This window comes from Babylonia areolata, chromosome 1 (assembly GCF_041734735.1).
Source record: "Babylonia areolata isolate BAREFJ2019XMU chromosome 1, ASM4173473v1, whole genome shotgun sequence".
NCBI classification, from domain to species: domain Eukaryota; kingdom Metazoa; phylum Mollusca; class Gastropoda; order Neogastropoda; family Buccinidae; genus Babylonia; species Babylonia areolata.
The window spans coordinates 56,768,720-56,896,219 of NC_134876.1; the positions used below are offsets into that span (position 1 = coordinate 56,768,720).

Genomic DNA, 127,500 nt, shown 5'->3' on the forward strand with positions numbered 1-127,500 from the left:
CGACGAACTATTTGTTTGGGAACCTCCAGCTGGCATCATAGTTTGAGCTCTACTTCGTATCGATTGTTGTTTGAATGACGGACCTTGTCAGTGTGTGTGTGTGTGTGTGTGTGTGTGTGTGTGTGTGTGTGTGTGTGTGTGTGTAAATATATGTTTATATGTCAGTATGGATATGCATAAAGTTGTGTTGTCACCCCCCCTACACACACACACAACACCACACAACACACACGCACACGCGCGCGCGCACGCACACACACACACACACACACACACACACACACACACACAAGATAAACACACACATGTACGTTCGCTTTTTTTTTCTTTTACACCTGTTGATAACAAAATCAATAACACGCTAAGAAAATGTACGCCCTGTGTGTACACCCCCCCCCTCTCTCTCCTTAACATTATTTTCATCACATTTCCTCCAATCCGCAATGTCTCTCCCCCCCTCCCCCCTCCCTCTCTGTCTCACTGACACAGACACACATATAAACAAACATACACACACGCTTGGCACAACAGTGAAATTAATATATGCAAGTACAGAATGATCAAAAACTGCAGTAGCTGTCACGAGAGTCAGCAATAAAAACAATCCATAGAACATGAGACGTGAATTACATTTTCTGTTTGCTTTTTTTTGTCAACTTGGGATTCCAACAGACTGACTAACTAGTTTAACATGACGTTTTCTTTATCCTTTGTTTAATCCAGGTATTAATAAACAAACAAACAAACGGTGTGTCCAGATTTCCCGAAGATCCATGCATACTTGACAACTTTCACAAAATGCTGAGGCGACAAATCGTAACGATTTTGAAGGGTTTATTCATTCAAGATGTCCTTGACAACTTAAATAAAATGGTGCAGCTAGAAATCGCAACGACTGTGAGGGATTTATTTCTTTGCATTGTGTCATTTATCAGACATCTCTCGACAGTTTCACAACAGCTAGAATTCGTAGTAAAGATTTCAATGAAGAGCATTTACTTCTCTTACAAAACTGCCCATCAAATACCAGTTCTCAGTCATCACAGACTGCTTGAAACGACTGAACCTCGTAAAAGAGGTGTTTTCTGTTAAACATCTTCTCGTTCTTTATGACTGTATTCTTAGCACAACTGTGTCCTTAGAACGCCAGTGAGGTATTTGTCATTTTTGAGGCTCTCTAGCTCGATTTGCTGCCTAGCATTTCTGTTCAGTGCTATGTAAACCCTCGGAGGTTTTGCTTCCAAAATCACTATTTGTCGGTCATTCGCTGACAGGTTAAGCCTGAGGCACTCCCAAGATACTGATTGCAATCGTACCGCTGATGCAAACGCGGTCTGGAGGGGAGGGTGGGATGTTGGGAGGGGCGTGGGGAGGATACATTAGACTTGCTGATACAGGTCTCTAAACACAAGGTGAAACTTGGAACATTTTCACGCCCCACAATTTAACTTTGAGGTTCATTCCAGTATGTACAAACGTGCACGCTCTCTCTCTCTCTGTCTCTCTCTCACACATAAACATACAAGATACACACAAAGCAAAAACGTTCACACACATTTTCCATAACGACTATGACAGCACGGGACTTAAAAAAGAAAAAAAGAAAAAAAAAGATATAGATATATATAAACATAAACTAATACAGGCACACTTTTAAAATTAGTCTGGTCTTTTGTTACTGTATTCGTCTTATCTTGTCACACAGCACTTCTCTGTGTGAAATGTGGACTGCTTTGACAGGGTATTAATAGCGCGTGACGAAAGCTTGGAGTTGTTTATAACCCGACCCCCTTCTCTCTCACTGTGTGTGTGTGTGTGTGTGTGTGTGTGTGTGTGTGCCAAAAGGATTTTCTACACAATTTTTCCAGCGACGACTTTTTCCTTGCCGTGGGTCTTCTCCGTATGATGATAATAGCACTAATGACAACAATACCCACCTATGTCCACCAAACTTTAAAAAACTGCACCAGCTTCTTTTTCTTCTTTTCCCCCCATATGCCTTACAGCCTTGCATTGACGTGTTCTTATCTGTCAGCCTTTGTCCCACATAAAACTGTTCCATAAATAGCCCAGCTGATAAATCATTCTTGTGACTTCTCTGACACGACGCTTGACAGAAGCTGACACGATTCACACACACACAAATTCATGCGCGCACACACACACACACACACTACACACGCAAACACAAACACACACACACACTCCATAGTTTTAATTTAATTACGCCCTTCTTTTCTCTTTTCTTCATGTGAAGCACTATTAGCTCGATCTTTGAAACTTGCAGAAGTTTCAAACGCCATGAACTCCCATCTATGCATCAGATTGGCCATCTTTCTCAATCCCTCTGTTCTCAGACTCTCCTTCCCAAGTTTTCTTCTCTTTACCTCTGCCAGTTTTTTTCTCAACGACTTCGTCTTCCTGTTTACACACACACACACACACACACACACGCGCGCGCGCGCGAACGCATACACGCACACACACACATACACACACACACACGCACACACACACACGCACGTACACACACCCACACACGCACACACACACATACACACACACTTACCCACGGCCGACGATCAGCCTGAGGGCATCCAGATGCCCGTTCCGGGCCGCCCAGGTGACGGCGGACATGCCGTCCTCATCTGGCCAGTTGAGGTCCTTCTTGGTGGCCTGCTGAAGCACGTCCAGGTAGCCGTCTTTGGCAGCGTTGATGAAGCGGTCCGCCATCCTGGATAAGATATATATCCCTCTGCTGGTCTCTTCACCCAGTACGCGGAAGATTTATTTTGTTGGGGGTCAGATATATGTATATATATATATCCCTCTCACGTGCACTTGCAGCTGCTTGGAGTGGTGTGTTGCTGTTGGTTCAGAACTCGTATCTGCCACTTAAAACGTCTGGTCTTGAACGATTTGCTTGTGTCAGTTCTGGTGGTTGTATACAAGCTGCACCACCCTGTCTTGAGCTATTGTACTTGTTGAAATGTTTGGGTGTTTGTTTTTTCCGGCCTTCCTCTTGCGCGTGTATGTTGAACGACTGTTGGTGTTGCTTCTTGTTGGCGTTGTCTCCAGCCACGATGTCCTGAACGTCAGTGATTGTCGCCTTGGTTCACATCAGTTAGGGTGTCAATGTAATTAGCATACAACTTTCTGCTCTGGGCCTTTTCTTTCATGTCCGTTCTCTCTCTTTACCGTCTCGCCTTTTTAATATGCGATAGAGATCTCTGTTTAAACCGGGATATTAGCCTGTAGCTTTAACCGTTCAATGCACGCCTTGTTCTGTGGTTATTCATATGTAGGAGTGTTGGCCGCTCCTTCATCAGTTAACGTCAGTATCCTACTCTGAAAAACAGTACACATTTTCTTTGATAAGGGCTGATATACTTTTACAGTCACTCTACTCTTTGTGTTTGAGTCGCTATGCATTTATCGAAAATTCACTGTCCGCATTGAAGGATAGAAAATAATGTCAACAGTACACAATAGGTCTCCGGAAAAATGATCGTTTTAGAAGTGTGAGGTAAAACGATCTCTCTCTCTCTCTCTCTCTCTCTCTCTATATATATATATATATATATATGTTGTTGTTTTTTTCCCCTCTATTTTCTATTGAAGGAAGTCCCTGTCAAAACAGTTTGCTTTTCTTATCAATATTGGACAAAAGACTAAAACTTTTAATATCGAGAATCAACAACATCTCTGGCAACAATGATACATGCAAGGAAAGGCTCTTACAACGATTACATGTCTCCACCTATAAGCACAACACTGTTCAATACAAGTTCTATTCCTTTACCGCACCGGCATTCAAAAAGATGACAAAATACTGAACAAAACAACACTGAGTCTCGCACGTGGAAGATTTTCATGAGCGTTCTTTCAAAGGCCTAACCTTGTCACTCTTCTTCTGTGCGATCTGTTCCCAGGAAGAAGCGAATGCCGTGTGTTCACAGTAGGTATACACCCTCAGCAGGCAAACTCATCAATAATTGCTCACCCTACCGTCGCACAGTTTGGCCATCACGAGAAGGGGTCTCGATCCGTCCCACAGCCACTACTGACTCAACTCCAGCCAGTTTTCCCCAGCAGCCAAACCCTCAGACCTGTCCCTTCACCAGCCAGCCAGGTGTGCCCCTGTCGCTGAGTGACAATTTCGGTTTCCAATAATACACACACACACACACACACCGTCCCAGGTGCTGCACATACATCGATTAACAGCAGCCCACCTCTCTCTCTCTCTTTCCCCTAACACGTCCGTTCAGTGGCCAGCAGTGAGTGCAGTCTCCAATCCACAGGTAGTAGGGATGAAAGGGACCGGATCTCGTATTGTGTGTGCGGTATAGTTCTGCCCGTGTCTGACTGATTGTGGCGGTGAAGAAATTGTAAGCCCACTGTCCTGTCTGTCCCTGGCTGTGGGACCACCGCTGCTGCTCTGCAACGTGCGCGCGCGCGCATCACGACTGCGATAATCGCGCACTGTTTGTTCGGGCAAGGGTCAGTGTTAAAACGGACGGACATCCGCTCACGTTCGCGCACGATATATGTGCATATTTGTGTGGTGCACGTGAAAACAGACATTCATAAACTCAATGATTCTCTCTCTCTCTCTCTCTCTCTCTCTCTCTGTGAAGTCAGGTCAAGTCAAGTCAAGTCAAAATGATCTTTAATGAGGGTAAAAGAATAAGCTTATACAGCTTTTTTACATTCTGCCCTCAGAAAAAAAGAGAAGAAAATCCCACCAAAAGGGAAGAAATGGGGGAAGTGGGGGTCGGGAAAGGATAATACAGAAATAAACAATTTCAAGAAATACACGAAAATTCTATCGAAAGCAACAACAACAACAAAAATGATACGAGCGAAAATAGCAATAAATATACATTGCAACACACATTATACATTATACGATTACGACATACAGCGCGACATTCAGTTCTTACATCATTAACTTAATTCAGGAAGAAAAGAGCGAGAGTAAGAACGATATATATATATATATATATATATATATATATATATATATAGAGAGAGAGAGAGAGAGAGAGAGAGACAGAGACAGAGAGACAGAGACAGAGAGAGCAGACAAGAACAGACAGTCGGATAAAGTAACAGTCGAGAGATGGAGAAGAGAGACAGAGTCAGAAGGAGAGAGAGAGTTTAAGGTTAGACAGACAGACAGACAGGTATATAGACAGCAGATACAAGGATAATCATATCAAAGCATGAAGGGATCATGTTTTTTCCATCAAATATTTCTTAAGTGCTTTTTTGAATGGTTGCTTCAGACGACATGACTTTAAGGAGGAAAGTAAACCATTCCATAACGTTCCCCCAGAATATGTAAAACTAGATTTATTATAAATTGTTTCGGAGTCGTGGAAAAGATAGTTTGTGACTGTGTCTATTTTCATTCGTAATAAAATTCTATATTATTTTTTTTGGTGCCGTTCCATTCGCTATACTGTGTGTACACATATATTTGTTAAGTAATAGTCGACTTTTGAGCGGAAGAATGTCTATATTTTTATAGTCAGTATCTGTCACAGTATTAGATTTTAGCTTAATCAGTCTTAGAGCTCTTAGAGATAGAATGTGTGCGTGAAAAAATAATTTCCTAGAATGAAGATTGAGAAAATGTTTAACCATGCTAAGCTGGTATATTCTTTTGGAAATTCTTTTTTCTAGATCAGCAATATGATCAGACCATGACAGGTCATTGTCTATTATGACCCCTAATACCTTATGTGATGTAACTTCTTCAATTGTTTTCCCGTGGATGTACAAAGGTGTAAAGGAGGTACGCGCTTTTTTTCTTTTTTTTTTCTTTTTTTGTCGCTTCTGTCGTGTCGTCACATACATACATTTTGTTTTGCCTGTATTTAGAGATAAGTGGTTCAACTCAGTCCATTTGACCAAACTAACTATATTGTTCTGAAGGTAATTTACAAGTTCAGTTGGATTATCATTATTTGACTGAAGTGAGGTGGCGTCCGCGAACATTTCACATGTGCATTATAATATGTAATGGCAAGTTATTTATATATCTGGAAAATAAAAGTGGTCCAAGCACTGATCCTTGTGGTACACCAATTTTTACAGGCAGTAAATCAGACCTGCTAGAACTGATTTCAACCAACTGATGACGGTCACTGAGAAAGGAGATGAAAAGATTTAAAGCATCATTTGACAAATTTTAATGTGTGAGTTTTCTGACAAGAAGAGAGTGGTTGATTATGTCAAAAGCCTTGGCAAAGTCAACAAAGAGAATACCTGTGAACACATTATTGTTTATATTTGAAAGACATCTTTCAATAAATTGTATGAGAGCTGTGTGACAGGGGTGATTTTCCCGAAAACCTGACTGGTTTTCATGTATCAAATCATATTTCTTGAGATAGGAATTAAAGTGAGATTGTACATGTCTTTCAAGTGGTTTGGACAAAACAGACAGTATAGAAATAGGTCTTTAGTTAGAGGGATTATCTCGGTCTCCTGCTTTGTACAGTGGTATAACCTTAGCTGGGAAAAGCTGCATGTTTATCAATACATAAATTATATACATAGGTGAGAGTGTCTGATATATATGCTGCAACGGTCTTCAGTATTTTACCATTGATTTCATCTAAGTCTCTTGTTCTAGATTGTTTCAGGCGTAGTAAGCTATCAAATACTTCGTTTGTTGTCACAGTTGGTTTATCAAAGTTGGCTGGGATGTTTTTTGAGTCACAGTATTGTTTCAGTAGTTTTAGTTCGTTTTTATTTGTTTTATCATTTACAATTATATTGTTGGCAATGTTAGCAAAATGAAAGTTTAACTTTTCTGGTGATATCTCTTTTATTGGTTTATGGAATTAGACATTGAGTTCTTGTTAGTCAAGATATTAATGGCTTTCCAAACTGCTTTCGAATTCTGGTAAGAAGACACTAGATTTTGAAAATATTTAATCCGAATTTTTCATTTCATAGAGTTTACTTTATTTCTTTGTTTTCTATATAATTCTACTTTCTTTGATCTGTGGTAGTAATCTCTTAATTCAATTTCATTATCTATTTCCTTTGTCAACCACGGAGGCTTAATTTTATGCTTCACCCTTTTTCTTAAAAAAGGGAGCATGTCGATCATACACAAGAAAAAAAATCGGTTGTGTGTGTGTGTGTGTGTGTGTGTGTGTGTGTGTGTGTGTGTGTGTGTGTGCGTGCGTGCGTGCGTGCGTGCGTGTGTGTGTGTGTGTGTGTGTGCGTGCGTGCGTGCGCGCGCGCGAGTGACGGGAAACAGAGACACTGAGAGATAGCTCAGTGTGATTTATTCATGGGTAAAGGAAGGAAAGGAGAGTTGTAGGGCGTTCCAACGGATACCGAAAAATATTATCAGAGCAAAACCCTAGTACCTGTTGTTTTTTTCCAACACACACACACACACACACACACGGAGAGCAGAGTACTGTGTGTGCTAATTATATCGGCAACACCAGCTACGCTGTAAATTGCTGGCTTCATCAGACTGATTGATTTGTTTTTGAGTGATAATCAAAAGGCAGTGGCGGGCACAGATGTTCACTAATCTGCCCAACCAGCGACATTATTGCTGCATGGGTGGGTGCAGACCTGATTCAGTTCAGCAGCAACACACACTTCGCCATTAAACACCAACAACACAGCAGTAGGCTAATGCGAAATTGTCCCGTTTGGGAGAAAAAAAAATTAGTTTTGCTCAGTAATGTGAGACTCAAGTTGTTGCTAGGGTTAGGTCACAGTTTTGGTTCGATTCTCAATCAAGTACTCAAGAGAGAGAGAGAGAGAGAGAGGGGGGGGTGGGGGGGGGGGGGGGGGCAGAGAGTATGGATGTATATGGTTCGATTCTCAGTCAGGTACTCAAGAGAGAGAGGAGGGAGCAGGGAGGGAGGGAGGGCAGAGAGTAGTAGTAGTAGTAGGCCTCCTTCGGTCATGGCTGACCATGGATAGAGTATATCCGACCTTATGTCTAACTGGGCTGTCTGCTTGGACCAAGCAGCGTCGCCCGTGACTGTAGAGACCGATGCGAGAGAGACAGTCTCTGTCGCAGCGATCACATGTGTAAGCTGATGCTGGTCTGTCGGCTGCCGTCCCTTTTCTGCGAGCTCGCTTTTCTGCTGCAGCAGCTGACAGTTTGTCCTCATCTATCCGTAGCTGATTCTTGAGAGTGCTTCTCCATCTGTTGCGGTCATCTGCAAGGCCCTCCCAGGACTCAGTGTTGATCTCAAGTGCCTTCATGTCACGTTTGCAAACGTCTTTGTATCTCAGCTGTGGGCTGCCGATGCTTCTCTGCCCCGTGACGAGCTCTCCATAAAGGATGTCTTTTTGGATGCGACCATCTTCCATGCGGCGAACGTGGCCCAGCCAGCGCAGCCGACGCTGTCTCAGCATGGTATACATGGTCGAGAGACCAGCGCGAGTCAGGACTCCGGTGTTTGTCACCTTGTCTTGCCAGGAGATGCCGAGTATGCGCCGTAGGCTTCTCAGGTGGAAGGTATTGAGCCTTTTCTCCTGACGAGCATGTGTGGTCTACGCTTCACTGCCATACAGCAAGGTGCTGATGATGCAGGCGTTGTATACAGTCATCCTTGTCTTCGTGGTCAGCTTGGGATTTGTCCACACTCTTTGTGTGAGGCGGGCTAGCGTTGTGGCTGCCTTCCCGATCCTCTTGTCGATCTCGGTGTCAAGGGAGAGGTTGTCGGTGATGGTGGACCCAAGGTAAGTGAATTGATGGACGGCTTCAAGCTCGTGGTCATCAATGGTGATGGCTGGTGGAGATGGCGTGTCTTGGCCTAGGACATTTGTCTTCTTGAGACTGGTGGTCAGACCGAAATCTTTGCAGGCCTGGGAGAAGCGGTCTATTAGTGACTGCAAGTCCCGCTGGGTGTGGGTCACAACTGCGGCATCGTCAGCAAAGAGCATGTCTCTGATGAGGGCTTCGCGGACTTTTGTCCTTGCTCTGAGGCGGGCGAGATTGAAGAGCCTGCCATCTGATCTGGTCCGCAGGTAGATCCCTTCTTGCGCTGTGCTGAACGCATGTCTCAGGAGAACAGCAAAGAAGATTCCAAATAGGATGGGGGCGAGGACACAGCCTTGTTTGACACCGCTGCGTACGTCGAAGGGCTTGGAGAGGTTACCATTTAAACTGCACCGTCCCTTTCATGTTGGAGTGGAAGGACGCAATCAAGCTGTGCAGTTTGGGGGGGCAGCCAATCTTTCGAAGAGCCCTGACAAGGCTGTCTCTGCTGACTAGGTCTTGGTGAGGTCAATAAATGAGACATACAGGGGCATACAGGGGCATCCTCTGCTCTCTGCACTTCTGGATTTGGCGAAGGGAGAAGATCATGTCTACCATGGATCTCTCTGCTCGAAAACTGCACTGTGATTCCGGGTAAACGCGTTCGGCCAGTTTCTGCAGGCGAATTAGGAGGACCCGAGCGTAGACTTTGCCTACAATGCTGAGAAGTGAGATGCCTCTGTAGTTGTTGCAGTCGCTCCTTTCACCCTTGTTTTTGTAGAGGGTGATAATCTTGGCGTCCCTCATGTCCTGCGGTACAGCTCCCTCATTCCAGCACTTACAGAGGACTGTGTGCAGAGGATGCAGAAGAGTAGTCTTGCAGTGTTTAATGAGGTCTGGGGGAATTCCGTCACTGCCAGGTGCCTTGCCTGATGTCAGGCTGTTAATGGCCTTGCTGAGTTCGTCCTCATTTGGCTCTGCGTCAAGCTCTTCCATGACCGGCATGCACTTGATGGCATCGAGGGCTGAGTTGGACACCATGTTTTCTGTGGAGTAGAGGTCGGAGTAGTGTTCTGCCCATCTCTCCATCTGCTGGCTAGGATCGTTGATTACTTCCCCAGTGGAGGAAATGAGGAGGGCAGTCTTGCTCTGTGTTGGTCCCAGTGCCTTCTTGATACCATCATGCATCTCTCGGATGTTGCCTCTTTCAGCAGCATTCTGTATTTCTTCGCTGAGCTCTGTCCAGTACTCATTTGCACATCGCCTGGTGTTAAACTGAACCTTACTGTTGATCCGGCCCATAAAAAGAGGTCAAAAGTACATAATATGGTGATCACGTAGCGACAATACAATGCAAAATACACACTAATTTAAACCTGTAGAACAAAAGTGCTTCTTGTGCATTCTAAATTTCTTCATTGCTGTCAACGAATTCCTGTCGTATCTTCAGGGCATTGAATATATAAACACAGAGTTTACGAATACTGTAAATTGAACCATTCTTCAGCAAGTGAACATACAACTGACTTTAGATTTAAGATGTTTTTACCTTAAGTTATTGTAGAGGACACAAATGTTTATAAAAATGGTTTTCATCTTCGACCACGTTATAACGTTTACATGCGTGATTTGAATTACATTTGAATGTTCTCCTGAAAAATGATCCATTTATTGGGAGCAAACCAAGCCGTACTCTTATCAAGCAGTCCCTTAAACTCTTTTTATCCTCAAAGTCAAAATATTGCTTACATTCAAAACCAGTTTTGAACAGTCTGTAGTTATGATATATATCTTTAGACATTACTAACTCGTCCCACTCTTGCATGAATATATCTTTCATTCTCTGCTTTAAAAATGACAAAAAAGTTGCCAAATCTAAATAAAGTATTTTTGACTGAAGACACCCAGCATTTTCCCCTTTCGTCCAAGTTAAACAGCATCAAATATGCCTGTCTGGGTAATCGGTGCCCATCCATCAGTATTCAACAGCCTTAACCAGTACCTGAAACACCTCACAGCACTATTTATATTGAGTGGATAACGGCCCAATTCTCCGCATACAGACTTGTTTGGTACCCTAAGTGGTCTGTTAAAAAAACACGCTTACATGCAAAGGAATGAACCTTCTCGATATTATCAAGTCTGTTCAGACCCCACATCTCGTAGGGGTCCAAAAGAATGGGTGTGAGACAGACAGACAGACAGAGAGAGAGAGAGAGAGAGAGAGAGAGAGAGAGAGAGAGAGAGAGAGAGAGAGAGAGAGAGAGAGAGAGAGAGAGAGAGAGAGAGAGAGAGAGAGAGAGAGGAGTATTTAAAGAACAAACACACATTTCTCTTTGTCAGACAAGGCACACAACTCCAACCCTTGCCGCTCAGCGCTTCCCACCACTTGCATTCTGCCGTGGTAGAGAGCCGTTGTAACTGTGAACTAGCCAAACGACTGAAGGGTCTCTTCTTTACTGACCCATAATTAACTCTGTACAGAGTCATGGGGCGCCGCACTACGGAGCTGTTCGTCAGATTCGCCAACTCTGTCAGTTCACTGCCATCGAAAACTGTTTTATCGGTCTGGGTCTCTGCAAATGATTTCCCTTTTCGTTCTGTAACTGATGTCGGTGGTTGTTTTTTTTTTTTTTTTCTTCTTCTTCTTCATCGTCTTCCCCAACCCCGTCTTCCTCCGTGACCAGTTCCCTGGAGGACTGTTTGAGCAAGGCCACTGGATCTTGTTATGTGGCCACACCAACATATAGTATATTTTTCTAAGTGATATCAGCAGACCTTCATGTAAGATCTCATTTCCACGAGACCTTCATGTAAGATCTCGTTTTCCATTTGTATTAATACAACGGGATCAGCTCTATGTTCCCCCAAATATTCTTTCCCTGTTTCAGCCAGGTCTACGTCCCCCCAGGTCTGCATTCCCCCACTGATGACCACTACCATAATCCAATAGTGCTGAGACTGCATTATGTTGTCACATCTGCGCGTGATTATGTATTGGACCTTATTATGTAGCAGACCTTCATGTAAGATCTCATTTCCATTTGTGTCTTCACAAGTGACTGAGAACGTTGATGTTTTTGACTTTATGCATTCATTATCAGTTGTTTCGCTTGTCAGTTTAACGACTTCTCTTTTACGAAGTCCTTTAAGTAATTTCCTGTAACTGTTTTTAGAGTTGTTTTGTTGTTGGGGGGAGTGCTGAGATTGGAATCAAGCCAGACCGTGATTATTGCAAATTTCAATTTATTTTGGTATGCTTTGTCTCTTTTGGGCCTTTAACGCTATGCTTTTGAAACAGACGTGCCCGTCGATTCTAAATTAATTCCCACTATTCAGTGATGCGAACAGATGTGCACTCACGCGTGCGCGTGTGCCGTGTGTGTGTGTGTGTGTGTGTGTGTGTGAGACTATGTATATAATGAGTGTGAGAGAGAGAGAGAGAGAGAGAGTCCCAGAAGTCTCCCCAGAGCTTCCAACACTGATGTGGACTCCGATGGCCCCGTTGTTGTTTCCTGGCCTCAAAGACTTCATTGGAGCCGCCGGTGCAGATGCCCAACTGAGCGATGATGTCTCTGAAGCCTGTTCCTCCAGTGAGTTTTCCCAGAGTACCAAGGAAAGAACAAGTGAAGTGAAACGCACCAAGACATACTGCATTCTTATGGGACTGGTCATTTTGCCAAATGGCCAAATGCAAGGTCAAACGCGACAAGGGCATACTCTTGACCCAGTCTCGTTGCGTTCAGTGACACCTGCAGAACCTGCTGCATTGTTACTGTCGGTGACAGGAAGAAGAACAGATTGCATAGAGTCAACTGGTGACTGCTCCTACACATTGGTCAGATACGTTCCAGTAAGTGACACCCAACCTGCCATTTCTGTAATGGGTAGCTCACAGAAGACGTATTATCTGGTCAGAATCTGCATGAATCAGGACACAACAGCGTCATCTGTAGTAAGTTGAATGGGGGCATGAGTGTCAGTCAACTATTTTGAGCATGGGCTGTACCTCATTGTTTGTAAAACATGGCTGGAGCTCTGGAGACTAATACTGATGGCTAGGTGGGTGTGTCGATGAAGGACATGTCATTGTGCACCGGTGTCTGGGCCTGTTTTCAGAGTTTCTTGCTACTTTTTGATTGGCAGTTCCATATATTGAATGTCTTTGTCAGATCCTAATCCTGATTCCTGTATCTTGCTACTTTTTGATTGGCAGTTCCATATATTGAATGTCTTTGCCAGATCCTAATCCTGATTCCTGTAAATCACTATTGTCTCCGCAGGAGTGAAGAGTCACGTTATCGGGAGAGATGGTTTCTGGCAGCAAGCTGTTACTTTGAAGTCCATTGTAGCAGACTGCAGTTTCAATTTTAAGGATACACCTGTGAGACACACAGTGGCCAAAGTGATTCAAAATAATTATATATGCTGACAAGTTTAGCGCTTCCAGTTAGATGGCAGATTACCGGCAGTGCCCAGAACGATGTACTTCGGCAACTCCACTTCCCACGGGTGAAAGCATAATACGTGTTGCGAAACGAGGAAGTGATTCTGAATTTCTATTCAGGAGGATTTCTCTATTCAGTTAGAACACATTCCAGGAAGTCCTTTGCAGAACCAGGAGCCTTTCGTTCATCAGTCAAAAAAGACACCATTGCTGGTGGCCAATGACACACTGGAGCTCCTCTTTAACTATGAATGAGACAGAGGAGAGTGAGGGCTGCCGCTTCCAACCTCTGATGCAGAAGCAACAGAAGCGCTTTTAACAGTTGGGCCTGTGTGTGTGTCTGGTGAGTACGGTAACTCATTCCAGTCATTTGGAGCTGCAAAACCTATTTTGCTCCCGAAATGTTCAGTCTAGTCCTGTGGGTTGGGTTGTGATATTGTGGCTGTTTCTCTTGCGTGCATGATACATCTCTCAACACTGATACACGCTCGCCCATGATGCTCTTTTCCATTTACCCACACACATGGTTAAAAGCGTCCCTGTCGGTTTCCTTTTGTTTTGTAAATAATTTGTCTCTTCTTCCATGCCTATCCACAACCCTCAGAATTAAGTCCATTCCGAAAGATTTAATCCAATTTTAAAGTCATTCATTGAATTGCTCAGTATATATATATATATATATATATATATATATATATTATGTATGTCATCAAAATTTTATCCATCATCGAACGGAATGTACACACACACACACACACACACACACACACATATATATATTCCGTTCGATGATGGATAAAATTTTGATGACATACATAATAAACATACAAACAAAAATCCGATTCTGCTTCCACCATCCCACTTCATCAATTTGAACACAACCAGTGCCATTCAATTCTTTTATTTCATATCACAGAATCTGTCTTGTATCTAAATGCTGCTACCAAGAAGTAATGTCTAAACATCTAAAAGAAACTAAAAGCAGAATACAAAATAATACAAGATATAAACACAACAGTAACTGTTAACAACCAAGTTTCAAAATGAAAAAAAAATAGTAAGAGAAGAAAAGATAACATTGCAAAAAAAGAAAAATGTAAACACATCTCAATTTTAATTGCTAAGTTAAAGTCGACCATTGCTTTTCAAACATTAAAGAAAAATTGAAGCAATAACAGAAATCATTGTTCATAGAATATGAATAGATATAGTATGAAAAAATGGCAATGAATACCACCCTCATCTCCAACACCTCCCCCAGTACTCAGAACACCAACAGTCATTGGTTGGCCTGCAAATGCATGCCTTGCAAATGAGTCCATATCTCACTTCGCTTTACTCCTAATTGAACATTTTAGACCAGTTTCTAAAAGTCTCAAAGGCACACACCAGTGAGAGTTCTACACGATGTATTCCTTTGAAAAATCAGGACAGGAAAATTACTGAGCAATGTCATGTCACTAATAATTCAATAATGCCATCACAAATACATTTGGTGATAGATGAAGCTATTTAAAGATGGACTAAAATACAGAAGAAAAACAAATCAGCAAGTGGTCCTCTAAAGACCACTCTGGAATCTGTCTTGAACACTGGAGAAAAACTCTTGAACAAAATCAAGGTTGATGTCTTTCTAATTGGCCAGGTTTTATTTGAGTAAAAGGCCAGTGAGCATTGTTTATATTTTCACATGTGGTTTCTGGTGCAAAGCAGCCACCATCAGAATGTGGGCATTGCTCTGCACCTGTTGATTGGTCATGTGGGCATTGCTTTGCACCTGTTGATTGGTCATGTGGGCATTGCTTTGCACCTGTTGATTGGTCATGTGGGCATTGCTTTGCACCTGTTGATTGGTCATGTGGGCATTGCTTTGCACCTGTTGATTGGTCATGTGGGCATTGCTTTGCACCTGTTGATTGGTCATGTGGGCATTGCTTTGCACCTGTTGATTGGTCATGTGGGCATTGCTTTGCACCTGTTGATTGGTCATGTGGGCATTGCTTTGCACCTGTTCATTGGTCAACACTGTTTACAAGTGCACCAAACCATCAAGCAGCACACTGGACCATATAAAGATCTGTAGACATCAGTCAAGAAAATAAAACTATGTTGGTACAGTCATGTAACAAGATCAACTGGCCTTGCTAATACAATCCTCCAAGGAACTGTTAAGGAAGGGAGACTGTAGGGAAGACAAAAAACAAACACACACAAAAAAAAAACAACCAAAAAATAAACACGATAGACTAACAACATTGCAGAAGGAACGGGAAATGATTTGCAGGGACTAAGGCTTTCATACACAAACTGCAGACCCGAAGGAATCTGGTGAACTGTTGTTCTGTCAAGCACCCCAATGACTCTTCACAGACTTGAAGGAGAAGAAGAAGGTAGCTTTGTTGGTGAAGGGGGAAACTAATGTGGCTTTCTTTGAAAGCAGTGACACACAAACTCACTCAGGGTATGTACAGTCATCAAATGTTAGGAAAAGTTGGGAGAATTATATCGGAACCCTTTAAAAAGCTTTCAAAGTCTTTGAAAACTGACTTGGCTTTGTAAAAGTTAGTAAATACAAGCAAGTTGTCCCCTCACTAAAAAGCACCCAAACACCTTTGTAGTGTTTTCTCCAGGTAGAAAAATAATCAAAGTTCAAACCTCAATCAGAAATCAAACATGACACTTGCAAATTCCAAAGTTCAGAGTAGTGTATTTTCATAATCTGTAAAACCGTTCTTCCTTCTCTTGTTTGATAGGTTTTCCCAGCTTTGTTATGTTGTAACAGTACTTTGTCACACTGCAAATTTTAATCTAGGAAATCACATTTGGAAAATAAAGTCAGCATAACTCAAAATAGTCTTGCAGCATGTCCACTTTTTCCACACCCAATAATTTAAAAGCTGTGCAATGGTTTCTTTTGTAATAAAACACATTTACATAACTTGTCTTCTATCTAAATATTGTTAACTTACACATCACAAGAACTTATAGAAGAAGTCATATGGCTGATGAAATGAGTAAAAAAGAAAAGAAAATTAATATAATCTATTAATTATGACCATAAAAAATTCACCAATAATGTAATATATACAAATCTTGCAAAAACTAAATCAAGTCATGTAGCACTTTTGCAAGGCAGTCACTGATCAAAACCATCTCACTGGTACCTACATTTTTTCTAATGATAAAATTGTCCACAAAACACAATAGTGGACATTTCAAATGCAATCACAAGCATAGCAAAAATAAGACTTTTCTCTATAAAACAATCTTGGCAGCCAAAAATGAATAAATGTTACAAGAAAATTATTCAAAATGACAGGATTTATTAAACAGGTTTTCGAAAAACAGTTACTTAAGATGCTTAATTAAGTAACTTTTATTTGATTCTGAGATCAAACTGAAGATAAAGCGAGTTATCTTTAACTAAAAACAACTTTATATTAAACAACAAAAGCTCCGGTATAGCTAACTTAAAGAACAACAACAATGTCAAACAGCATCGTCAAATGATCAGGATAATCCACAAAAACCAACACCCATCAGGACATATAACACAAACTGCTCTGCACATAGTGGATTCAGTGTCCTCGAGGCAGTGTCATATATCTGTATTCGATTGAATAAAAGAGGCATCCATCAGTCTCGGAAGACCATGGAATTGCGCTCTATGTTGTGGTTGATACAAACTGAGTGTGACTGGACAGGCTAATACTGGAGTGTCAGTCCCTCCCACACTGTGCACAAGACAAGTCTGTGAGAATGCTGTGTTGTTTGTGATTGCATGTGTGATGTTTTGTGAACTTCTCAACACAAATGATCAATGCGGCATTGTATTGAAAAACACAACTGCTGCACTTTAACCACTGTTTTCATATATGTGGTGTTTTGTCAATTTTCCCAACACAACTGATCTATGTGTCTATGTGATCTATGTGTACACCTGCTGAACTTTAACCATTGTCCGCAAGTGTAGGTCTGCCCCTTTGGAACTATGGAACTATGCAATGAAAGATTACTTTAAACCAGGATTATAACAGCACTCTCTTACACACACACACACACACACACACACACACACACACACACACACACACACACAGTGAAAGATTACTTTAAACCAGGATTATAACAGAACTCTCTTACACACACACACACACACACACACACACACACACACACACACACACACACATTGAATGACTGGCCTGGAAATGTCATCCTAACAATGCCAAGATCCAATATCTGAAGTGCAAACTGGTTGACATGGTATGAAATAATGGATCAGGAAACCTTTGCACATGTAAAGAAATTCCTTTGACAATATCGCAGTTCCAATCTGCATGCAATGACTTTTATGCATGTTAAACCACTCCCACAATTCAAAGGATTACTGCATAATTTACAGCTATAAAACATCTTAAGAAATTATGGTTCTGAAAACTATTTTTGTTTCTGGCCTCATAACTAGGGAACATTTAAGATATTCAAATATAACATTCTGAAATACTCATGTGTTTTCTACAATGTGAATAATCAAACTATTATAAGGCAGGAAATGAATTTGACTCTCAGTGCATTGTATGGTCACAGTGAAAAAAGTTTCAGCAGATCAACCACAAAAATGAAAAAGCAACCTAAAAAACAAGCCATGCCTTATCAAAATTATGCAACACACTTGCTGCTTTTAGGATGCAAACATGAACTTGCAAGCATATTTTTGGCCAGTAAAAAGTTTTACATGTGCAACATGCAAAACTGGTGTGTACACATATGCATGCCCACATGTGGCCCAACAGACACACAAATTCATGTGTTCTCTCACTTATACACTCTCATACATACATGGCACTCATAAAATTCATTTTTACAAGTTCATCTGAACTGACCACAGCAAAAAAAATGAAAAAAACAAAAACAAAAAAAATTGATGATATTTACAGATTACCTGACAAATATATCACAAAGATTGGTGAAACAAATAAGGATAAGCAGTGAAATGGTAACCCGTATTAAGATCAATGAGAAATGATTGTAAAATATATATTTGAGACAGTTTAAAAATACAAATCTAAACAGCAACCATAGTTTTGTCGAGGAATTATTTTATTTACAGGGTTCATTTTTTGGGGGGTTGTTTGGGTTTTTCCCTTTTGTTTTTGTTTGCTTATGTTAAACATACCTGTTCTTTCAGTCAAATATATTATGAAACATACACAAGATATGATCCACATTTTTATGAGAAATGGGTTACATGTGGTGTATATGATACCAATTTGAATGAAAAAATGTTTATAAACATTTAAAAAATCTGAGAGAGAGAAAATTTCCCCCTCTGCGTGCAAAGCTAAAATGTCGGACTTTATGTGGAAGACATAAACAAGTATCAAAAAAAAAAAAGAAAGAAAAGAACTGAATGATTAACATAAACATAATATTTCATTGTACTGTTAAAGATTTTCATAAGTTTTGAAAGGCAGGAACATCTGAAACAAGCAATATATTGCAATAAAGAAATAAACGCTGTGTGAACATTTTCCAGAATTCTGACTTGTGCAGTTTGACAGCTGCCAGAAAATGCATGTGTGATGGTTTTAGTGTATTTGACAATGTGCGTATGCATGTAACAATGAACATGCATGTTACAGGCTATAATGCATGTGTCACATGGTACAGTGATAATGGAAGTAAGAGATTGCATAAAGTGATCTTTTTGTGAGTGTAAACAGTTTCAGATCAGACAGCACAGAATTAAAAAAAAAGAAGAAAAAAGTGAACTATCGTCTTCACTCCAAGTCACAATTGCCACATGTAAAATCATGTCAGTGTCCATTTTCTTTTCGGCATGATCAAGATGCTAAAGGAAAAAGAAACAATAAAACCCTCTGATGCTTCAGACTGCATGACACTTTCACACTTGTGAAAAAACAAAATCCAAAATTTGCAGCACAAGTCTGTCTGGACTGTTTGGAGACAGGCAGCTAGCTTTGTCAATCTACAAGACGAAACAGTAGTTTATGTTCCTCTGAACAGACACAGGCAGCTTTGTCAATCTTCAAGAAGAAACAGTAGTTTATGTTCCTCTGAACAGACACAGGCAGCTTTGTCAAGCTTCAAGAAGAAACAGTAGTTTATGTTCCTCTGAACAGACACAGGCAGCTTTGTCAATCTTCAAGACGAAACAGTAGTTTATGTTCCTCTGAACAGACACAGGCAGCTAGCTTTGTCAAGCTTCAAGAAGAAACAGTAGTTTATGTTCCTCTGAACAGACACAGGCAGCTTTGTCAATCTTCAAGACGAAACAGTAGTTTATGTTCCTCTGAACAGACACAGGCAGCTTTGTCAAGCTTCAAGAAGAAACAGTAGTTTATGTTCCTCTGAACAGACACAGGCAGCTTTGTCAAGCTTCAAGAAGAAACAGTAGTTTATGTTCCTCTGAACAGACACAGGCAGCTTTGTCAAGCTTCAAGAAGAAACAGTAGTTTATGTTCCTCTGAACAGACACAGGCAGCTTTGCCAAGCTTCAAGAAGAAACAGTAGTTTATGTTCCTCTGAACAGACACAGGCAGCTCTGTCAAGCTTCAAGAAGAAACAGTAGTTTATGTTCCTCTGAACAGACACAGGCAGCTAGCTTTGTCAAGCTTCAAGAAGAAACAGTAGTTTATGTTCCTCTGAACAGACACAGGCAGCTAGCTTTGTCAAGCTTCAAGAAGAAACAGTAGTTTATGTTCCTCTGAACAGACACAGGCAGCTTTGTCAAGCTTCGAGAAGAAACAGTAGTTTATGTTCCTCTGAACAGACACAGGCAGCTTTGTCAAGCTTCGAGAAGAAACAGTAGTTTATGTTCCTCTGAACAGAGACTGAGAGCAGTCCCTCATATATGCATGGTGAAGACATATTTTCTTTGACAAGTTTTTTTTGGGTTTTTTTTTTAATGAAAAGTGCTATTAATCAGTGTACTATTTCTGTAAACTGCTCTTGGTGATTCTTCCATGAGTGAGAATGGCCAATGCAAAACCGCTCAATAATCAAGATACAAAGCCACACAGACATGAATACCTTTTAAAAATAGAAACATATAAAGCTTAAAGCATTTGAATTCAATATATCATTGGTATTCAATTGCTGATGACAAGTTGAAACTAATAAAAAAAAGAAATTATATGTACTGTTTTTACTAATATCACAGTATACAGCAAACCACATTCTGACAATTTTAACTAAAAAAAAAAAAATCAACATAATTAGTCATCAAAAATGTGTAAGCGTGCCTAAACACAGAAACTTTCATTGCAGTTTGTGGCAGCCCATTCATCTGAAAGCGACTGTAAATCAAACCATGTCCTCCCATATATTCATACTGATCTGTTCATTTGTGAAGTTAAGATAGTAAGTTTATAAAAAATATCAACTAAACAACAACAGAGAAAGAGAAAAAAATCAACACAAATATAAGCAACCATTCCTATTTGAAAAAAAAACAAACCCAACCAATCTCACAGATCTGGATTTGCTATGAAACTGGTAATAAAGATCACAATATTGCCATAAGATTAGTCATAAAAATCTCAGTATCATCCAAAATTGATTGCATATCTGATACAGGTTTGTGTGTTTCCAAACACAACTGCATGTTCTGGTTCAGCCTCAGTGCGGGCAAATAAAAGACAAACCCACTGTTTTCGTGCTTTCCATGAAGGCTCAAAAGTCAATGTGAAAATCTGTCTTTTAAATTGAATGCAAATCAGACTCTCTTGAAAGGATTATACATACACATATATGCAAGCATGCACACATGTATGCATGTACACACACACATAAACACATCCATGCACACTAACACTCCTATGTACACACACATGCATGCACACACACACATATGGTATCATATTAACCCACAATATTTTTCCTTTTTCTCAATAAAAGGAGAAAAATAGGTATGACTCTGCCAAAACAACAAATTAAGGTCATGGCACATAAATAACATACAAACATACATCGACTTGGTGTAAATATTGTATTGCAAACAACTGCCACAGAATGTCAATTTTGTACAGTTGTAACACCATTTTCAACCTACCTTTGAAACATTTAGAAAAAAAAAATGTTGCTACCATTCCTTTGGTGTTTTTTTTCCCCAACCCAGATGTAAAAGCAAATGGAATGTGTAGGTTATATATGCACATTACACACCACAATCCCTTTCCAAACACAACATATACACACACATGGTGCAATTGAAAATCTTATCAATCATGATTCTTTTGCTGTCTCTGTCTTTTATTCAAATGCTTTGTTGTTGACAATAAAGGTGCCACTCTATGAGTCAAAATATTGCAGGCAGTTTCTCTGAATGACATTTATTCACTGAGCATTTTTTATTATTATTATTTTTTTTAATAGTCTTTCAGTTGTTTGTTTTATTTTAGATTTTATTTGCAGTAATGTCACATGTTCATATTTGTACAATTTGAAGACTCCAGATCACTTGGGTAAAGAGCACCCCATTTCTCAAAATTCTTAAGAAACAGAAGATGAACAAAACAATAATCGAAATGGTTACAGTACACTGCTGTTAAACTAAAAAAAACCTATTTGTTAACCCAGTGTGAATCCAATTTGATCAATCCAGTAGATCCAATCCAAGAGACAATAATTATTTTCCTCTATTCTATTCTAAGCTGTTTCTTCAGACAAAAACATTTTCTCACAGAAATATTACAATGGAATCAAACAAACAAACAAACAAAAACCCAACAAAAAAAACAAAATCTTGTCCCTCACTGTCACCACACACACACACACACACACACACACACACACACACACACAAACATCTGAAGTTCCTGCAACTGCACTCTTTCTCTCTCTCCACCACACACACTAAACACATTGAGACTGATTCCTCATTTTTAATTTTTTTTTTTTTTTTTTTTTTATAAAACCATATTCGTCTTGTCAATGAAAGGAATCAGGTAAAAAGTTTATTCCAAAAGTGACATGCACTGTTTACCAAACATTTCCATTATTCCACAGCAAGGAATATTGGTCCTCTCTGTTGTTCCCAAGGACATGATGTTCTGGCAGCCATGAAATACACTCCGGAAACATTTCTTTTTGTCCAACGTGCTATCAACATTGCATTAAAGAGAACCCATGATCCATCAGCATCAACACACAAGCCAGTTATCTGGGAAGGGCTTGTCCAGTTACAGTGATGTCCCCTCTTCTGTACTGTGGGATTGTGGGAAGAGGTCTCCTGGAGGGTTTGTTTCCATTGGTCTGCGGTGTGCTGACAGCTGAAGAGTCTGAAACAGCTCCATTACCAGCTGCCTGACCTGTAAATTCCACAGAATGATCATGAAATTTATCAGACTTTCTTTCTGTTTGTTTATTGTTTGTTTTGTGTTGCCCTGTCATCTGCACTGTTTCATTGGCATCACTCCCACGTCACTCATTCTGTGTCCCCCCCCACCCCACACCCCACGCCCCCCCCCCCTCCCCCCCCCTAGCCCCCACACAGCCACACCCAGGTTCATCTACCCCAGTCTCAGCAATGGAAACTATCAATGTTCTGTTATCAGGGTATGCCACACCAGAGAAGATCCTGCTGAAAACTGAGGCCACCATGAGAGCAGGGCATGAAAGTCTGCTGAATCAGAGATTTCCTTTTCCTGAACTCATGATGAAAGAGAATTACAAAAATGAAAAAGATGTTGGCGGTCCAATTAAGGTTTGGGACTATGTGAGAAGGTTGTACTCTGTGCTTCATTTCATAACAATCCAATCATCAACCAGCCCCAAGAGATACAGGCACCTAGAGAGTTGGTCAGGAAATTTGAGCAACATTTGCAAAGATACATACATACAGCAGATGATATTCAACTGTGCGGTCCTTGTCTTTCCATTTGAACCTGTGACTCCGTAGAGGGTCATTTTAATGTTAGAGAATTCTTACCAATATACCATGAAATGCTTATTTTTTGGTTGAGGAAACACGCATGTGCATGCCATACAACTCATGAAAGAGAAAATATCTACAGAAGTGCCTTTGACTGAAGGGACACAGGTTTGATCCTGGTATTAGCACCTTGTGACAACATCAGTTATGTGATGGACTTCTGATCCAGTGTTCAATGATCAGGGTTGGAGGCTGCATTCTGGCATGGTGCTGTGTCCTTCAGAAAGGCACTTTATTACACTTTTGCTGGGACCACTCAGGTGTTCACGGATACCTGGCTTTGGCTGGGGAAGGTTTAACGGCTGAATGAGACATCACCTTCCTCAGCCAAAACCCTAGTGACAGTGGATATGAATCCACTGCCCTTATGGCAGTAAAAACCTTTAGGTCCTTTAACTGATAAATGTTGTCTACACATGTATTATTGTTCTTATCGAGTACAGTCATGAAGATGGCTTCTGGGATGGTGTATCAGGGTTCACAAAAAGTTGAGGACCACAGTTTTCGGCTGAGGGGCATGGTGAACTGATGCTGAATTTCCAGCAAACAGCAGTGTTTGCAACCAGTGTGATGAGCACCACTCATAACCTGAGGTGCTTTCTTGCACATACACTTCCATTTTTTTTGCAAAGAAAAACCACACCTAATTTTTATCAACCACTGATTAATTGTAAATCTTTGGTTGAGAAATTGATATTTCATACACCCATTTCAAGCTGTTCATTCAGTATGTATGCCTGGAACAGCTGTTTGTGTTTTCTATGAGAGGCCTGTGGTCAACCACACACAGGCTGCATTATTGAAATAATCTCTCGGTTTTTTTGTTTTGTTTTTTAAAATCATTTTATGAAAACATATATGCTTTTATATGCCGTCCTCAACATTCTGTCAATCTTTTATCTCCACCATGAAAACAGGTCTGCTTTTATGAAGTGGTCCTTAACTGTTTGTGAACCCTGTACCTCCAACACGAAAACAGGCTTGCTTTATGAAGTGGTCCTTAACTGTTTGTGAACTCTGTACCTCCACCATGAAAACAGGCCTGCTTTATGAAGTCGTCCTTAACTGTTTGTGAACCCTGTACCTCCAACACGAAAACAGGCCTGCTTCATGAAGTGGTCCTTAACTATTTGTGAACCCTGTACCTCCACCCTGTTTAACAACACTTACTTCTCTGACGAGGGCGCGTGTTCCTCTTACGTCCCGGAGACAGTGCTCGATTTCTGTTGTCATCTGAGTCACACACAGTTAAGGAAAGGATGATGAAAACACAGCAGAAGATGTAAGACAAGTGTGCACTGTGGGCATTTCTACTTCAGCAGTTTTGTGAGATATGCCTGCTTAATTCTGTCCACAGCGATTGGCAATGTGATCTTTCCTTTTATCATCATACTAATACTACAACAAACAATAATGATGATGGTGATGATGATAATGATGATGATATTAATACAACTATCATCAATAATGATATCAATAATTACAATATGTGCAATTTTCTCTTTTGCTTGTTATTTTGTTTATATTTGATAATTTTCAATGTTCCGTTACATACTGAGGTAGCTGTTGACACGTTCCACACTGCTCCAGACTCTTCATTTGAAAATGACAAATGAGTGATTTCCATAAGAACAAAAATCCATAAAATCTTCAAACACTTTTCACAATGATGATTTGTTTCCAAAATTTCATTTTGTTCACACAGAAGCTTACAACGCAACATGATTTCTCTTGTCCTGTAAAACTTAACAGACTTCAATGGATAAACAAATCACCAAGAAGCAAGCTCCTGCATATCTATCATTCTCCTCCCAGAACAGACCCAACTAAAAGGTATGTGAGTTAATTACAATCAGAACAGAAATAAAACAAACACAACAGCCATTCGACTAAAGCTGAGGACCTACAATCTGAGACTCCCTGGTTTAAATCCTAATCATGGTGCCTGGTGGGTAAGGATGGAAAATTGTCTTATCTCCCAGGTCAACTGATATGCAGCAGACCTGCTAGTGCCTGAACCACCTTTATGTGTATACGCAGGCAAAAAATCAAATTCGCAAAACAGAGACCATCTAATCCATGTCAGCTTACAGTGGGCTGAAGAAACACTAACATACCAAGCTCGCACAACCCTGAAAACAGAGTATGTCTGCCTACCTGATGGGGTAAAAAGGGTAATTCACATGGAGGCCCACTTATACATATGAATTTAAGTTGGAGTTGCTTGTCTATAAACACAGAAAAAGAAGCAGTGAAATAGAAAAAATAGAATACAAAATATATACCTGTTGGTAATCTGTTTGAATTTTCCTGTCCCCGAGGCCGGCGGCCATTTCTGGGTGCATTTTTCCTGGCTTGTGTCTTGGCGTACTGCAAGAGAGACAGGGGAAACAAATGCACATCATGAATCTATTTCAAGTGTCCTAAAACAAAACAAAATTTTTTTTGACTACTATCATTATCAATACTCAAAAGAACTTTTTTTTTTTGTGGCCTCAGTTGCATGCAAGATCACAGAGCACATTGTCTCACTCTTTTTTCTTCTTCTTCTTTTTATTTTATTTTAGTGCTCTTCATGTGTCTTTCTTCATTGGCCGAAAAAAACAACAACACAAAACAACAACAAAACCTAACAATAAAAAAAAACAAAAACAACAACCAAAAAACAAAGAAAGTAAAAAAAAAAAGAACTCTCCCAGCCACATACATTCACATCATTCATGCACAGTTCTTTATCTGTGTGATATTCTACTGATGGACAAACTTTGTACTTTTTAATTGTTGTAAGATTATGAGTGTCTGGGTTTTTTCCTGCACTAGTGTGTGTTACATCCTGTGTAATGACTCACTCATTCTCTCCCTCTTTCATGTATTGACCATATTTGTATGTGCGCGTGCGCACAAAAGAACTGTAAAATATGCACACAATATTATCTTCTTGATGTGCTATTGCACAGCAAACCATCACACAATTGACAAGACTTGTTTCTCAAATCCTAACACTGTGCACAGTTGATGGTGGACTGCAACATTATCCAAACTGCATACAGTATCAAAAGTGTTAATCTATGATGCCTTCAGCCACACAGAAGCATATCCATCAACTTTTTCACTTTGATTGCTGAACATTCAAATAGCTTGGTGGCCCTTATCAACAAACTGTGCTAAGACAAAAGTGCAGAATATTTACTGATAACACAAGCTTTTCTCAAGGCACTGTGATATGAAACATTAAAATCTGAGCATGTGTGAGGGTGGGAAGGGAGGGGGGATGTTAAGTGCTAAATCTTGCGTTATTTTGTGGAAATACTTGTGTGTGTGTGTGTGTGTGTGTTCGTTCGAGTGCATTCATCTGTGTGTGTGTGTGTTGGGACAGTGAGATAAGACATAAGAGACAAGAGGAGGACTATTAGGGAGCATGAGAGGGACAGATGTAGCGTGAGAGAGAGAGAAAAAAAAATCACCTTTTCTTTGTGTATGTAATCAATAATGTCCAGTGTTTTTTTCTTTTTTGTTTATCTAATATGTATATTTCTATAGATACCAATGTAAAGTGCTTTGCGCTCGCTTAAATACTAGAAGGTCGTTAAGAAGTGTCCTTTATTATTACATTTATCTATTCATTTTCTCATTCCTTATTTTTTGTATTATCCTCTGTTTACTACTAAAAGTCTTTCGTCATTATTATCAATACCAATAAATCAAAGCGGTGAATATCAAAACCATCTGAATTTAAAAGATCTTTCAATTCTTTTAAAAATCAGACCGTGGAATAATGTTATTTTGAAGAACTTTCCTTTTGAAAAGCAAACTCCTGTTCTGAACAAAAAAGAGAAAAGCAACTGTTTGAAGTAACCCCATCCCCACACACCTGTGTTGAGTAACCACCCCAACCTCCCTCCTTTCTGAGTAACCCCCCTGCCCCTCCTCACCTGTTCTGAGTATCCCCCTGCCCCTCCTCACCTGTTCTGAGTATCCCCCCTGCCCCTCCTCACCTGTTCTGAGTATCCCCCTGCCCCTCCTCACCTGTTCTGAGTATCCCCCTGCCCCTCCTCACCTGTTCTGAGTATCCCCCCTGCCCCTCCTCACCTGTTCTGAGTATCCCCCTGCCCCTCCTCACCTGTTCTGAGTATCCCCCTGCCCCTCCTCACCTGTTCTGAGTATCCCCCTGCCCCTCCTCACCTGTTCTGAGTATCCCCCTTTCTTCCTGTTGTCATCAGAAGGGTCCAGCTTCCTGCCCCTGTAGCGGGCATCCCCTCCCTGCAGAGGGGGGAGACTGGTGTCCGTGTGGATGCTGGTCTTCTCCAGCGTGTTCTGGGACAGGTTGTCGTCACTCACGTTGGGCACCTCGTCCCGGTAACCCCCCTCCTCCGTCATCTGGTTGTGCTGGGCCAGGCGACTCGAGGTCAAAGTCGGGACAGGAATCTCCGAAGGTGAAGGGCGGTATAACGTTCTCGGCAGCACCCTGTTACGCTTTTTGGCCGCAAGGGCGGCAATGCTGCGTGTGTTGGAGGCGATGATTTCACGGTCTTCATAGGAGGTTTTGGACTGGCGGGAGGGGGCCACGGGGACTGGGGAGGTGAAGTGACTGTTGTCATCCATCGGGTCGTTCTTCCACACCCGGCTCAGCACCTGTGAGCGTCGCATGTGTTTGGCTTTGGCGCTCTGCGTGAACACCTTCTCTTTTTCTTCCCTGTGGACAAACAGGTGTCACACACAATGAAAAGACTTCTAAGTGTGTGTGTGTGTGTGTGTGTGTGTGTGTGTGTGTGTGTGTGTGAGGTTTAACTTCAGAAGACTGTCAATGCATCTTACAAACTGCATGTGCGCAAAGTAAATGAAACTAATTGCACTTTTGTTTAGTCCAGCTGTGCATTTAACTGATTATCCAAGATGCACATCCCTTCAAGCCTAGCCTTGTATTACATTTCATCCCATTTGCTGCGTCCACACTAGAATACCATTAAAATAATTTTTGGTATGAACCTACATTTTCTTTCACAAAATCTTGGTGAATCATATTTGACATGCCAGCAAACATACAGCCAAGCAACTAACTGACAAACCAAACCAACCTGTAAATCAACTAACCAACCAGCTAGAATTTCAACAAGAGTGGTAAAACATATTTTACAATCAGATGGAATTCAAACAAGAGTGGTAAAACATATTTTACAATCAGATGGAATTCAAAGTAGCAATCCATAACACACAAATGGGAAAATCAATAACCAGTAATACATGAATGTGGAAAAGCGAATACAAACATATACAAATGATTTATCCAGCAAAGGCCTTTGCCCCCCTTGTGAAGGGCTGTGTATGGACAACTTCAATCCTGGCATCTATTTTTTTTTTTAATAGGAAATATTAAGTCAGCACAATTTCTCTAATCTTTACCACATTATACAGACAAAGAGACAAGTTTCAGACAGTATCAGCATTTGTAGAGGACATCAATAATCTAAATCTACAGAGATTTGAGCTTTTAGTAAATTTTGGGGTGTTTCAAACAAATTCTTGGAATGGACAACAGAGAAGAAAACGCATTTCATTGTCTTTACTTTCTTTACATAGTGGATGTCATAAGCATCATTATCATAACCTGTGTAGTTTTTGTACAGATAAGCATGAACATTTATATCAGATAATCCCAAACTAAATCTGGTCATTGTGGAAAGGGGAAAAGCAGTCATTAAAATATGAATGCAAAAAGCAATAATTAGTTACTCATGAATGGGGAAAAAACCCAACTTACTCAGGTCCCTCCACTGAGGGAGAGAAGTTCAGGCCAGGCAAGGGCTGCGACACAAAAATAAAAAACAACTTAAAGTTCAACAAATCAAACCATGTTGCTTACAGCCCATCTAACTGCACAGGGGCCATTTCAGGGCTGAACAACTGTCACCACATCTGTACCACACCAAATCACATCAATTAGTCCCACTGGTATCACATTTACTTTAGTTAACAATGCCTTCCATGTCATATCAATGCCATCAGTATCTCATTCGAATATATCAACTACCAAGGCCATTAACACAACATTATCAAAAAAATATTGTTAATCAAACTGTGTCAAATAATTAACTGAAAAAAAGACCAGTATGTCAATTTTAAAGACATAACTATCTGACCTAATTTCAACAATACAATGTCAAACACATCTCAGTAAATTATGTTAAATAATGCTATCCGCAAAACGTTTTTTAAATGAACCTTATTGAATCATCTCAGTGGAAAGCATCAACTAACAATGCCATGACTCTCACATGAAACAAATCTCACTCAATCATATTGTGATTTTTAGTAATACTTGTATACTGGTGTATGGCCTCCTGGTGACCTTGTATTAATAGTTATCTGTCAACTGCCAAAGCTGTGAATGTGGCAGATGAACCCAAGTATGGCTGTGTACAGGGGACTTGGAATGAGCAGTGTGAGAGTAATGCCACTAAAACTGTGCAGATGAACGGGCAGCAAAAGCAAACCAAAAAGAGAAGTAAAAACACATGTGAGCCAACCAAATATACCCGTTTACATTCCAAAGACTGAGAACTGCTATTTCAGACTTTATTTCACAAGAAAACCCCCAAAGAGGAAGCAGTACCTTGGGTATGCTGGGCAGAGGACTGACCGCTCCAAACTCCAGTCCATTCCGAGTCATTTCCTCTCTCTCCTTGCGATAGAGCTCATACAGGTCTTCCAGGTCTTTGGGGCAGTGAACACTGTTTTCTGTTACAATCACGAACTGAGGGGTCAGCTAAAGAGAGGGCAAGAAAGAAAACAAGGAGACGCAAAAAACTGAAAACCTCTTGGTTTTCGTTTTGACGTATTTGTTTTCTAAGTTGAAAGTTTTATAAAAAACAACAACAACAGAATATTGTTTTATTTGCTAGAACCATTGTCTAATGTCTAACATCAAATACTATATATATGTGTGCACAAACAATTATATGCTGCATGAATATCTAAACTCCTACTGTGCTTGTATATGGATATGTATCATTCCCTTCTTGTGTTAAAACTTTCCCTCCAATATTCCTTGTGATCCCTATCGTTTGGTAAAAGACAAATTCTATTCTGTATGTTATATCAAAAAACAAGCAGCAATAGACACAAAATCATGACAGTCACAAAAAATCCTGATTATCAAAGGAACACACACATACCGAAACTTGGCTGTATTTCATTTGCAAGAAACATCAGTAGCAGCACTTGATTTTTTTTTTTATTCTTCACCTAACATTAAAACATGATCTGTTACCTGATTTTTACACGTTCACTTTCATTTACATATGATTTCATTTTCATTTGAAAGACATTTTCCCTCCCTCCCTTATTATAGAACGGTGATTTCACCAGGAAGAGGTAGACGACCAATCAGTCCTCCATAATGATAATAATAACAATGTAACTTTGGATAATTCTTACCCTGTGGCTCTAGCTGCATTTAAGAACACAAGTGGAATAAGGTACAAGAATATGATATATTCAAAAAGAAGAAGTTTAGATACAATATTGCTAAAAACACTTTCTTAAAAGTAATGCAAAATCACTCACATCTAACACTTTTCCCACCTCATCACCAACCCCAGCCCACGCTGACTCACACACATACATGCGCAAAGATGGCCTGGGTAGAGGGTTGGGGGGAAGGAAGAAAGATGTAAAGTTTAAAACATTGAGCAAATATGTTTTAAGGAGGTTCAGCACTCACCATCCAGCAGGTCTCGTTGCCGGCGAATGATGTCGTCAGTCAGGTTGTGATGGTGGCGGAGGCGAGAGATGACCATGTCTTTCTTTTTGATCTGGAAGTCCCTCAGGAGACTGGCGGACTGGGACTCCATGTTCTCAATCTCCAGCTGGTGGACTTTGCACAGCAGCCTCATGATCTCCTGCTGGTCCACGCCACTCACACGCATTGGGATCATCTGAAAATGAGCGACTTCATGACAACACCTTTTTTCCCCTCTGTGTGTTAGAAATAACCCCTGCTGGTTTCAATAATCATTAATTGTTCAACAGTACACATGAATAACAAATGCAAACAAAGGCAAAGAGCATCAACAAAGCTTGAAGCTTATACTGTGCTCACACATTACACTTCAGTTTGATGGCTGGTGAACCATATTATCATTAACATCAAATAACTTATTCATAACCCCTGTTCTGCTATCCCTTTCTCTTATGCATATTGATTTTCTCTCTTTCTTTCTGCCTTTGTGGGCTAGTCCCATATTCTTTTCTTTTTGATTAAACTTTTTTTTATGTTATCATGTATGGCCATTTTTAACTTATTTAAAAGCAACCACATTATGTTTTGGGGGTATGGACATTCATAAAGTCCCCTAGAAAGAAAACAGAAAGAAACCAAAGACAAATGGATAAAACAACAACAAAACAAAACAAAAATTGATATAATTCCTTCTAGTGTATCAGTCAAACTGTTCCAATGACTGCAGTACATTCAAATACCTTGATCTTGCCAACATAAAAACAACAACAAAATGATTCAACAGGCAATGAAGAAAAGTATGCTTAATGTAATACAGAATCTTCAAATCTGAGGTGCTTATTCTCGGGACTCCCTATCCACATACCCTCAGTTTGTGTGTTTTTTTCTGTCCCATCATTCATGCCATTTCAGTGGTGTTACCCCCTTGCCACTCATTCCCAGTCCCCTGCCACATACAGCATCCACTTCAAGATCCCAGTCCTGACGCCCATGTTTAATTCTTTCAATGTTCATGATTAGAAGAAAGAGTATGCTTTTGACATCTTTACTCACTCTTGTTCATCATACAACTGAATCCAATGATATGATTTTCTGTTAACAAAAAATACAATGTAACACACACACATGCACAACTTCCCCAACCAGTTGCTGTCAGGCTGATTAAATTTAACATATGTCATAAGGCTGCAGTCCCAGTGCAAGCAGTCCACAAGGAACTGTTAGGTCATGAAGAGGCCAAACAATACATCATCAACTCACTTCTACCTTGAAACTCCTAGATAAATGCTTTAACCCATTCTACCCCACAGCTACATGCCTGCTACTACTCCCCCGGACCAGCACCACATGATACCATGGCAGAAAAAAACAGGGTGCTTCACTAAAACACTGAGAATTGATGGAGAATTGTTGATTTTATCAGTCAAACAAAGCTTCTTTTTCATGCTTCCTGAATCTGTAAATGGTTCAGTTTAGAATGCCAGCACTACCAAGCTAGAATGGACGAAATTAGAATAGTGTGTTGGTACAAGAATACTTGTACCTGGTCTACAGGGGAAGTAATCATGGTATGAGTTAACTCATACCTGGAGTAGAATGAGTTAAGATAATAATGAATACCAAATATATATATATATATATATATATATATATCTAAACTAACACCCCTACAAGACAAACTTACTTCTGCAAGCTTGTGAGTCTTGTTCTGAGCAGTCTCCAGCTCCTTCTGCACAGTGGTGATGACACGCTCCGTTTTGTGTTTCTCGTCATGGAGCACCTTCAGCTCGTCTCGTGCCACCTGCACCTCCTCTGGGTCCACTCTCTCCCCCCCTCCCGCCAGTTCCAGAGCCTTCTCCTCATCTGTTGCATTGTATCTTATTGTATTGTACTGTACTGTATTGTATTGTACTGTATTGTACTATGTTGTATTGTATTGTACTGTATTGTATTATATCATATTATATTATTGTATTGTATCATATCGTACCATATTGTATTATATTGTACTGTATCATTACTATTTGTCACAGCAGATGTGTCTGAATGAAATCTGGGCCACTCTCCCAAGAGAGAGAGTGTGTCGCTACTGTACAGCACCATCTTTTTTTCTGTTGTAATGAATGAACAATGAGGCAAGAAGAGTAATGGCCTTGTGGTAACATACCTGTCTTGAAAGCGAGAGAATCTGAGCACACGGGATTGTACCCCACACTCGCCTGTATTTCCCTTCCAAATTCCACTAGACCTTGAGTGGTGGTTCGGATGCTAGTCATTTGGATGGTAGCATGCACCTTGCACTCAAAAATTGAATCCACTACATCAGAAGGATTGTCACTGGCTAAAGTCTCTGGATAAAACTCCTCTTTGATAGGAAAACAAATACCCTTGCAATCTGCTAATGCCACCAGTATTCAGCTAGCACACAGGTAATAAAAGGTACAATGCAACAAACCCATACATTTACCCGTTTGCTTGTTAAATCGGTAACATAAGCAGCATTTGCTTGTTGAATCGGTAACATAAGCAGCATTGACTTGAAGTTGAGTACGTTGTAAATGGAAAAAGTTACTTCTGTTTATCATTTTTTCAATCCTTTACTCTCCTTGCCTTATTGTTCATTCAACAGACAACAAGAGAGGCAAGGCCTTCAAGACTCACTTGTGATACACTTAAAAAAAAAAAAATCCAAGCTTTTTATGTATTGAGTATAATTTCAAAATGTAATGTTTAAGATGAGAAAGATCAGTTTAAAGCAAATTAAGTCCCCTAGCATTAATTACAGAGTAATTTCCCTTTTTTACTATCTGCACCAAAACGTTTGCAAAATAAATAAAACTTCCATGCTTAGCAAAAGAAGTTCCTGTTAGAACAAAAAATGATAATAATGACTGCTCTTCTTGTTGGCTCAGAATATCAGATCAAAGTGCCAAGTTTAGAGAATACAAAAAATATAAATATAACAGTAAATGCAGTTTGCATATAATTACGCTTCATTTTTTATTTTTTTTGTGCCCATCCCAGAGGTGCAATATTGTTTTAAACAAGATGACTGGAAAGAACTGAAATTTTCCTATTTTTATGCCTAATTTGGTGTCAACTGCCAAAGTATTTGCAGATAAAATGTCAATGTTAAAGTTTACCACGGACACACAGACACACACACACACACACATACAGAGACAACCGAACAAGTGAGTCAAAAAAGGGTGGGGATGGCACTATGCAGTAGCGACACACTCTCTCTTGGGAGAGCGGCCCAAATTTCAATCAGAGAAATCTGCTGTTGGAAACAAAACACTTAAACATTATTACAGCAAAAAGTTATATAAGACACATTTTTTACATCCACGATAAAAGTTATGAAAGAAATCATAATAAACATGACATGATCATGACATACATGATAAAAGGTATAAAAGAAGTCACAATAAACTCTTCTTCAGGTCTTGACAGAGCTTAAAAAAAAATTTTTTAAAAAGAAAAGAAGAAGCAATATCATATTCAGGTAAAAGTGAATTAACAACAAATGTGTTTCATAATAAAATCTTAAACATCCATCTGAATTCTTTGAAATATAAAATGAAAAATAAAAGAAAAAAAAAGAGTGCCATAATCAGTTTGAATTGACTCAGGCACAGAAAATTGTCTTCCTTACAACATAACAAAACTACATTTGCACTGTTCATGGAAATCCTTTTGGCTGATTTGCTCCATTTGGTAAATGAGACAACCCAACATGACAGAGCAAGCTACAAAATGATGACAAACACCAACACAGTAACACTAAGTCAAGGTTTTGTCACCAAGACAATTATAGAACCCAAGTCAATACAAGTTTACAAGCCTTTTGTTATCAAAAGAACAAAGCATGATCAAAAGAACTGCACTTCATGGCTGGTCAGTGCTTCTTGAAAAACACAACCTTCATCATGAGTGGTCAGTCGCTGGTTCAATCATGTGTTAAGAACATGCTTCAGTAAGGGCGTGACTAACAATTTCACATAGAAGTTAAGTTTCATATGCTGGAGAGATTACGTTTAATAGAACAGTTTCATCTTTCCCTCTGAAAAAAGAAGAGTTGTCGAAAGAACAGATGGCTCTCACCCAGTTTGATTCAAAACTCACCTAGGTATTTGTTGTCACTGTTCAAAACTGCCAGCTCTCCTGCCTGCCTGTCCTTGTTTGACTCCCACCTGTCAACAGACCAACAATGTGGGTATATATCCTCCCACCTGTCAACAGACCAACAATGTGGGTATATATCCTCCCACCTGTCAACAGACCAACAATGGTATATATCCTCCCACCTGTCAACAGACCAACAATGGTATATATCCTGCCACCTGTCAACAGACCAACAATGTGGGTATATATCCTCCCACCTGTCAACAGACCAACAATGGTATATATCCTCCCACCTGTCAAGAGACCAACAATGTGGGTATATATCCTCCCACCTGTCAACAGACCAACAATGGTATATATCCTCCCACCTGTCAACAGACCAACAATGTGGGTATATATCCTCCCACCTGTCAACAGACCAACAATGGTATATATCCTCCCACCTGTCAAGAGACCAACAATGGTATATATCCTCCCACCTGTCAACAGACCAACAATGTGGGTATATATCCTCCCACCTGTCAACAGACCAACAATGTGGGTATATATCCTCCCACCTGTCAACAGACCAACAATGTGGGTATATATCCTCCCACCTGTCAACAGACCAAAAATGTGGGTATATATCCTCCCACCTGTCAAGAGACCAACAATGGTATATATCCTCCCACCTGTCAACAGACCAACAATGTGGGTATATATCCTCCCACCTGTCAACAGACCAACAATGTGGGTATATATCCTCCCACCTGTCAACAGACCAACAATGTGGGTATATATCCTCCCACCTGTCAACAGACCAACAATGTGGGTATATTCCCTCCCACCTGTCAACAGACCAACAATGTGGGTATATTCCCTCCCACCTGTCAACAGACCAAAAATGTGGGTATATTCCCTCCCACCTGTAAACAGACCAACAATGTGGGTATATATCCTCCCACCTGTCAACAGACCAAAAATGTGGGTATATTCCCTCCCACCTGTCAACAGACCAACAATGTGGGTATATTCCCTCCCACCTGTCAACAGACCAACAATGTGGGTATATATCCTCCCACCTGTCAACAGACCAACAATGTGGGTATATATCCTCCCACCTGTCAACAGACCACCAATGTGGGTATATATCCTCCAACCTGTAAACAGACCAACAATGTGGGTATATATCCTCCCACCTGTCAACAGACCAACAATGTGGGTATATATCCTCCCACCTGTCAACAGACCAACAATGTGGGTATATATCCTCCCACCTGTCAACAGACCAACAATGTGGGTATATTCCCTCCCACCTGTCAACAGACCAACAATGTGGGTATATATCCTCCCACCTGTCAACAGACCAAAAAATGTGGGTATATATCCTCCCACCTGTCAACAGACCAAAAATGTGGGTATATATCCTCCCACCTGTCAACAGACCAACAATGTGGGTATATTCCCTCCCACCTGTCAATTGACCAAAAATGTGGGCATATATCCTCCCACCTGTGAACAGACCAACAATGTGGGTATATTCCCTCCCACCTGTCAACAGACCAACAATGTGGGTATATATCCTCCCACCTGTCAACAGACCAAAAATGTGGGTATATATCCTCCCACCTGTCAACAGACCAACAATGTGGGTATATATCCTCCCACCTGTCAACAGACCAACAATGTGGGTATATATCCTCCCACCTGTCAACAGACCAACAATGTGGGTATATATCCTCCCACCTGTCAACAGACCAACAATGTGGGTATATTCCCTCCCACCTGTCAACAGACCAACAATGTGGGTATATTCCCTCCCACCTGTCAACAGACCAAAAATGTGGGTATATTCCCTCCCACCTGTAAACAGACCAACAATGTGGGTATATATCCTCCCACCTGTCAACAGACCAAAAATGTGGGTATATTCCCTCCCACCTGTCAACAGACCAACAATGTGGGTATATTCCCTCCCACCTGTCAACAGACCAACAATGTGGGTATATATCCTCCCACCTGTCAACAGACCAACAATGTGGGTATATATCCTCCCACCTGTCAACAGACCACCAATGTGGGTATATATCCTCCAACCTGTAAACAGACCAACAATGTGGGTATATATCCTCCCACCTGTCAACAGACCAACAATGTGGGTATATATCCTCCCACCTGTCAACAGACCAACAATGTGGGTATATATCCTCCCACCTGTCAACAGACCAACAATGTGGGTATATTCCCTCCCACCTGTCAACAGACCAACAATGTGGGTATATATCCTCCCACCTGTCAACAGACCAAAAAATGTGGGTATATATCCTCCCACCTGTCAACAGACCAAAAATGTGGGTATATATCCTCCCACCTGTCAACAGACCAACAATGTGGGTATATATCCTCCCACCTGTCAACAGACCAAAAATGTGGGCATATATCCTCCCACCTGTCAACAGACCAACAATGTGGGTATATTCCCTCCCACCTGTCAACAGACCAACAATGTGGGTATATATCCTCCCACCTGTCAACAGACCAAAAATGTGGGTATATATCCTCCCACCTGTCAACAGACCAAAAATGTGGGTATATATCCTCCCACCTGTCAACAGACCAACAATGTGGGCATATATCCTCCCACCTGTCAACAGACAAGAAATACGGGTATATGCGCTCCCACCTGTAAACAGACAATAAATGTGGATAAACATCTTCCTACCTGCAGACAGACCATAAACATAGGTATATATCTTACCACCCGTAGACAGACAATAAAAATGTGCTTCTATCCTCCCACCTGTAAATACACCATTAATATGTGTATAAAATATCCCACCTGTAAACAGACCATGAAAATGTGTTTCTATCCTCCCACCTGCAAACAGACCATAAATATGGGTGTATGGCCTCTCACATGTGAATATGTAGGCAACCATACACAGTTTTGTAGGGTGTGTATGCTGGGTATGTTCTTGTTTCCAAAGCTGACTATACGCTGACATGGATCACAGGATCTTTAACCACTCAAGCTGTTGAATAAATGAATGAATTATTTTTCCTTACTGAATAAAAGTGGAATAAGCAAAAACAAGCCTTTTTTTTTATATATATACATTCTACCTTCAGGGCAAAGGAAAAAAACCAACAAAGAAGAAGAAGGAGAAAGACATTAACATGATAAGTCGCACATGAGGACAAAATTGCCAGTGCTGAAACCATGCACAATGAGCTACTTCTTCTTCGTTCTGGGGTTGTAACTCCCACGTTCACTCGTATGTACACGAGTGGGCTTTCACGTGTATGACCGTTTTTACCCCGCCATGTAGGTAGCCATACTCCGTTTTTGGGGATGTGCATGCTGGGTATGTTCTTGTTACTATAGCCCACTGAACACTGACATGGATTACAGGATCTTGAATGTGCGTATTTATCTTTTGCTTGCGTATACACACGAAATGGGTTCAGGCACAATCAGGTCTGCACATATGTTAACCTGGGAGATCGGAAAAACATCCACCCTTTACCCACTAGGCGCTGGCACCAAGATTCGAACCCGGGACCCTCAGACTGAAAGTCCAATGCTTTAACCACTTGAATATTGAGCCCATCTGGGCTACTGAATGGCACAGCACAGCACAGCACGCACTCAGTGATGATGATCTGGTTGCGGCTGGTCTCCAGACTGATCTCCATGGAAGCGTTGGTGAGCTCCATGAGGGTGCGGCGCAGCTCCATCTGGTCCTTGAAGCTGGTCAGCAGCTGCTCCTTGTAGCGGTTCACCTCCTCCCGGTCCACCTCCAGCCGTGACCCCATCACCTCCGCTGTGGAAACAACCAATCGTGTTCAGGATTTAAGGCACATCTCCGCTGTGAAAACAACCAATCGTGTTCAGGGATTTAAGGCACATCTCCGCTGTGGAAACAACCAATCGTGTTCAGGATTTAAGGCACATCTCCGCTGTGAAAACAACCAATCGTGTTCAGGATTTAAGGCACATCTCCGCTGTGAAAACAACCAATCGTGTTCAGGGATTTAAGGCACATCTCCGCTGTGCAAACAACCAATCATGTTCAGGGATTTAAGGCACACCTCTGCAATGAAAACCAACCAGTCATATTCAAGTATTCAAGGCACACCTCCCTTGTTAAAACAACCAATCATGTTCAAGGATCTAAGGCACACCTCCACTGTTTAAACAACCAATGATGTTCAGGGACTTAACCCTTTGAGCCCTGACCACCGCTTTACCGGTGGTAGAGAAAAATGCCATAATGGCTAGCGGTGCGTAAACACTTGTGTCATGTTTTGCTATTGGTTGACTTATATTTAAGAGCCAATCAGAAAAACCGTAATATTCTGATGTCAGCGAATGTAGTACCAACATGGCCGCGCCTTTTCACTGTGTTTTGTGCATGTGCTTTGGATAAAAAAGATCAATTTCAATATAAGTCAACCAATAGCAAAACACGACACAAGTGTTTACGCACTAGGCATTATGTCATTTTTCTCTACCACCGGTAAAGCGGTGGTCAGGGCACTCTTTTTATATCTGCCGTGACACATTAAATACCAATTATTTGCAAGGGTTAAAATTGCTCAGGAACTCAGGGCTCAAAGGGTTAAGGCACACCTTGGCTTTCAAAACAACCAATCATGTCCACAGAATTAAGGCACAACTCTACTGTCAAAACAAGAGATTTAAGGCAGACTTCCACTGTAAAAATAATCATTCACTTCCAGGGGGTTTATACACATATTAATTGAGCTGAACATGTTCAGCACCAGTAAGCAAAGTTGTAATAAATTCTAATGAATGCAATAATGTAGCAGGAAAATGGCAATACTCAAATAACGTGTGTATGTATGCACATACATACACATACACATGCACACACAACACATACAGTGAGTATTATATTTACATTAATACAAAGTCAGCTTCTAATCTTCATTATGAGTGCTTATGTATATGCCAGAAACACTTTGATTAATGAACTTACAACTCAGCTCAAATAAGACATAAATAGTTGACTTTACAGCTCAACTCCGTTCTTTTTTTCTTTTTTTTGGTGGGGCCTCTATTCTCCTATTTTTTTTCCATTTTCATTTTTTTTTATAAATTATTTTCTACATCTTCCATTGCATGAATAATATAACATAAAAAAATACATAGCCACATAGCAAGCATACAGCATTGAGCTCTGGGTTCAAGTGGGAAGATTAGGATCATATGCTTCATGGATGCATCTTATGGAATGTAGCTAAATTTCATTACCAGCACTGCAGGTGTTGACATCTATCAGCCTGGCTGATGCCGGGATATATACCATGAGAGCACACAGCCCTTGTCAAGTAGCCCTAAACTTAAATGGACCACACTTAGCAGCATCGTCATAAATGAAATTCCAGCCCAGATAGTTCGGACAGCAGTTGCCTCCTCTGCTGTTCTGATGGTCATAGTTGGACATGACTGACTATCATACATAAAAGATAATTTTAAAAAATTAAAAAATGACTGTCATACATCAACCCCATCATCATTTATCAAGCAGAAAGCAAAATTACCCAATTTCTACCCCTCCCCTAAAAAGCTGAAGCACTTACACTGAACAGCCTGGATATTGGCGATGGAGAGAGACCTGGGCCCCTGGTCCTGAATCCTGCTGCGCAGCACGTTGATTTCCTCACGCAGTTCCGAGATGATGTTGGTGTACTGAGCGATGTGGTACGCCACGTCTGTCACGTTGCGTCGCACCTGCACACGAATTTGAAGACAGAACTGTCATTTTTTTCGTCTTCTTTTTATTATTCTGCTAACGGTTCAAAGACCTCTCATTATTTTTTGTTTGTTTTGTTTTGCCATTGCATGTTCGGTTTTGCCATTGTATGTAAGGTTCTAAAAACTGTTGACACTAATCCAGATTTTTTAGTCCAGTTTTTTTTTGTGACACTTTTTGTGACACTTCTTTTTCCTTCCTTCTGGGAAAACATAGACATCAGGACCTAGATTATTCACTCTCTCTATAACTAGATAAAGATATACCTACTGGCTTGACAGGTTCTCCATCCAGACAGCAAAAGTTTCAGAACCATTTTACGATCAAACTATAACAACAGTTTTCAAATCATATCAAAATAATCTCTGTACACACCTTGGTTTTGATGTGCTTGGCCCTGTCAGCATAGACCAGTGTGTTACGTGACTCCTCAAACTGGGTGCTGGCAGGACTGATGTGAGCGATCATCACTGTCTTACAGTTGCCGCCCAAAGCATCTTTCAACAGTCTTGTCAGCTTGCTGTCTCGGTAGTTGATGTAGCGTGGTCCATTCTTGTCACCTGTTGATGAGAAGGATTTCAACAATTTGTACCCTATCAGTGCAGCTGCACTTCAGTTTCTGTGGACCAACCCTGAGTACACACCCAAAACTGAGTATGCTGTTCAAGCAATACTTCAACCCAAAAAACCCAACAACAACAAATAAAAACACACACACATCATCATCAAAAACAATCAGATACACTCTCAATCCCCTCACAAACATTGGTGAACAACCTTGAGGCAAAAGCCAACAAGCTAAAAGCACTGAGTTTGAATACAAGTGACTGAGAAAGCAAAACTGAACATGCCCACTTTGGTATGGAAAGAGCCTCACTTGATCCAAGGGAAACAACTTTGTGTAATGAAAAAATCAGTACTAAGGGGGTACAAAGAAAGATACAATGAGAACCATCATTCAAAAAGGTGTGTTTAAAACTAATCAAAACTTCATAAACAAAGCTATTTTTCTCACTTATCAAGACATTATTTAGGTAAAATAGTAAATATAACTTTCGGGCTGTATTATTCAAAACAAAGAGAGGCAATCATTATTTAATTTTTGGGGGGCCCATTCTTTATTGTTCAAAACAAATTCCAACATAGAATATCATTGTGAAAGGTGAAACAAACAAAAGTAGCAAACAAAGAAGAGGAAAGTTCTAAAAATGTGTATTTCAAGCTGGACATGTAGAACAAGAAATTGACAGTCATGTACTTTGTAAACTGTGTGTCGTTATTTTACTTATTTTGTTCAGTTTTCTATTTCTCTATTTTTTCTTCTTTTTCTTTAATAGAAAAAAAAGGAACAACTTACAAGCTGACACCGGAGTGCACTGCGGTTACCAAATGTGTCATACATTGTCATTTTGCCACAGAGAGACTGTGTTAAATATATAACATGGAACTGTTGATGATGATGATGATGGTGATGGTGATGGTTCAAGAAAACATGAACCCTTCATCGTAAGAAGAAAAAAAAAAAGAGAAGAGCTAGGACTCTAACTCACTCAAGGCGTTGATACAGTTCCCCAGTGCCAGAAGGGAGCGGTTGATGTGGGCTCCCTCCACCATCCTCTTGCCGCGGTTGTGGGTGTTGGCCGCCCTCTCGGACCCGGCCAGGTCAATGAGGAAGAGCTTCCCTGTGCGCACTTCCTGCATGGTGCTGCGGATGCGGTTGCGCTGTTTAACAATGACCTGCAGGATGGCGTGTGACCTGGACGACGCAGCATTGGCCGCCGTGGATTCCTGCGTGCGCTCTCTGTTGCCCTTCACCAGCATCTGCATCACCTGGGCGCACACATCAACACAGGTATTCAATAATAATAATAATAATAATGATCATAATCAGTATTTATATAGCACTAAATACTGTGCAGAGACAAATCAAAGCTCTTTCACACCAGTCAGTCACACGCTTGCATAAGACAAAGAAAAAACAGGGGAGGGAGGCTATCTTGGAGGGTGGGTTTTAAGGCCAGACTTGAAAGAGCTGAGTGCAGATACCTGATGAATTGAAGGAGGGAGCTTATTCCAAATCCAAGGTCCAGAGAAAGGAGAAAGAGCAGCAGCTGACAGTGGAGTTTGAATCTGGGTATGTGTTAACAGAGTGGATCCGAAGCCGACAGTAGAGAGCACGATGGGGCAGCCACAGAGATAGGAAGAGGCAGATTTGTGAATACATTTATAAGAAAGATTGCAACACACAACAAAGAAACATTTCAACATGCAATAAAGACAAAGGACAGAGCTTCAGAAATGTTGCAACACACAACAAAGAAATATTGCAACACACAACAAAGACAAATGGAAGAGTTTCAGAAACACTGCAACACACAACAAAGGCAAATGACAGTGCTTCAGAAATGTTGGAACACACAACAAAAGAACACAAAGAAATGTTGGAACACACAACAAAAGAACATAAAACAAAGAAATGTTGGAACACACAACAAAAGAACACAAAGAAATGTTGGAACACACAACAAAGAAATGTTGCAACACACAACAAAGACAAATGACAGCGCTTCAGAAATGTTGCAACACACAACAAAGAAATGTTGCAACACAAAACAAAGAATGGTGTAACATACAACACAGACAAATAACAGAAACCACCATGGTGGAGCAATGGCTTAGAGGTAATGCGCTGAACTAGGAAGCGAACTTCTATGGGTTAGTCTCAGATAAAGACCAGGATTTTTTTAAATTTTTACTCCTCCCCTCTACTAGACCTGGAGAGGTGGTCTGGAAGTTGATCTTTAAGATGAGACACCGAACATAGGTCCCATGTACAGCATGCACTTAAAAGCATGTAAAAGAACCTGCGGCAACAAAAGGACTGTTCCTCACAAAATTCTGTAGAAAAATTAACAATGACAGTAAAGCAAATACACTCGCAGACAGAAAAAAAAAAAAAAAAATTGGATGGCACTGTACTGTGGCAACATGCTCTCCCCAAATTTCAAACAGAGAAATCTGTTGTGACAAAAAGTAATACAATACAAAACAATACAATATAACGTATAGTCACATGCACACATCGATGTACACGCACACACACAAGAACTTGAGTATAAATCTCTTTAACTGTGTAACTGCCCTATCTGGTTTATATTCTCTCCATTTAAGACTATTGCAAGCTGTCAGCGTCAAGAAATAGAACAGTTTTTATTTCTTAATGGTTTCAGTTAAAAGAGCACATGTGCTACAAGTTAACTTCAGAAGGCACAAGAAATTCATTAGATTTTTCTGCATGCATTTGGGTGGGTGGGTAGATGCAGGGTAAATGAATGTGTATGTGTCTGTATCTGCTTCAGATAACCTGAAAATTAAGGATTGAATAAGGCACAGAGGTACAGAAACATAAAGAGACAGAGAAACACACACACACACAACTCCTCTTCCCAACACAGATACACACACACACAACTCCTCTTCCCAACACACACACACACACACACACACACAAGTTTACACACACACACACAACTCCTCTTCCCAACACAGACATACATTCAACACACACACACACACACACACACACACACACACACACACACACACAATTAACTGAAAATAAAGACATAAAAGATTGACAGAATGTGTGCGTTTGAGTGTGCATGCACAAATGCACATGTATGGTTTTGAGCATGTTTACAAACACAAACACGTGCAGGCCTGTCTGCAAGGAATAATATGTGTGGGAACGCTGTACGTATCATTGCACAGATCTGGCAGCACATGACACCTTTTATCTCATTCATCTGAGAAATCAGCCAACAGGCATAATACCAATATTGATCCGCCCTCCTACTTTATTATGAGACAGCAAACAATCAGAACAGTGTTCCGTGCTGGCAGGACCTGCCAGTGACATTGATACACTGACACAGGGCATGATGGATAGCCCTGTGTCATGCAACTCGGATCAATAGCGCCAATCCCAACTGCTGAAAGCAAATGTCCCCACGGTCTGTCTTCCTTTTGCTGCTTTTGTCATATGCCTGGCAGCAAAGGACTGGCTGATTGTTATCATGAATAACTAAGGTCAAGGCGGAATGCCCTAGGGGAACACTGCAGGTAGGCTGTGACCTGGGTGCATGTCTTTTCGGGGGTATGTATGCGGCTTACACCTGCTATGTAGCACATGTACTTATTTCCAAAGCATATATTTTCATGTCTGTAATTCTTATCATTAATTCTTTGTTTTACTGGCTTATTCACTGATTGATTGATCAGTTGAAAGATAAATCAATTAGTTTAGTTATCTTTTTTCATCTATTGTTTTTGCTTTCAATTGTTCTTAAATATTCCTTCTTCTTCTCCATTAACTCTGTGAAGAGTCATTGTGGTGCTGCACAGAATACCCTGATTCCTACAGGTCTGTCAGTTGTGTGTTGAAACCTGGGTGTCCAAAAATGGTCTTCCTGTTCATTTTGAAACGTTGTCAGTTTATTGGGTTTTTTTTTTCTGGTTTCCCCTCTGTCTTCCTCTCTCAACAATTCCTTAGAGGATCTATCGTATGTCATACTTTAAACATAGAGTGATAATATGTATATACTAGAGCATACTAATGCATGTATTAGTGTTCAAGCCTTTGTGCCTTGTTAGCACATATCTTCACCTATCTTTACATGCCTGTATTTGTTGCTGCTGCTACTGATATGGATACTTATATAGCGCCTATCCTTGGTTGGCGACCAAGCTCTAAGCCCTTTACAAACACTGGGTCATTTGTAAAACAAGCTGCCTACTTGGGTGGAGCCGACTGACAACTGCCATTGGGCACTCATCATTCGTTTCCTGTATCATTCAATCAGATTTCAGGTACACACACACACACAATCAGACAGACATGTAACATTTTATGTGTATGACCATTCTCTTTATTCATCCCGCCATGTAGGCAGCCTTACTCCATTTTCAGGGGTGTGCATGCTGGGTATGTTCTTGTTTCTATAACTCACTGAACACTGATATGGAATACAGGATCTTTAACAGGTGTATTTGACCTTCTGCATGCATATACACACAAAGGGGGTTCAGGCACAACCAGGTCTGCACATATGTTGACCTGGGAAAACAGAAAAATTCTCCACCCTTTAACCACCGGGCACCGTTATTGAGATTTGAACCTGGGACCCTCAGACTGAAAGTCCAATGCTTTAACCACTCAGCTATTGTGTCTCTTTTCTCTATGGGGCAGAACATTTCAACAGACATGTTTTGTTACTGGGGTGAACAACAAAAGATTGTGCACACAATGCATGGTTTCAGTTAAACAACAACAATGTGCACACCATGAAATCAATAGCAACAACAATTCAAGCACAGTGGAAATGAATGGCTGCAGCAGAGAACAAACATTACAGTGCCAGAGGATGAAAACTTGTCTGGAACTGCAACTGTATTTCAATGGACTTGTATTGTTTTTTTTTGTTTTTTTTAATTGTATCCTCAGGGAAAGCTTGACCTCATAAAACAGTGCCATCTTGCAGGCAAAAAAAAAAAAACCAAAAAAACCCTGCAAGGGTATTTATTTTATTATTAAAGTGGATTTTTCAACAGAATTTTGCCAGGAACAAACTTATGTGGAAGTAGATTCTTTTCTTTGTCCTAGTTCCATACCTCACATGGGGCCTCAGTTTACTATCTGATCTGAAAGACTAGAATCAATTGACTGATTACTGCAACGCCATGTTCTAACACAGGCAAACACTCAAAACTAATGTTCCCAACAATGTGCTAATGTTTGATCAGGTAATGTCAGATAACAATGAGAATAATAATAATAATCATATTAATGATAGTACCAATACTACTACAAATGATGATGATGATGATAATGGTAATAAGAAGAAGAAGAAGAAAGGGAGGGGGCAGGGGGTGGGGGTGCGGTGGCATGGGGGTGGTGGTGGTGGGGGGGGGGGGGGTTGAATGTACTCTACTTCCTTAGCATAGGGACCCAGAGTGCTATTAATCAACATCAATGGGGGGAAAAATGGTTCCAAATATTAACAACACATTGCACTACAAACAAAGACAAATTACACAAAGATCAATGACATAAAGTACACACACACACACACACACACACACACACACACACACACACACACACACACACACACATACACACACACCTAGACATGAAAGAAGATTTGTACAATTGTGTTTGATGCCAAATTTGAACTGAGATTTTGTTTCATCATGATAAATTTGACTGGGAAGTTTATTTCAGGTGACAGGACCAAGCTACGGAAAAGCAAGCCGTCCTTGTAATTTCTTTATCAGATCTGGGATACAAGGAACAAATAGGTCAGCAGATGATTGCAATAAACAGGATTTAACTGTCTATGCAGCAAAGTTTCATTGGATCTGCTGATGTCATTTCGAATAGTCAGTAGGTGATCGCAACAAACGGGATTTAAATGTTACCTCGCCATAAGTCTTCTTTCATTGCGAACATCAAGAGGGAGACAAAAAACATGCTAGTCAGCAGATAATCACAAAATGAATGGGATTTAACTGTTAACTCAGCAGAGGCTATATTTCATTGCTAACATCACAAACACTGCTGGCGAGCTGAACAAGTGCCAGATCCACCGAACTGAGGGCTGCTCGCGTGCACCGCTCTTCTAATCTTCCCCTTCATGTCTTGCCTGACCTTGTGCCATCAGATAACAAGCCTGCCCCATCAATTATTTCTTGGCTGTTGTTTCTGTTACACACCACTGCTTTCCGTGTAGCCACCAACCACTAGACATTGTTGCACATTTGTTTTTTCTATCCGTTGTATGTGTTTTTGTTCTTTACATAATGTAATAACTGAATAAAAATATTATATAAAAAAATAATTAAAAAAAGACATCGTTGAAACCATGAGAAGAAAAGAACTACTTACGTACTTTTCAATGCTTACAGCTATAAGCTGTCTAAAAGAAAAATCAAAGCCTATACTAAGCGCATAGAATAGGTATGTCTCCAGCATGCAACTTTCAGTTAAACCAACTCTTGTTTCTGATAGTGAGCTGAAACATCATTTGGATCAATATATGTGGGTAAGCAGTGGTAACCCGCCTTCCCCAATCCCCTCTCTTCCCCTTCAGTCTCCATTCTAGTGCTTTCCATTTTGTTGTGTTTCAACAAGAATCACATGTCAGCCATGAAGGCTTCCCCTCTTTGACTCACTTGTGTAAACAATGTGAGTCTATGTTTCAACCCAGTGTTTGGTTGTCTGTGTGTGTGTGTGTGTGTGTGTGTGTGTGTGTGTGTGTGTGTGTGGTAAACTTTAACATTGACATTTTCTCTGCAAATACTTTGTCAGTTGACACCAAATTAGGCATAAAAATAGGAAAAATTCAGTTCTTTCCAGTCATCTTGTTTAAAACAATATTGCACCTCTGGGATGGGCACAAAAAAAAAGAAAAAAAAGAAGAAAAAAAAGAAGCCAAATTATATGCAAACTGCATTTACTGTTATATTTTTTTTCTTCTTCTAAACTTGGCACTTTGATCCTGATATTCTGACACAACAACAAGAGCAGTCATTTTTATCATTTTTTGTTCAAACAGGGACTTCTTTTGCTAAGCATGGAAGTTTTATTTATTTTGCAAACATTTTGGTGCAGATAGTAAAAAAGGGAAATTAATCTGTAATTAATGCTAGGGGACTTAATTTGCTTTAAACTGATCTTTCTCATCTTAAACATTACAATTTGAAATTATACTCAATAACTAAAGAGCTTGTGTGTTTTACTCTCAGTGTACAGGGCTTCCACTATGTTCATTCGCCCATGTGGTCTTTTTTCGGAAAATACTAAAACCAATACGACGAGTGGATTTTATAGATCTATTGGCTGAGCCCTGAAGGTAATGGGCAAAAATCAATTGCATACACATATTTATACACATTCAAAGCGCGTGCTCATATTCTTTGCGAACGCGAACGACGCCATTTTGTTTCAAGTTGTTGACCTGCCGTTCAATCCTATATTCAATCGACAATACACGATAACATGTCATGGAAAGTTGGAGAAGGAGACCGTTAAATATTGCAAGTATTCAGAGAAAGATTTGTGAACGCCTCATCACTTACTGGATTATGCCCCAAACTTTAAAACTATAAAACTAGAATGAACATAAAAGAGAAATTGAATCGACCGTGTCAACTGGTGTAACTAAACTTGTACATCTATCTAGATCCAGAGAAAACGGCTAAATGTTGCAATGTGATTGCGGCGATAGCCACGTCTCCTTTACCGCGGACTTAAAAAAAAGGATTTTTAATTGCCCTTAAAGATTTTTTGTATGCCCAAGATACACCAGAATAATATGATTTAAACAGCGTTCTCACTGCAAATACTGCAATCGATTTATCGCCCTTTAAAAAAGCATGTTTATATATTATATTTCTGAATGTCAGTTAAGGAGCCACAATAGTGTAATGGGTAAGACAGTTTCTTCTCACCCAAACACGCGGAGTTCAAATCTGCCGTTAGGACTTTTTTTTTCTTTTTCTTTTAACCCGAAGCTTTATAATAATAAATACAGAACACATTTTAATGATTAGATTTTTTTTTTAAAGTGTATCACAAGTGAGTCTTGAAGGCCTTGCCTCTCTTGTTTGTTTCTTATTTCAACGTCAGATTTCTTGTTGACAGGCTGAGTATTTCCAGAGAAAATGAATCCATTAAAGTTAATCACGATCATACACATACACACACATGCACAGGGACACACAGATAACTGAAACACAGGGTTGTTACATAGACTCATGGTTGTGTGTAAACACACATGCCAGCCAACAATTACAAAACCACTTATACAATAAAATCGCAGAAAAATCAAGACAACGTACAATTCAGAACATGAACACACAAAATCAGTCACATTCAGTTGCAGTTTCGTTTTTCTCTTTTCATTGAAGATTTTTGTTTGGGGCACTATATCTGCAATATGTTTCTTACCTCATCTGTTGATCTTGTGGTGACTTCTGATATACCCGCCACCTGCACGTTGCCTTTGGCATCTTCTCGTAATTCCAGAAATCCTAAACTTGGGTTCAGTAAGTCTCGGATCATTTCATTATAGATCTGAAAAGCAACAGTGTTGTTATTGTTTTCTGAAACTTGTTGCAATATAATGAATTTAATGGTACTGCATCGAAGTCTTATACTAAATAATTTCTATGCAAGTCCCTCACACACACACACACACACACACACACACACACACACATGTGCACATGCACACACAGACACACACACTCACACACGCACACAAATGTCAAACATACAGACAGACACATGTCAAACACCCACGCACACACACACACACACACACACACACACACATTCAGATATTGATGTGTCCTGAAAAACATCAGAACAAAATGAAATGAAATGTACTATTCATTGGCACTCACCACTGATAACAAAAAAAAAATCCATATAATCATTATCAAATGAGACAAGCTACATTAATCATGACGTGGCACTTCAAACAAATGAACCTCATAGCTCACACCACCCACCCTGAAACTCCCCACAGCATGAATAAAATATCAAGATAAGATATGCTCGGAATGTCATAACTGACAACATTTTCCCATCAAACTGTGTCTGATTATATTAGTTTTCTCCAGTCTCTCAGTGGTCCTGATTTCTTCAAGGTACACAAACTGCGAACATCAACATGACAAGGTTTCTAGTTAGTAAAATGATAAATGAGCTTTCTCCTTTCATTTAAAAACCTCACAGGTGAAATATCTCAAAGTGATATGATAATGGAAACATGATACTGCCAATATCTATGTATATATCAATGTGTGTGTGTGTGTGTGTGTGTGTGTGTGTGTGTGTGTGTGTGTGTGTGTGTGTGTGTGTATGCTTCAACCACCACCCCTCACCACAAACTAGATGTGTACCTCTTGGCAGGACATGGCGACTTTACAGGCAAGGTCCTCTCTGCCTTCCTCCCCTTCCCCCCCCCCCCCTGCTCCCTCCTCCTCCAGACCCAACCCCCAACCCCCCTGGACTAGGTGTGTACCTCTCAGTAGGACATGGTGACTTTATCTGCAAGGTCCTCTCTGCCTTTCTCCCCTCCACCCCTGCTCCCTCCTCCCCCAACCCACCCCCTCACCCCCCCTCACCACCCCCTCGCTTAGGTGCTAGGTTGGTAGGACATGGCGACTATCTGCAAGGTCCTCTTTTCCTTTCTCCCCTCCACCCCTCTTCCCCCAGCCCCCACACCTCACTGGGCTAGGTGTGTACCTCAAGGTAGGACATGGTGACTTTATAGGCAAGGTCCTCTCTGCCTTTCTCCATCTCCAGGAAGAGGTCATTGAGGGCCTGCACCATGATGCCGGGGTCCTCGTCCGTCCCCAGCATGGTGTGGGTCTTCCCTGCCCCTGCACACACCACGCACCGTTCTTCACCATCCTGCCGCTGTCATGACCAACACTGGAAAGACAGGTTAAAGGTTAAAGGTCTCATGGCCAGTTACGGCCATTGGGGCAGTGAATTCATGTTCACTTTGTCAAGGGTTCGCCCCATCCTTTCCTTCGCTTGTTTTAACCTTCCTTCACTGAAGTCAGGAATGTACCTATTGGAGTGATGGCCTACAGATAACCCGTCTGCCTAGGAAGTGAGACAATCTGAGCACACTGGTTCGAATCACGGCTCAGCTGCCGATATTTTCTCCCCGTCCACTAGACCTTGAGTGGTGGTCTGGACGCTAGTCATTCGGATGAGACAATAAACCGAGGTCCCGTGTGCAGCATGCACTTAGCGCATGTAAAAGAACCCATGGCAACAAAAGGGTTGTTCCTGGCAAAATTCTGTAGAAAAATCCACTTCAATAGGAAAAACAAACAAAACTGCACGCAGGAAAAAATACAAAAAAAAAAAAAAGGGGTGGTGGCGCTGTAGTGTAGCGACGTGCTCTCCCTGGGGAGAGCAGCCCGAATTTCACACAGAGAAATCTGTTGTGATAAAAAGAAATACAAATACAAATATTCCCACCTGAATGGAATGAGGAAGAGTAAAGTGCCTTTCCCCAGGACACAACACCCAGCTGGAACAGGGCCTCAAACCCTGATAGCCAGTGAATACTGAATCAGAAATTCAACACCTGACCGACTCAGCCACAGTGCCACCCTTCATGAAGAATCAACCACTTGAATGATGATAATGATGATGATAATGATACCGATGATGATTATGACAGAGACGACGACGATGATGATAACAATGACCATGATGATGACAATGTATTGTATTCTACTGTATTTCATTGTGTCACAATACATTTCTGTGTGTGAAATCTTGAGCTGTTCTCCCCAGAGAGAGCACATTGCTACAGTACAGCGCCACTCTTCTGTTTTTCTTCTTTTTCTTTCTGTCTGCAAGAGTGATGATGATGAAGACAACAACGATGATGATGACAACAACAGCAATGATGATTATGATATAGATAATAATAATGACAGTACTCATTACTGCGATGACAATGATAGTGATGGTGATGATTAGGATGATTATGATGATGATGGGAATGATGATGATGATTAATGATAATGGTAATAACAACAATGACTACATAGATGATTGTAATAATGATGATGGTGATAACCATGATTACCCTGATGAGAGCAATGATGATGAACATGATTAAGACAATGATGATGATGATGAATAATGACAACCACAATATATATATATATATATATATATATATATATATATATATATATATATATATATATATATATATATGTAACACTTTGAGATAATGTTTATGCTCCAAAACTGTACAATCCTCACTCTTCTATTCTTTGCTGTGGACTGTATTATATACAATACCTTATGTAACTTAAGTATATGGAATAGAAAGTTGTCTAAATCAGTAAATGTTATGAAAAACAGCAACAAACAATAACAATAATACAAAAGTGATCAACAAAATAACTGAATGCTATCACAACCTCTACTACCTCTTCAGTTATTGTTGATAACAAAGATGAAAACTAATAGCACTTGGCAATGTCAAGGGAAATACCAGAAAAACAGGTTGCATGCATGCACCCTCATGACTTATTCAGCAGAACTGAACCCAAACCCCTCAAACAATGTCCATTCACACATGTTCACCAGCACTACGCTTCGTTAGCAAACAATGATGATCACACCACCATCCACAGAGGTATCAAACTTTCATAACTCCTTTCATTGCTATCAATGGTTGCAGGGAGAAACTACACTTTTTAAAATTATCTGGAAGATGAACGCAAACAGAATATGGCACAGAGAAAGAGACAGTCACAGAGAGAGAGAGAGAGCGAGGGGGTGGGGTGGGGGAGAGAGATAGAAAGAGAGAGAGAGAGAAAGAGAGAGAAAGAAAAAGGAAGACAAGGGCAGAGAGAAACAGGGAGTCAGAGAGACAGACAGGTATGTAACCAGACAGAGAGAGAAATATGGAACTGCAATTTTGTCCTATTTTTGACATTACTGCTTAAAGTCAGCTGACCCCAAAAGGCCAAATCAGGTACACCATTTAGAAACAAAATTCAATTGCAAAAATAAACAAGACCCTGTCATGTCTGAAAAACAAACAAACAAAAACACATGCAAACAAACACAGATCGTGACATATCACCTTAACCATTAAGTTCCATGAGGCAAATAAAACAAGGCTGTGTTGAGGACATCAGCTCTTCCATTTATTTGTCATCACCAGATTAAAAAACAACAACCAAAAAATAGAGGAAAAAAAAACATACTACAAAGCCACACAAAAAAGCACAAAGGCAAATAACAATGATTGTATTTGTATTTCTTTTTATCACAACAGATTTCTCTGTGTGAAATTCGGGCTGCTCTCCCGAGGGAGAGCGCATCGCTACAATACAGCACCACCCATTTTTTTGTATTTTTTCCTGCATGCAGTTTTATTTGTTTTCTGATTGCAGTGGATCTTTCTACAGAATATTGCCAGGAACAACCGTTTTGTTGCCGTGGGTTCTCTTACATGTGCTAAGAGCATGCTGCACACGGGACCTCGGTTTATCATCTCATCTGAATGACTAGCGTCCAGACCACCACTCAAGGTCTAGTGGAGATGGACAAAATATCGGCAGCTGAGCCATGATTCAAACCAGCATGCTCAGATTTCTCTTGCTTCCTAGGTGGACATGTTACCTCTAGGCCATCACTCCACTGATGAATGGACAGCTAGTACACAACCCACAGAAAAAAAAAAGCACAGACAGTACATCATAGACTGCGGAAAAGAGAGAAAAAAGTCACTATGTTTGCTAGGAAAAAAAAAAAAAGGAATGGATAGGAAAGCAGATAAAAAGACAAAGGAAGAGAAAGAAGAAAAAAAAAAAAAAACCCAGAAAGCAACAGAAAAGAGGAAGTTTCTAGCACAGAATTTCCAGAAGGTTGGGAAGCTATCTATACTGAACACCCTCGGCATTCCACAGGGTGGGATGGGGTGGTGGGGTCCTCCTTTTTGTGTGTGATGAACAAAGTGAGTGCATGATCACCCAGTCTCAGTTTTCCAAATGTGTGTGTGTGTGTGTGTGCGCGCGCGCGTGTGTGCGCATGTGCGCACGCGCGCGCGCGTGTGTGTGTGCCTTTAATACTGGTATTTACTGATGACCTTTACTGCACAACCATAAGTATCTTAACAACTAAACCTGGAAAGACTGCAGATATGAATAAGACCCTTGCAGTCATTCCCTTTGCAATACATAGGGTGGTCGGTCCAATGTCTGAGTCATCACTTGAAAAAATGGAGAAAAAGCTTGATACAGCTTGCCCCACAACAACTTTTTTGTCAAACTTGGAATAGGAACTGTCCATGGCGACAGCATGAATTTACAGAAGCTAAAAGTCAGGGGTCAAGGTCACAACATGGTGTATGATATCAGTAAAATCTTGTATGTATGAACAAAATGAGGTCTTCTGTCCACTCTCTATCAAATGTGGTACAGTTACTGGTTATGGTGAGGAAACGAACCCTATGCATTATCAAAGCCAGATGTCAAATTTCAAGGTCACACTTATTTATCTAAAATGTAAAAAAAAAAAAATAAAATAAAATGGAGACACATCAGGTGTGTGTGTGTGTGTGTGTGTGTGTGTGTGTGTGTGTGTGTGTGTGTGTGTGTGTGTGTGTGTGTGTGTTTCATGCATCTAATGATTACAAAATAACACACAAAATAATGATAAGCTGAATATTTGAGATACTGTTCTGCATAGAGAAGGCCATTCTGTCAGTGTGACAAGAAGTTATCTTTATTTTCATTTTTATCTGTCACTCGGAATGACAAGTCTTCTCTCTTCCCCCCACAGAGATTCCCATCTGATGTCCACTGGGTGTGCTGAATGGCCCAGACTGTAACTTTTGTCATTAGAAATGCGGTTTTCTGTGCCTTCGTCAACCTTTCTGATGTGAGAACCTCCCGCTTGCAACATCTTAATGATATCAACAGCAGTGTAATGCTGTCATCATCGCATCTTTTGTTAATCATAAGGAGATAGTTAAACTATACCAGCCACAGGAACCAGACAGCTCAAACCCACTGACATTATGAACATGTATATCACGAATGTCATCTGAAATATTCATGTGTGCTGCTGATTAGAAACTTCAAAGATATACAGTAGAAGAAAATCACCCATTCTGCCCGAAAACATAATATATCTCTTTGGAAATAAACACAAGGCGGTAACAAAAGTGTTATCGATTGAGCGGGGAAGGCTGAATTGTGTATTGATTCAGACATTGTCATTCTAGCAGTGTGAGAGACCGCAGGAAAGATGAATTATCCATGGACAAACATTTGTTGCACAATGCTGCATAGAAATTGCCGTCTAGTTCTGACATGCCAGAATAAAAAGAAAAGCTTTTTTTTCAGTTCTCCAAAACATTAGTCATGTTTGCAGTTGCTAAGAACTGGACCATGTTGTTCCTCCAAGTGGAACAAGAAGAAAACAATTTGCTTGCCTACATAAACACAAGACTTTGTTTCCAGTTGCCATGAATGATGTGATGTTTTTCATCCAAGCGACGATAAGAAAACATTCTTTTTATTTGACAAAACATAGACTTTGTTTCTTGTTGCCAAGAACAACATCATGTTTTTCCATCTAAAACATGAAAATAATTTTAATTATCAATAAAACAAAAGTCTTCTCTATTAAAGTGCCAAGAAAATATTGTTTTTCTTCCAAAAATATAAAGAAAACAATTTTTGTATTGACAAAACACAAATCTTCTTTCTACTTGATATACACAACATCATGCATTTCACCGAAGGAAGGCTTCATAATGAGACTGAATTCCCCTCATAACAAAAGATAAATAGATGTCTGCAAGAAAAAAGTTATCATCTGTTCTCACTTATATTTTGTGTGAATGTATGTGTGTGAGTGTGTGCGTGCGCAAGTGTGCATGTGTGTGTGCATGTGCGTGTGTGTGTGTGTGTGTGTGTGTGTGTGTGTGTGTGTGTGTGAGTGTGTGTTGAGTGTGTGTATATGTGTGTGTGTGAGAGTGTGTGTATGTGTGTGTGTGTGTGTGTGTGTGTGTGTGTGTGTGTGTGTGTGAGAGAGAGAGAGTGTGTATATGTGTGTGTGTGTGTGTGTGTGTGTGTGTGTGTGCGCGTGCACGTGCGTGTGTGCATGTGTGCGTGTATGTGTGCGTGTGTGTGTGCATGTGTGTGTGTATGCATGCACGCATCCGTAATCATTCTTTTGTGTTTGCGTGTGTGAAGATCAAAGCAATAGCGAAAAGAATAATGAAAAAGACACAGCAATGTGGTCATATTTTATGATTCAAAGCTCAGCTACCACACATTGTGAACACCCAAAACACAGCTACGGAAGTTCCAGATTCTGTTTCAAAGAGGTGGCAAAGTGTGCAAACTGATCCATATGTGCAACACCACATATACAGAATACAGAATACTTTATCATCTCAATAAGAGAAATCCATGTGTGGTGTATGCTACCCAAACAACATACGAAAATCACAGTCACTGAATGTGAATACATAACAGACATAAAATGCTGAAATGCTAAGTTGATGTGAGCCTCTCGTACAATAACGAATAATCACTATCATACACATGTAATGGTCACACTACTTTAACAGTCACTGAGTGTGAATACATAATAATAATAATAATGGTATTTATATAGCGCTGAATCTTGTGCAGAGACAAATCAAAGCACTTTTGCACCAGTCATTCACACACAGAACATTAAATGCTTAAATACAAAGTTAATGTTAGGTAATCTCATATTAATCACAAATCAACAAATGCAATAAGCACAGCAAAAGAACAAATATAGTCTTCATACTTTAATTAAATAAAGGATGTACATGATTTAAAACCAGGCTATTCAACATTAATCAAATTTAATATACAGTATATAATTCACATATACCTGCATGCACACATGCTGCTGAGGCCTTCAAAGCCTATCTTTGGTTTGTAAAAAACATGAAAAGATTATTAAACAAACAAACAAACAAAAGGTAAAAATACAATAAAGCCACCTGGACATACCTGTAGCACCGTAGGCAAACACTGTTGCATTGTAGCCATTGATGACATTGCCAATCAGAAATTTGGTGGTTGCCTCATAAACATCTTGCTGTCAAACAGAACAACAAAACAAAACAAAAAGTTACAAAGGCAACAATTTTTCATTTGTATATTATCACATGAACTACATAAAACATTCTTTTTCACTGAAAAAAACTGAAAGTGCTCTCACTTTCTTCATACACATTTAATAATTCAAAATATTTGATTTAATCTGACTGAATATACAACTTGACATTTTTTGGAATGATGTTGTAATAAGGATCTCAGCAGAGAAAAAACTACTTTCAACACAGATGATCTGGAACTTGAAATGATAAATACTTTAAAGGCTTTCAGCAGAACACAGCAAACAGAATGTGAAAACCACTCTTCTGAAATATATAAGCAATTTAATGATAATAGTAATAATGATGTTGATGATAATAGTAATAATAGTAATAATTATTATTTCTAATGGAATAATAATAATAATAATAAAAAATAATTACAATTATTATTATCATTATTATAAAAGTAATGTGTTTAGATTTGTTTTAAACGTTCACAACTTTTATTTCCCCCTGCTGTGTCAGTTGTATCATCTTCTCACCTCACCAACTACTGTGCTTTTTGCAATCGTCTGGATTTTTATCAACCTCTTCAGGTATGAAGCCCAAATCATGGCAACTCAATGCACAGAGTTAACTCACCTGCGAGGCATTTCCATCGAAGGTGCAATCGAAAACAAACTGTTTTTCTCTGGATCGATTGGCCCTTAGGATGTCATCAGGATCATCTGCTGGGTCCATAAGCACAACCATCTGGAAAAAAGGAAAAATCAAAAATCAAAATTGATATGTGATAGTTCTGATCACAGTGAAAGAAAAGAGGTTTATGGGAGGATAGACTGGTGTGTGTGTGCGCACGCACACATGCATGTGCAATTGTGAGAGACAGGGAGTGTGTGTGTGTGTGTGTGTGTGTGTGTGTGTGTGTGTGTGTGCGCGTGCACACATGCGCATGCTCATGCATGTGCATGTGTAATTGTAAGAGACAGAGGGATAGAAAAGGAGAAGAGTATGTGAGTGCAAGTATTTGTGCATTTATGTATGTGTGAATGTATGCACCTGCAACTTGAGCACACACACACACACAAAAAGTTTACGAGAGAGCTGTGGGGGGTGGGTGTGTGTGTGTGTGTGTGTGTGTGTGTGTGTGTGTGTGTGTGTGTGTGTGTGTGCGCGCGCGCACGCAAGCACACATGCTTGCATGTGTGTGTTTAATAGGCTTGTACATGTGTGTGTATATTCAGACAAGCATGCATGCATGCATATGCGTGTACATGCATGTGGCAACATTTTGTTCAGTTTTTCCACATGTTCCTTGAACAAATCAATTAGCTTTCTCTCCCTCCCCCTTGTCTCTCTTCCCTGGCCTACAAGTTCTGTGATCCCTCTCTCTCACTCTCTCTCTCTCCCATTCTCCCTCTCTGTGTTCCCTGGCAGACAAATTCTTATCTATCTCTCTCTCTCTTCCCCTATGTCCCTATCTCTCCCTCTCCCCCATCTATCTCCCTGTGTGTGTGTGTGTGTGTGTGTGTGTGTGTGTGTATGTTCCCCTCTTTCTCATTACTCTTCCCAGACCTTTTTGTTCTTATCTCTCTCTATCTCTCTCTTTTTCTCCATATCTCTACCTCTCTCTAGTCTCTCTTCGCTGGCCTACAAATTCCAATCCTATCGATCCACCTGTACAAACAAAGGGGAACACAATTTGACACTCAACTGTGAATCGGTGGCTTCTCTGCCTGCTCAGGGCTGAAATCACTGAGTCTATTGTTTTGTTTTTGTTTTTTTTTCTGGCCTGAACTGCAAGAACGGTTTTATCACTCAGCAAACTTGGGTTTAACATGTTGGAAAACAGTGTTTTATTGTCTGATTGCTAACACAAACCGTGTCAACTCCATTAGAAATTTTAAAAAAACTTAAAAAAAAATAAATATATATATATATATATATAATACTGGCAATAATATAAACTTTGGACAGTGTCTTTTGATTGTAGAAAAGAAGTGATGATAAAAATAAAATTATCAATCTAATCTGACAAAAGGAAATGTAATTCTTTTTTTCTTTAATAGGAAAAACTATATAAAAAAAAATAGTGACAATCAAACAAGAAGAAACAACAAACAAGACTGTTTTTAACAGAAAACGTTTCTTATCTTAAGCCCATTGTTATTTAAAAACAAATGCTGCACACACACACATACGCCAGTGTGCAAACACAAACATGTACACAACACACACATATTCATTCAGAACTAATAAAACAAGTATATCACCATCCTGTCCAATATCTTCATTTATAAATATTAGATAAACATGAAGTATTTAGTTTGCATGGCTGCTGTGAGTTGTTCTGAGTTCTTGCAATACAAAACTTCAAACCAACTGAAGTGTGGCATTAAATGGTGAAGATTGTCTGTTTGAAAATGTTATCTGTGTGCTGTTTGCTGAAAGCCATCACATCATATCTATTGAAATGAAGTTTCTTATATGATAAAAAAAAAAAAAGAAAAAAAAAGAAAAGCTGACTGATAAATGAGATTTCTCTCTCTCTCTCTCTCTCTCTCTCTCTCTCTCTCACACACACACACACACACACACACTCACACACACATGATCAAAGAAGGGTACTGGACAATAATCTGAAACCAAGTGACTATTAGATTGTGATGATCATCAAAAAACAACCAAAAAGCCAGTGAAGTATTTGAGTGCACATGCCTCAGATGACCATTTCTTTCCTTTTGTTCCTTTGTTCATTTGGGTTTCATGACAACAAAATGTCAAGTCAAGCCACGTCACACGCACACTCAAACTGATCAATATGGCACCTTCCCAGGACCTTATTCTTACACTGTAACAGGTCTGACCCACATTAAATGCAGTGAACCATAAGTCAACAAGCACCTGTTCCAGTGTATACGCAGCACTTCATAAGGCTTAGCGCTACTGTGCCAGCAACTCTGCCGTGTATGAGTGGGGTGTCCAAACCATGCCATTTCACACTGCCTAGCACTTGTCAATAATCCTTTGTTTTCATGCACTTTGTCGAACATGGTGACCTTTTTCTTTCCCCAGTATTCTCTGTCTGAGAGCATCCAAAATATCTGTCTTTGTAATAATGGGCTTTTATATAATGTGCTCTAATTTTTTGGTACAGGAACTCAGGGTGCTAGCAAATAACACCAATATGGGAAAAAATCATTACCAAAATTAACAACACAGGGCAAGACTTAAAAAAGACAAATGGAATGTGGCAATCACCCAACACAAACACACACACACACACACACATAGCAGTCTCGGTGTGCAGTTTCAAAACCATTTCAAACCATATCTGGAGTATTCAATATGCCCCAAAATACTGGCTTTATGGTTCATTTATAATATTATTATAAAACCAACAGTGACAACACCCCACCACCCTTTACAGGCTTCCAATTTGTGTTGGCACTCAAACTGTGCTTAGATCAAGCAAGTGAGTGATTTATGGTAGTTCTTGAATGACACACCAGAGTGGGCCCATGCAAAAACATTACACTTTCACACGTAGGCACAGTATACAGAGATAAAAGCATAGAGAGAAAGAAAAATGTGAGAGAGAAAGGGGGAGTGGGGGGGGGGGGGGGGGGGCAAAGGGAGGGAGAGACAAGGGTTATAGAGAGAGAGAGGTTGTCAGACAGACAGACAGTGGAGAAAGACTGACAGTGAGAGTATTCGTTTGGTTGGATTCATCCAGTTCAAAATAAACAACCCAATGCTCTGATACACCGCTGCGAAATCCAGAACATTGCATGTCCAAGACAAGACACCAGCAGTGCCTTGTCTGCAGCGTGAGAATGAAACTGAAGCAAATAGCATATACCTAGAGAACAGATACACTAACTTAAGAATTTTAAAATTCACTTTTTACAAATGTCTCTGCTGTGACAGGCTGCTCTCCCCAGGTATTGAACCCATCTTGTTTTTTGGGTTGTTTTTTTGTTTGTTTGTTGTTTTTTTTGCTGTGCGAAAGTGTATTTGTTTTACTATCCAAGTGAATTTTGCCAGGGAAAAGTGTTTTGTTGATGCTGTGGAGGTCTAGTAGAGGTTAGAATAATAAAAAAAATCATGATCCAAATACTGGGCTCAAACCCTGCACTCTTGCTTCCTAGTTGGGTGCATTACCACTTGGCCAACAGGCTTTTTGCTTGAAGCAACACGGAAGTGAAACTGTATGCATTATAAAGCATGAAACTCTATATATCATAAAGCAATCCAAGACATAGTGAAATAAGGTACTATTTTCTGAGAGATATCAAAGAAAAGACAGGAAAAAAAAGAAAGGAAAAACGAAAGCAAAATACAGGTGGAACAAGTAAAAACTATCACAAAGAAAAGATCTCTTTCTCTGTGTGTGTGTGTGTGTGTGTGTGCACGCGCGTGTGCGTGTGTGTGAGTTTTTTTTGTTTTTTTGTTTTTTTTGTGTGTGTGTGCGTGAGTGTGTGTGTGAGTGTGCGTGTGTGTGTCTGTGTATATATATACATATATGTATATGTCAGTGTACAGAATGCAAAATGTCTCTTTCACAATCGCACAAAGGAACAGAATGTGGGTGGCCCTGTGTGCTCCTCAAGAAGGTGAAAGGAGCAAGTCAAGCAAATCAATCAGAACCTGCACAGCTCACGACCACAGCTGAGTTGTTTTCCTTCCTGTGTGGTCACTGTTATTGTGGTCCCGCATCTTGAACGTGCTGACATGGAAAAGGCCGGTGTATTTGCTAAGCGGTCAGAGTACTGAACTTTAGTCATTCAGATGAGATGATAAACTGAGGCCTATGCAGCATGCATTTAGCACACATAAAAGACCCCACTGCAACAAAAGGGTTTATCTTGGGCAAAATTATGGAGAAAAAATCCTCTCTATGTGTGTGTGTGTGTGTGCATGACCAAAGCCTGACTGGGTAACAGGAAATGAATATGGAGTACCTAGAGGCTGCTGTTAACTGCTTCTACCCAAGTAGACAGCCTGTTGTGCAAATGACTAATTGGAAAGTGGTTAGTTTTGTCTCAATCCAATTGGCCAAAGATATGCGCTATTTAAGTACCAATATATTTTTCGTTTATTTTAAACACTCAATCTGAGGGTCATGGTGGGTTGAGGATGGAGACTTTTCCAGTCTCCCAGGACTACATATCTGTGGACCAGCTAGTGCCTGAACCTCCTTCATGTGTTTACACATGTGGAACATCAAATATGTACATTAAAGATCCTGTAATCCATGTCAGTGGTTGATGGGTCATGGAAACGCAAGAAAATGCCACTGCTCACGTTCACCATGCACACACACATGTATGTGAGTAAAAAAAAAAATTTTAAGTAAAAAAAAAAAGGAAGAGAGTTGTTCAAAAACTGAAAAGCATGACAATGTTTATGTGGTAAATTTGAAATCCTGCATGCAATGTGCTGTCTGGTCAGGTGCACACATAGTAAATACATGTATGGTGACACATACTCATGTAAATATTAAGCAGATAATCATAAAACTAGAACATGATGGAGTGATCGGGTCAAAATGAAATGTGTGAAAATTACAACCATTTTGACTGCCAACATCTTCCAAAACAACACACTACAAAGCAAACCAAGGAAAAGAGAAAAAATCAGCAACAACAACTACAACAACTAAACAGGCTGCAATGCATTCATTTCAAGTCTATGACAGACTTGGTCCAGTGTCAACAAAAGCACATTTTCTTTGAATGATTTTTATCATCAAAGAAAAGCTTTAAAAAAAGGAATTGTAAAGAAAGTTCAAACACATTAGTGTCAGGAAAATTATCTGCCGGTACAAAGGCGATGACAAACAGAACAGAAGCAAGAAGAAAAAAAATCCCTTTCAACCTAAAATGCACATTAACAGCAGTGTAACCCACCATAATAGAAAGAAATTTTTGTTTGTTTGTTTTTTGTTTTTTTAAGAACTGTCAAACCTGCCATTCATTCTCTTCTGTTGTGGACTGCATTGAAACTGTGTCACTGTAGTGACTGCCAAATATTTACTTGTTACGTTAGTGTATCTGTATCAGGTTGTGAAGTGGGTGTGTTTCTCTGCTTTCATAAGCATTTTTACACCGTATTATTCAGGGCACGCCAAACCCTTCAAGTGAAAGGCCTGAGTTTCTTTCAACAGCAAAAGTAATGTACCCTCTGTGAATGAGTATGTCTATTTCAGTCCTCTGATCACAAAGATCCTGACAAGTACAGAAATACACCTAGGGCACCAAGTACAGTCAAGAAAGAGAGAGAGAGGGGTAGATAGACATACAGAGAGAGAGGGGTGGGGTGCGAGTGGGGGGGGGCTCCAGAGAGAGAGCTTTACATATGATATGCGCACACCTTTATGATTTGTAGTTCTGAAAAATGTCCCATGCTGTAAACTACCTTTGTGTAAATGCCTGGTATCCAGTAAACACCTACATCTCGTTTTGGGTTAAAAACTACTCATAAGGTAGTAAAGTAACTTGAAAATGCCCATCCCCTACTTTAAATAATAATAATAATAATAGTATTAATAATAATAACAACAACAACAACAACAACAGCAGGAAATTATCAAAAAGTTGATACCTGAATTTGGTGTTTGTGATCATGTTGCTTTACAAAGCAGTGCAGATTTAGATTGGAGATAAAGAACATAAAGCCTGCATGAGATGTTGATGTGTGACTGAAAAACCAAGTGACAGCATATATATCATTCCATGTTGCTGTGTTGCAGCCAACTTCATGGTTGAAGAATCTACTGCACTGGAGGGCTGGTGGGTGAGGATTTTTTGTGTATGTGTGCTTGTAGATATGGGTGATATTTTCTTAGTAGGTGTGCTTCCAGATTTGGGTGGGATTTTTTTTTTTTTTGTGCAGGTGTGCTTGCAGATTTGGGTGGGATTTTTTGTGTGTAGGTGTGCTTGCAGATTTGGGTGGGATTTTTTTGTGCAATATTCCGTCTTATATATATCATGCAATGCTAATACATGTCACCCAAACCACTGGCCTTTGACCTTCTCTTCCAAATGATGGTGCTGGGATGTAACTTGTCCTTAAGATGATATGTGTGTGTTGGCACATGAACCTAATTTTATAGGCTCCTTCAGAATACTAACAGGGTGTGGAGTCAGAACCAGGGTTAACTCCAAGGGAAAAGATCATCCTAAACCGAATGTCTCAGCAGAGATTCCAACCCCTGATCCCACGATCACAAATCCTGCGCTCTACCAAATGAACAATTCTGGCCGCACACACAAACAACAACATATGCATACTCATGTATTTACTATGTACACCCACCACACACACAACCATCTATAGAGACACAGCGCCAATGAAGCCATATGTGGCAGTCCATTGAAACAACTGACAAGTGTTGGTAATTTTACTAATTCATTGTGCTTTTTGCCCACCATTTTGTTACACAAGCCCCTTGCTCTGTGAATCTACACCAGAATGAAAGCAGTGTTGTTGGGACCATGATGAATTATTCATCCATTATAGAAGCTTTGTCACCCAAACCAACAGACAACCCACAGACAGACTGAGGTTAAATAATCTGCTCGTGATTAATTCACTTTACAGAAATATCATTTAGTGTCTGTGAAAACAGTGAGCTGTCAGAGAAACTGGAAGAACATATGCCATCTTCTTTTGCATTTTTTTTGTTTATTCACTTGTTTGTTTTTGTTTTGTTTTGTTTTTTGCTGCCCCATCATCTGCACTGTATCAGTGACATTACTCCCACACTATTTAGTTCCAGTCTCCCATTCACAGCCACACCCAGACTATTCTCATGCTGTATCTCGCTATTAGTCCAATTGCAACTATTAATGTTTGATCAACAGGAGACCACACACCAGAGGAGACCCTGCACTGCAGCTGATTCACTTCAGTGGTGTTCAGCAGTACTTGTTTTGATTCAATATCCACAGAACACGACCTTCTAAGCCCCCTATTGATGACGATAACTGCTTAATCATACAGCTAGACTTGGCAAGCATCCTCATTGTTTCTTTTGCTAATTTCACATTTTTGTTGGTGGTGAAAATTATGTCAAGTGTTTTTTTTGTACACAAACCTGGAGCTGAAACTAAGATCTGGTGTTATCCACACAGTTTGCAATATCACTGAAGAAAAAAAGACACTAAAGCCTTATGCTGTGACCTTCCATGTGTGGTGAATTCAGAATGAGGAAAGTGGACACTGGACCATGGACAGGTCTGAACGGAGATATAAACCATTGACCAGTGACAGCAAGGAGCCACTATTCACGCCGGAACTGTAGCCTTTCCTTGAGTCTGTGACCTTCATGACCATGATCCGTGGGCATTCTCAAGGAAGGGGGGTGGCCTCTGACAGAAGTTAATCACTAAGAACTGCAAGTCATGCCATTGGGATGGGGGTAGGGGGAGAAAGCGGATCAATTTGTTCAGCAACAAGATCAATGGGGGAACCGAACCTATCTTGCCCACACAGTATTCTGTAGTTGAGGCTGCTGGGGGAGAGGATGGTGCAGGGGGTTAGGGGGGGGGAGGGGGCAGTGTATATATTGATTTTCAAATCACCCACTTGGTACTGGTGATCAGCTTTTGCACTGCGGTGGATTGATTGTATGACTGAACTGCCCAGGCTCAGAGGTTCTAGGGAATCTGATCAACAAGTTAATAACAGGACTTGATCTGGGATTTGTAGCAGTTTATGTGGTGTTTGTTATTGATGTTATAATGCTGTTGTTGTAGCTGGGCAAAGCTTCTGGATTGTCTTCGATACACTTGATGATGAACTTTGTTGCTGTTGACTGCTGGTGTGTGTGTGTAAGTGAGTGAATGAGTGAGAGTGTGTGTGTGTGTGTGTGTGTGTGTGTGTGTGTGTGTGTGTGTGTGTGTGTGTGTGTGTGTGTGTGTGTGTGTGTGTGTGTGTGTGTGTGTGTGTGTATGTGTGTGTGTATGCACTGTATTATGTCATGTTGTATTGTGACATGTTGAAATGAACTGAATGCTTGTTTATCATTTATGTTCAAAAGGGACATATAGCTCATTTTTTGCTCAGGATGTACAGTTTCCTGTCATTTGGATTTTGACAGCTTGAACTGTAGTGACTTTTATATGTGGAACTACATAAATTGTAACATTTAGCAAACAATCAATGGCAAAACATGTACAGATAAAACACATGTACACAAGACACATACTTACACAATCATTCACTCACAAATACACACATCACATTCAAGTGTTCACATGGACTCACAGTCATACAGATTTCCCTCTGCATACAGATTTCCCTCTGTCATGTGTGTTAGATATAACACCTGACTTACTCATGTTTTAGACTAACTAACTGTTACATCTGATAAATCACATTCTCAAAAAAATGCCTACTGAAAAATAAAATCAAAAAAAGAAAAAAGAAGAAGAAAAATAAGATTAAAAGAAAAAAAAGAAAAGAAAAGTGTCCAAAGTATCTTTTTTTTTTATAAGACATATATCATCAGTAAATATGCATGTATGTGTCCCATACGGACATAATATGAACAACAGCTTTATAAACAAGCTTAGATGACTGCAACCTCAACCATCTTTGTGTAAGCAGTTCGCACCCATGAGAAATCAATAATGCCCAGCATGAAATCTGTACACGTCATTCTTTTAAGGTGTATGCAAACATTAATGGTTCAGCAGTCCGTACACACTTCTGGAGGAACAGTACACCCAGCTACCTATGACAAATCTAGAAATGAAGAGTTAACACCTGCAGTTCACACACACACACACACACACACACACACACACCGCTGACAATTCTACAGTGTGCATGCCCCTACTGACCTTTCTTCTTTACCTCTCTCCTTTTTTTAAAACGTAGGATGTTTAAAAGCAAATAATGGTGCAATAATGATGTCTCCGTTCCACGCAAATGTCAGCATTGCTGGAAGCGTATGCGCTAGCATGAGCACATATTCACACAATTTTATGCACATAAAACTTGGAGCATGTGCACAAGTTTAGGCAGTCAAAGACATGTCTGTCTCCCTCTCCCTCTCTCATATGCATTCATAGTGAGGGCACACACCAACACACACTTTTCTCCCTCCCCCTCCCTCCTCCCCACACAAATGCATTCATGACATTGACATTGAGAACACACATACACACACACACATACTGGATTTGGTAATCATAGCAAAGAAGCTAACTGCAGACTGCTTTTAACTGGATATCAACTGTTACATAAAACCATTTGGCCAAGAGAAGCAAACAGATAGGCCTGGTTTGCATCAGTTTGACAATTGTACAGTATATGAACACCAAACTATAATTATGCACAAATATAAATTTTATTTGTATCTGAGGATTCATCAACCATACATTTGTGTTTTCAAACTGTAAAGGACTCTATGTTCTGCATATCTTCTAGAAATAAGCAGTTCTGTTTTTTTTAAGTTTATTTCTTGATACAGACACTGTATGCATTTGCATGTATTATGTATGCAAATGCAAAAAAGACTGCAGTTCTTAAAACCAAAGGTATGTCTTTTGCACAGGTGAAGTGCTGAGCAGCATGCTAATTTAATAACACATGTTCAGTTTCCTTATCCAGAGAGAGTAAAAGAGTGTGAGGAATATTCAAATAAGGATCACTTACATTATCCTCCACTTTGTGGGCTGTCGGGTGGGCACCCTGAAGGATCTCATCTTCTGTCAGTGGACGGATACGAAGAGCAACCTGGGAAACAATAAAAAGGAGAAAATATTAGTACTTTGCAATCAACTGATGCTTTACCAACATTCACAATAAAAACCATCTACAGCCTGGGAAACAATAAAAAGGAGAAAATATTAGTACTTTGCAATCAACTGATGCTTTACCAACATTCACAATAAAAACCATCTACAGTGGTTAGCATCTCGGACTGATGGCTGAGAGGGGTTTTTCAGCCTGCGGCCATCTCCCACCCAGAGTAAAGTGTGCTACAAGCTTAAATGGGGAGACTAGGACCACTCAGTCAAGAATCATCCACTTCACGGATGCGTCTTTGGGTGTGCTGCTCTAATTTCCTGACCAACAATGCAAGCATATGTATCTCTCTGGCCTGGTTGACACAGAATATCATTATGACAGGAAGCGTACAGTACAGCCTTGTCAAGTAGTCTCAAACAAAAATGGACCTCCACAGCAGTACTGTCATCATCATGGTCATCTTCCTCCTCCTTCTCCATAATAATATACACCAAAAAGTCCCAAATTATGTGGCCTTTCATGTCCTCCTGTCATGGTGACCTCAGTTTCAATGCCCCTCCACTTCCATGTTTATAGTGTCAGCCGATTCGCAGGGGGCTGTTGCTGGAGGGACATCAGTGTCAGGCAGCATTTCAAGGGGTGCGTTGGGCTCACAGTCAATAGAAACATTATGACTAGAGCTAGCCTTTAAAGCTAGAGTTTTAACAAGTGAACATCCCTTACAGGTGCAGATAAACCAATTAATCCAATTTGTGCCTACGGAGTCTAATACCCAAATAATGGCTAGCTTGTGATCCTTAGATTACGTCAATTTAGTGTTAATGAATTTCTGTGTCTCTGAACCAAGCATTCTTACATTGTAAGCTAAATAGTAGTAGATTATATATTTTTGAGAATGGATAATTCATGTTTTTTGTTTGTTTATTTGTTTAATTTCTTTTTCTTTTATCAATCCATTCCTCAGTCCCCCCCACAATGCTTTTCTCTTGTGGTCATTGACATTTGTACAGGGTTACGTGCAAATGGACAGGGAACGAGATATGTGTGTCATAAAAACAACATGATGTGTCAGGGAAACAATATGGATATAAACAAGGTGAACAAACTCCAATAACTTCTTCCCCTATGATGGAGAAATATTGAAAGCTGAAATCAAATCATACTCTTTCACAAGCTCTGAACAAAGCATTTAACAGTCATAAAAAATTATATTTTAAAAAGTACAAAAAAAACCAACAAACCATTTAATAGTCATCAAAAAAAAAAAAAAAAAAAAAAAAATAAAAAAAATCATAAGATAAACACTGTCTTATAAATGAGTATGTGCATCTATTTTTTTTATCTGTATGTAAGCATAGGACAGAAGGAATGTATTCTGTGAGTAACAGTTTGGAAGTTGGGTGGGACTAGATTACAAGGTAGATTCGAGATTTAAAAAAAAAAATCATTACTCAAGGATAAAGATTTTGGCAAAGATACATGTATTGTTATTTGTCACAGATTTAAAGAAATAAACTTAAAAGAAAAATTAAGACAGTCTATTATAACATGAAACAAAATAAAGTCTTACTAAATCCAGCAAATGTTACATATGTCTAAATTGTGAGAATTTTTTTTAAAGAACATATTAACCATTTTAGAGGAAAGAACCGAAACAGGGTGGGAGGAATACCAGCCATTCCTGCTCCCACTTACTTAGTGGACAGGGCTTGATCTGAACAGCTGGCAATGTATACGTGTAACCTAAACTAAGAAGCTGTATAAAAAAAAAAAAAAAAAAAAAAAAAACTGCAACAGAAATGGTCAAGCGCAAGAAAGGGAGAACAGAAACTCACCATATAAGTACTACACATATATGTACACTCCATCATCAAAATTCTAAAGTGTGAAGAAAAATCATCCCACCTATGAACTGAGCACAGTGCTAACAACGGAAAATTCCCTGTCATGCTATACCCCCCACCCCCTCCCCTTCATGTACCTGTCTGCTGTAAGTCCTACTGAACATTGCCCTCGAAATCCAAACGTCAGGCAATAAATGACTGTGCAGTTACCCCCCATATCAACAGTCTAGATTGCAATCACTGGGAGCACAAACCAACAGCAAATTATGGCCCTTGTTAGTAAACGCTATGCAATGTTCCTGACGGCAAGACTAACATGATAGGAATATACATAACTGCCATCCCTGGAACCACTTTAACGGACACAACTTCAATCAGAAATTCTTGTTCATCTTCTTTTTTGCCTTTAACCATGTGAAGAATCCTTGGGAAGCCACACATAAAAACTGCTCATCAGATTCTTCAAGATCTGTCAGCTGTGTGTCAATGCAAATGGTTTCCCCCAAATCAACAGACTGTAAAAAATACCACATTTGACTGAAAGTCAAAGTCAAATGCATGCAGAGAACATAGAATTGCCATAAGCAACATGCATAGTCCAAAAGTTACAACTGTGGACAAAAGCAGTTTAACCAACAATGCAGAAGTGATCCATGCTAACCTCACTAGATCTAAAACCTTCAGAATCCTGGATGGCTCATCGTAATGATAAAAAATAATAACGATAATGATCATGATAATATCAATGATAATAATAATGATTTCGATAGTGGGTATTTATAATGTGCTCTACATCCTGAGCATAGGGCCCCAGAATGCTAACAATCAACATCAATATGGGAAAGAAATGGAACAAAAGTTAACAACTCAGGGCCCAATAATCAAAAACTTATAAGAAAGACAAAGGGAATGTGTCCATGACAAATGCACACACACACACACACACACACACACACAACACACACACACACACACACACACACACACACACACACACACACATCCATGAATATAGAACAGATGAGTTTCAAGGCCAGATTTAAACTGAGATTTTGTTTCAATATGACAAATTTGACAGGGAAGTTTATTCCAGGTGAAAGGACCAAGGTCCATGAAATTTCTTTTTCATGACGTAAAATATAATGAATATAATGTGAGTCAGCAGATGAATGCAATAGAGGGAGAACACAAGGCTGAATGTTCAGACAAGTGCTGAGGGGCATGCCAGAAAAAGTATGGTAACACATAAAAGAAACTTTGAAATCAATTCTCTGAACAACCATTTGATGACTTCTTCAGGGTAATGACCATCTTCTTTACAGCCAGAAGTACAAATAATCACTCCACTGCTGCCTGAAGAACAATAAATCCACAAGCTGCTACCTGTTTCAATATCATTTCAATATATATATATATATATATATAGCTTATAACATAAGCTTTTTAGTGCACACTTTTTGAGCACTTTCATTGTTTTAACTGTTATTTTCTGTGCTCAATGGCAAGTAAAAACACCCTGATGATTTAGAAGGGCAAAACTATTCATTCATTAATTTTGATTCATTAATAAAGAAAAAAAAAAGAACAGTAGCATCTAGGATATGTATTTTTAATCAATAAATATATAAAGAACACATGTATGTTAATTGTTATATTATTCTCATTTCCCTTCTTTCTAATAAATATATTCAAATGCAAAATTTTTTTTTTTCTTCAATTTTGTGGCTCTTCACCTCTGTTCTCATGGTGACTTCAGTTTCACAAATTTCTTCTTCATTAGTTCGTAGAATGTATATATATATATATATATATCCATGCTGCTGTCAGTTATATAAAAGTGTTTGTGTGTGTGTCAACAGATTCAATCAATGGAACCAGCTCCGTAGGGAGAAGAGATATGGTGGTCTCCACTGTAAAGCAGATACCAGTCTGTTTTGGTGACCAGTTATGTAATTACTGTTGTCAGAATGGGTTTTAAAATGCCTGGTAGTCTCCTGTATAATGAATTAGAACAGGAACCATCACTTGAGCTATTGCCTTTCCTATCATGATGCTATGTTCCGTGAGGGAGCAGTGAGAATTGAAAACAAACATAGTGGAAAAATCTCTGATTTCATTAAAAACCTTCATAGGTCAATCCTGTGTAACTTTTTCTTTGCAGTCAGTGCAAAAACATCTCAAATTTGTAAAGTGTAATCAAAATAACTTTTATAAGAAATAATTCAAGCAAGCAACCGAACAGTGAATATGCATCAAATGCATTTTTAAAAGAAACAAAATAATCAATAAACAAATAAAAAGAGAGCAATACCACTCAATGCACTAAAGTAACAACAGAAGAACACATGCAACGGACAACACATTTACTTTAATATGAAACTTTATCTTCCTCTTGGGTGTACACTGAAATAAATCTTCATCAATTATATCTCTGCTTATAAACAAAAATCTCAGCTGAACAGCTGAGAACACACACACACACACACACACACACACACACACACACACACACACACACACACACACATGTACATGAATTGCAGGTAAGCAATTTTTTTTTTTTTCAGTTTCCTCATTTATCTCTGTATTCTACTGGTTCCATCAATATGTGAAATTACACAATTCATTTATCAACTCATGTATTGTTTGTTCCATATTGTAATACACTTATTTACACACAAAACATGTGAGCAATTGATTATTTATTGTTCTCACTTCTTGAATATTTATAACAGATTATCTATCTATCCTTTTATCTACTCTCGATCTTAGTTTTCTTAAATTTCTTGTCCATTTATTTATAAATGATTACTTTCACACAGAGAGATGGGCACACAGAAAGTTGGTGTCAACAAAGTCACAAATTTTTACATTTTCATTCACCCTCAAACTGTACATTTAAAAAGATCTATAGTCAGTGATATACTGTTTATCTTCATATAAGTTTTCCAATACATTTTCAGTCCTTTGTTTGGGGGCTGGGAGAAATCTTAAATTATGATGGTGGCTGGTGGACGTTGATTATATATAACTGACACTTCAAGTTCTAGTACCTACTAACATTTCATTAGGTGGATAATTGAAAAAGCATTAAACAAATATAACTTGATCATTTTAATGAATGAATATATGCTGGGATTCATTTGATATAACATTGACCCTTTTCAGCATAATAAAATGCCTCATAACAAAATATGTATACTTTGTGTAAACAATCAATTTATATCAATTTTTTATAATAAAAGAAAAACATCAAACAAAAAACAAACAAACAAAAAAACACAAAAAAACAACACACACACACACAAAAAAAACACCTTCAGTAACCCACATGAAGACTGATTGTGGGAAGACATAGTACAAAGTCTAATCGGACAAATAAATAAATCACAAGCCTTACCGTAAGATTTTGCTCTCCACCACCAATCCTCGAGGTGGATTTTAAGCTTTCAGCCATCACTTCACCAACAAACGGCCCTTTACAGCCAAACTGTCACATTGCAATACGAACAAATCTGGGCGCAATTTTTTAAAAATCGATGCCTCTGATTCTGAACACACTATCCAAAACAATATCACGACGTAAACAACGAAACATTTTCACCACACGACATAGTTAAATCTTGGTGTTGTCGACTTTCTGACACGGAACATTGGTCGTTGCGAGGCGAAATACAAAACAAAGTACAAAACGATGACTGAAAGTGCCGAAAGCGATTTCACCCAGTCAAAGAAAAGTTTGCAAAGGCTCCAGACCCGATTCAGCGAGCGAGCTGTTCTCCGTGCGATTCTCCGAAAGCAAGAAAGTCATTCTGTGCAGGGAACTTCTCCCGTTTATCATTACTCTCCTAATTCTGGTATAATCGGATTAGGATAAACCGCTTCGCTGTCGACAGTTCCTAACAACTCGCAGCGTTTGGGTGCTCTCGATCATGTTACTGCCGCCATGAAGCTTCGCTGTCGCCATAGGATCTGCGCACTACTTTACGATCTATTTGCAGGCCATCAATATTAATCCGCTGGCTACGTTTTCGTCTGCTATGCCTACACACCGCTTGTGGGGGTTTGTCACTGTATCTGTTGTTTGTTTCAAGTTAGGAAAACAGATTCATGAAATTATTACGGTGGGTGGGTGGGCAGGGGGTGGGGGACGCAAAAACAGAGTTATTACGGAAGATAAGGTAAACTGTCATCTCCCCCAGCCTTTCCTGTCAAGGTGCAAGGTGCAACATGTGCCGAGTCAAATAAACTGAGCAAGACAGGTAAGTGGGAGAGAACGCGATGTTAACGATTTAAGAGCCCAACCAAATCGCGGCTGCAGGGAAAGAAATTTTATAGGAATGAAATATAATAATAAACCAGATCTTTTTAAGTTTCAATGAGGTGACAAAGAGTGAAAACTGATCCATCTACGCCACACCATTTTTTTTTTTTTCATAAGAAAAAAAAGGAGCAGACCTTTGCTAAAATCAAACAGGAATTGAGAGCCTACACCAGGACTATGTAAAACGTTAACATGAAATGAAATGGAATATATTTTTTAATGGCTTGATAAATGAGTAAATACTTTAGAACATATCTGACAAATAGAAAAATGTGTGTAGCAGGCCCGGCAAATTACTGAGTAATACAAGAAAAGAAAACAACCGAGTGACATTTCATGTTTTTAAGCAGTTAAACGAATAAGTAGAAGGCATAATTCTTATAATCAAACTAGTATAATCAAAATGGGACACACACACACACACACACACACACACACACTGGGCACACACACACACACACACACACACACACACACACACACACACACACACACACACACTGGCACGGGCCGTGTGATGAAGGGGTGATTGGAGGCGACTTGTAACCCAAGTTAGCTAACTGGCTCCATTGACCTGCATCACTGTTCGTGGCCGCATCTCAGTAGTGATCATTGGTGGTAGTTATGGTGGTGGCCAGGGGCGGTGTTTATAGATAAGCGGTGATATCTTGCCACCATTGTTTCACTGAGCTTCAATTTCTCACAAGGAGGCGGCACTGCGTTATGATAAATCCATACACACCGTGGGTACACCACAAGACAGATATCCGACAGCACTGAGCATAATCCAACGCGCCAGTCAAGCCGGCTTAGAATTTGAGTGCATTCAAAGAAAACCGGCACTACAGGGCCTATCTGTGTAACTATTTCAGAGACTGAGCATCGCAGTTTCTTCTGCAGAATGTTGCCCTCCAGAGGACAGCACACGTACTCTTCCATTGGTTATTTTTTAATGCGCCAAAAGCGTACGCAGTGTGCACAGGACCTCGTTTTGTCGTTGTCTCGTCCGCCGGCCTATGAACATACGCTCAGTTTGATTTTGGGCAGTCAAACTCGGGAGAAAGGGTGATCCGGGAATCGAACCCAGAACCTCACAGACACTGTATAAGCAGATGAACTTTTTCCCATACAGCATCAAGTCCATCTAGGAGCTGGGACCCACTTGGTTTTGCCCAAGTTACTTGGGGACAGGGGATGCAACCCTTCCTGGCTGGGCTGCCCACCCAAGTCTGACCCATTCCCCACTTGACACCAGTGAATTAGTCATTCTACTGTCTTCCTCCTCTATCATTCAGACATGTCCACTGAGACAGCAGTTTATCTCTGAATACATCTCCCTCCGTGGACACTGAGGCGGAGCTGCACTTCGATCTCCTCTTGTGTGGTCTCTGATGCCAAAGAAACCACGGCGACATCCTTCAGTGGAGGGCCGAAAAAACTGCCTGCATCCATTACGATGCGATGGTCACCCTGACTGACAGAGCACATCCTCCATATTCTGCCTCGTTTACTTTGTCGATAGCAATTATACTGATATAGTTTTCATATTCTGTGCCCATCTGTCATAGATCATAGCGTGCTGTCGTCTGCTCACTGGGACTTTTCTTTCCAATATGGCAAGGATTCATGCACAGCAATCATTGGGGAGGACCTTGCAGTCTGATTAAAGTTGTGAATCTCTTAACTTTCCTTGTGAAACTGAGTCTGTCAGTGCAGAGATTCCCTTGGGATGTTTGAATCCTGTGCAGATAAAGGTTATTATTCTCTCTCTCTCTCTCTCTCTCTCTCTCTCTCTCTCTCTCTCTCTCTCTCTCTCTCTCTCCACGGTAAAGTTTCTGAATATAAACTCGTGGATCTTTTGGCCGACCAAACAGAAGGTTTATGTTAATTTCTTTCTGGTTTTCTTTTTCGGAAATACCGTTCGCATGACTGACGTGGTCTTACCTTTGAAGACACCAAGAATGGGAATCCCGCAAAGAAGATATTGGATTCCGGCTACAATCTTGGACGCCTTGACATTCAAATAGTTGTCCTCATTCCTTTAGTGGTGGTCTGGGGACAGTGCCTTCTCCTGGCAACGTACATATTATAGTGTCCACACAGCACAAACCTACTTTCGCCAAATACCATATACATTATATATGTATGTGTATGGGGTCTTTGTTGTATACTGACTTCAACCGCTGTTTCTGGTACGCAGACCAGGACTGACCATAAAACCGCCAATAAATCTTGACTCTCTGTCCCTGTCTCTCTCATGCGCCCACGTCCATCTTAATCCTGTCCTCTCATGCAAACACAGACTGCAATCGACTTCAGAAGGGCACAGGTCTTTTATTGGCGGGTGAATAATTATCATCAAATTAAACGGGATTCGCATGTTCTCATCCATTTTAGGCTTAGGTGAAAAAAGTATATCTGCTTGTTTATCAGCTTTCGTGGTTCGCACGAAAACACGTCTTCGTTTCTGTATGGGTTGGACTGGTCTCTCCAAAGATGGTGTCGTTTGTGTGGGGTGGTTTTACTTTCGTAAGTGTTGAGTGTGAATATTAATTTTTAAAAATTATTCACAATATGACCTTTATGGAACTTTATACCTCCAACAGATGTGGTCTTCGGCATTGTGTGTGTGTGTGTGTCTGTGTCTGTGTGTGCTGTTCGCTTTTGTAGAGCCCATGGCTGTGTGTTTGAGGGTGTCAGTGGTCAACGGTTTTGTGGATCGTTGACTGTTTTTTTGTGTGTCAGTGTCTTGGCGCCGCGGCGTGATACATGTTAGGTGAAGGGTGTGTGAGTGTGATTTTGAGTCAGATTTCCTTTTCGTTCCCCTCCCCGGTTGGGTGCTTGGTGGCTTGGTAATCTACGGGTGGACTGGAATACAGATCATGAGGATGAATACTTTTTCATATCCTGAAGTCTTCTTGGGACTTTCACAGCCAAGACCGAGAAATGGCTATTCTTCCAGGCAAACGATAACAACTCCAATGACTCTCAACCAAGTACGCAGAACTGCACCTATAGTACAGCCCCCTGACAGGATCCCCTCTTCCCAGATGTTAGCGATAAGATTACACCTTGCGGTCTGGCTTTGTGACAGTGCCATCATCACCTTGTCTTGGAAATCACATACAATAATAATAATAATAATAATAATGTACATTTATATAGCGGCCTTTCTCTCTAAGAGCTCAGGGCGCTTTACATGAAAAGAAATATTACAAGTTATATAAAACATTCATGACCACTCTTTCTCAACCCCCCACCCCCACCCCCACCCCTTTCACTCTCCCCATCCCACTCTACATACATCCAAAGTGAGCTGACATGGGTGGTGTTGGAGAACAAGAAAGCTGAGAGTACTTATGGATAGGTTTTAAAAAGATGAGTTTTTACTGATGAGCGAAAAGCAGAAATAGAATCAGATGCACGGATATGATGAGGAAGGTTGTTCCAGATGTGAGGAGCAGCAAAGAAGAAAGAACGTTCACCATAGGTTCTTGTATTGACACGAGGAAGTTTCAAAAGGTAACAGTCAGAGGAAGAGCTGAGATTTCTTGCGGGAGTGTAAACACTGATAAGGCCAGAAAGAAATGTAGGTCCTGCGGAGTGGAAAGCAGAATAGCAGAGACACGCAACTTTGTATTTAATTCTCGCTTCAATGGGGAGCCAATGTAGAGTGCGGAGGTGAGGAGAAATGTGATCAGTACGTGGGACTCTGAGAGTCAGACGGGCAACATACAAATGAGGTCCCTACATGGTTCCTGTTCGTCACTACCTTGAGATGTCTGATTGCGGAGCACCTGAATCAGCTGGCTCATCAGTCAGACATTGATTTCGAACACGAGTCACTCGATCTACACAGTCGTGTAACAATATGTTTGACCCCTTAACCCTTTGACTGCTGCTGATGAGTATACTGATCAGTGAAGGGCTGTCACATCACTGAGCTAAGCCAGAGGTTATGTGGAGTGTTGGCCAAGAGGTAACGCGTCCGCCTAGGAAGCGAGAGAACCTGAGCGCACTGGTTCGAATCCCATACTCGCCAGTATTTTCTCCCCCTCCACTAGACCTTGAGTGGTGGCATGGACGCTAGTCATTCGGATGAGACGATAAACCAAGGTCCCGTGTGCAGCATGCACTTAACGCACGTAAAAGAACCCACGGCAACAAAAGGGTTATCCATGGCAAAATTCTGTTGAAAAATCCACTTCGTTAGGAAAACAAATAAAATTGCAGGCAGAAAGAAGAAAACACACACTGAAAAATAGGTGGCACTCTGTGTTGCGACGCACTCTCCCTGGGGAGAGCAGCCCGAATTTCATGCAGAGAAATCTATTGTGACAAAAAAGAATACAATACAGTACAATGTCAGGGTGTCGGTCACCAAAACTTTATTTGAACTTTTCCTTTTCATGAGATTGCGTTGTTTTTGTTCAGCGAAATCAATTACATCATTGCAAAGTAGGTCACACACAGGTAGTGTCTGCACTTCAAATCAGGCCACACTGACTTCATCTCCCCTAGGGTCAGCAGTCAAGGGGTTAACACCCGAGTTGTAGAAGTGCCTGCTTGCAAAGTGTCCACCTGTTGTCTGTTTCTGGTCATCTGCAGTGACAGGCGCGAGTCTGAACTCGAGAGAACACGAATACGAACGTTGGTCTCACTAAGTAAACCAATTTTCTCCATAGCTGGTCTGGGATAATTGGTTCTTACTCGTGTGTGTGTGTGTGTGTGTGTGTGTGTGTGTGTGTGTGTGTGTGTGTGTGTGTGCGTGCGTGAAGAGGTGGTGGTAGGACGGGTTCTGTCTTCTGACCAGAGGCGAGGAGAGGAATCGAGTCACGGACTGATCGATTGTAGTGTCCTTATTATAGCATGAGACAGGCCTTTCCGTTTCACTTCTTGTCTGTGTGTATGTGGAGTGAATGTAAATAAAAGTCTTGTCCACTAGTCGATATCGTCACCGCGACTGTATAGTGCATTAGTGCTTGGTTGGGTGTGTCAGTCCGTGTGTTCAGTTGTCCAGCAGGTTGTTTACTTCTGTCGTGGACTGGCCACGATTCAAGCGTGTGAGAATACAACTATAATCGCGTGCGGCTTGTAATCGTGCGAAAATTCCTCGAAAGAAAAATAGTCCCAACATCCACCCCCACCCCCACCCCTCCTCCAGAAAGGCTGCGGACAGAACGCTGTAATGCGAGGAGGCGGAGAGTTCAACTCGTATCAATGATTTAACATACCTCGCCGATTTGAACGTGCGCAGGTGCTCGTTCCAATTCCTCCCACTGAAAGATTTTGTCGGGGAAATAAAGCCTTAAATGATTTATTTCTCTTCCTTTATACCCTTTGCACACTTTTCGTTAAAGCTTGGAGAAAAATCTGTGAACTGTTTTGCGGGTTACTGTTGTGAACAACGGCGACAAAGTGCGCACCCACTCACACATACCCACCCACCCACCCACCCAATTGGATCGGGTATGAGAGAGAGAGAGAGAGAGAGAGAGAGAGAGAGAGAGAGAGAGAGAGAGAGAGAGAGAGAGACATACTGGTTAACGTACTGTACGCTCGCACACAAACCGTACCGTGACGCAACATACCACCCATGAACACGTGCATTATTCGACGAACCCATTTTAACTGGTTGATTCACAGAAACCGAACAACTACCAAGACAAGGTAAGTCACATGCAAAATCATTCTGGCATTCTTAAAATTCATTTCTAGTTCACACAAAACTGATTCAAAAGACAAACGCCATAAGAAAATGTTTTTTTCGTTAATGCAAAAGTACGTATGTGAGTGTTTTTCTTCCTGCTGTTAATGATTAAAAATCCAGATTCTGCCCGCACACATAAAAGCCGCGGGAATAAAAACAACATGACTGATGTTTATTGTTCACATACATTATGCAGCTGCCTACCACACACAGGTCTGGAAATTACGTGGAAAAAATCGATCTCCAATGGCCTTGTCAAAGCATGTCATCAGTACTCGTCCGTTCAAAAGGTCACAGCGATGATCAGTCCTTCCTGGAAGAAAAATAAGACATTTATACATCACGCTGAGACCTCAGTGTCTATACATAAGTATTGTCTGTACAAGCGTTCGCGTGCGTGCGTGCGTGTGCGTGTGTGTGTTTGAGGACATTATGATTTAGTTAAAACAACAACTCACACACAACCACAATAACAACGAAAACGGGAAGAGCAGCTCAGTATGAGCATGAGCACGCGGACAGATTTACATATGTGGAAATGGCCGGTGTTCGCGTTCACGTGTCAGTATCAGCGTCGCGTGGGTGTGTGGAGACCGACACGCTGTCAGTTGTTAAAATTTAATATACTGTCCACAGGCCACTGTGTACAGTTGGTGTACAAGACAATGGAGAAAGAGGCTGCGAATACACACGTTGGCAATATCCACAATTCTCCCCTCAAGACGGAATGAGTAGTTTTCACAACAAGGCATGGACGTTCACTCCGTCAGTCACACAAATGAGTGGAGGGGAAGAAATGTGCATGGTTAAGGCACTTACGGGTCCAATTCGACATGCTTGCTTCATTTAGCAGACTACTCAATTTAACAAATTCAGCGGTCTTGAACTGTTTGTTTCCTCCCCATATCATAGTGAGAAAAATCAAATATAGGAGCCATAATTACAACTACCAAACAATTAACATGAAAAAAATTACACCCAAGATATGAGTTTGATGATTTGTTGTACAACAGTCTATTGATAGAAAATACGTCTTGAATGCTCGAACTATTAACTTTTTTGTATTTTCGGAACATAATCACATGACAATCTCAAAGAGGGTGCTGTATGGAAATTTTTTCTTCATCTTTGGATAATTTGTTTTCCATGCTCTAAGTCTAACCCTACATTGAGTTTTGGTCTAGAGCAATATGATCTGTGTGTGTGTGTGTGTGTGTGTGTGTGTGCGTGCGTGCGTGCGTGCGTGCGCTTGCGGAAGAGGAAAGGGGGACACGAAGGGAAATGGGAGAAGAAGGGGAATATAGATTTCAAGAAAACCACATCTCATTTGCTGACTATGGTACTGACAACTGCATTGAACACTTACTTTGGTACTTACTGACACCTACTTTGGCATTCAAGCCTGCTATTTCATTCATGACTATCTCACAGTAAGAAGGAACCTAACAAAAAACACAAGCTATACAAATCTGAATAATCCTTTAAAGATCAAAACCCCATAAAGCCCTGATTCTTCTATTCATTAAAGTTTAAAGCAAAAAAAAGAAAGAGGTTCAAGGTCCTTAGCATTTCACGGCCATCGCGGCAAAGAATTCTTATCCACTGTGGCCTGGGATCTCGGCATGGGAAAGAGGGATTCAGTCCTCCCCATCCACCGTTTATATGATCCCCGGCAGATATGTGGAGTGATGGCCTAGAGGTAACGCGTCCGCCCAGGAAGCGAGGGAATCTGAGCGCGCTGGTTCGAATCACGGCTCAGCCGCCGATACTTTCTTCCCCTCCATAAGACCCTGAGTGGTGGTATGGACGCTAGTCATTCGGATGAGACGATAAACCGAGGTCCCGTGCGCAGCATGCACTTAGCGCACGTAAAAGAACCCACGGCAACAAAAGGGTTGCTCCTGGCAAAATTATGTAGAAAAATCTACTTCGATAGGAAAAACAAATGAAACTGCACGCTGGAAAAAATACAAAAAAAAATGGGTGGCGCTGTTGTGTAGCGACGTGCTCTTCCTGGGGAGAGCAGCCCGAATTTCACAGAGAAATCTGTTGTGATAAAAAATAAATACAAATACAAACAAATACAAATACAAGTCAGGTACCCATTTACATATGGGGCGGAGTGAGGAAAATCGGTTTAAAGTGCCTGTTGAACAATAGGCATGCACGACAGTATGTTTTTTTCCCCTTCCATTATTTGGGGGCTTGGGTCAGGAAAGGGGGAGGGGTGTGGGGGTAGGGGGCAATCTCCATAATTTTTACCCTCAAGACGGACTGAGTAGTGTTCAGAACAAGAGGTGGTCATTCACTCTGTCAGTAAAACAATTGGAGTGGAGGGGAAGAAAATGTGGATATTGCCGTTGGGGGAAGGTATGGAAGGGGAGAAAAGAAAACAGAACATCCAGATTCTTCTCTCTCTCTCTCTCTTCCCTCCCCCTTTCTCGTTTGTGTGTGTGTGTGTCCGGGGCCTTACCTTGTCTCAGCCAGATAAATCAGAGGTTGTCTGTGGGTGAATCAGCGTTGCCGCCGCCTTGGTCCTGGTTGACCTGGCCCATGGTTATGGTGATGGTCTGTCCCACAATGAGCAGCCAGCTGCGAATCCATTCATAACACTGGACGAGCTGCTGTCGGCGCTTCATACTTGTATCGCCTACCATGTCCTGACGGAAAGCAACCACGACTTGAAGGAGATCTTCGAGACCGGTCTTGAGGATCTGCAGGAGCTCGAGTTCTTCTTTGTAGTCTCGGGGGTCTTTTGCGATTAATTCTTCGTGCTCCTGGTTTATACTCATGAGGACGTTCCATTTCGGGTTGTAGACGTGTTCTATGAAATGGCGCTGATCTTGTTCGGCAATGAATTCGGAAAAGGGAACGTGTTCCATTGTTGATGTCACCTGGCTAAGGCTTGCTTACTAGATTATGTTTTCTTAGAATAATGTGGAGCCCGTTTGTTTGTGTCGCAAATAAAATGATAAAATAGAACAGCAAACCGCCGATGAAAGCAGAACTTGACGAATGTGAAAAGAAACCCAACCTAACCGTCTTGTTGAGTTTTCACAACAGCTCACGTCATTCCGAGGCGTTGGACAGAACATTGGTCACGTGCAACACACATTTTGCAGCAAAACCATCTGCATGGATTCCACACGCACTCACACATGCGCTCGCAAACACACGTGATCATCGTTGTTAGAAATGAATGATGGATGGGCAAGTCCAAAATATAGCCATGCACATTGCCCTGGTATGCCTGAAAAAAAAAAATCTTTTTATCCTCAAATACGACCATGTGTTGACTTTCTGAAAATATGTTGATGCAACACCAAGTGTTCGTCCCTTTTAATCCACACTGTTTTGACGCTCCATAGCTAAACCCCTCAGTAAAACTTAAGGCAGGTAGGTGCACCCGTTATAACCTTGCCCCAGAGCTGTAAGTTACACGTCGACATTGTATTGAACTTGAACTGGAATCAGACGTTTGATGCCTGTGAAGGCCTATTCGTCGTTCAGTTAGATACAGTATACCAGCATGCGTGGCTTAATGATAGCATACTGGATCATAAATACTTGGAGAGTTGGCCCAATGAGCGTCCAACCTTGTCTTGAAAGATGACATGGTTGGGGCAGTCACAACACTGCCTGGCAAACCGTTCCATTTATTAACGACTCGCCCAGTGAAGAAGGAACTGCGCGCTTTCAGTCTACAGTGTGATTTATTTAGCATTAAACTATTACCTCTTCTATCTCTGCTTACTGCAGGTGATAGTTCGGGATTTGTGGTCTTGTAGATTCCGTGTATGTATTTATAGCAGTCAATCATATTTCCTTGCTGCCTCCTGTGTTCTAGACTAGGTAGCCTTAACTCACTCAGTACGGCCAGTCCTCTCTTCTCCTCTACACAGACCCCTCGGATGTCCAGTGGGTGTCTGAATGACCCAAGCTTTAGCTTCCGTCGTCAGAATTGTGGTATTCTTTGTCAACATTCACGTCTTCAGTATAAGAGCGTTCCGCTTGCAATATTTTGATGATGGTAATTGAGGTGAAACGCTGTTAACGTCGTCTCTTTCGCCGTTCGTATGGAAAGAGTTAAAGGAAAGCAAGTCTTTCATGATAAGGCTTGTTCTTCAAAATAGATATCAATCAGTTTCGTTGCCAGTCGCTGGACGTCTTCCACCTCTCTGCACAATGTTTTTGACTGCGGGTTCCAGACCGAATGTTCATATTCCAAAATGGGTCTAACCAGGGATTTGAACAATTGAACAAACAGGTCTTCAGACAGGTAGTCGAAGGAACGCCTAATTATACCAACCATCTTGTTAGCCTTTGCAGTAACTGTTGCCACATGCGTTTTGAAATCCAGCTTGTTGTCAATGTACACTCCCAGGTCTTTCACCACGTCACTCTCAGCAAGTGCCAGGTTGTATTCCTCCCCGCTGTTAGTTTTCCCTTTCATGTAATAAATCGCTTCCGATTTGCAGTTTCCTAGCTTCATTACACTATTGTAATGTATTGTACTGATCGATAGATCCCTGTTAAAAGTTGGTTGATCGGTAGGTATGATTTAATTGTCGATAGATCTCGTGGATTGGAGCTCCAGTTATAGTTCTCTCTCTCTCTCTCTCTGTTTCCAATTATATGATTACACACACACACACACACACACACACACACACACACACACACACACACACACACACACACATATATATATAGCTAGGTAAAATATACGTTTTCAGTGAATATTTTTGGCCAGTGGCCTCCGATTCTTGGAAAAAGAGTGCACTTAGCAAGCCTGATTGTAACAGGCAATTTACCAATGAAAAAATATCCTGTTCTTGGAGGACTTTTCATAAGATGTTGGAGTGTTAGTGACTGAGTTCACTGAGCTCTCCGACATTAATTGGTTTTTGCACGCCCACTTGAACTTTGGAGCACTATCAGACTTGACCACTATTGTTTCTTCTGAACGTTTATTTTCTGTTGTTTACGTTGACATTAACAAGGTAAGCATATATTTTTGTTTTTCTTCTACCTTATTGTTTTCACGGATTTTTCGAGAAATGCCTCCACCAAATAAAAAAACAAACAAACCACCTCTCAGCGAAGAGGTTCGCAAACAGGCAAACCAATACGCTCGCCATTGACAAATGACTCGCCTTTTAGAACCCCAAATAAAACACAAGAAAGATTGGGTCCAAAGTACATGTGCCTCATGTGCGAAGGAGCCATCGAAGACAACAACTGTATTGGGTGTTTTGACTGTAAACGGTGGGCCCATTTCAGCTGCTCACACTTAACGAAGAAACAATTTGATTTCCTTGTGGAATGCCCGTGCAGTAATATTCAACGGCACTGTGAGAAGTGCCAAGCAGAACAGTATAAAAGAAAAAGTGAAACTGAAGCTGAAATTGACCACATGATCAGAGTGATCGAGAAAATGCAAGTAAAGATTGACAAATTGGAATCAGAACACACGGGAAAAAGTCTGGGTGAGAAGATAGAAAAGATGGTCGAAAAGAAATTGGCTGAAGCCTTGGACGAAAGGGGAGAAATGGAAAAAAGGAAATGTAATGTGATACTGGTGGGTTTGAAAGAAAGCGGTGGGGATACACAGACACAGAGAGATAAAGATGATACCACAAACCTGAAAAACATACTGACAAAAAACGACTCACTATTGACCAAAACAGAAATCCTTGATATCACAAGATTGGGACGCAGACAAGACCGACCTAGACTCTTGAAATTCAAAGTAAAAGACGAAGAGACCAAAGACAAAATATTAAAGAACTATCACAAACTGAAAGATAACACAAGACAAGAAGATGGACTCTACTTCAACCCAGATCATATCCCCTTGCAGAGGCAGAAACACAAAGAGCTAAGGCAGACAATGAAAGACTATATCGCAGCAGGAGAAACTGACCTTATGATCAGAAATGGTCGGTTTGTTAAAAGACTGTAACATCGCTGGTGGAAGGGATGGATCTACCCCTTCACAAAAAGCTGCAGAGGCGGCCTCACCAGCTGACCAGCCAGACTGTTGAACATCGCTGGTGGAAGGGATGGATCTACCCCTTCACAAAAAGCTGCAGAGGCGGCCTCACCAGCTGACCAGCCTGTAGAGTGACCGAGTAGTCAGCAAGATTATAATCTCACCAGCTGACGAACCTGTAGAATGACCGAGTAGTCAGCAAGATTATAATGTAAATAGTTTTAAAATTAAAATTTCTCTTTTTCATTCTTCAGCAGCAAGTAGTGCAGATTTAGATACTTTAACTGTTATTTATACAATTTTGGATAGTTTTCTAAACAAAAAGGATGAATTGTTAACACTCGCTTAGGAAAGGAAGGCGAATGTAGTGGCGGTGACAGAAGTTACTAGCAAAAACCAAAAGGAAGAAAATTTTATTTAACTGAATATCACATCCCAGGTTTTGATTGCTTATTAAATACAAAGCCATTACGTGGAGTGGCACTCTACTTTCCAGATAATCTAAATGCCCGGCCAGAAAACTTACCAAATGATACAGTATTTAGAGAGAGTGTTTGGTGCAAGGTCTCAAATGATTCTGATAAAAAGACACTTATTGGTGTAACATAAGAGCCCCAATTCAACTGATGAAAATCATGATAACCTGCTTGAGTTAATAAAATCAAGTTATATTCAAAAATATGAAAATATCTGTATCATGGGTGATTTTAATTTCCCTAAGGACTGGACAACCAGCTGCTCAAGCAAAAAAGATAGTGATTTTGTGGAAGCTGTCTGATACAAAGTGTTGGAAAACCCACAAGGCGCAGAGAGGCACAAAGACCTACAAGAGACGATCTGATATTTGTCAGTTCAGAAAAAAAACTATCATCTGATATAGAACATCACAGTCCTCTTGGAAAGAGTGACCATGACGTCCTGGTTTTTGATTTGTATATGAAAAATTTAAAAAAAACACCCAAAAAACAAGTACTCGATATGACTTTGGTAGAGGTAACTATGAAAATATCAGGAAAGACCTCAGCAGTACTAACTGGAGCCCAACTGAAAAATATGATACCACAGTTGAAGAATGTTGGTCATTTATCAAAAAACATTTTATGCACCACAGAGGCCAATATACCAAAAAGAAAGGTTGTGGTGTTACCAAAGTAACACAATGGATGAACAATTCATTGTTGAAAAAGATTTTTAAAAATAAAATAAAATACAATGCTTATAAAAGATTTTTAACCATTCAAGATGGTACAGATTATCAGCTTTACATTAAACTGCGCAATCAGTGTACAAAGTAGACAAGGAAAGCTAAACGGGAACACGAAAAGAACATAGCTCAAAAGTGTAAAAGCAACCCAAAGTGTTTTTGGAAATACATTAGAGGAAAATTGAACATGACCACAGGCATCAGCCCCCTGGAGAGAGAAGACGGGAGTATGGCAGAGACTGACAAGGAAAAAGCAGATGTCCTAACATTTTTTTCTAGTGTTTTCACAAGGGAAGACACAGATAATGTTCCCCACTTAGAATCTGCCTCAAGATCAGATGGTAGTACATTAAATGATATTATTATAACTCCCAAAGCAGTTGAAAATAAGCTTAAGAATCTTAACCCTGATAAGGCAGGAGGACCTGACCGTATTTCACAAGAGTTTTGAAAGAAACTCATAAAGAATTACCAATTCCATTATCTCTTTTATGTAATAAATCACCAGAGAAAGGCAGGTTACCCCAAGATTGGAAAAAAGCAAATGTAACTGCTATACGTAAGAAAGGAAATAAATTTTCAGCAGGAAATAACAGACCAGTTGGCCTTACATGTGTTCTATACAAAGTTTTAGAGTCATTTATTAGAAATACTATTGTAGACCATATGACCAACAATGACTTATTTTCTAAATGCCAACATGGCTTTAGACCTGGACGTTCTTGTGTTACACAGTTATTAGAGGTGATGAATGATTTTACAGAAATGTTAGACGTGGTGAAACATTTGATGTTGCATATATGGACTTCATGGGAGGCTTTTGACTCTGTTCCACATAAGCGTTTCATTGCAAAGATGCAATCATATGTGTATTAGCATGGGTGTCAAATTTCCTGAAAGACAGAACCCAAAGGGTCAGAGTTGGGAATACTTACTCCTCAGAAATCAAAGTTTTAAGCGGTATTCCCCAGGGAAGTGTACTTGGCCCCATTCTATTTAAAACATTTATTAATGACCTACCGGACATGGTTCTTAGCACATGCAAAATCTTTGTGGATGACACTAAAATTTATAACCTGAGCAGTCATAAATATACATTACAGACAGATATAGATAAGCTAATAGAATGGACGAACACGTGGAACCTATATTTTGATGCAGATAAGTGTAAAGTATTACATTTCGGGAAGAACAGCCCCCAGAATGATTGCAGTATGAGACTCACAGATGGGCAGAAGAGTCTTAGTAAATGTTCAGAAGAAAAAGACTTGTGAGTTATCTTTGATGATGATTTAAAATTTGATGGACACATTAATTATGTAATATTAAAGGCAAGCAGAATACTCAGGATTATTATAAAAAAAAAACACTTTCTCATATATGGACAGTGACACTTTTGTTAGATTATTTAAGACACTAGTAAGACTACACCTCAAATATGGAAATGTTATTTGGTACCCGCTACACAGAAAGCAGTCTGTTGCAGTTGAAAAAGTTCAAAGAAGGGCAACAAGGTTTGTTAGTGGATTACAGGATAAAACATGAAGAAAGACTGAAATTACTTAATTTACTAATTTCATAGAATTTGAGGGGATTTAATACAAACATATAAAATACTCAATAATATTGATAAACTAGACAGAGACTTAAAAAAAAGAAAAAAAAAAAAAAATTCACGGATATACCATGGAATGCCACTGACAAACTATTTATTAAGTATTCAAGAACTAACATTCGAAAAAAATGTCTTAGTAACAGAATTGCACCTTATTGGAATATATTACCTCTGCATGTTAAGATGGCTAACAATGTTAACACTTTTAAAAATCTCCTAGAACAGGTAAATAGTATCAGCAAATTGAAATTCATTTGTTATGAATGATAAAAAATAAAAAAATAAAAAAAAATAAAAAAAATAAAATAAAAATTTACTACTATTACTTCTGAGCAAGTGTACTGGCAACTCAAATCAATATTTTTTGTTAGACCGGGACCAAAAAAAACGCCGAAAGGCTTATAAACGTCCAAAAGAACTGAACTGAATACAAGAAACAAACAAAACAACTCTTTGGCTACCCAAACGAGATCACATGCTGAGGTAAGCCCAATGTTTCAACATGACCCCAGGAATGTCACATGACCCAAGGACTACGGTGACATATACCAAAGACTAATGTAAAGTATACTTGACCGTAACTAGGCCACAGAAGCCCACTGATCTAAAAATAGATCAGTGACAGTAGCCTCTGAAGTTCACTTTGACCCAATTAGGGTCACATTGATCTTTGACTACCCCATCATTTTGATCTCAGATCGCTTTTATCTTGATTGTGTGTGTGTGTATGTGTGCGCATGCGCACATGTATGAGTGTGTGTGTTTCGTCATTGAAACTTACCATCTGTCTTGTGTGCAAGTCTCGATTAAAGTGCCCAGTGTTGTAGTTTTTGTTGTAGTGTATGATTATTAACATTTTCCCTCATATTGATGTTCAGTTTGTGGTCTGTTGTGCTTAGGAGGTATTGCACATTATAAATACCCTGGTGTAACAGGCCGAAACCTAAGCCTGGCTAACTTATACCCTGGGTGTGAAGAAGCCCAGGCTCGTTTAACCCCCGGGGCTTGGTTTTTTGGGTGATGATCACCGCATGCTGACATGGGTTATGGGGTCTTTGATGTGGGCATTTGATTTTGTACATGCGTTTGTATATGAAATAAGTATGGGCACTATGAGGGCTGTACATAGGATTAGAAGATTACTAGTCTATTATCATCTACAATGAAAAGATTACTGGTCTAATATCACTTACAGTGAAAAGAATACTTGTCTAATATTGCTGATTGTGAAAATGTTAATGAACAAACTTGAGATTACCTGGGTGACAGGAAAATCTCCATCCTCTACAAGCCGGGTCCAGTTGGGTTTCAAATCTCTGATATCACAGATGGAAGTTCAGCCCATTAAACATTCAGCTATCATGCCTGTCATACGCTCTCATTCACCTCACAACACTCCACCCAAACAGCAAATAATTAAAAAAAATTACCTTTAATATTCCACTACAAATTCAAGGCCACTAACAAAGATTACAATGCGCTTTATAGAAGCTTACAGACAATATGTGGAAAAAAGCCTTCTCACAGAGTAAAGAGCACAAAAACGTTATTATTCTTTGGTGCCAGAAACTCATTATACTTTGGTTCATAACATTGGCTTGGTACTCAAATCCTATTCATTTTCCCACTCCTAAGTGATGCTCTATCTGCATCTGCGTATGATATCCACAAAACATCTGATCTGAAACCAGACTGTCATATCTCCTCCATACTATCTATATATAGAGCTCCTCTTCTGTGAGAACAGGTACCATTGTAATTCATATCACCGTAGCTTATAGCCCAGCCGACCGCACAGGGCCGCATCAGGGCTGAAAACACTGTCAATATCGATATGATGCTGACAACACCAAAAAAGTTCACTAGAGGATTAAAAAAAAAGGAACCTGAACACAGACGTATATGTACAATGATACCCATTTTTGTTTTGTTTTTAAGGCATACAAAACTATAAAAAAAATGCCAATAGTCACACACTCTATGGAGCCAAAAAAGAAAAAAAAGAAAAAAAAGTAAGAACAACACTATTTCTTTTTTTTTTTTTCTAGTCCAGAAAAAGACCAAAAATATCAAAGGCTTTCTATAATGAATACAAGTAAATGGATCAGAAAGGCCAAAAATAAGGAAGAAAAAGAACAAAGCGATAAGCAAAAGGCAAGGCTGGAAAAAAGACAGCAACAGAAAAATAGGAAATTTTCAGAAGGTGGATTCAGAAAGATCTCCCAGCATTTCCATGAAGGATAACAGGAGCCCCGTGCTTTGGATGGAGTAAGAAATATAAACAACGAGAAATGCATCATGAAATAAAGTCAACAATGATAATGCATTAACTAACAATGGTAATATATTTATTTAAAATAAAAAAGGTGTGTCTTCATTTACAAGGATATACATTAGCAAGGTAACAAAACAGAAAAAAGAAGGAAAAAACAAAAACAAAAACAAACAAACAAAAAAAAAAACACCTGCAACATACACACACATTATGAAACAATATGACTATATGAAACAACATATAAAATGTGCCATAAAAAGTTCTCCAATATGTCCTTCACATTAGCACACCATCTTGATTTACTTAAACTCAGAAACTGGTAATCACATAATGGTACAGTTAGAAAAAAATCTGCCTGTACACCAATCTTGATTGTTGATCTAACTGGAGTAATTCTTTCCCCTTTTGACCTCAACTGCAGCACACTGAACATGATCAGCTCACACCCATGAATACAACTAAGACGATCCGCATGATTCCATCCATACAAATGTATTGTGTTCTGTACACTCCAATGAATACAATTCATTTTCTGCTGAATATATATATATATATATTTTTTTTTCCCCCCATTATCATTTCTTTTTTAAAATTCATCTATTATTGTCTTTTTTAAATTTTAATTTGACATAGCCATCGATGAAGGTACACACACACACACACACGCGTGGATACATACATTGGTACACAGATCAATACACATACATACATAGACATCTTGAAGAAACAACAACAAACTGAAGCAAAGAAACAGAACAGAGACCAGAAAGCCTGAAACTATCCCAGAAAGACTGAAACCAAATGTACATGGGCAGTGTCCTTGTTATCTCATAGAACCATCTGCTAGCTCCTGTTTAGACCTCTGACTTCCAGCTCTATAAGCAGAAGATAGCTTCCCTTTCTTTCTTTATGTCCTGGACATCCATGGTATTTGTAAGTTTCAGTTCAGTTCTTGTTTCAAGAAGGTGTCAAAGCGTGAGGACTGATCCACATATGTAGCACCACATCTGCTTTGAAAAAAGAAGAAGAAGCTAAAGATAAAAAAAAAAAAAAAGGAGCAGATGCCTGACATTTGTGTAAATCCAACACGCTAATCAGGCCTTAAAAGCCTACCCTAGGTTCATGTGAATCATTAACATCAAAAAGGACAAACAGAAAAACAGCAAACACAAGAACAAAAAACAAAAACAAAAAGAAATAATCATACAATAAAACGAAATTGGCAAAGTACAACAGTCAACAAAGTGAAATAACATGGTATTAATAACGCTCTGTGGATACTGACAGGCATCCTGCTACATATCCCAATGCTACAATGGTAACTGGACCAGCTATTGGTTGAACACAACTGACAGACCTCGAAGAATTTGGTGAACAATTCTTCTGTGTGGCTCCCACATCCCAATGCTACAGTGGTAACTGGACTAACTATTGGTTGAACACAAACGACAGACCTGGAGGAATCTGGTGAACAAGTCTTCTGTGTGGTAACAATTTATCATTGACAGTGCTTTAAACCCATGTCTTGGGAAAACTGATGAATACCTTCACAACATTCATAAGTTTCATCTTTGAAATGACACAGATTGATCAAAATGTCTGAAAAATATTCTTGCTAATGTAAGTCTGGGATGACGATCACACAATTCCATGATCAAAAATCTACTTCATTATATGAAATGTTAAACAAGTAAAAAAATATAAAAACGCAAATGATATGCTGCAAACTAGAGAAAACCAATGATTGAAAAAAATGTAAATTTCATAAATTTATGATCAAAGAAAAAGAATAAAAGAACTCTGAATGGTATGCCATTAAATATATAACATCTAAAACCCACCAACATACCAGAAACAAAAATGAACAAAAACAACAACAAAAAAGAAACAAGAGGGAGATCCCAACAACTGATATAATTTGGGTATAGTGATCTTTTTTTTAAGTACAAGGCTTTTGTGATCTGTTTCAAATACAAGGCCACTTTTGCAAGATCATATTTCTTTTGCAGATTTGAGTGATAATTTTTGAGTGTTCCTTATAATGTGCAACACAACTCAAAGAAAACGAGGGAAAAAAAGCTGTTTAAGTGATTTCAATGTGTATTTAAAAATAACTTAATGCATAAATATCTGCTGAAATATAGTTAACATGGTATATATCTGATGATATATAGTCATGCAATGGCTCTTAGTGCTGCAGCCTTGGGGGCTAGTTGGCCTTTGGTAACCATCCTAACGAAGACTGTCCTAAAACCCTCTTGGTCGAGAGTGGAGATGTAAATTGGGCAAGACACTCATCGAATTCTAGCCCAGATAGATGGGACAGCAGTTGCCTCCTCTGCTCTTCTGATTGTCACAGTCAGACATGACTGACTATTACGCATAATGATATATCAATTAAAAAAATCAATCAATTATAAAAGAAATACACTCTCTCAATTATGCATTCATAAAAGAATAAATTAGTCTATTATGCCAACCGCTGTCCCACAAGCAAACCTATTATGCATAATGATATGTCAATTAAAAAAAAATCAATCAATTATAAAAGAAATACACTCTCTCAATTATGCATTCATAAAAGAATAAATTAGTCTATTATGCCAACCGCTGTGCCACAAGCAAACCACTCAGTAACTCTAGGTATTCCAGTGTTTCTGAGAAAGAGGAAAAACATATATTTCAAGGAAAAATTACATTAAAAAAAAAAAAGGATTAGTTTTCTGGAATTTTGCCAAAAAAGCAAAAAGAAATATGTCTACCTCCTGCAGTGTGAAAGACCTGTTCCATTATATAGTCCCGACAGGAGATCATAATAATAATGATAATAATAAACATTCATATAGTGCTGAATCTTGAGCAGGGACAAAGTGCTTTATAATAATAAAAATAATAATTACTGGACATTTATCAGCGCTTTCCTCATTGCACAAAGCGCTTTACAATCCACACAAACATGCATACGAAACACACTCAGTCATCAACTCACAATCATGCACAATAAACACATATATGCGCATACAAATTCAGATGTACAATACAAACATACATGCATGCATGCATCCATACATACATACATTCGACGCACACACAATACAGCGTTACAAATATACCTACACAATCAACTAACTACTTTCATGTATGAGAGAGGGTCTAGAGGAAACGCTGCTGGAGGAGGAAAGTCTTGAGGTTAGATTTAAAGGAAGGCGGTGAGAGGCTGTGACGGACGTTGTGAGGCAAAGAGTTCCATATCTGAGGCACAGATGATGAAAAGGCTCGACCACCGTGCTGTTCTCTTACACATTTTGGGACAAAGAAGGTTCTATAATTGGCACAAGAGCGAAGAGAGTGGGAGGGTACAAAGATTTGAAAGATGTCACAGAGGTATCAGGGTGCAGTTCCAGATATGACATGGTAGCAGAGACAGGCGGCTTTGTATTTGATTCTTTACTCTATGGGTAACCAGTGCAACTGTTTAAGAAGGGGTGTGCAGTGCACCGATCTTTTTGATTTATAAATCAGTTTGGCAGCAGAATTTTGTACCTGCTGTAGTGGTCTGAGGAGTGTTTGCAGACAACTGATGAGAAGAGAGTTGCAATAGTCTAATCTAGAGAGTATGCATGAAATAACTAGTGTTTTGGTTGCATCAAGTGTGAGGTAGTGGCCGATGGAGCTGATTTGTCTGAGTTCAAAGTAGACTGCTAGACAGGTTTTGCTAATGTGATACCGCATGGAAAGATCTTTATCAAGGAAAAAGCCAAGGTCACAGGCATGATCAAAGAATGAGATAGAAGAGTTTCCAAGATTGACAGTGGATAGCACGGAAGTGGCATCTACTGATGGAGGGAGGAGCCTGAAGTCTCCAGTCTCAGCATCGTTTAGTTTTTAGCTTTCACACCAGCCATTCCCAAGCATGCATAACTCTGAATCAAAAAGGGAAGAAAGACAAAAACTGATAAATGCAAAATAACTTTCTTTTCAAGAAATTATGTCTAATGATTATTATGTCTAATGATTATAAGATTATTTCACATACACACACCCATACACTCATACACTCACACACACAGACACACATGCATGCACATGACACTGAACTCAAAACATAGCATAAGATAATAACATAAGATCTGAGTAGTTGTGAACAATTCTGTCGCACATTCACACTTCTTTTAGCATTATCTCCAGTCTGCCATAATCGGATACCACTTTACAGTCCACAGAAAGCAGTTAACATTTCTTTCTTTCCCAGCATGTTTACCAGATGATGATATAGTAAGTATAATCATAATTATGAATTATCAATCATAAATCATAAAATATAAATCATTTGAAACATATCTACATATAATATTTGAAAACGGAAAAAGAGACAATATACAAATACAGTACTGTTGCGACAATAACGTTAATTTCAAATTGGTCTACACCTGAAATATAAAAAGATACACACATGCACAAAGAAAGCATATTGGTAACACGTGTGCATTGAAACATCACCGACATTGCAGTGAGACGATCAAAAGCTTTCCATTTGTTTGCACAAATGATGACTGAAGCAAATTACGAATAACAGAACTCTTGTCATGGCAAACTCACTCCAACACATCAATCAAGTTCAAAAGTTGACCACAACACTGTCAGTCAAGCTTAAAACTTCACTCTAACACCATCAATCAAGTTCAAAAGTTGACCCCAACACTGTCAGTCAAGCTTAAAACTTCACTCTAACACCATCAATCAAGTTCAACAGTTGACCACAACACTGTCAGTCAAGCTTAAAACTTCACTCTAACACCATCAATCAAGTTCAACAGTTGACCACAACACTGTCAGTCAAGCTTAAAACTTCACTCTAACACCATCAATCAAGTTCAAAAGTTGACCACAACACTGTCAGTCAAGCTTAAAACTTCAACACCGTCAATCAAGTTCAAGTTGAAACTTCACTCCAACACAGTCAGTCACAACACAGGTGATCATTTTACACCTTCACAGCAATTCCATTCATCAAATTTACAACCTCACAACAATGTTGGTGTCTCTGCTGAGCTGTCGCTGAGGTGTGGCCTTGCTCTTGGCATCTTCATCCTCTCCCTCCTCCAGCTGTTTCTTGGCAAAGTTGAGGAACACCTGTTCCAGTGTGGACTGACTGAAGCTGTACTCCTCCACATTGTGTGTGTCTTTCGCTGCACACAGAAAACAATCAGTATTGATTCATTTATTCATCACTGTTGCACATCGCCAACCTGTTCACATGGGGCCAAATGAAAAGCATGCGTTTTGCGTCATATCAACACGAACACACATATGCACACTCACAAGCACACACCACATTTGCGCATGCACACACACACACACACATGTTCCTTTGATTTAGAGTATAAATTTTCTCCAGTCTAAGACCACCACTCACTCTCCTCTAGCTCAGCGAAGACCGGCAACAAAGTAAACAAAGCACACGCACACACACACACACACACACACACACACACACACATTCCTTTGACTCATACTGACAATTTTCCCCAAACACAACACCTCCACTCACTCTTCTCCAGCTCAGCGAAGACCAGCGACAAAGCGGGCACTCCGTCCTGAGGGATCTTGTACTGGGCCCGTTCGGCAAAACTCTCCAGGCATGTGGCTGTGGGGAACAGGTTCAGTAGCTGCTGCTCAAGGGCCTGCACTCTCTCCTCCAGCTCCTCTCGAGAGGCACTGCTGCTGCCACCAATCTTCACCTCCAGCAAGTAACCACTGCCGTACTTGGCCTTCAGGTGTTGTGTGGGTCCAAGGCACCTGTGTCAGAGGTATCACAGCTCTTAACTTTTCCAGGACAGACAGTGAAACCATTCGTTCTCAATAGTGTGAACAATCAGAAATAATGATGCATTCTTAAGAAACAAAATTGCTCTTAACTCATTCAGCACTGACACAGATCATAGATGCTGTGTGGGAGCAAGAAATCTGTGACAGAAACATTGAAGGTCTGAACTCTTTCAAGACTGACACAGATTAAAGTTGTTGTGTGAGCCCAACACATCTGTGAAAGCTATTGCAGCTCTTAACTCTTTCAAGAACCAACACAGAAGTGTAGGCCCAAGATATCTATGACATTTTTAGTGTAGCACTGAACTCTTTCAGGGCTGACACAGATGTTGTGTTGGCCCAAGACATCTGTGACAGATATACTCTTAACTCTTTCAGGACCGATATGGACAACAGATGTTGTGCAGGCCCAAGTCACTTGAGGTACCATTCACAGACTGGCCAGAAACAGACATGAGTGTCAGAACTTCATTGCTGCCCTATATTTCAGAGGGCATAATGGGCAACAGCAAGCAAGTAGGTGGCCCCAAGATCTGTGACAGACAGTGTAGCTCTTAACTCTTTCAGGACTGACAGATAACAGATGTGAGGGACCAAGGCATCTGTGACAGATATATTATAGTCCACACAACAGATTTCAACAAAACATCTTTAATCTGTGATGGTCCTGAAATGCAGCCACACAACAGTTACTTTCACAGGAACATCATCATGGAAATCTGGAGATGGAAACACAGCCACACAACAGTCACTATTCGATGAAGATGACAAAACAAAAGACCATAGCGACACTCACTCCAGCTGTCCGTTGACCATGATGCCCACTCTGGTGCAGAGAGCATCGGCCTCTTCCATATAGTGTGTAGTCAGGATGGCCCCTCGCTCCTGCCCCTCAAAACTGCTGCTGATCGTGTCCCTGCAGCATCAGCACACAGTCACCCACCCATATCCATGTCACCACAGGGTGTCATATATATGTTGGATATACATTGATTGGAAAGATAATTTATCAAAAAGTAGGTATCAGACAGAAATGATAATTTATTGAAAAGCAGATATCAAACTGAAATGTTTCAGTCACAGAAACATTGGTTGACGTCCAAGATCAGACAGAAATTATCAGTCACAGATATATTCTCTAATGTTAAAAAAATCCCCCAAAGGCAAGTATCAGTATATCAATTATATTATCTTAATCAAAAAGAATGAGCACAGGTCTTCTTCAACTCTACAGACTAGTTTCGAATGGGCATTCAGAAGCTGATGTGGCAGAGGACTCAGTTAACCCAATACAATATACATAATGATCTTCTTCTTCTTCGTTCGTGGGCTGCAGCTCCCACGTTCACTCATATGTACACAAGTGGGCTTTTACATGTATGACCATTTTATCCCACCATGTAGGCAGCCATACTCCATTTTCAGGGGTGTGCATGCTGGGAATGTTCTCGTTTCCATAACCTACCGAACGCTGACATGGATGCAGGATTTTTAACCGTGCATATTTGATCTTCTGCTTGCATATACACAAAAAGGGGATTCAGGCACAAACAGGTCTGCACATATGCTGACCTGGGAGATCGGAAAAATCTCTACCCTTTACCCACCAGGCGCCGTTACTGAGATTCGAACCCAGGACCCTCAGATTGAAAGTCCAACGCTTTAACCAGTTGGCTATTGCGCCTGTATACATAATAATCAATAGTAAATCACTGCTGCGCACGTTATTGTGCGTGTGCGAAAGCGCATGCTTGCACTTAAGCTCACACAGGCAATTTGATTGGAACAAAAGCTTACATAAAAAAGAAAGGTAGTGAGAGAGACACACACCACGAGATGCAACACAGACAACGGAAAAATACTGGGGTTACTGTACTTACCACAAAAAGCGTTTTGACTGGGGATCCATACCAGTGGACGGCTCATCAAGCAGCACAACTCTTGGTGAACCAAGCATTGCCATGGCGTAGCATAACTGGAAATCATTTACCACTTTTCAAACTCTTACACAAGAACATCAGCTTCACTAGTCAATCTTATCAGCATAGAAGACAACCATGAAAACCAAAGACATTTGCCATGGCTGAGCTGAACTGAAAATCACATTCCAGTTTTCCAAACATTTACAAAAAAAAGTCCACTAGTCAGTACATGTACAAAGAAAGCAATGGAAGCAGGAGGCACGGCAGTAGCATTTATATTGAACAAGAAATAACAGTAATTTTCTATTGTAACAATATGTTTTTTTGAAAACTTTGCCCAACAAAACTGTCAGCTGTGTCCTACATTAGGTGTGACGAGAAAACCAGGTGTTTGAGTTCTGCTGCAGGAGAATTCTGACAGAGGAAAGGTTGCCCACCTTGCGTTTAGTCCCCCCGGACAATTTCTTAGAATGCTTGTTCCGATGCTCCTCCAACTTCAGATTTTGAAGAAAGCTGCCAAACACAGAAACACACACATACCTTTAATTAAGTATGGGAAACTAAAGAATACAAGAGCAATTCCTTGCTAAGGAAAATCACTTTCACATCAAACAACCAACCCAGTTCACCACACGATAATTTCTTGGTCAAAACATGGAGCACTATCCAAATGCATAAAGGAAGCAATTTCACAATGTTTTCACAAAAAACAATAAACCTCAATGAAAGTTCTCTAAAAAAAAATTAAAAAAAAATCAAAAAGAATTTTGAAGAGTAGCAGCAGGTAAGAATGTGGACGTCATGCATGCTACATCCCTGCTTTTTTTTTTCTAATCCAATGTTCCCACAACACACACACACACACACTCACCCACTTCTTATCATAAAACATTTCCATCATTTTGTTCACAACACACATACACAAAGAGAGACAGAAACAACAGAAAGACAAAGAACAGGTCACAGGTACCTCCCCATTCCACTTACTGTCCAACGCCTGGGATGATCAAGGGAGTTCATTCTTCAAGAGCTTAGGGATGTGGTATTTTGACATATGTTGTACATCAAGACAGCATTGGAACTGCATGTTTTATAATGTATGCTGTCTGTCAAAGTTATAGTCAATGGTTTAACGAAACAAAACCACACAGCTTCAGTTTCTAGAGGAGGCGTCACTGCGTTCGCACAAATGCATGTATGCTACACACGTCTGTTAGGCAGCATACCTAAATGCACAAGTCAGGCCTTGTGTGCATGCAGATATAGTTGTGTACCAATCACTGTGGACTTTTTCAACAGAATTTTGCCAGAGAACGATGCTTATGTTGCTATGAGTTCTTTTTCAGTGCTCTAAGTGCATGCTGCTCAAAGGGCCTCAGTTTATCATTTTATCCAAATGATGAGATACTCAGTCTAAGTTACCAAACCTGGGAGAAAGGGCACGACTGGCATTCGAACCCAGACCTTCACTGACACCATATTCCCAGACAAGCATCTTAACCATTCCGCAACCTTCCTTCCACAACAATGACTCACAAGTCCACCACGGCAGGGATCTCGTTCTTGGGCACCCCCTTCAGTGCGGCATACAGCTCCAGGTGTTCTGACAGAGTGATCGTCTCCCACAGTGGATCGTGCTGCGGGCAGAAGCCAAGGTACTGGAATGCCTCCGACATGTTGGAGCACACCTGGTACTCACCCACCACCACCTGAAAGAAAGGTAACAGGTGATTATTGGAAAAATAAACCATGAGCTGAAGAAAAGGTGTCAGGTGATTATTGGAAAAATAAACCATGAGCTGAAGAAAAGGTGTCAGGTGATTATTGGAAAAATAAACCATGAGCTGAAGAAAAGGTGTCAGGTGATTATTGGAAAAATAAATCATGAGCTGAAGAAAAGGTGTCAGGTGATTATTGGAAAAATAAACCATGAGCTGAAGAAAAGGTGTCAGGTGATTATTGGAAAAATAAACCATGAGCTGAAGAAAAGGTGTCAGGTGATTATTGGAAAAATAAACCATGAGCTGAAGAAAAGGTGTCAGGTGATTATTGGAAAAATAAACCATGAGCTGAAGAAAAGGTGTCAGGTGATTATTGGAAAAATAAACCATGAGCTGAAGAAAAGGTGTCAGGTGATTAATGGAAACAAAAAACAAATCCTCTCCACCCCCCTCACCCCCCCCCCCCCCCCCCACAACCCCCAAAACTAAAACAAACCCAAACAAGAAAACAGAAAAAAGACTGCTTTTCTATGCTTACTCTTTTTTTTTTTCAATGTTTTTTAAATATTGTATTTGCATTCAGTCGAAGAATGTTAAGAAAAACAGAAAATAGGAAAAAAAATAGGATAGAAGACCCATTGTCAAAAATACAAATCTAAAAAAACCCAAAAGTTGTGAAGAAATCGGATGCTGGAGGACACACACACACAAATCTGGTGATCATCTTCAACAATTGCTACGTTTTCAACACATAAAGCAACTGTTAGATTGTGGTGACAGTGAAAATGAAGTTGGTGCAGCAGTTATACACACAAGGGATCATGGTGACAGTGAAAATCAGTTATCTTCATTTAAATCTTTTTGCTAAAAAGATGCTATGGCACAGGAGTGTCAAACTTTTCGCGTTGTTGCTTCAATTTCATGAGGTTTGTGAGCCACTAAGTTTTGTAATGTGACTAAAAAAGAGACAGCTAATGTTTATTGTGAAAGGTGTTGTTCTGATGGCAGATAAAAATGTGAAGTTTATCTACATTATCATCATAAAAAAAAAAATTCATTCATAAATCTATCAACTGTTTTATTCATATTTTTCATTCTCTGTTCATTTATCCCATCCATTCATCCATCCATCCATGTATCTATCTATCTATACATCTATCTATCTATCTATCTGTCTGTCTGTCTGCCATTTATCCTTATCATTCCAAAATGCTCCTGGTATTCCTGAAAATGTATAGATAATGGTGATTACCATGCTTTGGTGTATACAATGTTATACAGTGTAACAATGAATAGTGGTGATCATTATGCTTTGGGGTATTTAAATGTTATACTGTGATGTCTTTGGTATAAATAAATAGTGGTAATCATTATGCTTTGTGTACTTAATGTTATACTGTGACGTCTTTGATATAATAATAAATATTCAGCTTTGGTGGATTTAACGTTATACTGTGATGTATTTAGTATAATAACAAATACGAGTGTCTATTGTGCTTTGGTGTATCTAATTTTATGGCGTGATGTCTTTGGTATAAGAATAAAGACTGGTGATTACTATGTTCTGATGTTATCTAATGTTATACTCTGACATCTTTGAGATGAAAATAAATAGTGGTGATTATCATGCTTCATTGTACATAACGTTATACTATGATGTCTTTGGTATAAAAATAAAGACAGGTAATTATAATGATTTGATGTTATCTGATGTTGCACTGTGACATGTCTGGTATGAAAATAAACATAAGATGAGAAAAGTGACTGACCTTGCCCTTGGTGGGGTGGACATCAGCGGTCATCATGCTGAGCGCAGTGGTTTTCCCGGCACCGTTGGGACCCAGCAGTCCAAACACCTCCCCCGTGTGCACCGAGAAGGACAGGTTGCGAACGGCCACTTTGACCTTCTCCCCTTTCTTCGTGCCTTTCCCTCTCTTGGCAAACTCTTTCCGGATCTGGCGTACGTAGGCCACGCAGTTCTGTTAAACAAGACAAACACATGTGACACATGATGCATGCACATATATGTACACACACACACACACACACACACACAAGACACACACTAAGCTATATTCATACACACACACACAAGACACACATTACGTGACCACTATTTCTTGATAAAAGGTGAAATTCTATAGACCTGAAAAGCCAGTATGATATCTGCATGTGAACTTCACACTGACTAAAAAAATTGCAATAAATTTTTTGTCACTCTGTAAATTCATAGACCTGAATTTCCCACAAACTTCCCGTGAACTTTGCATGAACTTTGCTGTGAAACTTTTCTTTTTCGCATGAGGGGGGCGAAATTTTTGACTTCACATGCAAATTTTACCCATCTTTGGGCAGATCCCTTTTCAGCCAAGGCAATGTTCAATGAGACCCCCCTTTACCTGGTCCATTTCTTGAGTACTCTGCTCCCTTCTTACCCACAGGTATTTCACAATGGGGTTGTTAAAATCAAGATGGGAGGTTGAGAAGAGAAAGGGAAATCTACCTGAGTGCTCTCTGTCCCCTGTTCCATTTGCTCCACGAAAGGGAGGTTAAGTTTCAGTTTCTCAAGGAGGCGTCACTGCCTTCAGAGAAATCTATATATGCTACATCTGGTAGGCAGATGCCTGGCTAGCAGCATAACCCAATGCATTTTAATTAGGCCTTGAGTGCAAGCATATATACATTTGTGTACCAATCAGAAAGGATTTCTTCCAAAGAATTTTGCCAGAGGACAACACTTTTGTTGCCATGGGTCTTTTTCAGGTGCTAAGTGCCTGCTACACATGGGATGGCAGTCTATTGTCTCATCTGAATGACTAGATGCTCAGTTTGATTATTCCAGTCAAACTTGGGAGAAAGGGCAAGAGCGGGATTCAAACCCAGACCCTCAAGGACTCTGTACTGGTGGATGAGTGTCTTATCCATTCTGCAACCTTCTTCATCAAAGTAGAGAAGAAAGAAAATATACCTGAGTGCTTTCTGTTCCCTGTTCCATTCGATCCACCAATGCTCTCTCATGGGCCACATCCTCGTCCTCCTCATCAATGGTGTCGGCGTTTGTCTCGGGAGTGCTGCCCACGCTGTTCACGTCCTTAAAGCGCAGGGCTTCCCTCAAAGTGCCACCATCGCTCCGCACCTCCAGTATCCGCAGCAAGAAGTACATCAGTACAAAGTCCACCAATCCCTGAAAACAGTTCCACTTTCACTTTCAAGGAGGTGTTAAAGCATACTTTTTATTTTATTACAAATACGTAGGTTACCTTCACACTAAGCCCAGCCAGTTGTCAGTATCTGGCTGAGAATTTTGCACACATTATTTTGCGCTTTCCCATCATATATGCCAATGGTAAGTGTTCACACTGGCGACCATCTGTTTCCAGGCAGCTTTTTGATTTGTCTTGTGTAGACATGTGATGGATGGCTGGTTCAAGGGATGGAACTCTTCAATGATACTTGGAGTGTGATTCCCAATAATATTCCTTTCTTCAGTTTGGACAGCGCCATAGCTGACAGCAATGGCTGTGTCTGACTGAAGTGTGATGATGTGTCAGGTTGGTGGCAACTGGCTGCTGTCAGCAACTGGCTGGGCTTAGTGGGAACGTAGCCTAATACACTGCCTTTGTTAAAGCATACTTTTATCTATTTCTGATAATTATACACAAGTTGACTACCTATGTAAAAGCATACATTTATTTTATTACTAAAAGATATACAGTAACTATGTTAAAGCATACTTTTATCTTAAACTGATACTTATACAGCGCCTGTCTTCGGTCAGAGACCAAGCTGAACGCTCTTTGCAAACATGAAGTGATTTACAGACTGTCTACCTGGGCTGAGCCAACTGACCGCTGCCACTGGGTGTTCATCATTTGTTTCTGTGCCATTCAGTCCAGTTTTAGTCATGTGCACATGCACATATGTATATCAGGACTGATCCATATACACTACACAACTGCTTCACTCATTCTACCCCACAGCTGCATGCCTACTTCAACTGCCCTGGACCAGCACTACATAAGACCACTGCAGAGAAAAAGGGTGGTTCACTAAAATGGTGAAAATCAATGGAGAACTGTTGATCTAATCGGTTGAACAAAGCTTCGTTTCCATTAACCCTGAATCAGTAAACGGTTCAAATTAGAATGCTAACTGTACCAAGCATGAATAAACAAAATTAGAATAGTGTGTTGAAAATACTCATACCTGGTCCTCAAGGGGAAGTAATCATGGTACTAAGTTAACCTGTAACTGGAGTAGAATGAGTTAAAAAAAAATCCACCTAAATACACTTGAAAAAAAAATAAAATAAAATAAAGTGCAGACGACTGGCCTACCCATAAACCCAACATGCTGGCTAGGGTCTTGACCACATACCCCAGGCATGGATAAAATGTTAGCTCAAAATGAAATACGACTAACAGATGAGAGCAGAGGATACAGACAAGAGGACACAATTAGATACAATGACACTGACAAACTGTTCACTTTAAAGGATGATGGAGCGGTTGTCTGGTGGTACTGCGCCTGACTAAGATATGAGTGTCTATGGGTTCCAGCCCCATACATGGGCTGGCATTTTTATTCCCTCCCCCCCCGCCCCCCCCCCCACACACACACACCACCTCCGCTAGACCTGGAGTGGTGGTCTGGGTGCTCATCATTCAGATGTGACGATTAACTGATGTCCCAGAAATCTGGCGTGAGTTGTTTATTATACAGATTTTAATGTTGTTGTCAAATCTGCATATTTACCACAATGATGTAGATTATAATGTTGTCGTCAAATCTGTATATTTACCACAATGATGCAGATTATAATGTTGTTGTCAAATCTGCATATTTACCACAATGATGCAGATTATAATGTTGTTGTCAAAATCTGCATACTTACCACAGTCATACAGATTATGATGTTATTGTCAAATCTGCACATTTACCACAGTGATGTAGATTATAATGTTGTTGTCAAATCTGCACATTTTCCACAATGATGCAGGTTATAATGTTGTCAAAATCTGCATACTTACCACAATGATACTGATTATGATGTTGCTGTCAAATCTGCATATTTTCCACAATGATGCAGATTATAATGTTGCTGTCAAATCTGCATACTTACCACAATGATGCAGATTATAATGTTGCTGTCAAATCTGCACATTTTCCACAATGATGCAGGTTATAATGTTGTCAAAATCTGCATACTTACCACAATGATACTGATTATGATGTTGCTGTCAAATCTGCATATTTTCCACAATGATGCAGATTATAATGTTGCTGTCAAATCTGCATACTTACCACAATGATGCAGATTATAATGTTGCTGTCAAATCTGCACATTTTCCACAATGATGCAGGTTATAATGTTGTCAAAATCTGCATACTTACTACAATGATGCAGATTATAATGTTGTCAAAATCTGCATACTTACCACAATGATACTGATTATGATGTTGCTGTCAAATCTACACATTTACCACAATGATGCAGATTATAATGTTGTTGTCAAAATCTGCATACTTACCACAATGATACTGATTATGATGTTGCTGTCAAATCTGCATATTTACCATACTGATGCAGATTATAATGCTGTTGTCATATTTGCATACTTTCCGCAATGATACAGATTATAATGCTGTCGTTAAATTTGCATACTTTCCGCAATGATACAGATTATAATGCTGTTGTCAACTTTGCATACTTACCGCAATGATACAGATTAATATGTTGTTGTCAAATTTAAAGTAGTCTGCTGTGGTCAACTCCCAGCCAAAAATGGAGGCCATGCGGTCAAGCTGAAACAACAAAAAAACTTTCACTGTTGTGGCCACAATTCAGTCTGTCTTTCATGGTCATACGGCATCCATGAAATCAAAAGGTAATTCTTCTTCTTCGTTCATGGGCTGCAACTCCCACATTCACTCATATGTACCCGAGCGGGCTTTTACATGTATGACCTTTTTTTAAACCCGCCATGTAGGCAGCCATACTCCATTTTCAGGAGTGTGCATCCTGGATATGTTCTTGTTTCCATAACCCACCGAACACTAACATGGATTACAGGATCTTTAACATGCGTATTTGATCTTCTGCTTGCATATACACACAAAGGGGCTTCAGGTACACGCAGGTCTGCACATATGTTGACCTGGGAGATCGGAAAAATCTCCACCCTGTACCACCAGGTACTGTTACCGAAATCTGAACCTGGGACCCTCAGACTGAAAGTCCAACGCTTTAACAACTCAGCTATTGCGCCCATCAATCAAAAGGTTAAATTCCCATAGTTTTTTTACATCCACTGTGGCAGTGAATTCATACCCATTGTGTACAGGGCTTGGCACAGGAAGGCACAGCCCGATCCTTGCCCTTCCACTGTTCTGACATTCCCCAACCAAAGTCAGGTACATATTCACATTGCGGAGGAGAGAGGAAAACTGGAGTTGTCTCCCAAGGACACAACACAATACTGAAACAGGGTTCAAACCCTGATTACTGGTGAACACCTAACTGACTCGCAATAGCCAAGTGGTTTAAGTGTTGGACTTTCAATCTGAGGGTCCCGGGTTCGAATCACGGTAACGGTGCCTGATGGGTGAAGGGTGGAGATTTTTCTATCTCCCAAGTCAACATATGTGCAGACCTGCTAGTGCCTGAACCCCCTTCGTGTGTATACGCACGCAAAAGATCAAATACGCACGTTAAAGATCCTGTAACCCATGTCAGTGTTCGGTGGGTTATGGAGACACGAAAATACCCAGCATGCATGAACCATGACAGAGTCATCGACAAGTCGATGTTGGTCGTGTAACGGAGAGAAGAAGAAGAAGAAGAAGAAGACTCTGCCATTCCTTCAATGAAATTACCAGTCCTGGAACAGCTTTGTACTAGCTGTTAGAATTCTTATGCTAATGTCTACTTTATTGTCAAATTTGCTTGTGCTTTTATTCTGATCAGTATAAAATTCAGTCACATTTTAATTCTGATTTTGCATTTCACATTTCATTAAAGTGATTAAAAAAAAGAAAACAACAACAAGAAATCCACACAAAACACCACTTTTATTTTTATCAGCATAAAAGTCAACCACATTTTCATTCTGATTTCATATCTTGTATTTCATCACCTGTACTTCATTCAAGTAATCGGGAAAAAACAACCAAAAAACAAACTCCATAACGCCTGCTGTGTTTTGATCAGCAAAAAAAATTGGATTTTGTGTCAAATGCACTCAGTGACTCCCCCCCCCCCCCCCCAAAAAAAAGCAACAACAACAACAAACAAAAACAAATAAAAAACAAAAACACCCAACAAACACAACAACAAAAAACAAAACAACAATCCACCAATGACACTGTTTTCCACACTGCCAAGCCATATCCTTTACCTTGTCGATGTAGTAGAACCCGCCAAAGATCATGTAGATGGGGTCGATGAAGACAAAGATGCAATGTATGATTTGAGCAGTGCTCTGACTTGCCAACATGTCCACCATGGACACTGTGATGTACGGTATCATACCAATCTGCAACCAGAACCACAGCACAGGAGTCATACACAGAACCAGATTCAGCCAAAAAGAACCATAGCACAGGAGTCATACACAGTAACCAGGTTCAGCCAACCAGAACCATAGCACAGGAGCCATACACAGTAACCAGGTTCAGCCAACCAGAACCATAGCACAGGAGTCATACACAGCAACCAGATTCAGCCAACCAGAACCATAGCACAGGAGTCATACACAGTAACCAGGTTCAGCCAACCAGAACCATAGCACAGGAGTCATACACAGTAACCAGGTTCAGCCAACCAGAACCATAGCACAGGAGTCATACACAGTAACCAGGTTCAGCCAACCAGAACTATAGCACAGGAGTCATACACAGAACCAGGTTCAGCCAACCAGAACCATAGCACAGGAGTCATACACAGTAACCAGGTTCAGCCAACCAGAACCATAGCACAGGAGTCATACACAGTAACCAGGTTCAGCCAACCAGAACCATAGCACAGGAGCCATACACAGTAACCAGGTTCAGCCAACCAGAACCATAGCACAGGAGTCATACACAGTAACCAGATTCAGCCAACCAGAACCATAGCACAGGAGTCATACACAGTAACCAGGTTCAGCCAACCAGAACCATAGCACAGGAGTCATACACAGTAACCAGGTTCAGCCAACCAGAACCACAGCACAGGAGTCATACACAGTAACCAGGTTCAGCCAACCAGAACCATAGCACAGGAGCCATACACAGTAACCAGGTTCAGCCAACCAGAACCATAGCACTGGAGTCATACACAGTAACCAGGTTCAGCCAACCAGAACCATAGCACAGGAGCCATACACAGTAACCAGGTTCAGCCAACCAGAACCATAGCACAGGAGTCATACACAGAACCAGGTTCAGCCAACCAGAACCATAGCACAGGAGTCATACACAGTAACCAGGTTCAGCCAACCAGAACCATAGCACAGGAGTCATACACAGAACCAGGTTCAGCCAACCAGAACCATAGCACAGGAGTCATACACAGTAACCAGGTTCAGCCAACCAGAACCATAGCACAGGAGTCATACACAGTAACCAGGTTCAGCCAACCAGAACCATAGCACAGGAGTCATCACAGTAACCAGATTCAGCCAACCAGAACCATAGCACAGGAGTCATACACAGTAACCAGGTTCAGCCAACCAGAACCATAGCACAGGAGTCATACACAGTTTTCAGAGTCAGCAGTTCTGTGATCTGTGCTTTGCTGATGTTGATATCAGAAAAACAACAATGATCAGACTGCTTTAAGCATTAATTCCTCCACTGCTACTGACCAGTATGCTCATCAGTGAAGGGCTCAACATGGATACTTATTGAGCACCTAACTTCAGTCAGAGACCAGGCTCCAAGCACTCTTCAAACATGGAGTCATTGGCATGACAGGCTGCCAACCTGGGTAAAGCCGACTGAGAGATGCCTTTGGATGCTCATCATTCATTTCCTGTGTCGTTCTGTCAGATTTCAGTCACGCACACACACAGACATGTAACTTTTTACATGTGTGACCGTTTTGTTTATTACCCTGCCATGTGGTGTAGGCAGCCATACTCCAGTTCAGTTGCAGTTTTGAAAAAGTACTTTTCATGCATGTGCTGTATAATGTAATATTTGATACTTGTACAGAGAATTAACAAGTTTTGCATCATCATTATTCACACACACACACACACACAAACACACAAGCAAGTATAAACACTATATGAGGGAACATGTGCATGTGGGTGGGATGGGCATGGTGTAATTGTGTCCAATAATTTGTGTTCAGTGGTGTGTGTGTGTGTGTGTGTGTGTGTGTGTGAAATGGAAATGCAACTGTGTATTTCTTTATCACAATATTCTTGTATATATATATATGCATTTTGTTGTTTTTGTTGCTTTTCATCTGCTTGTTTCCTCTCTCTCTCTCTCTCCTATATTTTTTCCCTTTTTTTTTTTCCATTGATGGCTTGATGTAAAAAAAACAATTGTTGCTTATTCAATTTACCATCATGAAATAAAATCTTGACTTGACATGACACACACACATCCCAGATACACTAGCAGAAGGAACAAAAGCTTTGCTACTGACCCATATGAAGGCATTGGGCAGGATTGCCTGAGCGGTTTCAAACTTGTTGAAGAAGAAGGAACAGACGAGGCTGAAGAGGAGACTTTGTGGGATGAACACAATGAACAGCAGGATCAGACTTAGTATGGCGCCAGCAGGGGTGAACGATGGAATCTGAGTCACACACACACACAATATCAGTTCGGTCTTTAGTGACCATTTCCCTGCTCACACACACACATACACATACAGACACTGCACTCAGATTCACACAAACACACACAACATATTAACACACCGCACACATACACTCTGCATTCATCTACACACACACACACACACACACACACACACACACTGCACTGATTCATCCACCCACTCACAAAATCTGCTGCACTCATCTACCAAGATACACACACACACACACACACACACACTCACTGCTCACACACCCACACTGGACTCACCAACCCAGCTATACACTTATACACACACACTCTGCTCACTCACACACACACATTGCACTCACCAACCCAGATATACACTTATACACACACACACACACTGCAATCACCAACATAGACACAGACACAGACACACATGCACTGCACTCACCAACCCAGATATACACATATATGCACACACTCTCTGCTCACACACACACTGCACTCACCATCCCAGATCTACACATACACTCACACACACACACACACACGCTCTGCTAACACACACACACACACACACACACTGCACTCACCAACCCAGATATACACATATACACACACACACTGGTCACACACACACTCTCTGCTCACACACACACTGCAGTCACCAGCCCAGATATACACATACACTCACACACACACAATCTGCTTACACACACACACACACGCACACACACACTGCACTCACCAACCCAGATATACATACACACATACACATACACTGCTCACACACACACTCTCTGCAACACACACTGCACTCACCAACGCAGATACAATCACCCTACCCCCCACCCCCGCACCACACACAAACGCGCAGACACACTCCACCCACACCCACGTAGGCCCACACAACGCAGCATCCAACCTGCATGGCCAGAGTGATGATGAGACAGGCTGTGGCAGGGATCAGGGACACCAGCAGTGAGAACACATACACCACCCCCCAGTACATGTGGAATGACATACCGGACACACGCAGCTGACTCTTGCACTTCCACTGAAACACGAGGAACAACATCCATCAAACACAATACATACGCTGATACTGAACACTTCCACTGAAACAGAACAACGTTTACTGAAAACAATAAACATACAGACTCTTAAACTTCCACTGAAACAAAAGGAACAATGTCCACTGAAAAAAAAAAAAGCAAAAAAAAAGCTGAGTCTTACACTTCCACTGAAACAGAACAATGGCCATTGAAAACAAAGAACAAGCTGACTCTTACACTTCCACCGAGACAAACAGAACAACAGCCATTGAAAACAATGTACATGCTGACTCTCACACTTCCACAGAAACAAATGAAATAACGTCCATTGAAAACAATGTACATGCTGACTCTTACACTTCCACAGAAACAATTTTAACATCGTCCATCAAAAGCAATGAACATGCTGATTTTTACACTTCCACTGAAACAAATGGAACATCCTTTGAAAGCAACAAATGTGTTCCTGCCAAACACCCCCTGTCAACCACAGGAAAAATCAGCTCAAGGGGCTATCTATTGAAGTCTGCTGCAGCAACGAAGATGTCAGTGACTTTGGGGATGGGAATGAAGCCAAAAGGCAGACGAACAAATGCAGCTGCACTCTGGGCAGGCAGCGTCACGGTTAAGTATGTGTAGTTAAACTAAACTTATGACCACCTTATGTAATTAATTGCTTCTCATGTGTGCGTGCATGAGTGCGTGTGTGTGTGTGTGTCTGATGTGTGTCTGTGTGTGCATGCATGCGATGTAACAATGTGGATGTGTGAACAAAGCTCTTCATAAAGTGCCTCAAAGCCCTATTCAGAGAATAGGCGCTACATCATTTGACATCATCATCATCAGCCTTCATATCATTATCATTTCATGCAGTCCTTTAAATTATTCAGTCACCCTCACATACACAACAGTGTCATCAAAAAAACAAACCTGCTTCTCTTGAACGATGACGCTGCCGAACGATGAAACAATGAGAGCAAAGGCGATGCCAATCATGAGAGACGAGGAGAACGACCCCCCGTCAAAGGACCGCTTGGCCTCACCTGGCCAGGGCAGACTGCTGGTGACGATGCTCCCTGTGGGCGCCTTCTGCCTCAGGATGGACGTAGACAGTGTGTTGATGACGGCCGGCAGGGAGTGGAGGGCAGAGTCATTGTACAGAGCCAGGTAACTGGCCAGGCTGTTGTTCTGTGGACATCATGCCGCAGGTGGGTGGTGTGAGCTGTGCTGATCAGCTTGTCAATAACACCAGGTAGTGTGTGTGTGTGTGTGTGTGTGTGTTGTGTTGTGTTGTGTTGCGTGTAATGTACCTCACAGGGCTGGGTGGGAAAAAGCATATTAATTACTTATCTCATTTGTATTTGTTTTTGTATTTCTTTTTATCACACCAGATTTCTCTGTGTGAAATTCGGGCTGCTCTCCCCAGGGAGAGCACGTCGCTACATTACAGCGCCACCCATTTTTGACTCACTTGTGTAAACAAAGTGAGTCTATGTTTTAACCCGGTGTTCGGTTGTCTGTGTGTGTGTGTGTGTGTGTGTGTGTGTCCGTGGTAAACGTTAACATTTACATTTTCTCTGCAAATACTTTGTCAGTTGACACTAAATTAGGCATAAAAATAGGAAAAATTCAGTTCTTTCCAGTCATCTTGTTTAAAACAATATTGCACCTCTGGGATGGGCACAAAAAAAATTTAAAAAATGAAGCCTAATTATATGCAAACTGCATTTACTGTTATATATATATTTTTTTTTATTCGCTAAACTTAGCACTTTGATCTGATATTCTGACACAACAACAAGAGCGTTTAAAAAAAAAAAGAAAAAAAAAAAGGAAAAAAAAAAGTCCTAACCAGATTCGAACCCCGCGTGTTCGGGTGAGAAGAAACTGTCTTATCCATTACACTATCATGGCTCCTTAACTGACGTTCTAAAATTTAACATTTGAACATACTTTTTTTAAAGGGCGATAAATCAATTGCGGTATTAGCAGTGAGAATGCTGTTTAAATCATATTTTTCTGGTGTATCTTGGGCATTTAAAAAATCTTTAAGGGCAATAAAAAAAAAAAAAAAATTCTTTTTAATGGCTATCGCTGCAATCATACTGCAACATTTAGCCGTTTTCACTAGATCTAGATAGATGTACAAGTTTAGTTACACCCACCGGGAATGTAGTACGACACGGTCGATTCAATTTCTCTTTTATGTTCATTCTAGTTTTATAGTTTTAAAGTTGATATGAACATTTAGTATTTTGTTAAACTAATAACATGTAGAGCCAAGTACAAGTACTTCTAAACGTCATAAGAAGTGAAAAGGACTTCATTTTGAGAAAAGTCAAGACTGGAAAGTTTTTCGTTTTATCGTGATCAGTTCAAGGGTATTAACTCGCATGGTTTACAATTTTTAACTGTGAATTCCGACTGATTCTGTGGATATTTTTATGGCAGTTTGGGGCATAATCCAGTAAGTGATGAGGCGTTCACAAATCTTTTTTTGAATAAATATTTAACGGTCTCCTTCTCCAACTTTCCATCACATGTTATCGTGTATTGTCCATTGAATATAGGATTGAACGGGCAGGTCAACAACTTGAAACAAAATGGCGTCGTTCGCATTCGCGAAGAATATGAGCACGCGCTTCGAATGTGTATAAATACGTGTATGCAACTGATTTTTGCCCATGACCTTCAGGGCTCAGCCAACAGATCTGTAAAGTCCACTGGTCGTATTGATTTTAGTATTTTCCGAAAAAGACCACTTGGGCGAATGAACATAGTGAAAGCCCTGTACACTGAGAGTAAAACACACAAGCTTTTTATGTACTGAGTATAATTTCAAAATGTAATGTTTAAGATGAGAAAGATCAGTTTAAAGCAAATTAAGTCCCCTAGCATTAATTTCAGAGTAATTTCCCTTTTTTACTTTTTTTTACTATCTGCACCAAAACGTTTGCAAAATAAATAAAACTTCCATGCTTAGCAAAAGAAGTTCCTGTTTGAACAAAAAATGATAATAATGACTGCTCTTGTTGTTGTGTCAGAATATCAGATCAAAGTGCCAAGTTTAGAGAATACAAAAAATATAAATATAACAGTAAATGCAGTTTGCATATAATTAGGCTTCATTTTTTGTGTGTGTGTGTGCCCATCCCTGAGGTGCAATATTGTTTTAAACATGATGACTGGAAAGAACTGAATTTTTCCTATTTTTATGCCTAATTTGGTGTCAACTGACAAAGTATTTGCAGAGAAAATGTAAATGTTAAAGTTTACCACGGACACACACACACACAACACACACAGACAACCGAACGCCGGGTTAAAACATACTCACTTTGTTTACACAAGTGAGTCAATACCAATGATGATAATACTACTACTCACAGTAATAATAATGGTAACAATACGAATAAGAAGAAGAAGAAGAAGAGTACATTCATAAAGCACATTCAGACCTCTTAAGGCACTATACAATTACAAGCCAGTCAAACACAAAGCACACAAGAACATACACAGAGAGAGACTCACATGCACGCACACACACCAACCAAACCCAGGACAGCAGCAAATAACAATAACAGTACTTTCAATATCTGCAATAGTAAGAAGGAAAAAAAAAGAAGAAAACAGACACGGACCAAATGGCCAATTTACCTGTGGATCTGTGGTAAGAAAGTTGGTTCCCACATAGTGGGGGACATTGTGCATCAAGTCAGTGGAGGCAGGATAGGAAACAGTTCTGTACAGACTCGCTATACTTGCAGCAATGGCTGCTGAAATGGTATCACCTGCACACACACACATGAACGCATGCACGCACACACACACACACAAACACATGCACACACGCACACAGTCACACACACACACGCACACACCAAGAATAAACGTTGTATCCTTGTCTTAATATCTGCTGAGATTTCATCACCTGCACATCCACACATATTAATGGTAATAACAACGGGTATTACTATTAATATTGCGCTGTAACTCTGGAGCATAGTTGCTCATAGTGCTTACAATTAACATCAACACGGGGGACAATGGTCACAAATACTAACAACACAGGGGCATTATAAGGAAGACATAAAAGCAAGAAAAATGGGATGTGTCAATGACAGGCACACAAAAACACACACACCAACCCTCACACACACACACACACACACACAAACACACACACACACACACACACACACACACCTAGACATCTATGAAAGCAGTACTGTACAGACTGAGGCCAGATTTGAACTGAGATTTTGTTTCAGCATGGTACACCAAGAATGAATGTTGGTTATCATCAAGTACCATGCCAACTCTCATTATCATGTAAACATTCATTTCCAACAACAGGCTGAGTGTTGCCATGTAAATGTTATCATCCACTTCAGTTTTTAACAACACAAAATTCAACCTCTTGTCCCAGAAAGAAAAATGAATTTTTAAATTAAGAGAGAGAGAGAGAGAGAGAGAGAGAGAGAGAGAGAGAGAGAGAGATCCTATCCTAATTTTTGCATGGGTTGTTATAAGTACTGCATTCAACTCTCAACCAAGAAAGAATAGCTGTCAAACCAGAAACTAACAATGTGTCTGTTTCCACAAATACCATTTGGAATAAACCTGTGTTTGGACAGACAGTTGTATCAATTTCCTATACGGAATTCATTCAGTCTGGTTCTGTGTAAAGCAAGACCAAATGCGATTTTTTTTTTTCATTTGTTCATGTAACTCTGTTTCCTTGTTTTGACCAATGCCTCCCAGACAGCCTGACAACAGCTGACAAAAACACTCCGTCAGTTTCCTGGACCGCCCCATTGTGGCCACTGAAAACATCTGTTAATTTCGCTTCCCCTCCCCCTTCCCCAAAACACAGTGCCATATACTGAATAGTGTCTTCCAGTTCCACACACTTTAGTTTCCTTTTCAGCACTTACAGTACTGATGAAGTCACAGGGGACTTGTTCTGTAGGCATATAAAACTATGTAACTGGTGCTCTCAGTTATCAGCTTCAAATGCCAACTAGCTGCTACAATATTTTCATACTGGACATTCTCTCTTTGGTTACCACCTAGCTGCAACAATACTTTCATATCAAAAAATCATCTCCTTGGTAACTTATATGAAAATCTAGATATGTGAGTAAAATGGTGACATTGTACAGACTGGCACTTTCAAAAGTGCATACCTGAAAATAAGATTTAAAAAAAAAAAAGCCTCATAGCTATTTACAGCCATCAGGGCAGTGAATTCATATCCACTGTGTCTAGGGCTCAGCATAGGAAGGCAAGGCCCAGTCCTCTCCTTTACCATTTTGACATTCCCCAACTGAAGTCATGTACCCATTCACACCTGGGTGCAGTGAGGAAAATCAAAGTGCCTTTCCCAAGGATACAACACCATGCCCAAATGGGGCCTCGAACCCTGATCACTGATGAACACTGGATCCAGGTCCAATGCCATGGTGCTTCCTATCTGAAAACACTCTACTAGAAAACAAGTACATTTCCAACTTCATGCACATGCTTTCTTGTAACTTACTGGCATTGTCCTGTACCACAAAGTTGGGCAGATCTGTGTTTCCACTGTTATTTGCATATATGGCAGCAGTAAGATTCATCGGCACTGGGGTCACATCCGGACTTGCAGTTGAATTTTTGTTCAGAACCAAAGCACCTGTCACCAGTCCAATGGGCAAGAAGATCAGGAAAAATATCGCTGCCTTGCTGCGCCAAAACATCAAAAACCGAATCTTGAACATCATCCAGAAGCAGAAACTGGTTTTGCCCTTGGTGTCATGGGATGTGTTGAACACCTGAACTGCGTGCTGGTTGGCTCTCATCTGTATTTCCGACTGGGATGATTGACCATTGTTGTCTCCCATCTTCTTGAAATCAACATCAAGGTGACTGAGTGAGTTGTACATGGGGTTGTCAGATCCTTGACTGTCACCATTACCTTCCTCTTCCTCACCTGTCAGATGAAACAAAGAGTGCGGTTCAGAACACACGCACACACACATGCGCATACACACACACAAACACACATAACACACATTTACAACATTAACACCCAAACTGATAAACATGCTACAAAATATCATACAAAAATCATCAAATAGAAAGACATACCTATTAGAATGCAAGGGTGAGAGGATATGTGATGTCAGATCTGAAAACTTACCTTTTCCGTAAGCATTTTTCTTCTGGGCGGAATGGTTAAACCAAGGTATGCTTGTTAGCAAGTATCTTTGTGCTAGTATTTTTGTAGTCCTGTTTTAATGCATTGTGTATTTTATGTAGTTTCGGTCTTAGATGTGATGTCATTTTTTCTATCTGGTTATTTTTAATGGGCGTGTGTGTGTGTGTGTGTGTGTGTGTGTGTGTGTATGCGCGCGTGCGTGCGTGCGTGCATGCGTTTGTGAGGTTACAGTGCTCTGGTAGGCATGTTAGCATGTCCGAACAGAATTCTATGTTAAAAAATAAGAAATATTTTAATGCTTATGCAATTTTGTTTTTAGTGCAGTTGATATTTAATGTCAGTGTGTGTGTGTCTGTAAGGGAGGGACAAATATATATCTATATATATATATATAGAGAGAGAGAGAGAGAGAGGGAGAGAGATGTGTGTGTGTGTGGTGGGGGGTTCTATGAAATGCATTTTCTTTTAATCTAAGCCTTATTTACTTCATAGCTTTTATAATCTTTAGTGTGCTTTTGTACTCATATGAACACACTGGATGTTTTCTATTGTCAGATAGCAGTTAATATGTTTTTTAAGGCATGCTTATAGTCAACTATGATGTAAGGCGCTTTGAGCAGCACTGGTGCTGGATATCGCGCCATAGAAAAACTATGTATCATTATTATTATCATTAAGACATACAATTAAAAAAAAACACCCTAAGTCAGTTAAAGCACAGGCTGAAGTCTGTGGGAGGAAGGTGGCAGAATGGACAAGATGCTCATCTGCCAATACAGTGTCTGTGATGGCATGGGTTCCATTTCTGCGCTCACCCTTTTCCCCAAGTTTGACTGGAAAATCAAACTGAGCATCTGGTCATTCACATGAGATGAGAAACCAAGGTCCTGTGTGCAGCACACACTTTGCGCAATGTAAAAAAAACCCCAAAAAACCTTGGCAACAAAAGTGTTGTCCTTTGGCAAAATTCTGCAGAAGAAATGCACTCTGATAGCTGCACAAATATAGATGAACAAATATACATGCTTGCACTCAAGGCCTGACAAGTGCATTAGGTTAAGCTGCAAGCAATCAACCATCTGTCTAAAAGATGTGGTGTAGCAATCATAAATTTGTCCAAACACCATGATGCCTCCTTGAAAAACTGAAACTGAAGCTTAAGTTGATAAAATAATCATCAATCATCTGTTCTAAGCTCAACTGGAACAGAAAAGGAAGAACCTGCTGACAAGATTTTTCAATACTGTTAACACCTATATTTGTGCTGAACCCTCTGAATTTCTAACATCAAGTTCATCAAAACAAACTGCTCAAATATCATTGTAAATGCATACAATAAAGTTTATCCAAACTTTCAGAATTTCTGTTCCAATATCATACATCTGTCTGAACCAGAGCTGTTATTCTGTCTTACGATTACATGCTTCAGCATGTAAGTGTTGTACTCTGGCAAAATTCCATAGAAAATTCCATTCTGATAGGTACACAAATATACCTTCACATATGTATGCACTCATGGCCTGACTAAGCACTTTGGGTTACGCTGCTTGTCAGATGTTCACTTAGCAGTCGTGCTGCAGCATACATGAATTTTGTCCTACCGAAGTGACGCCTCCTTGAGAAACTTAAACTGAAACTGTTGAGAACTTGCAGCACAGCACCTGTGTGTCATTCCACTGGTTCATTTCACCTGTGTCTGAGAAATGTTAAAATGTTACTGGAGCATTTGTGATCTTGTGACCATGATGTCAAACCAAGGTCAGAACAAAAAATTATTTCAACAGACTTTGACAATCTATATTCATCCCAAACACAAGAAAAGTGATCGAGAATTTACCATAAAACACTGTCTAAAAGAGCACACACATTAACATCACTACTGTTTTGGCTTTAGCTAAAGGTTACTCAGAAAGAATGAGTTCTGAAAACTTCAAGTTTTAAATCTGAACATAAAGTTTACCACAATTTAAGTTTTGAATTTGAACATATAGTTTTTATCTTATTAGTTATTAGTGAAACAGTTTTAGAGGAACAATGACAAACATCTACAACTGAGCACATACCACACTGACACAGTCATAAGCTTTAAGAGAAATGGCTGTTTACACGGAAAATATGATTAAACCTCTTGTCACCTTGACTCTTTGCCTGTGCCAAAGGTAAAACCAATCAGTTATCGTTCCTGACAGGCCTTAAAAATTCCAACACCCTGTTAACCCCATGCACAAAAAAACAGCTCCAAAACATTTCAATAAATCATTAGTGAGTAAGCAGAATATGCCCTGGAATTTAAGAACCCTTGTGTTTCATAAAACCAGACGTACAGGCTATTAAGTAGGAGCATTAAGCTAAAAATTAAAACAGCAGAAAAGTTAACAATTTTTTGTCCCAGCAAGGGCATGCACCTTCAAGGCAATGCTGCTTATAGCTTACCATCAGCTTGCATGCAGGCAACTGTAACCCCTTCACAACTGAAACTTGGTGGTATGAATCTGAAGGGCAATTACTGATTTTTGTCTTTTTTTTTTTAAAGTGGCGTAACTGGTTTTCCTGAAAAGTAATACAATCCCAACAGGAAGAAAGCCAAATAAAGAATGGCGACTGACATCCTGACCTGAAAGCTCAGTTTTATCACTGACAGTCCTTCACTGACGTGCATCAACAGCAGTGAAGGGGTTAAGGAACAACGGACCATTTCATAACTGTGCAAGCTGTTAACCCCTTGACAACGCTGTTGACACATACATGCATCATAGAACAACAAGGTGATATACTGTGCTAACGTCCGCAGTACGACCAAACACCATGCTCTTTCTGTTTTGCTTGGCATTGCAGAAAATCTGTCTGCTCAGCAAGAACAATTCAATCTCTTGATCCTTCTGTTTGTGGGATGGTGGTGGGTTGTGTCTGGGGGTCTGAGAGTGAGTGAAATGGGGAGGTACACTGTGACCTGTTCTCTCTCTGCTTTTTTTTTGTTTTTTGCCCTCTCTCATTCTCTGTTTATGTCTGTCTCTTTAAATGCGCTGTGAACAAACTGCTAGGTGTGTGTCATGATCAAGTGTGTGTGTGTCTGCGTGCACATTCGTGCATGCATGTCTTAAGATGGATTGTATAAAGATTTCTGAGAATGTTGACACTAGCAAAGCAGCATGGTGACACACTTTTGTTTCCCCATATTTTCAACACTTAGGAGATATGACTGAACTAAGATTACATGCAAGATTTTTTCATTTTCTTAGGTAATTTTCTCAGCATACAGCGTAATAAAATTCAACAGCAGTAAAAGGGTTAAGGTACCAAGGAACATTAACTGCTATGCAAACACTGCCTTGAAACTGTATGACCTTCTAAGTTATTGTGCTTGTTTTCTTTATCCAATGTTTCATGAAAGACAGCCTATAATTTATTTTATTTTATTTTTCATATTAGGAAGCCAGCAAATGCTCACGCATTTTCAGATGTGCATGTCATACAGTTTTTCATCGTTACCTTTTTACCTGTTCTTTTTAACTGGGAAAAAAAGAAAAAAAGACAAAAACACAACAATGTCAAGTGAAAACAAAAATGTACAAGATAGCATTGTAACATCAAATGCAACAAACTGAATAAAAAATGAAAAAACAACATGGTGATACAATAATTTTGAATACAAAACAATTTGAAAAAAACAAAAAACAACTATTATGCATCCTCAGTGTTGTTGTCATAGTTTAGTTACCAATATTAGTAATCAATGTTGGCTTAAAAGTACACGCATGGATACTCCAGAATGTTGATGATCTGAAAAAAAACAAACCCATTACACACTAAAATAAGACAGGTCATAAAAGAATATATGCAACAGCAAACAGAAAAGAATTAAAACACACACACACAAATAAAAACAAAACAAAACAGAATGAAAAAAACGCCCCTGATTTTTAGAATGCCAGCATTTGGTGAATTTATTCCCTGCTGCATCACCTAAATGCAAAGCATTGACCACGACCGCTTTTATATTCAAATCCTGAAAAACAACTTTGATTCTGTTGAATGGCATTTTCTGTTTCAAGTATTCAGAGCACCAGGCTTTGGTGGCAATATAATTTACAGATGGATGGAGACTTTTCATTATTTAAAAAAAAAAAAAAAAAAAAAAAAATTTAGCAACAGACAAAACACAGTGATTTAATACTGAACTTGGATGTAGTCAAGGTGATCCAGTAGCATCGTATCTTTTCAATGTAATGTTGGAGTGTTACTTATTGTGATTACAAAAGACAAAAATATAAAAGATATTTTAATGATATAGAAAATCGACATAAAATCCCCAAACCTGCAGGTAATACACTGGGACATACAAGGGAAACGTTATCACTGAAAAAAAACCCAAACAAACAACAAAACAGAAACTGAACAAACTGACATAACAAGTAAATGTGCATCTGGATTATTTATGACTACTGACGAAAGACATGTGGTTTGGTTAGCAAAATAAAAAATTTCAACAGATAAATGCATGAAAAATCTGAAAGAATAAGTATGGAATTCAGAATGCTGTGTGAATGATTCAGATAGGATTTATGAAGTATATGGCACTGTTTGATCCAGTTGGTTCAGACGCTTGCATAACACGAGTTCAAATCTCTGAGTATCACAAATAAAAACTAGTATTCTACTGCCTCGCCCCAGCTGTCTCTCCCTTTTTTTTTTTTTATTCTTCTATTATCGAAACAGATGATGCATTAAAGACAGAAATGTTATTCAATAATAATTTTGCTACTGGTTGACTTATATTGAAGAGCCAATCAGAAAAACCATAATATTCTGACGTCAGTGAACGTAGTACCAACATGGCCGCGCCTTTTCACTGTGTTTTGTGCATGTGCTTTGGATAAAAAAGATCGATTTCTACCATGAAGCATGCAGAGTATCAATCTGACACGCCTCCTTTGATCAACTGATTCTGCATGCTCAGATTCATTTTCAACATCACTATCTGTAGCAAAATCATCCGATTCTAATTCCACCTCTCTATCAGAGTAATCATTGTCATACTCTACTTCTGATAAATCATCAAGCATATCAATTACTTGCTGCATTGTGTACAGTTGTTTTCTCGCACGTTTTGTCCCTGATTTCTGCCCTGACGGGCCAGGTTGAGACTCTACATGCTTCATGTGTTTACGCACCGCTCAACCGGTGGCTAGGCATTATGTCATTTTTCTCTACCACCGGTAAAGCGGTGGTCAGGGCTCAAAGGGTTTAATACCAATTATTTGCAAATTTTGGCTCAGGAGCTCAGGCAGAAGGATAAAAATTGCTCAGGAACTCAGGGCTCAAAGGGTTAAAATGAAAATTTGAACACCTGCTCTTTTGTCTCTGCATTTGCAATTTTGTCATGCTTTTTTCGATTCATAGATTTAAAAGCACAAAAAAGTTATATGAAAACAACACAAAAACAAACATATGTGTCACAACACTAGGCAAAGTATCAGCTCATGCAACACACATATCCAAATGTCCCGACAAACAGAAACACAGAGACAGGGTGTGTGTGTTACTGTAACCGAAGTGCCCAGTTGATACACAGGATTTCCGTCTCCAATCAAACACATACATCTCCCCGGAGAATAGACATGCAGAACAAATCACATATGAAAGAAAGAACACTCTCTTACACAAGTGTGTGAGGGGGTCATACTTGTGGAGAAGGGAGGGGAATCAAACCATAATAAAAAATAAAAAAAAGGAACCTAATGGTGGGGTGGTGGTGGTGGTGGTGGTGGGTGAATGAACTATTAGTCCTATTACCAATGGAAGGAATCAGAATATACTACCTATTACAGAATGGAGAATGACTTCAGGGACTGATGTTACAGACTACAGGGAATCATACAAAACACCTTGAATATTGTTGTATCCTGTGCTCAAATCCATCCTTCTGTTCTTAAATTGGGAAGTCAGAATAGGACAATCAAATAACAAACGCTGGACTGAAGCGAAAGCACATAAGTAATTTCTTTTTAATATTTTGTATTCTAACCATGTATTGTTATATCACAGATAATAATTTCTAAATTCCGTGGATATGGGTATGTTTCAGAGTGATTTAAAAGAATTCAGAATGTACAGACTTTACATGAGTTGAATTCATTTCATGTCATGATAAACTTTAGGAGGTGCCTATCATGTCACTTGTATATCCTGAAGCGCTGCATTAACAAATGAATCTGTTAACTCATTTCCAGTATGCTCTACAATGTGAGGGTATCCAACAGAAATCTAGTCTGACACCTTTAGACATAATGTAATGTATGGGATCCAACAGAAATCTGTTCCGACACCTTTAGACATAATGTAATATAAGGGATCCAATATAAATGTAGTCCGACACCTTTAGACATAATGTAATATAAGGGATCCAATATAAATGTAGTCTAACACCTTCAGACATAATGTAATACATGCAGTGAACACCACAAGGGGACATAACCACCAAGGAAAAAACAATCCAGCAAGCACAGATGAAGAAAACCAAAGGAACTGAACAGAGAACAGATACTGAATATCATACCTGTCTTTTCCTCTGAACATGTTGAAATTAAACAAAGCAAAGATGACATACAATGCACATACAAATGCATGGCGCTGAATTTAAAGCAGAATATCATGTGAAAATGCTTTTAGGGATTGTAATACTTTTAAGAATCTCTCTCTCTCTCTCTCTCTCTCTCTCTATATATATATATATATATAAAGAGAGAGAAAGAGAAAAATATCATCCAAGTAACAATAATAACAACAATAAATGCAGGCATGTAGAGCTCTAAACAAACAACAATCAGTAGGTGCATGTTCACCATCCAAATGTGTTTGTGCTTTGGTGGATCTTGTGGTGTAGAAGTGGTGGTGTTAATGTTGATTTGTTTGTGTGCATACGTGTGTGTGTGTGTGTGTGTGTGTGTGTGTGCGCGCGCGTGTGCATGCGTGCGTGTGTGTGTGTGTGTTATAAGCATGTGTGTGCATGCATTCATGCTAGCACATCTGTATATGCGTGCACATATCGAGCAAGTGTGTGTCAGAATGTGTCTGAATATGAATGCACATGCATGTGAACTGTGTGTGTGTGTGTGTGTGTGTGTGTGTGTGTGTGTGTGTGTGTGCATGATGGGAGTGTGTTCTTCTTCAAATCAATGTTTACCCACACTTGGAAATATCAACTAAAAAAAAGAAAATCTTGGGAGGAAATAAAAGCAAAATAAGTAGAGAACAAGCATGCTTTAAACAACTTCACACAAAAAACAAACTGCGTTTCAGAAAAAAAAAAGATAATGAGCAATTAACAAACAGACAAAAAGAGCATCAATGAAGATTACAAACATTTGTTGCATTCCATTGCTCGTCACAGCGTGAGTATCTCTCTCCTGACAGTATCTGTTCTTAGATTCAAACACACACACACCTGCCAACCCCTTAACACGACTTGAACATTTTTCAGAAACAAAGAGGAACATCTGAAGTTGAGAGCAATGTTTTTTTTGGCGATATTACACCCACAACAAAATGACACATTTCTTTTGCAACTCTTCATTGGCTGTACAAATGGCAGCCATGCAACTCTGTACATGTAACGATTGCAAAATGGTCTTGTGTGTGTATGTGTGTGTGTGTGTGTGTGTGTGAGCAGATTTTTTTTTTTTGGGGGGGGGGTGTGGGGGGGGCAAGCAGACAAGCAGAATCATGTACATCTGCATAAATTCCACTGACAAATGCTAGGGTTTGCAGGTCAAACACAACAAACTTCCACTGACAAACGTCAGGGTTTGCAGGTCAAACACAACAAACCGCACAACTGAAAACTCACAGCCTTCATACTCCTGCCGGCATAAAGATCAGCACAGCACATAGTGCATGGATGAGCACACAATCCATGTTACAACGGCTAGTTTGTATCATCAGGTCAGACTATATATATACTGCATGCTGGACTTACCTAGTTTCAGAAACACTTCTTCCAGTGTGGGCATGGACACGCCATAGTTCAGAATCCCCAGGCTCTGGGCCACTGTCTGGGATCCCTGCTGGGTTTCTAGGGCTGTGAACAGCTCTGCAAACAGAGGGAGGAAAAATAAGTTGTTTTTTTTGTTTTTGTTTTTTTTACAAATTTTGTGTTGGATTTGTGTGTGTGTTGTATGCGTGCTTTAACTGTGTGTGTGAGTGTTTTTTTGTTTGTTTGTTTTCCTCAAGGCCTGACTAAGCGCGTTGGGTTACCCTGTGGTCAGGCATCTGCTTGGCAGAAGTGGTGTAGTGTATATGGATTTGTCCGAACACAGTGAGGCCTCCTTGAGTTACCGATACTGATACTGATACTGTGTGTATGCGTGCGTGCATGTGTGTGTGTGTCTGTGTATGTGTGTGTGTGTGTGTGTGTGTCTGTGTGAGTGTGCGTGTGTGTGTGTGTGTGTGTGTGTGTTCAGATGAACTTTTGTATGAAGATATTAGTGTTAACTATCTTTTTTCTTTTAATGTTTTCAACTGAATTTCAGCAGATGTAATAAGTGTGTCAGTATGTCAGATAAAATTGCTAAGTTTTGTGAATAAGAAATAAAAATATAACAGTAACCTGACTTCTGAAACATTTTCAACTTTTGTAAAAATAATTTTTTGCGCCCTTCTCAGAAGTGCATTATTATCATAATCAGAATATGTGGTCTTTAAACTTTAAGTCAGATTTGATGCTGACAAAGTATTTCTTGGGGAAAATGAAAATTACCATGGACACACACACACACACACACACACACACACACACACACACACACATTCTGACACACAACTGAAACACAGGTTTATTACATAGACTCATATTGCATGTGAACACACACTTGAGCCAGAAAAGTTGAAGGTCAAAGGTCTCATTGCCTTTAACGGCCACTGGGGCAGTGAATTCATGTTCATTGTGTGCAGGGCTCAGCACAGGAAGGTGGGGCCTAGTCCTCTTCTTCTGCTGTTTAAACTTTCCTTCACTGAAGTCTGGTAGCCATTCACATCCAGGGTGAGGAAAATCAGAGTAGCCTTTCCCAAGACCATGTTGAAACAGGGCCTCGAACCCTGATCACTGGTGAGCACTAGAAGCTCAACGCCTAACCAGCTCAACTACGGTGCCTCTTCATTAGAATAAAAACGAAAGAAACGAAACGTGACCAGGAAACTTGGAGACTTCCGTCAGGGGGATGGTGAAGGAGAGCTCCTTGCCGTGGGACCTGTCGAAGGCCACGCCCTCCACATACTGCTTCAGGACGTCCAGGACCTTGTCTGCACTGCATGACGGCTCCACCACCATGCTGCCACACATCCGTCATCATCACCATCATTGTCATCATCATCATGGTGGTCAGCGTCATCATCATCATCATCATTATTGACATCATCATTATCACTGTAATGATCATACTCATCATCATCATCGTCGTCATCATCATCAGTGTCGTCATCATCATCATCAACGACATCATCATCATGGTTGTCAGTGTTAACAACATTGTCGTCACTGACATCATTATCATTGTTATCGTTGTCATCACCATCATTGTCATTACCACTGTCATCATCTCATCAACACCCTTGTCATCCTTTTCAGAATAAATCTGTTCATACATAAATATGGCAGCCCTGTTCTGCTCAGGCTTCATTTTCCTTTCTTCAGTGAACTGATGGAAACTGGCACAAAATGAACTAAGAATGTAAGAACTTAGAATTTCTAGTCTTCAGGAATGAAATC

General features: G+C 40.1%; 4 protein-coding genes and 1 long non-coding RNA gene across 17 annotated transcripts in view; 1 reads left to right on the forward strand and 4 right to left on the reverse strand.

The window, feature by feature from the left end:
• Positions 1-4,367, reverse strand: part of LOC143284382 (pre-mRNA splicing regulator USH1G-like) — a 41,877-nt gene extending 37,510 nt beyond the window's left edge. The window contains exons 1-2 of one of the 7 annotated variants that reach the window (XM_076591074.1): positions 4,004-4,367; positions 2,570-3,343 (exon numbers count right to left, since the gene is read on the reverse strand). In XM_076591074.1, coding sequence (XP_076447189.1) covers positions 2,570-2,733 — 164 coding nt within the window. In that variant the 5' untranslated portion in view covers positions 2,734-3,343; positions 4,004-4,367. Of the gene's footprint in view, positions 1-2,569; positions 3,349-3,741 lie in introns of all 7 variants that reach the window. The other 6 variants (XM_076591073.1, XM_076591082.1, XM_076591076.1 and 3 more) reach the window with 6 other exon arrangements.
• A 17,999-nt stretch (positions 4,368-22,366) lies between these two features.
• On the reverse strand, positions 22,367-74,054 carry LOC143284452 (kinesin-like protein KIF19). Its single transcript, XM_076591094.1, has 19 exons — positions 73,503-74,054; positions 68,163-68,243; positions 58,137-58,247; positions 57,406-57,493; positions 51,101-51,237; positions 49,796-49,921; positions 42,336-42,615; positions 41,161-41,345; positions 40,613-40,763; positions 38,655-38,829; positions 35,027-35,094; positions 32,583-32,761; positions 30,881-31,094; positions 29,771-29,895; positions 28,919-28,962; positions 27,343-27,853; positions 25,446-25,530; positions 24,331-24,393; positions 22,367-22,537 (listed from the first exon to the last, which is right to left on the reverse strand). The coding sequence occupies exons 1-19, from the start codon at positions 73,557-73,559 to the stop codon at positions 22,386-22,388; spliced, it is 2,832 nt and encodes a 943-aa protein (XP_076447209.1). The 5' UTR covers positions 73,560-74,054; the 3' UTR covers positions 22,367-22,385.
• Positions 63,911-65,848, forward strand: LOC143292831 (uncharacterized). The gene is made up of 3 exons (XR_013056686.1): positions 63,911-63,981; positions 64,249-64,288; positions 65,363-65,848. It is a non-coding gene; the product is annotated as an uncharacterized LOC143292831 (long non-coding RNA).
• A 5,999-nt stretch (positions 74,055-80,053) lies between the features above and the next one.
• Positions 80,054-83,159, reverse strand: LOC143292835 (uncharacterized). The gene is made up of 2 exons (XM_076603455.1): positions 82,610-83,159; positions 80,054-80,449 (listed from the first exon to the last, which is right to left on the reverse strand). Exon 1 carries the CDS (start codon positions 83,016-83,018, stop codon positions 82,629-82,631), a length of 390 nt encoding a protein of 129 aa, XP_076459570.1. The 5' UTR covers positions 83,019-83,159; the 3' UTR covers positions 80,054-80,449; positions 82,610-82,628.
• Positions 83,160-90,369: 7,210 nt separating this feature from the next.
• The window catches only part of LOC143284458 (cholesterol transporter ABCA5-like), a 75,781-nt gene continuing 38,650 nt past the window's right edge, over positions 90,370-127,500 (reverse strand). For 6 of the 7 annotated variants that reach the window (XM_076591133.1, XM_076591155.1, XM_076591108.1 and 3 more), the window contains exons 16-32: positions 126,924-127,063; positions 125,713-125,826; positions 117,078-117,509; positions 115,193-115,326; positions 112,466-112,723; positions 111,406-111,537; positions 110,338-110,490; positions 108,095-108,232; positions 106,413-106,502; positions 103,666-103,881; positions 102,467-102,676; positions 100,513-100,685; positions 99,414-99,489; positions 98,935-99,029; positions 97,851-97,970; positions 96,777-97,024; positions 90,370-96,414 (exon numbers count right to left, since the gene is read on the reverse strand). In XM_076591133.1, coding sequence (XP_076447248.1) covers positions 96,242-96,414; positions 96,777-97,024; positions 97,851-97,970; positions 98,935-99,029; positions 99,414-99,489; positions 100,513-100,685; positions 102,467-102,676; positions 103,666-103,881; positions 106,413-106,502; positions 108,095-108,232; positions 110,338-110,490; positions 111,406-111,537; positions 112,466-112,723; positions 115,193-115,326; positions 117,078-117,509; positions 125,713-125,826; positions 126,924-127,063 — 2,902 coding nt within the window. In that variant the 3' untranslated portion in view covers positions 90,370-96,241. The remainder of the gene's footprint in view (positions 96,415-96,776; positions 97,025-97,850; positions 97,971-98,934; positions 99,030-99,413; positions 99,490-100,512; positions 100,686-102,466; positions 102,677-103,665; positions 103,882-106,412; positions 106,503-108,094; positions 108,233-110,337; positions 110,491-111,405; positions 111,538-112,465; positions 112,724-115,192; positions 115,327-117,077; positions 117,510-125,712; positions 125,827-126,923; positions 127,064-127,500) is intronic. The other variant, XR_013055541.1, reaches the window with a different exon arrangement.

Coding starts and splice junctions, on each gene's coding strand:
- LOC143284452 (XM_076591094.1), bottom strand. CDS start 73,559: ATGGCTGAAAGCTTAAAATCCACCTCGAGGATTGGTGGTGGAGAGCAA. Junction 68,244..73,502: donor GTGGAGAGCAAAATCTTACG/GTAAGGCTTGTG, acceptor ATTGTTTCCCAG/GTTGCTCTTCGTATCCGTCC. Junction 42,616..49,795: donor CCACAAGATCAACAGATGAG/GTAAGAAACATA, acceptor GTGTGCGCCCAG/GTGATGCAGATGCTGGTGAA.
- LOC143292835 (XM_076603455.1), bottom strand. CDS start 83,018: ATGGAACACGTTCCCTTTTCCGAATTCATTGCCGAACAAGATCAGCGC.